At 40.2% G+C, this 142393-nt stretch overlaps 1 protein-coding gene and 2 pseudogenes across 1 annotated transcript; 1 reads left to right on the forward strand and 2 right to left on the reverse strand.

The window, feature by feature from the left end:
* Positions 1 to 10096: 10096 nt before the first annotated feature.
* Positions 10097 to 11045, reverse strand: LOC138420760 (olfactory receptor 8H3-like; annotated as a pseudogene).
* Positions 11046 to 27865: 16820 nt separating this feature from the next.
* Positions 27866 to 29993, forward strand: LOC138420763 (olfactory receptor 5J3-like; annotated as a pseudogene).
* Positions 29994 to 47541: 17548 nt separating this feature from the next.
* On the reverse strand, positions 47542 to 87268 carry LOC138420212 (fatty acid desaturase 2-like protein FADS2B). The gene is made up of 12 exons (XM_069553342.1): positions 86948 to 87268; positions 76493 to 76603; positions 66717 to 66914; positions 64467 to 64568; positions 61118 to 61243; positions 56986 to 57046; positions 54304 to 54377; positions 54046 to 54143; positions 52317 to 52413; positions 50354 to 50433; positions 48998 to 49123; positions 47542 to 47602 (listed from the first exon to the last, which is right to left on the reverse strand). The coding sequence occupies exons 1-12, from the start codon at positions 87266 to 87268 to the stop codon at positions 47542 to 47544; spliced, it is 1455 nt and encodes a 484-aa protein (XP_069409443.1).
* Between the last annotated feature and the right edge of the window lie 55125 nt (positions 87269 to 142393).

The raw sequence follows: 142393 nt of genomic DNA on the forward strand, positions 1-142393 counted from the left end.
CCTCATAGAATGAGTTTGGAAGTTTACCTTCCTCTGCAATTTTCTGGAAGAGTTTGAGGAGGATAGGTGTTAGCTCTTCTCGAAATTTTCGGTAGAATTCAGCTGTGAACCCGTCTGGACCTGGGCTTTTGTTTGCTGGAAGATTTCTGATTACAGTTTCAATTTCCGTGCTTGTGATGGGTCTGTTAAGATTTTCTATTTCTTCCTGGTTCAGTTTTGGAAAATTGTACTTTTCTAAGAATTGGTCCATTTCTTCCACGTTGTCCATTTTATTGGCATACAACTGCTGATAGTAGTCTCTTATGATCCTTTGTATTTCTGTGTTGTCTGTTGTGATCTCTCCATTTTCATTTCTAATTTTATTGATTTGATTTTTCTCTCTTTGCTTCTTGATGAGTCTGGCTAATGGTTTGTCAATTTTATTGATCCTTTCAAAGAACCAGCTTTTGGCTTTCTTGATTTTTGCTATGGTCTCTTTTGTTTCTTTTGCATTTATTTCTGCCCTAATTTTTAAGATTTCTTTCCTTCTACTAACTCTGAGGTTCTCCAACTCTTCCTTTTCTAGTTGCTTTAGTTGTAGAGTTAGGTTATTCATTTGACTTTTTTCTTGTTTCTTGAGGTATGCCTGTATTGCTATGAACTTTCCTCTTAGCACTGCTTTTATAGTGTCCCACAGGTTTTGGGTTGTTGTGTTTTCATTTTCATTCGTTTCTATGCATATTTTGATTTCTTTTTTGATTTCTTCTGTGATTTGTTGGTTATTCAGAAGTGTGTTGTTCATCCTCCATATGTTGGAATTTTTAATAGTTTTTCTCCTGTAATTGAGATCTAATCTTAATGCATTATGGTCAGAAAAGATGCTTGGAATGATTTCGATTTTTTTGAATTTATCAAGTTTAGATTTATGGCCCAGGATGTGATCTATCCTGGAGAAGGTTCCATGAGCACTTGAAAAAAAGGTGAAATTCATTGTTTTGGGGTGAAATGTCCTATAGATATCAATTAGGTCTAACTGATCTAATGTATCATTTAAAGTTTGCGTTTCTTTGTTAATTTTCTGTTTAGTTGATCTGTCCATAGGTGTGAGTGGGGTATTAAAGTCTCCCACTATTATTGTGTTATTGTTGATTTCCCCTTTCATACTTGTTAGAATTTGTCTTACATATTGTGGTGCTCCTATATTGGGTGCATATATATTTATAATTGTTATATCTTCTTCTTGGATTGTTCCTTTGATCATTATGTAGTGGCCTTCTTTGTCTCTTTTTACAGCCTTTGTTTTAAAGTCTATTTTATCGGATATGAGTATTGCCACTCCTGCTTTCTTTTGGTCTCTATTTGCGTGGTATATCTTTTTCCAGCCCTTCACTTTCAGTCTGTATGTGTCCCTTGTTTTGAGGTGGGTCTCTTGTAAGCAGCATATAGAGTGGTCTTGTTTTTGTATCCATTCGGCCAGTCTTTGCCTTTTGGTTGGGGCATTCAACCCATTTACGTTTAAGGTAATTATTGATAAGTATGATCCCGTTACCATTTACTTTATTGTTTTGGGTTCGGGTTTATACACCCTTTTTGTGTTTCCTGTCTAGAGAATATCCTTTAGAATTTGTTGGAGAGCTGGTTTGGTGGTGCTGAATTCTCTCAGCTTTTGCTTGTCTGTAAAACTTTTGATTTCTCCTTCACATTTGAATGAGATCCTTGCTGGGTACAGTAATCTGGGCTGTAGGTTATTGTCTTTCATCACTTTAAGTATGTCTTGCCATTCCCTCCTGGCCTGAAGAGTTTCTATTGAAAGATCAGCTGTTATCCTTATGGGAATCCCCTTGTGTGTTATTTGTTGTTTTTCCCTTGCTCCTTTTAATATTTGTTCTTTGTGTTTGATCTTTGTTAATTTGATTAATATGCGTCTTGGGGTGTTTCTCCTTGGGTTTATCCTATTTGGAACTCTCTGTGTTTCTTGGACTTGGGTGATTATTTCCTTCCCCATCTTAGGGAAGTTTTCAACTATTATCTCCTCAAGGATTTTCTCATGATCTTTCTTTCTGTCTTCTTCTTCTGGGACTCCTATAATTCGAATGTTGGAGCGTTTCATATTGTCCTGGAGGTCTCTGAGATTGTCCTCGTTTCTTTTAATTCGTTTTTCTTGTTTCCTCTCTGATTCATTTATTTCTACCATTCTATCTTCTATTTCACTAATCCTATCTTCTGCCTCCGTTATTCTACTATTTGTTGTCTCCAGAGTGTTTCTGATCTCATTTATTGCGTTATTCATTATATTTTGACTCTTTTTTATTTCTTCTAGGTCCTTGTTGAACCTTTCTTGCATCTTCTCAATCCTTGTCTCTAGGCTATTTATCTGTGATTCCATTTTGATTTCAAGATTTTGGATCATTTTCACTATCAATATTCGGAATTCCTTCTCCGGTAGATTCCCTACTTCTTCCTCTTTTGTTTGCTTTGGTGGGCAACTCTCCTGTTCCTTTACCTGCTGAGTATTCCTCTGTCTCTTTATCTTGGTTATATTGCTGCGTTTGGGGTGGCCTTTTTATTTTCTGGTAATTTGTGGAGTTCTCTTTATTATGGAGCTTCCTCACTTTGGGTGGGGTTCTATCAGTGGCTTGTTAAGGTTTCCTGGTTAGGGAGGCTTGTGTTGGAGTTCTGGTGGGTGGAGCTGGGTTTCTTCTCTCTGGAGTGCAGTGAAGTGACCCATAATGGGTTATGAGACATCAAAGGTTTTGGGATAATTTTGAGCTGCCTGTATATTGAAGCTCAGGGGAGTGTTCCTGTGTTGCTGGGGAATTTGCGTGGTATGTCTTGTTTTGGAACTTGTTGGCCCTTGGGTGGAGCTTGGTTTCGGTGTAGGTATGAAGGCATTTGATGAGCTCCTATTGCTTAATGTTCCCTGAATACAAGAGTTCTCTAATGTTTTCAGGCTTTGGATTTAACTTCCTGCTTCTGGTTTTCAGTTTTATTTTTACAGTAGCCTCTAGACTTCTCCATCTATACAGCACTGATGATAAAACATCTAGGTTAAAGATGAAAAGTTTCTCCACATTGAGGGACACTCAGAGAGGCTCACTGAGTTACAAGGAGAAGAGAAGATGGAGGGGGTAGTTAGAGGTAACTGGAATGAGATGCGGTGAGATCAAAAGAGGAGAGAGCAAGCTAGCCAGTAGTCACTTCCTTATGTGCACTCTATAGTCTGGACCGCTCAGAGGTATTTACAGAGTTATATGGGGAAGAGGAGAGGGAGGAAGTAGACAGAGGTGACCAGGAGGATAAGAGAGAGGAATGAGTAGGAGAGAGACAAATCCTGCCAGTAACCAGTTCCTCAGGTGTTCTCTACCGTCTGGAACACACAGAGATTCACAGAGTTGGATAGAGAAGAGATGGGGGAGAAAAGAGACAGAGGCCACCTGGTGGAGAAAAAGGAGAGTCCAGAGGAGGAGAGAGTGGTCAAGCCAGTAATCTCTCTCTCAGGTAAACTTGGGTAGTGAAGTTTGGGTTTTTAAATGTACAAAATTGAAAACAGAAACCTAAGAGCAAAGATTAAAAATCTAGAGTAGAGGTTGGATTTTCAAAGATACAATATTAAAGAAAAGCAGAAGGAAAAAGGGAGAAAGAGAAAAAAAAAAGAATTATTAAAAACAAAACAAAACAAAAAAAACACCAGCAACCATCCAAAGAGTATATATGGTGTTTGCCTTAAAAAAAAAAGTCTTTTTTTTAAATAGTAATAATAGGTTATAGAAATAAAAATTAGAGGAGAAATAGAAGACTTAACAATTAAGAAAAGCTAGAAAAAAAGAAAAAAAAAAAAACAAAAAAGCAAAAAGCAAAAAAAAAAAAGGAATGATTTTAAAAATATTAAAAATATAGCTAGCCCTTCTCTGATGTTATGGGCCGTGTGGGCTCTCGTCCAAGGTGGTCCCCTCTGTTTAACTTCTTCTGTTTGCTGGTTTTTTAGGCTCACTAGTTCAGTCGCGCTGTGGGGAGGGGGGATGCTGCAAACAAATAGCACTGTCGTGTGCACACAGTATCTCTGCTCCTTTTGACCTGTCCTTTCTCGCCGCGCACAAACCGCTCGGACTCTACGATGCTCAGCCGGGAACCATCTGGGGCCGGCCCTAGGCTGCGTGCACTTCCCCGGTCCAAGCCGCTCAGGTTCGGCGCTCAGGCAGCACTCAGAGGCACAAATTTGGCTGGGACTGCACTTTGTGCCCTTCCCAGGTCCGAGTAGTTCAGGAGTTTGGCGAGCGCGATCGCTGCGGCTTGTCACCTTTTCCACCGCTGCCACTCAGCTCTCTGGGTGGACCGCTGGCGCACCCCGTGAGGCAGACTGTGACTGTCCAGCACCCCCAGAAGTCTTAGCAAAGGAGCCTGCTTGCAGTTAGGTACGTAAAGTCTCTCCGGGTCTGCAATTGCCCCTTTCCGGTCCTTACGGCTCTGGCTGCCTGTCCCCGGCGGGGGATGGTCTGCAGCCGGCTTTTTCCGTTCCATCCTTTGTTCTGTGCTCGGTCCTGGCGGTGTCTTATGTTTGAGCTTTTCGCGTGGTAGCTATCCCACAGTCTGGCTTGCTAGCCCAAGTTAGATCGTTCTGGTTGCGCGTGGGGCATTCCTGCCCGATTCTTGCAAAGCACTGCAGCCCGCGCCTCCCACACGTCCCTGCCCTGCCCCCACTTCCCAATGGCGGATGCAGGCGTCTGTGCTGCTTTTCCGCTGGGGGAGTTACTGTTGGGCTTGTAATCTGTTGGTTTTAATTATTTATCTATTTTTCCTTCCTGTTATGTTGCCCTCTGTGTTTCCAAGGCTCGCCACAGACTTGGAAGGGAGAGTGTTTCCTGGTGTTTGGAAACCTCTCTTCTTAAAATTCCCTTCCCGGGATGGGCTTCCCTTCCCGGGACGGAGCTCCCTCCCCACCTCCTTTGTCTCCTTTTTTGTCTTTTATATTTTTTCCTACCTGTTTTTGAAGACAATGGTCTGCTTTTCTGGTTGCCTGATGTCCTCTGCCAGCCTACAGAAGTTGTTTTGTGGAGTTTGCTCAGCGTTGAAATGTTCTTTTGAGGAATTTGTGAGGGAGAAAGTGATCTTCCCGTCCTATTCCTCCGCCATCTTTCTCTACCTTTCCAATGTTTTAAAAACGTACGAACAAATACAGATCTCCGTACATTCATTTCCATATCCTAACCACTAAAGGAAAAAATCATTTTAAAAAGTCTGTTAATCTCTGCCACTTTTAATATACCAGCAAGCAATGTTTTTGAAAGAATTCTAGATAGAATTTTCAACTGAACTAATATTTTGGAGTGCTAATACGCACAGGATGGTCCAAATTCCAAGGGAAGTTATAAACATGATTAAGGAAGAATCACTGATCTTAATAAATTCATTACTTTGTTTCCACAAGCTAAAAAGAGCAAAGAAAACATTTACTTACTGTAAATATCATAAATATTACATATGTGTTTGTTCCATGCTGTGGAGAGGAATAGTCAAACTATGACTAGACAGACTCTTCTCTCAAAAAGCTTATAATCTTGCCTGAAAAAGAGAAATATAAGCCCACATATTTTCTCCTAAAAGTACTTTATGGATTAATCTTCAGTTCTTTTCAATAAACATTTAAATAAGATTATCCAACTTCCATTACTTCTAAATGATTCATGCACAGTGAAGGCAGTACTGAGGATTTCATCTTTTCCAGGGATCATTTTGTATCAATGCTGAAGAGAGTACGTTAAAGAGGGTTTATGTTCAAGTCTCTTGTCAAGGAAAAATAAAAGGAAAACCCAGTTTCTCTTTCTGATACTATAGATTTAATGAAATTTTTCTTCCCAATCTGGAGAACTGAGAGTCTCTAAATATACCTGGCAAATGTCACAGTGATATTTTATGCCTAGTACGTCATGATTGTACACATACTCACAAACAGGCACATTGTCTTTGTTGTTCAGTTGCTAAGTCATGTCCGACTCTTTGCAACTGTGTGGATGGCAATAAAACAGCTTCCCTGTCTTCACTATCTCCTGGAGTTTGCTCAAACTCAAGTCCACTGAATTGGTGATGCCATCCAACCATCTCATCCTCTTTCACCCCCTTCTCGTATTCAATCTTTCCCAGCATGAGGGTCTTTTCTAATGAGTTGGTTCTTCACATCAGGTGGCCAAAGTGTTGGAGCTTCAGCTTTAGCATCAGTCCTTCCAACGAATATTCAGTGTTGATTTCTTTTAGGAGTGACTGGTTTGATCTCCTTGCTGCCCAGGGGACTCTCAAGAGTCTTCTCTAGCACACAGTTTGGAAACATCATTTCTTTGGTGCTCATCATTCTTCATGGTTCAACCCTCACATCCATGCATGACTTCTGGAGAAACCATAGATTTGACTATACGGACATGTGTCCACAAAGTGATGTCTCTGCTTTTTAATATGCTGTCTATACTCTGGTTGCTCTTCAGATCATATACATCTTTCACCTTTTAATATGCTGAATGGGTTTGTCATAGATTTTCTTCCATGCCATAACTTTTCTTCCATGGTGCAAATGTCTTTTAATTTCATGGCTGCAGTCCCCATCCACAGTGATTTTGGAGCCCAAGAAAATAAAATCTGTTACTGTTTATGTTTTCCCTCATCTGTTTGCCATGAAGTGATGGGACCAGATGCCATGATCTTAGATTTTTTTTTTTTCCTTTTCTTTTTTTTTATTTTTTTTATTTTTATTTTTTTTTAATTTTAGTTTTTTATTTTTTAAATTCTTTAATTCTTACATGCATTCCCAAACATGAACCCCCCTCCCACCTCCCTCCCCATAACATCTTTCTGGGTCATCCCCATGCACCAGCCCCAAGCATGCTGCATCCTGCGTCAGACTGGAGCCGATTATACAGAGTGAAGTAAGCCAGAAAGAAAAACACCAATACAGTATACTAACACATATATATGATCTTAGATTTTTGAATGTTGAGTTTTAATCCAGGCTTTTCACTCTCGTCTTTCAACTTCATCAAGAGGGTCTTAAGTTCTTTTTCACCTCTGTTTTTAGGGTAGTATCATCTGCACACCTGAGGTTGTTGATACTTCTCCCAGCAATCTTGATTCCAACTTGTGCTTCATCCAGCTGTGCATTTCACATGAGGTCCTCTTCATAGATGTTAGATAAGCAGGGTGAAAATATAAAACCTTGACATATTCCTTTCCCAGTTTTGAGCCAATCCATTGTTCCATGGCTGGTTCTAACCATTGCTTCTTGACCTGCATACAGGTTTTTCAGGAGCCAGGTAAGGTGGTCTGGTATTCCCATCTCTTGAAGAATTTTCCACAGTTTGTCGTGATCCACACAAAATTTTTAGCATAGTCAATGAAGAAGTAGTAGATTTTTTTTCTTGGAATTCTCTTGCTTTTTCTCTGATACAATGGATACTGGCAATTTGATCTCCAGTTCCTCTGCATTTTCTAAATCCAGCTTGTACATCTGGAAGTTCTCAGTTCGCATGCTGTTGAAGCCTACCTTGAAGGATTCTGAGTATTACCTTGCTAGCATGTGAAATGAGAGTGACTATACTGTACTTTGAACTTTCTGTAGCATTGCCCTTCTTTGGCATTGAAGTGAAAACTGACCTTTTTCTGTCCTGTGGCCACTGTTGAGTTTTCCAAATTTGCTGACATATTGAGTGCAACACTTTAACACCATCATCTTTCAGGATTTTAAATAGCTCAGGTGGAATTCCATCACCTCCACTAGCTTTGTTCATAGTGACGCTTCCGAAGGCCCACTTGACTTCACACTTCAGGATGTCTGGCTCTAGGTGAGTGACTATGCCATTGTGGTTATCTGGGTCTTTAAGACCTTTTTCGCACAGTTCTTCTGTATACCACCTCTTCTTACTCTCTTTTGCTTTTGTTAGGTCCTTGCTGTTTCTGTCTATTGTGCCCATCTTTGCATGAAATGTTCTCTTGTTATTTCTAATCTTTAAAAGTTATCAATTCTTTGAATTTAGAGAGACCCATTATAGGGATAAAGAAATTAAATTTTGCTGTTTTATGCTATACCTCACTGCATAACTTGGACAAACTCTGGGAGATGGTGAGGGGCAGGGAAGCCTGATGTGTTACAGTCCATAGAGTGTCAAAGAGTTGGACACGAACTGGCAACTGAACAACAACCACTGCAAAAATGCATCCCTTTACCTTGATATCAAGGTAAAGTCATAGTTTGTCAAATAGACTAGAAAAATAAAAAATGCCCATAAAAATAAAATGAGATAATATGCTTTTGAAAGAGGAGAGAGAAGCCAAAAAGTTATTCTTAAACAAATGCAACTGAAAGCAAACAACAATAGCTGGAAATAAAAGTCTAGTAAATGTAAATATCAGCAAAAATAAGTCTTAATAATTTCGTGGCATTCAAATATGAAAGGGGATTTCTAAAATAAAGTAGGGGAAAATAATGAAAGACAAATAAATTTGTCTAGAGTTTTGAATTAGTAAAAATAATTTAAACTTTTATTTCCTGAAAGAGTGTGAATTTTAACATTGAAAAAGTACTTTGTAAAAAAATAAACAAACACCATTTTAGATAGAAACCAATATAAATTTAAAAAAATGTTTATAATCATTATCATTTGAGTATAATGATCTATTTAATTACAAAAGTATAGAAAATTATGAAATACTTGGAAAATTTAAAATACATTCTTATGCTTTATGTGGCTCCCTGGTTTTATTTTAGCTTCCCTGGTGGCTCAGAGGATAAAGCGTCTGCCTGCAATGTGGGAGACCCAGGTTCGATCCCTGGGTTCAGAAGATCCCCTGGAGAAGGAAATGGCAACCCACTCCAGTATTCTTGTCTGGAGAATCCCACGGACAGAGGGGCCTGGTGGCCTACAGTCCACGGGGTTGCACAGACTCGGACATGACTGAGCAACTTCACTTTCACTTTCACTTCATGCTTTATGTAGAGAAAATTAAAGGTAATGTAAAAGATTTTTAAATAAAGGAAATTTTAGCACTCTATCTGATTAGAGCTAATAGGTTGCTTTATGTCTGATTTCATTGTAATTTAATAGCTTTACAACTTGTCTTTGCTAAAAATATTAATACAAATTAGACAAGCATTTAAATACAAAATATTTTTAATAATCATGTAAAACCTATAGAATTCAGGAGAAAAGCAATGAAGTCTTAAAATACATAGAATTTCTATGAATAAGCAGTGTACTGAACCTTGTTGACATGTCACAGAAGTAAGCCTTTTAAAATGTTTTCTTTGAGGGGAGGTTCAGTCCAAGAGGGAGGGGATGTGTGTATATCTACTTGATTCAGTTTGTTGTAATGTAGAAAATAACCAAATCAATCAAAATTAATTCATAAAAAATGAATATTCGATAAGAAAAAGCCATTGTACATACAAAATACTGCAGGGTTATGAGTTTTCAAACAATAATGGCCAGCGTTTATTAGTATGTCCTTAAATGCCATCATTATCTGATTTAATCTTTACAGAATATTTATGGACCTGGAATTATTATTTATCTTGAGCAAGATAAATTACTTTTTTTCTTGAGGAAACTTTAAACTTAAACTTTCAGCAATGCTTTAAAGGGTTATAGAAGTAAAGGTGCAGCAGATCTAGAATCTAAAATTCTGGAATGGTTGGTTGGGTCTGGGCAAGTGCTCATAATCACTCTGTTATGTTAATTCTCCACAAGATAAAGGAAATAATTTCCAAAATAATTTATTATGCCCCAAACTGAGCTATTTTCCATCATAAAATTCTGGGAAGTTGGATTATGCATGTGAACTTGTATGATATAATTAAAAGATGAAAACTGTAATCTTTCACTTTGCAAACCAGTTGCCTTTAAAAATGAATATATATAGACCATGATTTAACATGGTTCATGATTTCCAATTACAATGTAGATTTCTAAAGACATATTCTTAAAATATTTGAAATTATATTTAGTCAAGCAGGATGATTCAACAACAATGTAAATATGTAAATAAATAAATATAAATAATTCTATTTGTTTTTGTAGAGAAAGCAAGGAAATACGCTATAGGGATGGGAAAAAATGAGCTTTAAAATTTATCATCACTGTTATTTTAATTGTTTGGGGCCTTTTCTCTTCTGCATGACTCTTCTGAGAGCATTTTTCACTTCTTTGTTTCGAAGACTATATATGAGTGGGTTCAGCATGGGGATGACAATAGTATAAAACACAGAAGCCACGTGATCCTTTCCCAAAGAGTAGGACTTTCTTGGTTTTATGTAAGGAAAAATTGCAGTACCATAAAAGACGGTGACTGCCAGGAGGTGGGAGGCACAAGTAGAGAAGGCTTTTCGTTTCCCTGAAGTGGAAGTAATTTTCAGGATAGTAGCGAGGATGGCCACATAGGACACAGACACCATGATAAGAGACGCCAGTAGACTGGTGCCAGCAAAAATGGATATTATCATTTCAGTGTCGTGTGTGTCAGTGCAGGACAGGGCTAAAATGGGGGGTGCTTCGCAGGAAAAAGTGATAGATTACATTGGAGTCACAGAAATGCAATCTGCTCATGCAAAGCACATTGACAAAGGAGTCCATAAAACCAATCAAATAGGATCCAAAAAGTAGGGAGCAGCAGTGTCTGGTGGACATAACCACCAGGTAACGCAGAGGGTTGCAGATGGCTGCATAGCGATCGCAGGCCATGGAGGAGAGAAGGAAGCATTGAGTGACGGCCAAGAAGACAAAGCAATTCATCTGGGTGAAGCAGTTCAGGTATGAAACATGCTTGTTGGAAGTCAGTAGGTTGTCTAAGGCTTTAGGGGTGATGACACTTGAGTAACTGAGGTCAAGAAATGACAAGTGACTGAGGAAAAAGCACATGGGGGTGTGAAGCCGGGAATCCAGGTAGATTTTCAGGATCATCCCCACACTCCCCAGCACAGTGATCAGGTATATCAGGAGGAAGAGGGTGAAGAGGACCAGCCGGATCTCTTCAGAGTCTGTCCGTCCCATGAGGATGAAGTCAGACACCTGTGTGATATTCCTTCTGCCCATAGTGTTCAAGTGCTCCAAACTGTTGAGATCAAAGTTGACACTCAGGAAAAATTTTTTCAAAAATTTTGCATTTTCAGTAATGACATGACAGATTTAAATTAGCTTAGTGTTTCTAGGATGTGATAATACTTGTGTACAGAGTGTGAAGAGACACATCTTAATTTGATTGCCAAATATATAAATACAGAAACAGGTATAAACTGACATTTGAATATAATATAATAAATGCTAATATATCAAAAACAATTGAGATAACCCTAACACCATTTCCCTTTGTTAAAATATTTAATTCTCATTAGAAGTTTGCATCATAGGTATTACTATTACCCACAGGTTTTAGGTAAGAAAAAGTGCACAGAGAATTTAGGTAATTGTTTCAGTCAGGGCTATTTCATGTTTTCTCTGTAATTCTACCGATATAGATTGATTCAAGAGAGTATGCTCATGATACTCTATCCCTATTTATAATTAATTTCAGCAAACCTGAAAGTAAATGCTAGATATAAAAGGAACAGTGGTAGAATTATTTTAATGTATCATGTACTCTGTAGTGTATTCAAATATTCTTTAATACTAATGAAAAATAAATATCAACCTCTTGATTTTTAGTTGTAAAGAGTATTAAAATTATAGCTGCATATTCATATTAATTTCCAAAATATGCGTTTTCCTAATTTGACTATTCAAAATCAAATTTCTTCTAAAATTAACAACATATACACAATGGAGTATTACTCAGCCATTAAAAATAATACATTTGAATCAGTTCTAATGAGATGGATGAAACTAGAGCCGATTATACAGAGTGAAGTAAGCCAGAAAGAAAAACACCAATACAGTATACTAACACATATATATGGAATTTAGAAAGATGGTAATGATGCTCTGTATGCGAGACAGCAAAAGAGACACAGATGTGTAGAGTGGACTTTTGGACTCTGAGGGAGAGGGAGAGGGAGAGGGTGGGATGATTTGGGAGAATGGCATTGAAACATGTATACTGTCATGTAAGAAACGAATCACCAGTCTATGTTTGAAGCAGGATACAGGATGCTTTGGGCTGGTACACGGGATGATCCAGAGAGATGATATGGGGTGGGAGGTGGGAGGGGGGTTCATGTTTGGGAACTCATGCACACCCGTGGTGGATTCATGTCAATGTATGGCAAAACCAATACAGTATTGTAAAGTAATAAATAAATTAATAAATACATAAAATTAACAATTTCCTTACACACCTTGATTACATCAATTTTATATTTTAGGATCCACAAGTGCTGGGACTTCTTAGGGTAAGAAGAAGAAATGATAGAGTAAGTAATCATTCAAATAATATCTGTAAGACATGATATCAGTTCAGTTCAGTTCAGTCGCTCAGTCATCTCCGACTCTTAGCGACCCCATGAATTGCAGCATGCCAGGGCTCTCTGTCCATCACCAACTCCCGGAGTTCACTCAGACTCATGTCCATCGAGTCAGTGACGCTATCCAGCCATCTCATCCTCGGTCATCCCCTTCTCTCCTGCCCTCAATCTTTCCCAACATTAGGATCTTTTCCAATGAGTCAACTCTTCGCATGAGGTGGCCAAAGTACTGGAGTTTCAGCTTTAGCATCATTCCCTCCAAAGAAATCCCAGGGCTGATCTCCTTCAGAATGGATTGGTTGGATCTCCTTGCAGTCCAAGGGACTTTCAAGAGTCTTCTCCAACACCACAGTTCAAAAGCATCAATTCTTCGGTGCTCAGCCTTCTTTACAGTCCAACTCTCACATCCATACATGACCACTGGAAAAATCATAGCCTTGACTAGATGGACCTTTGTTTGCAAAGTAATGTCTGCTTTTTAATATGCTATCTAGGTTGGTCATAACTTTTCTACCAAGGAGCAAACATCTTTTAATTTCATGGCTTCAATCACCATCTACAGTGATTTTGGTGCCCCCCGCCCCCAAAATAAAGTCTGACACTGTTTCCACTGGTTCCCCATCTATTTCCCATGAGGTGATGGGACCAGATGCCATGATCTTAGTTTTCTGAATGTTAAGCTTTAAGCTAATTTTTCACTCTCTTCTTTCACTATCATTAAGAAATGATACAGAAATCATTTAAATGATATCTGTAAGAAATGATACAGATATCATTTAAAAAGTGGTACCTGTACGCAAAGGTTTCTGATTATATTATATTTGAACTTAACAAAAGTCCTCTAATTTTGAGAATAGTACTTACCAGGAGGCAAATTTAGTGAAAAATCATTTTCTTCTAATATTACCTGTCTATAAGTATGTCAACCTCAAATTTTGCTGACAAATGAAATATGATCTTTTTAGTCAAAAATTTTTGTAATATAATATTTGTTTTCTTTGAGATAAGTTCTTTTAACTTCTTAGTGCATTCATTTTGCTTTATTCTGAGAGAAAAGTTAATCAACATATAAATTCTGTTCAGCTGCTGATCATGTGTAAATTTTGCCTGGAAGTTGTGTCTAAAAAGAACATCAGGGCTCTACCATGTAAGTAAACAGAGCAGAGTATGCCTTGCCTCTTATATTAACAATTTCAAGGTACCTCACCTACTGGGGATTTATGTTAATGCAAAATTTCATCATCCCTGTGGACTAGCTTCAAGGAATATTATTTTGTATGTCTCCAAGGACAAGATTTCTTAAACTAAATGTAGCTATGCTAAGGTTTTCAAAAGCTAGTTATCTTTTCCCTTAGGAATCAGACAGTGAAGAGCATGATGGTTTAATCTTCCTTTGTGATGCTCTAGATTTATGCATGTGGTGATAGAGAAACTATTAGGGACAAAATGATGCATTTTTCACAATGAAACTTTTATATTTAAATGTGTAACATGATTATAGGAGTTATGATGTTCATTAGGAACAAAATGAAATCTGAAAATGTGAAGGGAATTCTAGGTGAGGTAAGAACTAATTTTTTCAAGTTTGATTGACATATAATTGAAACAGGAAGATTTGCACTCATTTACTAGGCACATATTAATGAGTTTGGACTTCTGTATATATCCATGATGCCACCACCACAATCAAAGATCTAAATCTATCCAAAAATCTCCAAAAATGTCCTTGTGTTCTTTTTTGCATATGTATAATTTATGATAACTGATTTTTCTAAAATAACTGTTGCATACTAAAACATATCAGGAAAAATGAAGATACAAAATGAGAATATAATAAAATTCAAAAATGATAGGAACATATCAACCTTGTAATATTTGATAAAGTTTTCCCAATTTTTCTGGTTCATAAACACCTATTTGGGTGCCTCTAGATTGGCATACTTTTTATCATACTGTGTATTTAGTATCCATCTGCATTTTATAACTAAACTTTCACAACATACTATGACCGATGCTATGCTGTCCTTTCCTAAAACCCATAATTTCATGCATTATGCATTGAGTGATAGCCCATGACCAACTTTCCTCAGAAATGTTCATCAAATATTGCACTGTGGTGAACCAAGGACGAAAGAGCAGATAAAACCAAGGAGGGTCCTGGAATGCAGGAACAGAAAAACCAGACCCTTACCGTCCTTCCCTCCCCCATGTTGTAACTATTAATGGATTTCAGCTCCTCCTGAGAAGTATAACCTGTATCCCTTCCTAGGAGGGGAGAAGGCATTTGCCTTACTCTTCCCCCCACTCAGTATACCTGCCTCATCCAATCAGCAAATGACCCACAAGTCCCATTTCCCACTCCTTGTATCCTGGGTATAAAAGTGGACTAAGGACCCCCGCTCAGTGTCGGTTCTCCCTTGAGCTGGCCGGCTGTTCTAACAGCATCTCCCACTCTAATAAACTTTATTTCCCTCTCATTCTGTCTATTGTCTGGAAATTCTTTTCCAACTCGCGCCCACACCATGACAGTTTTTGTGGCCCGTACGGGGACTTGGGGTCTTTTCCCCCACCTCCTCGCTTCTCCTTTCTCACAGGGGCGCTCTGAGAACAGGCGAGTGCTGTGGAAGCAACTGAGGAACCCTGGCCAGGATTTCCCTCTGGTGTGTTCCAAAGCCCCCACTACTCACAGAGCCCTGGTAGCTGCCCCCAGAATGGGTAGGGGTCTCTCCTTTTTCTTCTCTCCAACTGAGGACTAGGCCGACCAATGTTGTGTGCATGGGTCAGGCACTTAAAAGCCATCAGGGTGTCTGCCACATGAAGACGTCTGTGCGAGGGTGACGGGGACACGGAACCGATCAGGCCACAAGGGCATCCGCCCCCAGCAAGACAACTTCCGTGCACCATGTCAGGTACACAGTGGCTGAAGCAAAACAGAGACCTTTGTTCCCTGGCCACCACCTTGCCGAGAGGATTGTAAGGCTGATTCCTCATCCTTCTTCCCTATCACTTTCACTTCATATCCTTTCTGTCCAGATTGATTTACAGGAGCCTAGGTGTAGCCTCTGAGCCATCCCAAGGATGCCTTCCATGTTTCAAGAAATCGCCAGTGAGACATCTGGTTGCTCCTGGGAATCTCTGTCTTTCTCTGCCCAGGTCACAGGGTGCCTTAGCTGCAACCATTCTCAGGGGTCACCTCTGTGCACGCGACTGCCATTTTTGTGCCACTAGTCTTATGCAGAGGTCACTGAAACAAAAGGGATGCCTTTTGGTGAGCCACTCTCTCAGTACCCACATTCCATGGTACATAGGCTAAGAGTGTGTTCTAGTATGTTCTGGGAGCCTCTCTCAGACTCACCCCTTGGCTATATTCTCAGAAACTGGAAAATTTTGACCCTGCAAAAGGCCTGGCTCCAATACAAACTGGGGGGCCAACATATACATATATATATATCTCCTCTGAATGGCACATTCAGTTCAGTTCAGTCGCTCAGTCATCTCTGACTCTGCAAACCCATGAAGTGCTGCACGGCAGGCCTCCCTGTCCATCACCAACTCCCGGAGTTCACCCAAACTCATGTCCATCGAGTCAGTGATGCAATCCAGCCATCTCATCCTCTGTCGTCCCCTTCTCGTCCTGCCCCCAATCCCTCCCAGCATCAGAGTCTTTTCCAATGAGTCACCTCTTCACATGAGGTGGCCAAAGTATTGGAGTTTCAGCCTCACCATCAGTCCTTCCAAAGAACACCCAGGACTGATCTTTAGAATGGACTGATTGGATCTCCTTGCCAGCCAAGATACTCTGAAGAGTCTTCTCCAATACCACAGTTCAAAAGCATCAATTCTTCGGTGCTCAGCTTTCTTCACAGTCCAACTCTCACATCCATATAGGACCACTGAAAAATTGTTGGCAAAGTAATGTGTCAGCTTTTGAATATGCTATCTAAGTGATCATAACTTTTCTTCCAAGGAGTAAGCGTCTTTGAATTTCATGGCCACAATCACCATCTGCAGTGATTTTGGAGCCCCCAAAAATAAAGTCTGACACTGTTTCCACTCTTTCCTCATCTATTTCCCATGAAGTGATGGCACCAGATGCCATGATCTTCGTTTTCTGAATGTTGAGCTTCAAGCCAACTTTTTAGCTCTCCTCTTTCACTTTCATCAAGAGACTTTTTAGTTCTTCTTCACTTTCTGCCATAGGGTGGTGTCATCTGCATATCTGAGGTTATTGATATTTCTCCCGGCAATCTTGATTCCAGCTTGTGCTTTCTCCAGCCCAGTGTTTCTCACGATGTACTCTGTATATAAGTTAAATAAGCAGGGTGACAATATACAGCCTTGACATACTCCTTTTCCTATTTGGAACCAGTCTGTTGTTCCATGTCCAGTTCTAACTGTTGCTTCCTGATCTGCATATAGGTTTCTCAAGAGGCAGGTCAGGTGGTCTGGTATTCCCATCTCTTTCAGAATTTTCCACAGTTTATTGTGATCCACACTGTCAAAGGCTAGCTTTTGCCAAAAGCAGAGAAAGGACTCAGAATTTCCTTCCGTTCAGTCCTTCATGACCCTCAGTCAGAATCCCCAGATTTGAGGGACTCCTGCCTCATGCGTCTTTCTGTTGCCTCTCCACCTCCTTTTGCCCTCTGTCTGTCTCTCCATCAGATTTCCTAGACTACCCTAGCTTGATCTGTCATATCCACATGATCTCTAGGAACGGATTCTGAGGTTCCCTCTGGTCCAGGTCTTTCTTCTATATTCAAAAGCCTGAAGGATCAAAAACTCTCCTCTATGCTTCAAAACCCTTTCTTTTTGCATATGCAATTAAAAGCAGCTAGTTTGTTAAAAAGGCAGCCTAAGGGAAAGTTAACCCATTCCATATCCCTGAAATACACAGCCCACTTTGCCTGAGGCCTCTGTTACTACTGCTGAGTCACTTCAGTAGTGTCTGACTCTGTGCAACCCCATAGATGGCAGCCCACCAGGCTCCCCTGTCCCTGGGGTTCTCCAGGAAAGAACACTGGAGTGGGTTGCCATTTCCTTCTCCAATGCATGAAAGTGAAAATTGAAAGTGAAGTTGCTCAGTCATGTCCCACTCTTAGGGACCCCATAGACTGAAGCCTACCAGGCTCCTCCATCCATGGGATTTGCCAGGCAAAAGTACTGGAGTGCGTTGCCATTTCCTTCTCAGCCTTGGGCAAATTAGAACTTCAGAAAAAAAAGAAAAAAAAAAGGAGGGGGGTTCAAAGAGAGATTTTAAATATCAAGTGGAAAACTATGAGATGTCTGTCTGTCTGTCTGGGTTTATGTATATCTCAGTGTGTGTCTTTTTTTTAAATATATAGTATTGCTGAACTTGTAAGTGAGTTCTAATTAAATTGGCTTAAAGAAAAGTTAGAACTGGACATGGAACATCAGATTGGTTGCCAGAGAAATATCAATAACCTCAGATATGCAGATGACACCACCCTTGTGGCAGAAAGTGAAGAGGGGCTAAAAAGTCTGTTGATGAAACTGAAAGAGAGTGAAACAGTTGGCTTAAAGGTCAACATTCAGAAAACCAAGATCATGGCATCTGGTCCCATCACTTTCCCGTGGGAAATAGATGGGGAAACAGTGAAAAGAGTGTCAGACTATTTTTTCGGCTCCAAAATCACTGCAGATGGTGATTGCAACCATGAAATTAAAAGACGTTTACTCCTTGGTAGAAAAGTTATGACCAACCTAAAAAGCATACTGAAAAGCAGAGACATTACTTTGCCCACAAGGTCCGTCTAGTCAAGGCTATGGCTTTCGCTGTGGTCATGTATGGATGTGAGAGTTGGACTGTGAAGAAGGCTGAGCACCGAAGAATTGATGCTTTTGAACTGTGGTGTTGGAGAAGACTCTTGAGAGTCCCTTGGACTGCAAGGAGATCCAACCAGTCCATTCTGAAGGAGATCAGCCCTGGGATTTCTTTGGAAGGAATGATGCTAAAGCTGAAACTCCTGTACTCTGGCCACCTCATGTGAAGTGTTGACTCATTGGAAAAGACTCTGATGTTGGGAGGGATTGGGAGCAGGAGGAGAAGGGGACAACCGAGGATGAGATGGCTGGAATACATCACCGACTCAATGGACGTGAGTCTGAGTGAATTCCGGGAGTTGGTTATGGACAGGGAGGCCTGGTGTGCTGTGATTCATGGGGTCGCAAAGAGTCGGATACGACTGAGAGACTGAACTGAATTGAAATGAAAGAAAAGTAAGTGCTTACAAAACAGACAATTCTAAATACAAGAGAAATTAACCTAAATGAATCTCAGATTCATATGAACTGGGAAATATTCAATATTAAATATCTAGCATTAATGTTTGTTTGCTAATCTAATATAGACATGTCTAAGAACCTACATAGCATGTTGAAAAGCAGAGACATTATTTTGCCAACAAAAGTATGTTTAGTCAAGGCTATGGTTTTTCCAGTGGTCATATATGGATCTGAGAGTTGGATTGTGAAGAAAGCTGAGTGCCAAAGAATTGATGCTTTTGAACTGTGGTGTTGGAGAAAACTCTTGAGAGTCCCTTGGACTGCAAGGAGACTCAACCAGTCCATTCTGAAGGAGGTTAGCCCTGGGTGTTCTTTGGAAGGAATGATGCTAAAGCTGAAACTCCAGTACTTTGGCCACCTCATGTGAAGAGTTGACTCATTGGAAAAGACTCTGATGCTGGGAGGGATTGGGTGAAGGAGGAGAAGGGGACAACAGAGGATGAGATGGCTGGATGGCATTACCTACTCCAGGGATGTGAGTTTGACTTCTAGCTAACTTTGGGATGCTTCAGAGGGCCTCTGAGACATCCAAAAGAGCTATTAAACTGCCTGAGTTCATTTGACATGTTAAATTACATAGGAAGTATTGTTGGAGGAGGGATTGAATCTTCTCAGGTTATATTGTATATTGTATATTGATGTTACTTATATAGATATCCTGGAAATTACGTGAAATTCATGAAAATCTTATGTGTCCTGGTAAAATGTTTTCATTTATAATTCTAGCTAACATGTTAAAGTGTCACAGGTCACAGCAATGACCAGGCTACTTTGTGAACTGCACTTTAATTAGATTGTAAATATGTCTTCTACGGTTTCACTCTCATGCCTTTAGAAAAATACTGCTCATTTTTCAAGGTGTATGGAAAAGACTTTTCTAAGGTTAACTGATAAACAACTTTTGTTTGTCATCTGGTAAACTGGTAACAGACTGGAATTTAGTCTACTCTCTATGTTAAGAGAGGAAATTTTCTTAGAATGAAGCTTTGAATAACAAATTACTAATTTTTTTGCCTTTAAGTGATTTATACTTGTTTTTAAAATCTTTTGTGACTTTGGTAAAGTAAATAAGCATATTTAAGATTATGGTACATGTAAAAGGTCATTCTGCTTCTACAAAAACTAACCCTTCACTATTAGACTTTTGCTATCCTGATGTCCTTAAAACATGGCAACAGTCTACTCCTAAATTGGGCAATTACAAATGGGTGAATGATAGCTGTAAATCAAAGAGTCAGGGCTATGGGAAATCCAAGGTGGCTCCTTGGCTTTACCCAGCTCCCTGACAAACCTCATTTTCATTTGATGGATTAAAGCCTTCTCTGGCACCAGGGTTAATGCCCTCATAATGAAAAAATCAAGTTTCACTGAATATTAAGTTTTGCTAATTGTTAAACCAAGTTTCTAGTTTTGTTTACTAAGACTCCTGAGATAGTTCCTTGTTATATTGCTCAAAAATTTAATTAAATTATTAAAAAGGACACTCTAAGTTTGTTTCTAAAGCTTATCTCAGTAACCAGCCTTCAGATATTGTAAAATAATTAACCTCCAATTAAAATAAATAAATTTATAATATTAAAAAAAAGATCAGATGCTCCATGATGTACAATCAGGAGATTAACACCAGGCTATAGTCATTTAACAAATGAAGTCAGATGATCTGGGGTATACTGGGCTCTACCTAATGAAAGTTCTTGACTTATAATTCTTACTTATGACTTCACTAATAACTTTTAGCTATAGCTATTTTACTTTCTATGTCACTTGTTTCAGAAGATCCTTACCTTAGTCACAAATGTGTGACTGAGCCTGTGATAAAATGCTGATATGCAGTTCCCTATGAGGTCTATGATTGTACTAATGTAACACTAGATATGGAAAATAGAAACAAGAGGAATATTTTCCTGGACCAAGAGGCTAATAAGATAGATATAATCCCGAAACGTTTGCTCTCACAGGTTCATTTCAGTTCAGTTGCTCAGTCGTGTCTGACTCTTTACAACCCCATGAATCATAGCACGCCAGGCCTCCCTGTCCATCACCAACTCCCAGAGTTCCCTCAGATTCATGTCCATCGAGTCAGTGATGCCATCCAGCCATCACATCCTCTGTCATCTCCTTCTCCTCCTGCCCCCAATTCCTGGTCCAATAATAGCACAGCGAGGGGCCTGTCAATCGAATCCTCCCTAGACATGGAAATGAGTTTTCCCAGCCCCATGGGAAATGGCCTTAAAATGCCCCCCAAAACATAGTCAAATAGTGGCTTTGAAGGGACCCTGCTGACTGTAAGTTGGCACTTGCCAGCTGCCCCTACAAAGATTACATCATGATCACTGCAAGCTGCTAACCCTCAACACTCCTTGAAAGGAGTTCAGGGTGGAATTCAGAAATAAGGCACCCTGTGCTCTGGGAAAAACCCAGAAGGACTGGCCTTCAGATAGTCAGATGTTTTCAGGTAAAGATTTTATGAGCCCAAATCCTTGCCTCTACTCGTACCCAGAGAAACACTGATGCCATGAACTAATGTCTGGGCCTGGTTCTCCTGGTAGCCCCCCAGCAGCTTTTCTACTTCTATTCATCTTTGGGCCACATACCTTTAACTTTCTTGTTAAGCTTGTGTCTTCTAGAATACCGCAAGTCTCCAGGTACGACAAGAATTTCCCTGACCAACACCTAGACAATGCTGAAACAAGTCACCTTTTCAGCTCTCTTCTAAATGCACCCTGACAGACAGCAGGCAAAGGGGACCCAGAGCTCCATGATGCCCCTGTACAGCCTGAAGAAGTCAGAGCGGTCATCACCCCTTTTCCTTTGAGGCTGGGTTCTCAAGTGTCTGAGAAGGCAAATAGGTAGATAGTTAGACATGAGCAGGGTATCAAAAGGGGCCAAAGAATTGGCCCTGAAAATAAAGAGAGTGAGAAATGTGGTGATCCAAGGACGAAAGAGCAGATAAAACCAAGGACAGTCTTGGTATGTAGGAACAGAAAAAACAGACCTTTATGGACCAGGTCCTCTTAAAATTGAGCTACCCTGCTGAGTTTATGATTAACATCTCTATGCAAAATAAGATCTCCTTTCTTATCCATCACTTGTTCCCCACAAGGTTGAAAGTTATCAAAGAAAAGTTGAATTGAAATGCAGAGGACACCCTGGGGCCCTTTCAAATACAAAAACATTGTCTTCCAGTTTCTTATTTGTAGAAAGAAAGCTTTCACCCTCCTAGACCTTCCCTATGTCCCAAAGGGCATATTCACACAATAACTAATTAAGGCTTGAGAAAGTTGGCTTAAAACTCAACATTCAAAAAACTAAGATCATGGTGTCCCGTCCCATCACTTCATGGCAAATAGATGGGGAAACAATGGAAATGGTGAGAGACTATTTTTTTGAGGCTCCAAACTCACTGCAGATGATGACTGCAGGCATAAATTAAAAGATGTTTTCTCCTGGGAAGAAAAGCTGTGACTGAACTAGACAGCATATTAAAAAGCATAGACATCACTTTGCCAACAAAGGTCCATCTAGTCAAAGCAATGGTTTTTCCAGTAGTCAGGTATGGATGTGAGGTTTGGATTCTGAAGAAAGCTGAGTGGTCAAGTGGTGTTGGAGAAGATGCTTGAGAGTCCCCTGGACTGCAAGGAGATCCAACCAGTCAATCCTAAAGGAAACCAGTCCTAAATATTCATTGAAGGACTGATGTTGAAGCAGAAACTCCAATACTTTGGTCATGTGACGTGAAGAACTGACTCATTGGAAAGACCCTGATGCTGGGAAAGATTGAAGGCAGGAGGGCAAGGGGACAGCAGAGGATGAGATGATTAGATGGTATCACTGACTCAATGGACGTGAATTTGAGCAAGCTGCCGTAGTTAGTGATGGACAGGGAAACCTGGTGTGCTGCAGTCCATGGGGTCACAAAGAGTCAAACATGACTGAGTGACTGAACTGAACTGAACCAGACTGCAGCACGCCAGGCTTCCCTGTCCATCACCAGCTGCCAAAGCTTGCTCAAATTCATGTCCATTGAGCTGTGATTACCTCATCTTCTGTCTGCAGTGGTCCATTTATGCATTAATTTGTTTCCATTGTAGCCACTACATTACTAAAGGATCCTCAGTTGAATTTGTGGAAGTGGATGAACCACAAAAACACAAAAACAGAGGGAAGACTCCCAATTACACATGGATTTTTCAACTGCTCAAGAGGACTGGTACTGCAACACATTACTCAAGAGTCAGTTGTGTATTTCTTATATAAATATGTCAGATATGGACTGAAAATGGGTTATATAGTAAAAACAAACAAGCAAAGAGAGAACACATCAAATACTTAAAATGCTGTAGGTCTCATCAAATAATTGAGTATCTTCTGGCCTAACTCAATCTTAGAATATCAACTAACCCCCACTCCTAACTTTTGCCCCATCAGCTGTTAATTCAGAGATTTAAGAAATTTGCACTTATGTTGAAAAATTGTAATTGATTTTATAATAAATAATAAAGGACAGTTCATATATATATACATATATATGTACATATGAATAGGAATAGTTTGTATATACATATACATATACATAGGAATAGTTTGAAATACTGCTACCAGAATCACTCACGATTCATTTGAAGATAAAGATAAAAAACCCCAAATTTTTATCAGCAAACACAGGCTAGATTGGATGAATGGTTGGGTTCTTTGCAAGGAAGCCTTTTATGATGTAGTCGTTTTAATTGTAATTTTCTTGATGGCATTCTTACAATCCAAGGAGGTAAAGGGAGAGATTTTGTAAATATCAGGTCTTGTTCTACTACCTTAAAGTTCACTGATGTTTGCTTTTGCTTCTGTTTTTGTGTTTATTGGAATATGCGTGTGTCTGTGTGTGTTTCCAACATTAGGCACAGATAATACATTCTGAAAAGCTCCTCTTCCTAAAGCACCAAGCAGGAACCACTATTTATTGCACTTTTATTATTTATATATATATATATATATGTATATGTATATGTATATGTATATGTATATGTATATTATATATATATATATATATATATATATATATATATTTCAGTTCAGTCACTTAGTCATGTTCAACTCTTTTTGACCCCATGGATCACAGCACACCAGGCCTCCCTGTCGATCACCAACACCCAGAGTTTACTCAAACTCACGTCCATTGAGTTGGTGATGATGCCTTGCAACCATCTCATCCTCTGCCGTCCCTTTCTCCTCCTGCCTTCAATCTTTCCAAGCATCAGGATCTTTTCCAATGAGTCAGCTCTTTGCATGAGGTGGCCAAAGTATTGGAATTTCAGCTTCAGCATCAGTCCTTCCAGTAAACCCTCAGGACTGATCTCCTTTTGGATGGACTGGTTGGATCTCCTTGCAGTCCAAAGGACTCTCAAGAGTCTTCTCCAACACCACAGTTCAGAAGTATCAATTCTTCAGCGCTCCGCTTTCTTTAGAGCTCAACTCTCAATACATACATGACAACTGGAAAAACCAAAGTTTTAACTAGACGGACCTTTGTTGGTATGTATACACACACACACAGATTTTTCTCTTTACTTGTCGCAAATTTCCTTTATTCATTGTAAAGTAAGGAAGTGAAATGCCTTAAGGGGCAAATTGCATTCTTGTGAGTTTCCTAAATCCCTCAAGATACACAGAGGAACTTTTAATAACATATTTATTGTATGATCTTTGATCACAAGATGAACTCCAGGGACTCTATTCCCATTTGAACTGAGGTAATTGTATAAATAAACTTTTTAACTAAATCCATTTTCTGATATGATTGTTCTTTGTTCATCTTGCTCTTGCATTGACAGCATGGAATCTGTGCTTTTTGTTCTTTTATTTAAAAAATTTAAAATCTACTGTTAACTTCTGCCACTGACTTAATTCATGCATCACTACAAACCAACAGATTTAACTATCTTTTGTGTGCTTGTTTATGTTTGGCGGGAAATATAGAAAAATAGACCACAAGAATGGGTGGTGATTAGGCTCATAAATGAGCTAAGTTATTGTACATTTTTTTTCTTCCACTCACTGGTAAGTAAAATTCATGCAACACTCAGTATATATGCATTCTGTGAATAAGTTGAAATACAAAGAAGAAGAAGAAGAAAATCACATTCAGATTTTAATGTGATAAAGACTACAAAGTGTAGAGGAGGGAGGGATTTATAATTTGGCTCTCATCTCCTTCTATATCCTCCACTCAAGTCTCTTTCTCTACATTAACCTCAAAGTTGTCATGCAACTTCTTTGGGAGCAATAAAAATGAATATTTGGATTCAGTTTGGAATATTTTCTAAAAATGAATTTCAATATGAATCAGAACTATGTAATCTTATGAAGATTATTCACCTGTCTCCAGAGATATTCTAGATCTATAAAAGTATTATAATAGAAGAACAATATTATGAGATTATGAAAATAATAAGAAGAAAGGAAATATTGGGTTTTACATACTGAACACAGGGCTAGCATCTCCCATGTGAAAGGATGTTAAATCCAAGAAAATCTAATCCTTTATTCTGTAGAAGTAAAGTTACTGTGTGTGTGTGTGTGTGTGTGTGTGTGTTAGTTGTTCAGTGGTATATGACTCTTTGCCACCCAGTGGACTGTAGCCCTTCCAGGCTCTTCTATATATGGCATTTCCCAGGCTAGAATAGTGGATTGGGTTGCCATTTCCTTCTCCAGGGGATCTTCCCAACCCAGAGACTGAACCCAGGCAGATTGCAGGCAGATTGTTTTAGAATCTGAGCCAAAGTTGCACTAGTAATCCTGACTTATTTACAATGTTTTCATTTTTAATATAAATGTGAAAAAAGAGTTTCATTTTGTGGGCAATATTTAGAAATAATAAATGTGCATTGGAAAAGACATGACATATTTTAAGAAACTTGCTGTAATATCATGAAGAAAATATTGCAAAGAAGTAGCCATATGCTCTATAGGTTGGTTTCAATTGATGGGACTTTCCAAGTGCTCAGAAGATGTCTATCAGTTAAATGGAAAAGACATGGCATATTTTAAGAAACGTGTGGCAATATCATGAAAAAAATATTTCAGAGAAGTAGTTATATGTTTTATAGGTTGACTTTATTCTGTAAACTTGCTTTACTTAGAAAACTATAAAGATTTGTTTCCTGAATCTCTTGAGTATGGTGTTTCTATTGGATATCAAAGGCCATAAATTGTCCTTTGTATTAGAAATGCATTGTTAATACAAACCATCCAAAGTAGGTCAGTAACAGTCCTGCTTCTTATGTCATTTATCCTATATGACTTTCCACACTATCATGTGGATGTAGGAGTATAGTGTTGCATGGCTTGTCATTTTGGAAAATGGGAACCACCTAAACATGCCAACTATTTCAATAATTTTTTATAAAGAGAAAGTTTTCCCAAAGAAGGCCAATTATAAGTTCTATTTATCATATTTCAGCTCAGAGTACCCTCTCTCTCAATTTCTAGTGGGCATTATTCTCAAAAGTCAATGCTTCTGGCTATTTTCTAAGAATGAATCCAGAATTTTTGATATTGGGGCCTTGCCTTTTGTCAAATCAAAGATTTAAAAAATGTGGACTACACACTAAACATGAACACATAAGTGGGAAAACAAGGGGGGGGTTCAGGATGGGGAACACATGTATACCTGTGGCGGATACATGTCGACGTATGGCAAAACCAATACAATATTGTAAAGTAATTAACCTCCAATTAAAATAAATAAATAATTATTTTTTTAAAAGGCTATGATACAGTTTATGCTCAGATATTTATAGATATGACATCTGCCACAATTAAACCAGATGTAAGTTTATTTTTTTGTTGCTGTTGAAGTGTAGTTGATTTACAATATTGTGTTAGTTTCTGGCGTATGGCAAAGTGATTCTCTCTCTCTCTCTCTCTCTCTATATATATATATATATATATATATATATATATATATATATATATATACACATATACATGTATGTATATAATGCATACAAATTTTTTGTATATAATGTATATGGAATTGTTTTCAGATTCTTTTCTCATGTCAGTTCAGTTCAGTCGCTCAGTCGTGCCCCACTCTTTGCAACCCCATAAATTGCAGCACACCAGGCCTCCCTGTCCATCACCATCTCCCGGAGTTCACTCAGACTCACGTCCATCGAGTCGGTGATGCCATCCAGCCGTCTCATCCTCGGTCGTCGTGTTCTCCTCCTGCCCCCAGTCCCTCATGAGTGTAGTTCCCTGTGTCATTCAGTAGCTCCTGGTTTTATCTATTTCCTTTATAGCAGTGTGCATATGTTACTCTCAAATTCCTCTTTATATCTCCCCATCCCCTTTCCCTTTGGAGACCATAAGTATGTTTCCTAAGTCTGTAAGTCCGTTTCTATTTTGTAAATAAGTTCATTTGTATAGTTTTTTAGAACTTTTTTTCCTTTCAGTTTTTGACTGTGGGGACTTAGCTCCCTGATCAGAGCTCAAACCTACATCCCCCTGCAATGGAAGTGTGGAGTCCTAACCACCAGACTCTAAGGGACATCCCTGTATCATTTTTTAAAAGAGAACTTCAGTGGTATCACAGATTAAATTTCCAATGTAAATAATTATGCTTTATAATCTAGATTTTGCCTATTTTAGAAGCTTCCCTGGTGCCTCAGATGGTAAGGAATCTGCCTGCAATGCAGGAGAGCTGGATCTGATCCATGCGAAGATCCCCTGGAGAAAGGCTACCCCTTCCTGTATTTCTGCCTGGAAAAATCCCATGGACAGAAGGACCTGGAAGGCTACAGTCTATGAGGTCACAAAGAGTAGGACACAACTGAGCAATTCACACACACACAGAATGAAATTCACTTAAGTGTTTTTCTTCACACTAAGAATAGCATTTTGAATGTATCCTGAAGCTAAAACTCTAATGTTTTCTTGCTTCAATCCTTGGAATGTTCTATGAGACAAGCAAATAGGCAGTGCTTGAAGAGACTAGATATTTCTAGTTAAATATTTTCCCTTATTTTATAGCTAAAACAACCAGAGCAGAGCAGTAGTAAACTCAAGTCATATTGCTAGTTAGAGATTCCGAGTAGTCTTGATCATGCTGCATGACCATTCTCAATTTATTTGTTGACAGTTACCAAGATAAACAAACCCATGGCTGATGCTAATTTTACACTGGTGACCGAGTTTATCCTTTTGGGACTGACAGATCATGCTGAACTGAAAGTGGTCCTCTTCCTGGTGTTCCTGCTCATCTATACCATTTCCTTGGTGGGGAATCTAGGAATGTTCTTTCTAATCCAAATAACTCCCAAACTCCAAACGCCCATGTATCATTTCCTCAGCTGCCTGTCACTCACTGATGCCTGCTATTCGTCAGTCTTTGCACCGAGAATGCTGCTGAACTTCTTTGTTGAACGGGAGACAATCTCGTTCTCTGCATGCATTGTGCAGTACTTTTCATTCGCGTCTCTCATTACAGCTGAGGCCTTCTTGCTGGTAGCAATGGCTTATGACCGCTATATGGCCATTGTGAACCCTTTACTTTATACTGTGGCTATGACAAGAATAGTTTGTGTTGTTCTGGTCATTGCATCATGTGTAGGAGGCGTAATCAACTCGTTGACTCACACAATTGGCTTGCTGAAGTTGTCTTTCTGCGGGCCGAATGTCATCAGGCACTTCCTCTGTGACCTTCCCCCGCTGTTGAAGCTGTCCTGTTCTGACACATCCATGAATGAGCTGCTGCTTTTAATCTTCTCTTCAATGAGCTGCCTTGATCACTTTCATGACTGTGGTGGTCTCCTACATCTTCATTGTTGCCGCTATCCAGAGGATCCGCTCTGCAGCAGGCAGACACAAAGCCTTCTCCAAGTGTGCATCACATCTCACAGTTGTGACTCTAATCTATGGCTCTGTAAGCTTTAGCTACATTCACCCAAAGTCCCAGTATTCCTTAGAACAGGAAAAGGTGGTATCTGTGTTTTATACTCTGGTTATTCCTATGTTAAATCCATTAATTTATACCTTAAGAAACAAAGAAGTGAAGGATGCTATGAAAAGGGCTAAAGAAATGAAGCATATTCCTTGTTAATGTCATACCATGTGTGCCAAATTGTTTGTAGACAAATGAGTGCTTTGGATAATGGTAGTTATATGTATTTATTAAAATTATGAACTGTTTTGCACTGGAAGGTAAAGGCTTGGAAGAATAGAATGTCATACTACATATGGCTGGTTATTGTGTAAACTAAGCTAATAAGCCATATTAGGTTCCAGTTTAGCTATCTCTGGCTAATTGTTAACAGTTTTATTCCTGTATTTAGGTAGAAATAAATATATACATGCAGACACACAGACACACCCACAAATAGGGAGACACAAACATAAAATTCATAAGTAATGGAGTATCTCTTAACTTATATTCTCTATTGAGCACAGACAAAAAGCAAAATAATTTTAAAGCAAAAGGCATTGGTATTTGAACTATCCAATAACACTGACAGATGCATGTTCCTGGAATTAGCCTGAAATACTTATAGTGCGATATTCTGCAAAATGAATGCAAGCACGCAAAAACAGTCAGAAAGAGGACTTGGTTCTTGATTACCTTTCCACTCACAGGGGTCAGTCTAGACCATTTCTTTTTTCCTCGCCATGGTTTCCATTACTATTAAATCACGTGAAACTGAGATAGATAAAATGCCTCGGTTTCTTTACCATTTCACACAGAAGGGCCACTAATACTCACAGAAAATATATCCTGAAAAAGTTTACTTAATGTTTAGAAAGGGTGCTGTCAAGTTAATTAATGAGCCATTAATAATCAGACGTATTCCCCTTTCCTTTAAGGATCTTCCAATATCTTCTTTAGACATTAAACAAAAGATTCTCTGACAGTAGTTTAGACAGGAGAAAACATGCTGTGAATTCCAGGGAGAGTGAAGGGTTAATAGGGTAGCAGAGATGTGCCTGCAAACGGGTCTCTCTGCTCAGGCTGAGTGTCCTTGCATACGAGGCGTTCTGCCAAAGAGTCTGGATACAGCCTTGAGTTTAATGGTCCCTTGCAAACAAGGGAGCATTCCCTTCTTGAGATAAGAAGGAGATGAGGGCTTTGTGCAGACTCTGCAGTAGACAGAGATTTCACTCCCCTTTGCTGTACGATAACATGTATGCAAGTGCACTGTACTGAAAAGGCTTATTCTTACAGTCTGGAATTCTGCCTAAGGAGGGCTTTATAATAATAAACGGCAATTAGTTTGCCCAGTTCTTGTCCCTCTGGCCAGAGTGTATGTCTCTTGTGTGCGTCTTGTGTGTCTTGTATGTTCTGTGTCATTTCACTCGTAGTAACCAACATCTGGCGCCCAACGGATGGGGCTCGAGTGAAACCGAAAGAGGTAAGAAACCCCGGGGGGATTTTAGATCCATAGCAGGGGAGCTTTCGGAAACATGGGGAATTCCTCACCCTAGCGGAAAAAATTGCTAGGTGAATTTTTGTACATAATCATGGGGAATTCTTCACCCTAGCAGATGGGAACTTTCAAAAGTTTATGGTTCAAAAAACCATGGGGAAATCCTGCTAGGAAGAAATAAATGTTCATTTCAGGCACAATATGTGAATTTATATATTGAATCATGTTATAGAATTTATGTAATGCTATAACACAGGCTTTGACTTTGCTATCTACTGATAATGAGACTAAATATAATGCTTTAATGAAGGAAGAGGCAATTTATGAGGATATGCCAAATGTTGGTGGAATTTCTGCATTGCCTGAAAGTAAGGGTAGAAATAAGCCTCCTTCTGGAAATGGTGAAACATCTGATAGTTCAGAATCAGGTTCGGAGGCTTCTTCCATTTCATCAGAGGAGGGCAAAGAGATTAAAGAAATGACCCATCTATTCCAGAAATGGTGGAGATCCCGTAAAGAGGAGAAAAAATCTACACCTCTGCTCCTCCTTGTGCTTCTCTTTTCCCCTCTGCGGTTGATCGGCCCGATGTGGGCAGGGAACATTGTTGGTTCTCCTTTCCTTTGTCTATGCTTCATGATGATGACTTGTCTGCTCCCCCTGGTGGGTTTATCGACCCTCCACAATCGTCCCATCCAGAGACAAGATGGCAATGTAATAAATGTTCAATATGCTCCTTTGGAATATAAATTTTTTAAAGATCTTAAAGCTGCAGTAATGCAGTACGGTCCTCAATCTCCCTTTGTTTTGGCTATGTTGAAATCATTGGGAAAAGGCAAATTAATCATTCCATTAGATTGAGAATCTATTGCCCAAGCTGTCTTGGAGGGCTCTCAATGGTTGCAGCTTCGTAGCTGGTGGGAAGAAGAAGCTAGAAAGCAGGCTCAGATTAATGAGGGACAAACCCCCCCTGGTCCTCTCGAGGACAAATTAATGGGAGAGGGCCAATATTGGGCTTTAAGAGAACAGGCTCAATATTCTGATCAGGACTTCCAACAAGTCCGCCAAGTCTTTTTACTAGCATGGCGCCGTGTGGTGCCTACTGGCCAAGCCCAGCCCTCCTTTGTTAAAACAATGCAAGGCCCTAATGAGCCATATACTGATTTTCTAGCAAGATTGAGGGTAGCTGTGGAACGGGCTATAGGGAGGGATGAAATTTCAGAGATATTATTACAAACTTTAGCATTAGAAAATGCAAATCCTAAATGCAAGCGTATACTGGGACCTTTAAAGGGACAGGGTGCATCTATAGCTGAATATATCAGAGCCTGCTCGGGAGTAGGAGAAACTGAGCATCAGGCTAATGTCTTTGCTACAGCCTTGGCCAAGGTTATGAGACCACCAAAGGAAGGTAACTGCTTTCATTGTAAAAAACCTGGTCATAAAAAAAAAAAAGAGTGTCAAAAATTAAAAGCTGATCAAGGTGCAATTCCTAAAGACAGATATCTTGCTGGGAAAAATAAGACTCCTCCTGGACTTTGCCGTTGGTGTGGGAAGGGGTTTCATTGGACTAATGAATGCAGATCTAAAACAGACAAAATGGGCAACCCGATACCAGGAAACTATCCTGTGGGCCTGAATCCTTGGGGCCCAGGAACAATACCAGGGACTTCTCCTTGCCCTCCTCCCATTCCATCTGCCCCGTTAAAAAGACCTCAGATGATGATTTCGGACTTACGGTCTGCTACTTCAGGGAGTGCTGCTGCTGATTTGCCACTAGCTGATAATGTTCTTTTGTCACCAGGGGGAGGCATTTATAAATTAAAAACAAATGTATTTGGACCACTGCCCAAAGGCACTTTTGGCTTGATATTAGGCCATAGCAGCGTGGCTTTGAGAGGTTTAACCATATTTTCTGGGGTAACAGACTCTGATTATGTTGGGGAAATTTTAATTATGGTCTCTACTTCTACCACACTTTCATTGTTAGCTAGAGAACGTATTGCCCAAATACTTCTCCTACCTTATCACCCCTTTTTGGCTCTTCCGAATAAACGAACAGGGGGATTTGGAAGTACTGGGCGACATATATTTTGGGAAATGCTTATCAGAGATTCTCGCCCTGTTCTCTCCTTGATTATACAAGGAAACAGCTTTGAGGGACTAGTAGATACAGGGGCGGATATTTCAGTCATTTCTTCTCAACAATGGCCCCGAGAGAAAAAAAACAAAAACAAAAACAAAAACCCTTTAATGCTAACGGGATTGGGCTCCAGTGCAGATGTCTGGAAGAGTACCCATCCCTTGCAATGTCAATTCCATAATAAAAGATCAGTGTTTGTTACCTTTTGTATTGTAAATATACCTATTAATATATGGGGGAGAGATCTTCTCTCTCCTTTGGGGGCTTCTGTAACCATTCCATCGGAAAACTAGTAGCCACTGCTCAAATTCCTCCAGCACTCCCATTAAAATGGTTAACTAATACTCCAAAATGGGTTGAGCAGTGGCCATTACCACAAATGAAGCTCGAGGCGTTAGAACAATTAGTACAAGAACAACTCCAACTTGGTCATACAGAGCCCTCTACCTCGCCCTGGAATTCTCCTGCTTTTGTTATAAAAAAGAAATCTGGAAAATGGAGAATGTTAACTGATCTACGAGAAGTTAATATATGTATTAAACCTATGGGAGCATTGCAATTGAGACTCCCCTCTCCAGCTCTTATTCCTCAGAACTGGTCCTTAATGGTGCTAGATCTTAAAGACTTTTTTTTTTTTTTTTTTTTTTTTTTTTTTTAGCATTCCTCTACAACTGCAAGATAGAGATAAATTTGCTGTTCTTAATCATGCTCAGCCTGTTAAGCATTATCAATGGACAGTCTTACCACAAGGAATGATAAATAGTCCTACTTTATGCCCAAAACTCTTAGCTCGCTCTTTACAATCTCTTAGTCAAAAATACCCCAATTATATTCTATATCATTATATGGATGATCTCCTATTGGCAGCTCCTAATTGATTGACATTCTCCGGACTAACACTATGATATCTCTTTCCCCAATTTCAGATGTTCCAGTTAAGGGACCCACTATTTTTACAGATGCAAATAAAAATACTGCTGGATATTGGACCCCGGAAAATTCCAAGGTTCTCCCCCACTCATTTTCTTCTGTACAGCCTGCTGAATTGTGGGCTATTTAGTTTTACAAGATTTTCCCCAACTTCCTATTAACATTGTTTCAGATTCTCGATATGCTGTTCTCTCTTGCCTACAGCTTCCTCATGTCTCCCTTCCACTGACTCTTAAAACAGCTATTGATAAATTGTTTTACCAAGTACAACAATTACTCTTGGAACTTTCAGAGTTAATTTTCTTTACTCACATCCGTGCACATTCTGCCCTTCCTGGCCCTTATCATTCAGAAATGCTACAATTGATGCCTTACTTAATCCTATAGAAGCAGCAAAGCAAGAACATCTCTTACAACATACCAACTCCAAAAGCTTACAAAATTCTCATGCTATTACTCGAAAACAAGCTCAAAATATTGTTCATTCTTGTTCCATATGTGCACCCTTTGCTTTGCCATTTACCTCACCAGGTGTCAACATGAGAGGACAACAAGCAAATCAGATATGGCAAATGAATGTAATTTACATTACTTCCTTCAGACAACAAAAATGTGTGGGCCACTGCATTACATTCTAAAAAGGCTGACGCTGTTATTACTCATTTGTTATCTTGTTTTGCAGTTATGGGATTACCAATTGAATTGAAAACTGATAATGCACCTGCTTACCAATCCGCAAAATTAGCTCACTTTTTATCTCAATACCATATAACTCATACTTTTGGTATTCCTTATAATAGTCAAGGGCAAGCTATTATTGAAAGAGCTAATCGTACATTGCATGATTATCTTGAAAAAATAAAAAAGGGGGAACAAGGGAGATTAATGAAACCTAAAGACATTCTGAATAAAACTTTACTTACCCTAAATTTTTTGAATGTTTGGAGCAGGGGAAATCTATCAGCAGCAGAGTTGCACTTTCAAGGGAAAGAAGAAGATAAGATCTTGAATACGCCCATTTGGTATAAAGATAAAAGAAAGGCTAGATCCCAGCATCATTAATATATTTGGGGCAAGGGTATGCTTTCATTTTTGTTGATAATTACAGGCTTTGGACCCCAGCAAGATTGATCAAAATCAGCAATGGTTAATCCCCTTGTTCAGAAATTTGAAGAGCTTACTATGCAGAGAAGCCTTACCTCCCGTACAAGGGAAGCAACACCTCCTACGTGGGGTCAAATGAAGAGTTTGACCCAGGAAGCAGAGAAGACATTAATGAAGGTGGGGCAACCTCTGAATCCTACCAATCTTTTGCTTGCCATGATGGCGGTGGTAACATGTCAGGTAACCGGCGTATCAGCAAGTAATCATACCTATTGGGCGTATATACCTAATCCCCCATTAGTAAGAGCAGTTTCCTGGGGGGAACCAAAAGTGCAGGTATGTACTAATGAGACTGCCTTCTTTCCCCTGCCAGCTTGCAGGGGAATAGAACAACTATCTCATCATAAACAATAATATAATATTAATAATTTGACCATTGCAATGGAAGGTATTCCTTTATGTATAGGGGGACACCCCTTTTGTCTGTCCACCAAGGAACATTCTCATCATTCTTATAATACATGGGGGGTAAACAATAATAATTACCATTTTGCTACTTTTACTGTGCTTGTTTCCACCAGGGGATTTAGTACTCGACAGAACCGATGGATACTCATGATGGAAAACACATGTCGCTATGTCCTGTTAACCTTTTCGTTCCTTCTCTAGAATCTTTGGACTGGGAACGTTGCCGAGGCCATTGACCCTTTAAGGTCATGAATTATTCTGGGGCCATCATTGTAGATTGGAGTCCAGATCATGGACAATTCTTAGAAAAATGGTCAAATAAACCTTTTAGGTGTCATCGCGCAAATACCACGTTGATGGGCAATGGTAACGAAACAGTTAAATGGCAGCAATTTGCACTTGTCCCTCTTCAATTACATTTGCAAGGAAATCCTCACATTCAAGGAGATATTTGGAAACTATGGGTGGTTTCTGGTAATCTCACTATCTGGTCAGGAAACTATACTTTGGACAGTGGTGACTCTTCGGGTTCATTCCATGTTAATTTACATGTTAATAAATCTTATTCCGCAATGGCATGTGTAAAATATCCTTTTGCATTGTTATATGGGAATTGGACCTGGAATGATACTGTGGCGTCTGTGTCAAGTAACTATTGTAATTTAACTCAATGTATAAATGTCTTGGTGGGAAGAATTTGAAAGACAAGCCTTTAACTCCAATTTCTCTCTAGTAATTGTTAAAGCTCGTACAGAAGTATGGTTGTCTATAAATCGGACTCAGCCATGGTCAGATCCTTTTGCTGCTTCTCATCTAGTAACCGCTGTACGGACTTTGCTACACTGATCTCGACATATGCTTGCTGTGGTCATTGCTTCGATTCTCGCAGTCGCATCGGTAACTGCAACAGCAGCTGTAGCAGGCCTTGCGTTACACCAAGGAATTCAAACAGCTGATTTTGTTCGGGACTGGCAAAAGGACTCTCATTTGTTATGGCAACAACGGCGAGATTTGGATGCACAACTTGCTACCAACGTGCTTAATCTTCAAACACACCGTTTCCTGGCTTGGAGATCAATTGGCTGTTTTATCTACATGAAGTGTGTTGGAATGTGATTGGAATGCTTCTGTTTTGTATAACACCTGTACCATTTAACATGAGCCCTTCAAGAGATTAACCGAGACATATAAATAAAAAGAGTTCTAGATGCCCATCATCTAGAGAGATTCCGCCTAGCCCCTAAGAGGTGGCTGGATAGCCAATGACAGGTAAGATGCTCAGAGGAGGGCAACCTAAGACAGGCACAGCCACAAGAGGGGCTGGTGAGGCTGGAGGTTGGCCGCCTACAGCTTTACGCCTTGCTCTACAAAACATCAATACAAATGTCTCGAGGGCTTGAATAAAATAAAAAAGGGGGAGATGAAGGGTTAATAGGGTAGCAGAGATGTGCCTGCAAACGGGTCTCTCTGCTCAGGCTGAGCGTCCTTGCATACGAGGCGTTCTGCCAAAGAGTCTGGACACAGCCTTAAGTTTAATGGTCCCTTGCAAATGAGGGAGCATTCCCTTCTTGAGATAAGAGGGAAATGAGGGCTTTGTGCAGACTCTGCAGTAGACAGAGATTTCACTCCCCTTTGCTGTACGATAACATGTATGCACGTGCACTGTACTGAAAAGGCTTATTCTCACAGTCTGGAATTCTGCCTAAGGAGGGCTTTATAATAATAAACGGCAATTAGTTTGCCCAGTTCTGTTCCTCTGGCCAGAGTGGTGTCCTGTCTGTCTCTTGTGTGTCTTGTATGTTCTGTGTCATTTCACTCATAGTAACCAACACTTTATACTGTAAAAACTAGAAGAAAACATAGAGGGAAATATCCTTGACATTGGCGATGATTTTTTGAATGTGGCACCAAAAGCCCAGAAATCAAAAGCAAACATATACAAGTGGACTATATCAAAATGCTTCTGCACAGCAAAGAAAACTATCATCATCATGGAAAGACAACTTGTGCTTGGAAAAATACTTGCGAATCATAGATGTGATAAGGAGTTAATGTCCAAAACATGTGAGGATCTCAAACATCCTAGTAGAAGAAAATATCAAAGAAGTTGATTTAAAAAATAGGAAAAGGACTTGAATAGGCATCTTTTTCCCCAAGGAAGCCATATGAATGACCATTAGGTATATAAAAATATACTCCACATCACTGGTTATCAGGAAAGCGGAAATGAAAACCATAATGAGGTATGGACTCAGACTTGTTGGAATGACTGTTGTCAAAAAGACAAAAGATAACAAGTGCAGTGAAAGATGTAGAGAAAAAGGACCCTCATGCATTTTGGGGAAGGAACATTGCCATAGGCTTTATGGGATAGAGTTTGGAGGTTTCTCTAAAAACAGAACTACCATATGATTCAGTAATTTCATTTCTGAATATGTAACCAAAGAAAATGAAATCAGTACGTTGGATATTCTAAATGTCCATTGACGAATGAACGGATAAAGAAATTGCGCCACATCTTTTTCTGTCCCTATAATTTTAGAATGAAGGGAGCCTGGGTTTTGCAACAACATGGGCAGATCTGGAGGATAGCGTGCTCGGTCCCCGAGCACAGTTGTGTCCCACACATCACGACCCCGTCAGCCGTAGCCCCCCAGGCTCCCCTGTCCAGGGGATTTCCCAGGTGAGAATCCTGGAGTGGGCTTCTCCTTCAGGCGCCTCCCGTCCCAGAGCCTGAGCCCGCATGTCTTGTGTCTCCTGTTTTGCAAGCGGATTCTTTATCACAGTTGCCACCTGGTAAGCCCCTGGAGGACATTATCTGAAGCGAATGAGCCAGGCACAAAAAGACAAACACTGCAGGATCCCACTTACATGTGAAATCTCAAAAAGCCAAATTCATAGGAATAATGAGTAGAGCAGGAACAGGGAGGTGTGGGAAACAGGGGGATATTGGTCAAAGTGTGTGAAGTTTCAGTTACGAAGGATGAATGAGTTTGAGAAACCCAAAGTGCTGCATGGTGGTCACGGTTAACGGTTATATTATATTGGAAGCTTGCTAAGAGAGTAGACCTCAGGCGACCTCCACACACACACACACACACACACACACGCACGTACACACACGCACACACGCACACACACTATGATGTGAGAGGGCGGATGTGCTATTAGCGTGGATATAGTGCTCATTGCACTGTGTGTGTGTGTGAAACACTGTGCTTTACTTCACGCCAGCTCAGTCATGTCTGACTCAGGACAAAAATCACCCAGTGTTCCTGGGGTTTGTGGTTTAGAGAAGAGACAGGAAAATAAACAACTGCAAATATATGTGAATTATTCAGCATTATAAATACTACAAAGTGAGGGTTCTAGATTATGGATACTTGGAAGGGTATGGATTCTATAAGTGACTAGGGCAGGAGAGTCTGGCTAAAGGACAGTGCTTCTTGTTGAGCACATGTGTGAATACCTTAAGCACAGTATTATTTTTAGACACCACAAGGTGGCAAGATTTATCCAACAAAAGCATCTTTTCTTGTTATGCTGAAGTCGGACTGGGTATTTTATGACTGTACACATATGCACACAAATAATTATATAGAAAAAAAATTTAAATCATTCATAAACAATGTCATCAATTATATTTAATATGTTTATAGATGGAAATAATTCTTTTAAATTTCAATTAGAAGGCTATATTAATTCATGTCTGTTACTAAAAAGAGTCAAAATCCCTAAAGTATACAGAAGGAAAATAAAAACTCCATTCAACCTACTCCTTTACGTTTAACCTGCTTCAGGTTCAACTGATGACCCAGAGGGATGGGATGAGGAGGGAGATGGGAGGGGGGTTCAGGATGGGGAACACATGTACACACATGGCTGATTCATGTCAATGTATGGCAAAAACCACTACAATATTGTACAATAATTAGCCTCCAATTAAAATAAATACATTAAAAAACATAACAAACAAACAAAAAATCCCAAATCACCTTCTTTCATCTTTTTAAATAGAACTATTTTTTTAAGGTTAAGTTTAATTTCAGGACAAAATTTATTGGAAAGTACAGAAGATAAATCCTTTTAACAATTTTTTTTTCTTTTAAATTTGCCTGCAACAGAGAGAGTATTATAATGTTGTTGTTCAGTCACTCAGCCTTGTCTGATTCTTTAGTGACCTCACAGCGAGCCTGCCAGGCTCCTCTGTCTATGGGATTGTCCAGGCAAGAATTCTGGGGTGAGTTGCCATTTCCCCTCCAGGGGATCTTCTGACCAAGGGATTGAACCCGTGTCTTCTGCATTGGCAGGCAGATTCTTTACCACTGAGCCACTTGGGAAGCCTGGTGTTACAATATTTGCTTACAGTTACATTTCTGTGATTGATTACGTTATCTTTCTTGAAGGCAGGGACTACACGTTTGTTTGCTTTTGATTTTTAAAATCAGCAATGCCTATTTGTCTTACCATTCATACATCTCTAATATTCTTGTCAGAGCACTACTTGATAAAATTTATGGAATTAGATAGGAATTTCACATGACCAGAAAAGCTGCAATTCCTGTGATTTTATGCCATCTTCCCTAAAGGATAGGAAAAGCACCTCAGTGTTCAAAATAAATCAAACAACATTAACATTAATTCTAAAATTATATATTATCTATTTTAAACAAGGTTCTAAACACTTTATGTGTTTTAACTTATTTTGCAAATTATTCATAGAATGCTTAAATATAGTTGCTATTTGCTATTTTTAAAAACTATTTTACTTCTTAGAGAAATGTATATCTTATACACTTTTTATGTTAGTTATCTGAGGTTTAAGCAAGTTTCCCACTGCTCTAGGCAGGTTTTTATCTCTTTCAATTGTTTGAGGTTTGAGTGAGATAATATCCATAAAATTCTCAACCCTGTGCCTGGAATTCAGCAAGAACGTGCCACAGTAACCATTCTTTTTATTAAGTATTGAGAGTGGAGGACAGATGTGGAGGGAATCCTGAGTTCTTGGTGTTGAGGGTGCTTTGCACATGTGTCTTTTTGAATCATGGTTTTCTCAGTTATATGTTCAGTAGTGGTGATTCTATTTTTAGAGGTTTTTTAAAGGAATCTCCATACTGTTCTCCAAGTGGCTGTATCAACTTACATTCCCATCAACAATGCAAGAGAACTCCTGTTTCTCCACACCCTCTCCAGCATCTATTGTTTGTAGGTTTTTTGATGATGGCCATTCTGATCAGGGTAGATTGGCACCTCATTGTAGCTTTGATTTGCCTTTCTCCTGTATGGATGTGAGAGTTGGACTATAAAGAAAGTTGAGTGCAGAAGATTTGATGCTTTTGAACTGAAGAAGACTCTTGAGAGTCCCTTGGACTGCAAGAAGATCCCCCCAGTCCATCCTAAAGGAGATCAGTCCTGGCTGTGTTCATTGGAAGCGCTGACGTTGAAGCTGAAACTCCAATACTTTGGCCACCTGATACGAAGGACCAACTCATCTGAAAAGACCCTGATGCTGGGAAAGATTGAAGGCAGGAGGAGAAGGGGACGACAGAGAATGAGATGGTTGGATGGCATCACCGACTCAATGGACATGAGTTTAAGCAAACCCCGGGAGTTGGTGATAGACAAGGAAGCCTGGTGTGCTGCAGCCTATGGGTTCACAGAGTCGGACATGACTGAACGACTGAATGGAACTGAATTGAACTGAACTGAACCGAACAATTAGTGATGCTGAGCATCTTTTCCTGTGTCTCTTGGCCATCTGTGTGTCTTAGACTTTTGGCCAATTTTTTGACTGGTTGTTTGCTTTTAGATAGTGAGTTTCATGAGTTCTTTGTACATATTGGAAATGAATCCTTGTCAGTACCTTGTACGGAAGTGCACCTAATTGGGGATCACCATTACAAAGAACAGTGAGTGATTTATACTGTTTTTGCAAGTGGGGGAATGCAAAATATTTTAGGCTAATTTTTGACTTGAATTATGTGGCGTGACTAGAAGCATGCAAGGTGGAGTAGCTTGCAAAAATATTGCAAGCTCAAGGAACAGCATGCTCAAATCCAAGGAGAGGTGCTCATGGTGGAGGCTTTTCCAGGTAATAAGACAGAGTTCTGGGGGTCTGCATCATTGAAAGCATGGTGGTGATGACTCGCAGAAGAGGTGACTGGGCAGGAAGGCCGTAATTTATGAGCCTTTTTGTGTCGTGTAGGGAAGCGTGAACTGTTATCTTGTCAAGTTCCAATACTGATCTGAAGTTACTTAGAGGGACTGTGATTTACAGTCGGGTCGTAAACAGAAACATTTTTCTTTAATTGAGGTTCTGTCTATAGACGCGCAAATGACTCAGCCTTAATTTGTCCAGCCTTGTGCGGGGGATCTCCTCTATTATGCAGCTCTGTTGGTAAAGAATCCACCTGCAATGCAGGAGACCCTAGTTCAATTTCTGGGTCAGGAAGAAGTGGGTCAGGAGTGGTTCAGCAGTGGAGTACGGCTACCCACTCCAGTATTCTCAGGCCTCCCTTGTGGCTCAGCTGGTGAAGAATCTGCCTGCAATGTGGGAGAGCTGGGTTCAATCCCTGGGTTGGGAGGATCCCCTGGAGAAGGGAAAGGCTACCCAGTCCAGTGTTCTGGCCCAGAGAGTTCCATGGACTAGTCTATAGGGTCACAAGGAGTCTGACACTGCTGAGCCGCTTTCCCTTTCTTCTATTATGCAGGAGAATTTCATAAATTTAAGAACACAGTCAGTTATTATGACCTTGTTCCTTTTTCCTCTTCTTCCAAAAATGGCCCCTGTGCCTGACATAGTTACACTTAAGCAGCTTTGCCCTCTTGCATTCTCTGAGTATATTAGTGTGACTTGGTTAGTTGTGTCTGACTCTGTGATTGTATGTAGCCCAACAGGCTCCTCTGTCCATGGAATTCTCCAGGCAAGAACACTGGAGCTGGTTGCCATTTCCTTCTCCAGGGGATCTTCCTAATCCACGGATAGAACCTGGATCTCCTGCATTGGCAGGCAGATTCTTCATCATCTGAGCCACCAGGGAAGCCTTATTCTCTGAATGGTCCTTAGGGATTCTAGGTGCACTGTGACGTTTTCTGCCCCTTTGCCTTAGTTCCCCTCCATCCTTTGCTTCAAGATTGGGCATGTGTGGATGGCACTGAGGGGGTGTTTAGACAGAGGAGGGCTCTCCTATCCCACCTGTAGTGGTGAAAGCCTCCAAGTCACACGATAGGAGTGACTCATAGGTTTTGCAGAGACTCTAACAGCACGTTGCCTGACCAAGTATTATTTCCTCCTTTTTCCATGACCCTCCTTATTTTGATTAGTCCCTGCTTATCACTCTCAAAACACCCTTTTGTTTTCTTCAGATGTGGTGATCTTGGTTTTTCTTCCATTTATGTATTTAAGTTTTTTTTCTGCTAGGCTGTGAGCTTCAGGAACCTGGGCTCCTGGATCTCTTGGTCACATCATCTGGTCCAAGTCTGACACATGGTAAGTGCTCAATAAATATTGAAAGCTCAATAAATAATGAAGGATAAATGTTTGCACAAGAAGGTTTATACTGAGTTAATTTATTTTCCACAACGTTAACCATGTTATATTCCCTTCACATAGCAACATTCTGATAACACCCCCTTAAAGATGAAGCTGCTACACAATTCTTTATTGAAGATGAGAAATGAACTTTGTTATTTGCATAATCTGAGGTTTAGTTTTATAAATAAGCCCCTGAAAATTTAGAGATAGATTAATGGATAGAGAGACAGATGGATAGATATAAAATAAAACAAACTTACTAAAATGTAACATCAAAATTTGGATGATAGCTGACCAGATAGATGTTCACTGGTAAATTCTTTCAACATGACTGTCTTTATGCAAATTTTCATAAATGAATGTGGGAAAGAAAAAGTACCCGTGTATATTCCTCCTCTGGGTAGAGTTTACTTTTAATCTATACTTTCTATGTCCTTCAGGTGGATGATTAGCAGGGAAATAGCTAAGAAAATACTTTATAGTATATTGTTTAAGCAACAAGTGATATATTTGGTATGATTTCCAGTAGGGAGTTGTGCACTCACATGGTTAATTAGAAGTTGGGAAAACTAGAGCCCATGACTCACTATTCCTCTGGCTTAAGATCTGGCTGCTGGTTCCAGGGGACTCAGTATAGTCAGAAGTGGAAGGTGACTCCCAATTGTTACCTGTTTTAACAGGAGAAATCACTGTCTTACTTTTAACTCATAATTCTCTCATCTAAGGAAATGTGCCCTTGGGATCATTAAGATGGTTCCCTGTCTTTCTGTCCTGTAAATCTTGTTGACCTTGGGGCCATTCTTCCTTTTGATGGGTCCAGGATGGGAGGAACCGTCATTACGGTAATAACAATAACCAGCATGTGAATGAGTGTTCATGGCTTATGAAAGTATTCTATTTGCCTTACTTTATTTGGTTTTCCCAACAATGCTATGTTGCAGATAAGCCAGGTAATATTATGTACCCACCTATTTTACAGATCGAGGCAATGTGTGAGAGACATGGGCAATTTCAGGGTATGGTATTGAGGAGCTGAAATTAGGACTGAGGCTCCTGACTTCTAACCCAAGCAGTTACCCTTGTCTAATGCCCTACTGAAAATATAGGGAATAGTTCACTACCTGATTTTATGAAAAGGAGGGAGGCTATTTCAAGGAATTAGAATATCAGAGAAAAGCCCAAGGAAGGTGAACTCTTCCCAGGCTGAATTCATGCTGCATAATTGCAAAGACTAGAATCCAGTTCTCCATTCTGTTCTTCCATGTTTTTTGCAGTGTCTGTCCCTTCTGAAAGGAGAAATATCTGCTTGATTCTCTCCCAGTGAGTTTCTCTGAGGTGAATAATGCTCTTTTAGGATTAGGGAGTAGAGACTAGCCAACAGGCATCCTTACTGTGCTGCTGCTGTGCCTGTCATATGTTCCGTGTATCCTCCCCTCCCCAGGTGGCTGATCCTAGTGAGGTGGAATGATAACTCCTTTAATACTTATTCCATCAGCTTCTGAGAAGCTATTAGAGTTCAAATGTGCCCACTGCTCATGACTTGTAATGCCATTTAATTCCCCTTTACTTTTGGTTTGTTGAAAGTTAATGAGTGTTGACTACGGAGTCAGACATCCCTGTGTCTGAGACTATACTCAGCTCACCTGTGCCATCAGGCAAGTCGCTCAGCTTCCCTTAAGTCTCATGTTTTTATCTACAAAATGAGATGAATTATAAAACTTTCCCTTTGGAATTGTTGTGAGGACTAACTGGAATAATACTTATGAAGGGTACAACTCAGTACTTGCTGCTTAGAAGATGCTCATAACTATTGCTAAGAATTTTAATAATTCAGAGATAGAATATAGAAATGCTGTTCATAAACTTGATAAAATTTATCTTACTCTCTAATTAGAAGGAATGCATATGACACCACCCTTATGGCAGAAAGTGAAGAGGAACTAAAAAGCCTCTTGATGAAAGTGAAAGAGGAGAGTGAAAAAGTTGGCTGAAAGCTCAACATCCAGAAAACAAACAGAATGGCATCCGGTCCCATCACTTCATGGGAAATAGATGGGTAAACAGTGGAAACAGTGTCAGACTTTATGTTTGGGGACTCAAAAATCACTGCAGATGGTGACTGCAGCCATGAAATTAAAAGACACATATTCCTTGGAAGAAAAGTTATGACCAACCTAGATAGCATATTCAAAAGCAGAGACATTACTTTGCCGACTAAGGTCTGTCTAGTCAAGGCTATGGTTTTTCCAATAGTCATGTATGGATGTGAGAGTTGGACTGTGAAGAAAGCTAAGCACCAAAGAATTGATGCTTTTGAACTGTGGTGTTGGAGAAGACTCTTGAGAGTCCCTTGGACTGCAAGGAGATCCAACCAGTCCATTCTGAAGGAGATCAGTCCTGGGATTTCTTTGGAAGGAATGATGCTAAAGCTGAAACTCCAGTACTTTGGCCACCTCATGTGAAGTGTTCACTCATTGGAAAAGACTCTGATGCTGGGAGGGATTGGGGGCAGAAGGGGAAGGGGACGACCGAGGATGAGATGGCTGGATGGCATCACGGACTCGATGGACGTGAGTCTGAGTGAACTCCGGGAGATGGTGATAGTCAGGGAGGCCTGGCATGCTGTGATTCATGGGGTCGCAAAGAGTCGGACACAACTGAGCGACTGAACTGAACTGATACAGCATTTGCCAACAAACATCCATATAGTCAAAGCTATGGTTTTTCCAGCCATCATGTTCAGATGTGAGATCTGGGCCATTAAGAAGACTGAGCACCAAAGAGTTGATGCTTTTCAATTGTGGTGATGGAGAAGACTCTCAAGAGTCCCTTGAAGCTCATGGAGATTAAACCAGTCAATCCTAAAGGAAATCAACCCTGAATATACATTAGGACTGATGCTGAAACTTCAATATTTGGCTACCTAGTTTTGAAGAGCTGACTCACTAAAAAAAGACCCTGATGCTGCGAAAGACTGAGGGCAGGAGGAGAAGGGAGGAACAGAGAGTGAGATGGTTAGATGGTATCCCTGACTCAATGGACATGAGTTTGAGCAAACCCTGGGAGACAGCAAAAGACAGGGAATCCTGGTGTGCTGCAATTCTTGGGTCACAAAGAGAGTTGGACACAGCTTAGAGACTGAACAACAGCAACATTTACACACAGCTTTTTCTTCCTGCCTCCTCCCTCCCTCCCTCCCTTCTTTCTATAGACTGAAAGAAAGGTCCAGTATGAGAGCTGTGAGTTAAGTTCTGTTGGGGCAAAATGAGGACTACAGCCTGGGAGACAGGATTTCTGATAGCTATGAGAAACTGCTCCAAAGAGGAACTTCTGCCTGGCTTACAGTTTTGTTCTTTTATCTCTGAAAAAAGTTCAGTGTCTTGTTAGGGGATAAGGTAAGTGTCTTACATGATTTTAGTGAAGGGGGCACCTGCAGTCATGCACACATTTTGGCAGAGGTTTGCTGCTAGTCATGAGCAAATTCGCCATTAATGAGTTTAGTGCTTTTCTGGATATGAAGAGATGTAATAACTGGGTTCATAAAATCTTCTTCTGCAAATATCTAACGATCTGAAGACCTGCCCTGCCAGTTTTTTCCAAGAGTACAGAGTGCCTCATTCCTGTTCTCCACTGTATATTCCTTTCAGAGGGAACTGAATGTCAGCAGCTGCAGAAGCACTTGATTTATTCCTTGTGGAGGTAGCTGTCAAGTGCCAATTTGTAGTTGACAAACTCCTTCTTTCCCCCCTTCCTTTCTCCTCTCCAGCCCCCTCCCTCCCTTCCTTCTGCACGTTGTCATTGAGTGTCTCTGTCATGTTAGGCAGTCTCTACTCTTATGGATATTGCAGGTTACAGTGGAAAACTAAGGATAATAGAAATGGATGCAAACTTATACCTTTAGTAATTACTACAGAATATATCAAAAGGAGGCCTTGAATTAATGGGGAGGCTTCCCTAAAATCTTTACCAAGCAAAGGGCTCACTACTTGAAGTACGTAGAAACCAATACTATGGCACCAGCTTTTGAGAAGAGTTCTATTTTGAGGCCACCTGGCGAGGAGACGTGGGGAGGGCTCAAATCTGTGTCTTTGATTTGAGATTCAGTCAAACATTATGAGTTGGTGGAGGATGTATTAATTGGCAGAAATGTTGGTGAAGCAGATTTCAATTAGTGGATTTTGTAACTTGTCCATTTATGATGGGATATGGTTGACGCTTCAACATGGGATCTTCTAGGATGGAGAACCCTTCACTTCTAAAAGGATTCTGGCATTCAAATTCCAGTCATGTCCTTATCCTTTGGTTCCCTGGAGGTGGTATGGAGACTTAGTTTTGGGGTGTTATTTGAGGTCAAAAATTCTTCCCTTGTGCCTACTTTGGCTGCCTGGGGCTGAAGCTGAGGGAGGGACTATACAAGGTGGGGCAGGGTTCCTGGAGGAGGGCCAATGCTGGTAGTCTGTTGTCAATCACCAGGTTGCAGATTGCAACTTTATTCCAAGAGCAATGGGAATCCATTGAAGAATTTCAGGTAGGACTGTAACATAACTCTCATGAGTCATTTAGTTTAAATGGAAGTCTGCCCAGTTAAGCCGTCTTTATGCAAGTGGCCAGTGAGCAGAGGGCAGACATGATCCACAGAGTGGATCATCTGAATTCGAACGCCATGCTCAGTGATCTGGGAAATTGTGAAAGTAATAGGCCTTCATGTCTTCCTCTGGGAAGTTTATTGAACAAGCTGTTAAAAAAACTTCAATTGAGTAAATTTGAAGACTTCATTGGCTTTATTCAATGACTTATGAATCAAGCAGTATCCCAGTTATTAAGCAGAAGGGAGTTCTGAGGGGTTGTGCAAATGGAAGGTTTTTATAGGAAGAAAGGAAAGGCAAGGAAGCCATCAGCAAAGTATATTTGGGGCAGACACCTTTTTTTTATGGGGGAGGGATTACAAGGTTTTATTATGAAGATATATATATATATATATATATATATATATATATATATATATATATATATATAATCTTTCTCTGGGCCAGGGGCAGGAATGGAGAAGGAGTGAAATGCAACAGATTATCACCACAGTGCCTACCCCAAAATTCCAGACTAGTTGATTAAGATTGTATTTCTGGGGAAGGCTGTAAGTGCAATTCTGTCAGGTATTGTAGAGGTTTGGTATCATGGGCTTTAGCACAAGTGACACTTTTGGGGCCTGTGGTTTTTCTCTTTAGCACCAGCACATCTGGATTATATTTCTGGATGTGTGCAGTAAGCCTCCTTCCAGAGGGCTCCGTACTTCTTCAGGGCCCTGCAAGAGGAGCAGACGAAATCATGAGTAGGTGAGATTCGGGTCAAAGGAGCTACTTCATGGAACATTTGCTCTTTTACTTAATACTTTACAACGCTGTCATTTTCAGCTATATCTGAAAGGCCTCTTTCTATCTTGCCCGGTGGAGGGAGTCAAATACACCCTGACTTATGTTTTAGAAGGTGAGTTCACATTTTCTATATGGAGGAGACTGAGATTTTCTTTTGTTGCATGCTTTTCTGTACCCCAAAGCATCATTTCCCTTTTCTCCAGTATTAAAAGAAAAAGCTCTGCTGAATCACTATAAGATAAATCATATAACTATAAACCAACTCATCCTGTACCCACCTACCTCACCTACTTTATAAAGGGAAATATTTTTCTAGGCTCTGGTGATACAGGAGGGAATAGGAGTGATGAGAGTCTTGTCCACCTGGAATTCCTGGTCTGCACTGGGAGACATGTATTACCCAATATGCTATTGAATCATGATTGTGATAAAGGTCAGACATGAAGAGAACCAAGCATTTCTCTTCTACTCTACAGGTGTAGTCTTGGGGGCAAGGGAGGACTGAGATGAAGAAAAGACCTTTCAGGTGAGCTTTGGAGAGTGAATGGAACTTGAGAAGGTGACAGGAGGTGGGTGGCAAGTTGGAAGATTATTCTGGTAGAAGAAAACGTGACCAAGGATGGGTCATGGCAAGGGGCAGGGAGTTATGTGTCAACTGTAGGGAGGTCAGATATCTGGAGGGCAGGAAAGGAGGAGGGCAATGGTAGAAAGTGAAGATGGATCACTCTTCAGGGATCTGATATGACTAGGTCTAGGCTTGCTGCATTATTTATTCATATTAATAGGATACTGTTTTTCTTTTTCCTAATCTTAAAAAAAAGTGTAACCAAGGTTTTGGCAGTTAATTTGACAAGCACAGGATCCTCCAGGGAACTGTGAATGCTTCAGGATGAGTATGGATTCTCAGTTCCTGTAGGAAGAGACACGCCTGCCTGTCCCACCAGACCCTGCAAGCATCTTAGTTTGCAGCCCTGGACCAGATAATTTGAGAGTCCCTCCCACTGGTTAAGTTCTAAAGCATGTCAAGGCTCTGTGGGTGATACAAAGACAAATAATGCAGAACCCTGGTTTATAAGAAGCTTGAAATTTAGTAGGGTGTCAAGGTATTTTCGCTAAGAAGTACCCAGAAGGCAGCAGGTAAATGGTAGGAATGACTGTTATCATTTCTGTGTTAGTGTTGTTCCGTACTGAGCCTCATGTCCATGCTGGGCACGTGGATGCTCCTTAATAAGTAGCTATTGGCTGAATGATTCATAAAGCAGTGAAGAGTCTGGTGAGCAACAGTGAAGGGAAATGAGAGCTGTGGGTTGAGGGACTGTTATTACCTGAGAATATCTCCAAATGCCTTCAACATGGGCTTATTCTCATATGGTAGTCCATGCTTGGCACACAGTGACTTCACCAGAGGTGCCACCTTGTGATAATTATGGCATGGCATTGTGGGAAATAGACTAGGGAAACAGAGAAAGGAGATATAAAACTTCTCAGACCTAAGGAGAAACCCAAAGTTCCCTTTCCCCTTTTACAAAATAAAATGGTATCAGCCACACAGACCCAACCTTGACCTTGCACAATACATTTGTTCTGGGAAATTAAACTTGCTGCCAGACTCATCTTATCCCTTAAACCTCTACAAGCCTTGTGGGTGGCAGATGTTTAGGAAGAACTAAGAGAATATGTTTTAGCTCCATCGACTTGTTATTTTTGGCCTGATCCAATGAAAGTAAATCATTTAGAACTTTCTACCATTTAGAACTACCTAGAGAACTGGAAATACTGAACCGCCCACCCTGCCCCTGCTAATCTCTGTCTTAGTCTCTCTTTCTACCTTCCTATCAAGATGATTAATGTTTATTAAGTAATGGGAAATAGCTAAAAGTCCCAGGAAAGGAATAAGAAGTGAGGAGAGATGGATTTTTTAATCCCAAGTTTTCATTAGTCTCCCAGATGATTGTCTTAGATGGAAACCTCTCCTTTAATAAAACTATGAGTAATAATCTTTTTGTTTTGTTTTGCTGAAATTTTCAAGCCCTAATATGAGAGATAGAATGAAAAAAAAATTCCTTGAACAAATAAAGGTCTTGTTCTTTCTTTGACTACCATAGACTCACATGGTTAGACAAAGAGAATGTGGAAAGCCTTTCCCCTGACACTCTGGGGAAATTGACTCTCAGTGTTTCAACTTGCATCAAGGTGTGAATTACCCATTTCCTCTCTGTAACTGACCCATTGGCAAAGTATTTCCAGATACCATGTATAAATTGCAGCAGGGACTCCACTTCATTAATTATTTTGTAAACTTGGCTCTAAAGACACAGATAAATAAATATTTGAGTTATAGCATAGTTAAGTTTGAACTCAAGTGTCCTGATTTTTCTGAGGTTTTCCCAACAAAGAAAATGCAAAGACATCACCATTTCCTAAGCCCATAGGAATCTGGAAACTGAGTCACTGATACTTTTCCAAGATTTCACTCCATTTACTTGCAATTGTGACACTTCCTTCATTTCTTTCTTCCCTTATCTATCATTGTCGTTAATTGAAAAATAGCATCCTTTAGAGAATCCTGGTTCATTTTTTTCCCTTAAGATTGTGAGTCTACTGCTCCTTTCTGGACTCTATGGAGGGCGGTTATTAGTAACAGCCCTTGCCCTTTATCATAAACTATTTCTCTTACTCACTGGTGCTCAATTTGGAAGTTCAAGTGCCCAGTGAACCAGTCATTGAAAAAGGAATGTTCAACATTACAGGTGGCCAAGACCTGCAAAGAAAAAGCTTACATTAGATATAAATGAACCCGTATCAAACAAGATATTTAGTCATTCTTTTGTTTATCCATCATTCAACAAGTGCTGATTGAGTATGTATTTTATGTAACAAACCATGTGGGATAAAAATAAGTCCCAGGTCTCAGGGACCTTACAATTATAAAGGAAATAGGCATTTTGCTAAGAAGTATTGATAAGGCAACAGATATGAAGAAGTGAATAGGATCTGAGAGGACTAAGTCACTATCAGCCCTCAAAATCAGAAGACTAAGGTATCATGAGTAAGGACTTTGGCAGATGGAAGCGGGATTGTAGGACTCGTAGAAATTATAGGAGTTTGAATATTATTACCACAGAATAGACTTAAAGGACTTCTAAATGGGGAATAAAGCATGCAAGGGCTTAAATCAAGAGTTTTGTGCATAGAAATATGTTTATTAATATATACAAGTAGCTTCCTTTTTAATCTAATGTATTTTATTTTGTACAAAGTTCATAGGATTCTTCAGACTACTTAGAATGCTTATGAATGTGACTTCTATTCAGTGCCTTTCTAAGATTTAATTCTTGTTAGGGTTGTTGCCATTTTGAATGGTATTTTTGCAGTTGCTTTATGTCAGGGTTCCTTGAGTGTACTTTAGAGCACCTTGGGGTCCCTAAGACACTTTCAGGGGAACTTCAAGGTCAAAATGATCCCCATAATACTTCTGAGACAGTATTTGCCTTTTTTTATTCTCATTCATGCACGTTATAGCATGGTTTTTTCCAGAGGCTATTAAACATGGGATGATGTAATCACCCTCATGTTAACCTTTATCGGCTTTATCGTGTTATTTTAAAATTAATTAATAGATATTTAAAAATTCTCAGTTTCAATTTCAAAGTATCAGTGGATATAACTTCCAGCACGAAAGCTCTTTTATGTTCTCTAATAAGTTTTAAGAGTGGTTTCTTGACCAAAAAGATTGAGAATCACTACTGTGTGGAATGTCCACTGAATTTGCAAGTGAGCATGGAGAAGGAAGCAGTGTGATGACTGGATTCTCCAGTTAATCACGGCACAGCCAGGGTCAGGCTTAGCAGGCAGTGGTATTCTGCATGGGTCATGAATCTTGTAATCGTTAACAGCATGCTTGCTGAGAATACTGAGTCTCCTCTCTGGGCCCCACTATCTGTACAATGAAATGAGGGGGATTCCAGGGTTCTCCCTTCGGTTATTCTAGGAGTGTGAGATTCATTGAAAGGTCGTATCATGTTGAGGCAGGTTTAGTAAACCTTGCCTGTAAAGTGCCGCCCAGTAAATGTTTCAATTCTGCATCACAGCTATGCAGTTCTGCTGTTTTAGAATGAAAACTATCATAGAGAATACCTAATGTATGAGTGTGGCTGTGTTCCAATAAAACTTAAAAAAATAAAATAAAAACTGGGCTAGATTGTCCCTTGGACTGTAGTTTATTAAGCCTTGGTTAAAAGCCAAGGTTCTGAAATCAAACTGCTGAGGTTTTAAACCTGCTTCTAGGGAATTTCCACCGGTCCACTGGTTAAGACTGTGTGCTCAACACAGGTTTGATGCCTGGTAGGAGAACTAAGACCCTGCCTGCCGCACAGTGTGGCCAAATTAATAAACAAAACCTGCTTCTGCCACTTAGCTGTGTGATCTTGCACAAGCTGTGCAGCTTCTTCATACCTCAAGGTTTTCATTCGCAAAGCGGGAATATTCCGAGCATGTAGGTACATGTAGCTACATCTCATGTAGCTACATGCAAAACAGTTGACAGTGCCTGGCCCCTGGCAAGCCTCCAATGAACATTATTTGAGGTAAGCAGACAGTAATCAGAGTGCTTTGGTAGATGTTTTCCCGGAACAGCATTATTACCTGAGAGCTGAACCAGTCCCGGTTCTCCTCTTTGCTTATTTTCATTGGTATGTGGCTCATCTGGGTAACATATGCAATCCAGACACTTTCCAAAAACCTTTAAGAGAATAGGAAGATATGATCATTCCTTGGGGAGTCTAAGTTCCAGTCACTGGGCTTGCGTAGCCACTGGCAGATCTGGCTGAGCAGTAGAGGAAATGGCAGTGACTCAAAGGTTCCATCATGTGGTGGTGGTTTGTTTTTCATCTTTGCAGGCCTTTTATGTCTAAAGATGGCATACTAGGTATTCAGTCTCACTACCTGTCTTGCAGCCTACTGGACCAGAGCAGTGTCCCCAGTATTTTCTGTAGGCATTGGTGCCAGGCTCAGAAGATACCTAGATAACTGAAGGCCAGGCTTCCCTGGTGGCTCAGTGGTCAAGATTCCATCTGCCAATGCAGGAGATCCAGGTTTGATTCCTGGGTTGGGAAGATCCCCTGGACAAAGAAATGGCAACCAACTCCAGTATTCTTGCCTGTGAAATCCCCAAAGCAGAGGAGCCTGGCAGGCTACAATCCATGGGGTCACAAAAGAGTCAGACATGATTTAGCAACTAAAGCAACAACAAATTAAAGATATACACAATGCAATCAACGGCTTGGCTGTTGTCGTCAGATAGAATTGAGTACAAGCTCTGATTTGGCACTGCCACTGGCCCTTATTTGCTCTTGAGTAAGTGATTTAATTTCTCTGAACTTTAGTTCTCTTATCAGAAAAATGAAATTGATACTATCTACATTGCCTGGTTGTGCATTTTTGATTACATCCAATAAGATAATGCATGTAAAGTGAATGAAGTTGCTCAGTTGTGTCTGACTCTTTGCGACCCCATTGACAGTAGCCCATCAGCACTTCCATCCATGGAATTTTCCAGGCAAGAATACTGGAGTGGGTTGCCATTTCCTTCTCCAGGGGTTCTTCCTGACCCAGGGATTGACCCGGGTCTCCCACAATGCAGGCAGGCGCTTTACTGTCTGAGCCACCAGGGAAGCCCACAACGTAAAGCCTTTAGCAAATTGCCTGATGCATAGTAGCTACCGTTATTTTATTAATAGTAATGCAAATGAATGAGGAAGGAATACATTGGGAAGTTGAAGAGGGTTATTCAGTTTAAAGTCATTTTGATTTTGGGAAAATCTGTAGTTGTAAAATAAATTTAAAAAGATTGGCCTCCTGTTCTCTTTGGTAAGAATTATGATGTCCAGCTCGATTACAGTTTGAAGGACTTGGTGATCAGGCAGAATACAGTCGACCTTTGAGAAACATGCAGGTCCACTTAAATATGGATATTTTTAAGAAAACACACAGTACTATAAGATTAGTGGTTGCTTGAGTCCACAGTTGTGGAACCACATATATGGATAGATGACTATGGGGCTTGAATATCTTTGGATTTTGGTAACTGAGGTGGGTCCAGGGACTAATCCTCCTCAGATGCTGAGGGACTACTATACTGTAATTGGGAATTAATCACGTGGGAAAACAGGCAAGACTGGGCAAATGCAGTTTCCCAGAAACTCATTCAACTATTTCAGCTGTTTTATTCCACATTTTCTTGAAGTGTCTCAGCTACAAGAATGCAGTCTTGTGTCATAAACTGCAAACCTTTGCTAATCATAAATAGATCAAGTAAGAAAGGTAAGAGGACCATCCAGGCAGTATGAGTAGGATAATATTATTGTTTTCTTACTTGGCTAAATATATGAGCACCATGGTTCTGAAGATTCCGTAGAACGGACCGAATGTGATGAGATAGCGGATATAAAAGCTGATGGCCCAGGCAATGTCCTGCAGAAAGAAGTGCTTGAAAGTTAAGCTAGTGGAAATAAAACTGTTTAAGTCTTATATCCTTATACTCAAGGAAGCTGCATCTGGAAAGGATCAAGCATTACTCTTCCCCTTTTCTACCAGCCTGATCTAGCTCTAGAGAAGGAAACGAGTTACTCACCTCCCAGTGCCTTCTGTGGCACATCTCTAGAATAGACCCCAGGTTGAAATATACTGGTGTGACAAAGGGGGAAACTGAAAAAGAAGAAGAAGAAAAAAAAAACCAACAAGAAGATAGTGAACACATGAGCAGATTGATCCCTAGTGGGAGGTGATCTCCTAACATGCTGCCCCTGGAGTATTGCCCCTGAGAAGGATGCATGGTGGAGATCCACAACCACATCCTGGATGCTGCTGGGCTTTCAGAGCCTCTGAGGGTGAACCGGGACTTTGGTTCGAGCTCCCTTAAGGAGACTAGGGGAGCTTTGAAGATCTGAGTCATTCCATGAAGGCATCCTGGAAGGACTTCTGCTGTGAGCTTTCAAGTTTTCTCAAGGTCCCTGGAATCCTTCAATTCTTCACTATCCTTCATGTTGGGCCCTGTCACAATATGTTGAGGTGGCAGATACAGAGTAGACCTGCATCTCCCCCAGGACCAGTGAAGTTGCCTGGAGCAGGTAGGAGTCATATGGAGACCCTTCAGATTTTGACAACTCTCTTCTTAATCAAAATTTAGTCAGATGCTCTGAGTCCCTGTCCTAACTAGGCTTCAGACGTGACCCATAGATTTTCAGAGTCTGCGAACTGTCAGCACAAATGATTTTCTCCACCCTACATACTAAGAAACTCACACAAATGCTAGAAATAGTTTCTCAGAACAATTTAAGGTCGTGCTCCTGGGATGACACTGACACCTCAAAGTCCCTGCCTGAGAAAGTTCAAGACAGTCTAAAGAACGTACTGCTTGTTCAGTAGGCTTCTGACCTCCTTTTCTTCAATCATTTGTTAGAAAACTTACAATTATAAAATTCTTAATCTGTCCCTCTGAGATGGATCTTCTCTGACCCAGAAATGTTTTTCTCAAGGACTTGGGAGTTATCCCTTTGAAATACAATCTTTGAAGATTGGGCTCTGTCCTGCAGCCTCTGGGAGGGTAGGAGTTTGACTTTGATAAGCACCAGTGAGAAGCCACGGGTGGCTTAACCACACGACCAGCTTCCCCTCCCTTTATCATCTTTCCCTGATTCCCATTAGCATGTCCCAGTGTTTTAAAAGTCTCCCACCTTTCATTTCTGGAGAGTTGAGCTCAGCCTGTACTGAATTACCTTTCCCTACTACAGGAATCTGCATGAAAGCTGTCTCGCCACCTTTATGAAGTGTCAAGCCTCATCTCTCTCTCACAGGTTGAGTATGACTCATTTGTACCTGTCATACTACGTTGAAGACATTTGAAAGAAAATGACAAAATGAAACAGCTCCTGAGGATGATGTGGTTTGTAAGCTGGGCATTCTGCAGCGAGCTACAGTATTCATCTATTCCTCATAAGCTAAGGCTGTATTGGTTTACTACACACAGGAGGAGAGTTCAGATAAGAGACTCCAACAGTTTTTTCTTATGTGAATATATGTCTGTCTGGGCTGGAAGAGTTCCCTTTCAAACTGGGGCACCAATGTCCTCCACACCCTTTTTGGTCATGAAAGGGAATAACTGCATTAGGAGAAGTCCTCAGAATTCTAGCCCTGGAAGAGGCTGCAGTGGTGGTTGAGCCTCGTGTCTCAGAAAATGGACTTACAGGCTATCCCGGTCAGGCACGAGACAGATGACCCTTGGTGGCCAATGTTTGGGCAAGCCAGATCATCTGTAACAGTTTCTGAATCTTAACACTGTTGGCATTTTAGGGTCAGATAATTCTTTATTGTTCAGGGCTGTTCTGTGCACTATAAGACATTTCATAACATCCCTGGCTTCTGCCCCATGGGTGTCAATACCATTCTTCCCTCTTTGTTGCGATAATCAAAAAAGTATCTATATGGTGTCAAACGTCCCACTGGGGGCAGCAATGTTCTTAGTTGAGAACCACTGATCTATAGGAAATGTTTGGAATCTTTCCTAATTTGGGTTTCTTTTCCAAATGAGTAAGCGTGTTTCAGATGAGCATATTTTGGGGTCCTAAACTTTTCTTTGTGAGCAATCATGAGTTTGACTTGGTTAAGAGCAAAACACTTTTGCTTCTAATATTTGTATTGTTATTAGCATTATTCAGCTACTCTATTTTCTCTCAAGCCTAGAACATATCCCGACCTGTCTTATTAAATGTGTGTGCGTGTGTGTGTGTATGTGTGTGTGTATCTGTCCACTAAAATACCTTCTACAGGTGTATGCAAGCTGTGGGAACAGTCAACTTTCTTCCACACAGAAGCTCTACAGCTGGCTTTTATTCATGAGACTCTGCTTTTCCTGGCACCTACTGTCAGTGCTTGAGCGTTCTTTTCCTGTTTTTCCTCCCTATCCATATACCACTGTCCTTTTCTTCTTGGTAAGTGTTGCCTTTAGTTTATCCAGGATGAGAGTCACAGACACCAGACCCCTTGATTGGCATCCAGCCTCCCATCCTTCTTGGACCATCACCTTCCCTGTACAGTAGCCAGAGTGATGAGATGCCCATTAAGAATGCTTAATCACTCTTCTGTTTTCCTCTTCAAATTACACCCCAGGAAGTCTGAAATAATACAGGCTGCTCTTCTGAGGCACAAGGCCTGGGATCGTCTCTCTGTGGGAGCATTTCAGTCATGCCTTCTGGCTCAACAGCTGTTTGCTTCCCGGAAACTGGGTGATAAGGATTGTGGCTCTCTGGTGACTCACGCAGGCAGAAGATCAGGTGCTGCTTCTCGTAGTCGAAGAATTTGATTCTGTACTTGCCATACTGAATGGAGAGAGGATAGAACACAAGTAAGAACAATATAGACTTCTGTTACTATACTCAAGGTTGTGTTTCTGTGTGTGTGTGCACGTGTGTGTGTCTGTATGTGTGTGTGTGCCTGTGTGTGTGCATATATGTGTGTGTCTGTGTGCATGCATGTGTGTCTGTGTGTCTCTGTGTGCGTGTGTGCGTGTGTGTGTGTGTGTGTGTGTGTGTGTGTGTGTGTAGAACCTCTATGGAAAGAGCCATCTGGTCAGAGTTCATTTACTGTCAAAGTGAAGGCACTGAGGAAGGGGAAGGAAATATTGTGGTGCCTTTTTCTTTATTTAAATATGGGCAATTCTTGCAGGGATGCTTTATTCCACTTGCACATGACACCACCCTTATGGCAGGAAGTGACGAGGAGCTAAAAAGCCTCTTGATGAAAGTGAAAGAGGAGAGCGAAAAAGTTGGCTTAAAGCTCAACATTCAGAAAACGAAGATCATGGCGTCTGGTCCTATCACTTCATGGGAAATAGATGGGGAAACAGTGGAAACAGTGTCAGACTTTATTTTTGGGGGCTCCAAAATCACTGCAGATGGTAACTGTAGCCATGAAATTAAAAGACGCTTACTCCTTGGAAGAAAAGTTATGACCTACCTAGATAGCATATTCAAAAGCAGAGACATTACTTTGCTGACTAAGGTCCGTCTAGTCAAGGCTATCGTTTTCCAGTGGTCATGTATGGATGTGAGAGTTGGACTGTGAAGAAGGCTGAGCACCGAAGAATTGATGCTTTTGAACTGTGATGTTGGAGAAGACTCTTGAGAGTCCCTTGGACTGCAAGGAGATCCAACCAGTCCATTCTGAAAGAGATCAGCCACGGGTGTTCTTTGGAAGGAATGATGCTAAAGCTGAAGCTCCAGTACTTTGGCCACCTCATGTGAACAGTTGACTCTTGGGAAAAGACTCTGATGCTGGGAGGGATTGGGGGCAGGAGGAGAAGGGGATGACCGAGGATGAGATGGCTGGATGGCATCACGGACTCGATGGACGTGAGTCTGAGTGAACTCCGGGAGTTGGTGATGGACAGGGAGGCCTGGTGTGCTGCGATTCTTGGGGTCGCAAAGAGTCGGACACGACTGAGCGACTGAACTGAAGTGAACTGATCGTTTATTATTATTCCCATGGGAGCCATTTTAAAATCTTTGTCCTGTTGTAAATAGAATGGTGATGGAGGAGAAATATTTCTGATAAGTTTTCAAGGTCTTCTTCAACCCATGTGCTTAGAATTCTGCTTGAAGCTCAGTCTGCTTGTATCCATTCATCCATTTAACATATATTTGTTGAATAGTTACATTATAAAACACATAGTCATAACTCTGGTATCTACTTCATCTTTCATCCTTTAATTCCATCATGGATCTCATGCTGTGGTTTACTCATTTTAAGGCTTGATAATATATAAACTTACCACTGGGAATTTGAGTCATTTCCTAGGAGTCTTCTTAGTTAATTTAGTCTGTGCCCAAATGCACAAAGGCAGCAAATATCTTGAGAGGAGGCATAGAAGTAATGGTTTAACTCTATAACCTAAGAGACACTTGATAAACGTTTAGTTTAAGGAATTAATGAATAAATGATAATTCAAACCCCCTCTATAATTTTACCCTATGTTCAGTTACAACACTGTGAGCCGTGTTTAATTTTTTGCTTTTCTCATTTTTTTGACACCTTCCCTTCTATATATTTCTTCTGTTATTTAGATATTAGACTTGACCCTTGGTTCTCTTACTATCATAAATAAAAATAAATGTCATGGTGATAAAGTAATGATAGTTATTTGCAGTTACTCCCAAGCTTCTGGATATTTAAGTGGTAGGAAACTTGGAAGAGGGAGTTGGTGGAGAATTTTGGAGAGTTGGCAAATGTGGATGAAGGGTTGATTTATGAGTATGGTTCCAAAGAAGAAGTCTAACGTTTCCAGAGTATGAGCACAGGACCTGGGCCTAGAGGATTTAAATAATACTTGTTAAAGGAATGAATGTTTGAAGAAAGTGGTAGAAAGACTGACAGTAAAATGGGAAGAACAGAAACATTTAAGGCTTATCAGAATTAGTTGTGTTGCAAAACAGCTGAATTTAGAGATTAACTGATTGTAAGTAATGTGGTGTGCATTGGCTTTGAAATTATAGTAAATAGAAACCTAAGCCTCAAGGGATATGTCTCTCGAATGATGGAGAAGTGATGATGTCTCCATCCTCTGTGAAGAGGCAGCATGTGAACTGGATACAGTTCTACAGAAAGGACTTCTGGAGGGGGCCAGGCTGCCTCATGAACTCCAGTGAGACAAATCTCCATTGCTGTGAGGGAATGAGGAGAGAATTCAAAGTGTTATAAGTTTAGTGATCAGCCGAGGAGTTCACAAGGATTCCCTGGCACTGAGACTGTAAAGTCTGCCTGCAATGTGGGAGACCCAGGTTCGATCCCTGGAGAAGGAAATGACAACCTACTCCAGTATTCGTGCTTGGAAAATCCCATGGGTGGAGGAGCCTGGCGGGGCTACAGTCCATCGGGTCGCAAAGAGTCACTCAGGACTGAACGACTTCACTTTAGGTGTTTGCAAACTTTGGAGAGCTCTGACTTGTTTGTGGAGTCATTGTGAAGAACAACTGACTGAAGAATGCAGTCAAGGTTTCTTTCTTTCTTTTATTTTCTTTATATCTTGGCAGGAGACTTTTCCCTAATTGGAAGAAGGTTGTCTTCCCAAACTGGGAAAACCTATTTTGAGAAAGTTGCACAATTCTGGTTACCACAAAGTCCACCCAGCAAGTGACCAAGCTACACTCCTTTGCTTTTAGAAAGCTCCTAAATTCTTCCAGAAGGAAGCAGAGCCTCTTCCTAAGCACGTAATTCTCAGGATCCATCATTTCTTCTCAAGGAAAGAGATACCTTTCTGTGGTTATCCTTCTGCCTTCTATCTTGAAAGCCAACTCTAAAAATCTTGGTAATAATCCTTACATGCTGGTGTTTAAGCTGAGGTTTAAGAAAGTCAACAGCTGAGAGATCCTGGAGTTTGCCTTCCTTTTTCTTTTCCTCAAGAAATCTGAGTTAGAGGCGAGGTCCTGTGTATTATGAGGCATTTGAGGTGAGTTTCATGTATAAATGAACCAAAACGAACCTAAACTAAAAATAACAGCTTAGTTTCCTCCAACAGCTAGAATTAGTTGACATAACTAGATATATAGATGTTTCATGATTTAGCGCTTGTTGAATGTACTGCCATGCCTTCTATGTGATTTAGCCTGAATGATTTTTAAGATCATGAAGTCATTCCTTCCACATTTTCTTCTTTTCTTACCACACCAGATTCACTTATTTAAAATCTATATCCTGCAGATGAATGGATAAGAAAGCTGTGGTACATATATACAATGGAGTATTACTCAGCCATTAAAAAGAATACATTTGAATCAGTTCTAATGAGGTGGATGAAACTGGAGCCTATTATGCAGAGTGAAGCAAGCCAGAAAGAAAAACACCAATACAGTATACTAACATATATATATGGAATTTAGAAAGATGGTAATGATAACCCTGTATGCGAGACAGCAAAAGAGACACAGATGTATAGAACAATCTTTTGGACTCTGTGGGAGAGGGTGAGGATGAGATGATTTGGGAGAATGGCATTAAAACATGTATAATATCACATATGAAGTGAATCGCCAGTCCAGGTTTGATGCATGATACTGGATGCTTGGGGCTGGTGCACACGGACGACCCAGAGAGATGGTATGGGGAGGGAGGTGGGAGGGGGGTTCAGGATGGGGAACATGTGTATACTTGTGGCAGATTCATGTTGATGTATGGCAAAACCAAAACAATATTGTGAAGTAATTAACCTCCAATTAAAATAAATAAATTTATATTAAAAAATAAATAAAATCTATATCCTGGGCTTAAATAGAGATGCTCTGATAACATACTTGAAGCCAGAATCTCCAGCCTGATCTCCTCAAGACAAAGGTGTAGACCTTTCCAAGAACTGCTTCCTAAAACATTTCTCTAGTGCTTAGGATTTCTAAACATACCTCGACAGGTTGGAAATCTCCAAGAACAAAAAGTGGGCCTACGTCAATATCTGGGTCTTTGGGGTAGATGTTTGTTTTTACATGGTGTTGGAAGTGCCGGTAATTCCACCATTTTGAAGATAAGCCCTAAGGAGAAAAGAACATTCATTAGATGCAAGATTTCTCTCCTGAAATACCTTTCATTATCAGAGTTTTCCAAAACTAAAGAAAATCAACCCTGAATATTCATTGGAAGGACTGTTGCTGAAGCTGAAGCTCCAATACTGACCACCTGATGTGAAGAGCCAACTCACTGGAAAAGACCCTGATGCTGCGAAAGACTGAGGGCAGGAAGAAAAGGGGATGACAGAGGATGAGATGGTTGGATGATATCACCCATTCAATGGACATGAGTCTGAGCAAACTTTGTGAATTGGTGATGGACAGGGAGGCCTTGTGTGCTGTGTTCATGAGGTCGCAATGTTTCGGACCTGACTAGCGTCTGAATAGTAACAATCAGAGTTTTCTGCCTACATCTCCAAAGTTTAATTAGGATATGGATTCCTGGAACATGCCGCCACCCCTCATTCCTGGGTCACAGAATGATTCATTGCCTAGAGGCTCTAAAAGCTTACCAGCAAATAATTATCTTACCCAGGAACACAAATTCCACGTTAAAACAACTCCTGATAATGAAGAAGAAGAAAAACCATTGAAATGAAATGTTTTTCCATCTTTCTTTCTTTTTTTTTTTTGTCCTCCTTTTAAAAAGAAACATGAAATAGGTAGAGCAGATAGAACACTTCTTATTTTATAAAGAAAGAAACTTCAGCTCTAAAACTAATTAGTTCTGGGGAGAAAATGGCCCCAGGGTTCCTACTTCAATGAATATTTTAAAGAATCATGGATCTGAAGTCATCTCCTGTGGGGGCTTGCCTCTGATCATCACATGTTCAAGCTTCAGTGATCTCATTACATATGAAAGAATAAAAGTATTTTAGTTGATGCTGAGCTCATGTCATCTGTGATTAAGTTGTTTGGGACTTTTTTCTCTTTCAGTGAAAATCTTAAGGTTTTAACAGAGAAAAGGATTTGGAAGCACATCAACTTACTTGCATCCACTGGATATATAAATGCATCTGTGTGGTTTGGGAAAACCATCTACCCTTTGATGTTCAGTTTCATCTTCAGTAAATATAGTATAATACAATGACATTTACCGGCATGGGTTGTTTAAGGAGACATGAATTGCTCTCTGTAGAATACTGGCATATTGAGATATTAAATTTCTCTTCCCTTCCCCTATTATGTTAATACTTTATAGAAGAATAAGCAATAGTCATAGCTTTTACTGAATATATGACATCTCTCAAAAAGTGATTAATGTGTATTTTAGATCTCCAGTGCTCAATAGAGTAGCCCTTATCTATGTGTGGCCACTGAGCACTTAATAAGTGACCAGTCAAATTGAGGCGGGCTGTGTAAGGATATAATACATACTAGATTCAAAGCCTCAGAATGAAAAAATGATTTTTATATTTCTTTTGTGTTAAAATGAAAATATTTGAAATATATACAGGAATAATAAAGTTGGAAGAGGGTATTTGCTGTGACCAGTGTGTTCTCTTGGCAAGATTCTGTTGGCTTTTGCCCTGCTTCATTCATCCTAAGGTCAAACTTGCCTGTTATGCCAGGTATCTCTTGATTTCCTACTTTTACATCCCAGCCCCCTTTGATGCAAAGGACATCTTTTTTTCAGTTTTAGTTCTAGAAGGTCTTGCAGGTCTTCATAGAACCATTCCACTTCAGCTTCTTTGGCATTAGTGTTTGGGGCATAGACTCCGATTACTGTGATATTGAATGGTTTGCCTTGGAAACGAACAGAGATCATTTTTTAATTTTTGAGACTGCATCCAAGTACTGCATTTAGGACTCTTGTTGATTATGAGGGTTACTCCATTTCTTCTAAGGATTTTTTGCCCACAGTAGTAGATATAATGTTCATCTGAATTACATTCGCCCATTCTGGTCCATTTTAGTTCACTGATTCCTAAAATGTGGATGCTCACTCTTGCCATCTTCTGTTTGACCTCTTCCAATCTGCCTTGATTCTTGGGCCTAACATTCCAGGTTCCTATGCAATATCGCTCTTTACAGCGCTGGACTTTACTTCCACCACCAGTCACATCCACAGCTCACCACTGTTTTCACTTTGGCTCTGTCTCTTCATTCTTGCTGGAGTTATTTCCCCACTCTTCTCCAGTAGCACATTGGGTACCTACCGACCTGGGACTTCATCTTTCCGTGTCATATCTTTTTGCCACTTCATCCTGTTCATGGGGTTATCAAGGCAAGAATAGTGAAAAGGAGTACAAAATTAAGCAGGGCAAAGGCTAGCAGAGTTAGCTTGGCTTGGATTACTGTGATTCTAAATGGTTTGCCTTGGAAACGAACAGAGATCATTCTGTCATTTGGTTTCTCACCAAATCCTAGAACATCATAGAAAAGCTGATATCCAGTTGAAGTCCTAGTTTTAGAGATGAGAACACTGAGAGCCAAAGATAGAAGCTGACTTGTTCAGGGTTGTACAGTGAGCATTAGCAGAGCCTGGGCTAAAACCTACTTTCATCAATCCATGTCCTGTTATCTAGCATCTGTCCATCTATCCATCCATCATTCCATCCATCCATCCATTCCTTCATGCATTCAACAAATGCTTATTGAAGGCCTACTGTGTGTTAGGCACTCTGTTAGGCCCTGCATTTCAGGGGTGCATAGGATAGTGTTCCTGTCCTTCTGGAGCATATCTGAGGGGGATAAGACCAACTGCCCCTGATTTTTCCAGTAGTCTGGGTTTTGCAACCCTCAACTCTTAAACCGAGCCATCTAACTTTCCATGGTTTCTCTCTTTTGTTAAACTTTTATCTATTCTGCATCATTTCTTTTATTTGTACATTGTCTTCCCAGGATTAAATGGTTTGCTGGATTCCCCTAGCCTCCTAGAAGTACATGTCCAGACCCCTTCTAAGAATATCTCTACTCATGACTTTATAGGGTATACGTCCTGAGAAGTGGTTCTTTAATGGTGTACCAGGGATTGGGCCAAATAGTTTGTTGGCTAAGAAAAAACAGAACTTCTTAAATAAAATTAACCATTTCTCCTAAACACTTAAAATTCTAATTTTAGCATATATGTTATAATGTTTGTGTGTGTGTGTGTGTGTGTGTGTGTATAGTCACTACATTGTTAGTATATTTACATTTACTTGTGGGGTTTGTAGTAACATCTTTTGCTGATAAGTGTATGTAGAAAGCACTGCTTAGTGAAATGACTTTCAGAATCCCATCATACTCCTGGAACATTCTGTACCTTGAGATGACCCATCACAAATTTTTGCATCAGGCGGTTCCACTTGGACTTCTTAAATATGGAAAGGTGTCCCATGTCATGTTGCAGAAATGTACCCTGAGCCTAGAAGAGACAGGATTACTGTCAGAGAAGTTGACAAGTTAAGAAGAAAGTAGTAAGTGAGCCCTCTGGTAGACCTGGGAACCCCTGGGAATATTGAGAGAGCTCTGTGTGCATCTGCCCATTTGCTGTGTTCTTTCCCATCTCTGTGCCTTTGCACAGGTGGTTCTGTTAGCTGACAATACTCTTCTCTCAACTGTCACAATCTCCAGTGTGGAATGGAAGGAGGATGCCTTTGGAGTCAGGTTGACTAGGGCTCTAAACTGTCCTTCACCACTTTACAGGTTATACAACTCTTGGCAAGCTAGTCAGTACCTCTAAACTCAGTTCTTTGTTTGAGAAGCAGGGATTATACTATACCTTGCTTATTCAGCTGTTTTGCAGCTGAATGCATGTAAAATTCCTGATAATGCTAAGCAGTCAAATATTTGTTTCCTTTCTTGATTCCAAAAGTTGCTTTTCAAAGAATAAAGCAAGTTGACTTTTCAAGAAAAAAATGAGCAGATAAAATTTTGTAATTAACACTGATGTTAATTCTCCATGAAATCATTCCCAGTTGCCTCAATTAGAATTAGATAGCTCTTTCTGCTCCAACAGCACATGCTTGTTTCTTTTCCTTCTGCCTTATATCATGTCTAGATATTTCAATGACCAGCTCCTCCCCTGGAAGACCATTTCCCAAGTGTAGGGTCAGGGTGTTTCCCTTTGTGTCCACAATACAGTGTTGTGGTCATAGAATGCCATCTTCAGAGATCTGTGCTTCATTCAAAGGATTTATCAATTGCCCTGCTACATGCCAGCTGCTGATTGCCATTTCTGGTAGAATACATGATCCTTCAGTTCAGTTCAGTCACTCAGTCATGTCCAACTCTTTGCGACCCCATGAATTGCAGCACGCCAGGCCTCCCTGTCCATCACCATCTCCCGGAGTTCACTCAGACTCACGTCCATCGAGTCCGTGATGCCATCCAGCCATCTCATCCTCGGTCGTCTCCTTCTCCTCCTGCCCCCAATCCCTCCCAGCATCAGAGTGTTTTCCAATGAGTCAACTTTCAGCATGAGGTGGCTAAAGTAATGGAACTTCAGCTTTAGAATCATTCCCTCCAAAGTAATCCCAGGCTGATCTCCTTTAGAATATACTGGTTAGATCTCCTTGCAGTCCAAGGGACTCTCAGGAGTGTTCTCCAACACCACAGTTCAAAAGCATCAATTCTTCGGCGCTCAGCCTTCTTCACAGTCCAACTCTCACATCCATACATGACCACTGGGAAAAACCATCCTATTATCATGTAATAATAAATAGACTCTCTTCATAGACTGGTATACTGATAAGTATTGGTGAAATGAGGCTTTTGGCTAGGGTCTCAGGTAATTTAAAAAAAATACAGATATATAGCTTCTTTTTAGTAGAATCTTTTTTTTTTAAGTGGAAGCATGTTTAAACAGCATGTATAAATAGTGATATATATATATATACATATATATATATACACACACACACACGTATAGGTATAAATTAATGTGGGGCTTTCTTTCTTCATGGTGGCTAAGACAGTAAAGAATCTGCCTGCAATGTGGGAGCCTCGGATTTGATCCCTGGGTCAGGAAGATTCCCTCGTAAAGGGAATGGCAACCTACTCCAGTATTCTTGCCTGAGGAAATCCATGGACAGAGGAGCCAGTTATAGTCCATGGGGTCAAAAAGGTTGGAAACAACTGAGCGATTAAAAAGAGAACAAAATAAGCTCGTGTGTGTGCCTATAGTCTTAACAAAATCATCGAACAACCATGAGAAACGTCGGTTGGTTAATGAACGAAAGACAAAGGTGAAGGTTACGTGGCCTAGAAAGGAACTGCAGTTTCTGACATTGTGCGGATAACGTCGGGCAAAGAGCAGCAACTGTCAAGGATAGTTACCACATGCCAGTCTCTGTGCTAAGTACTCTACAGAGTAACTTGCTTAGTTCTCCTCAGAATATTTCCATAAAAAGTTGTTACCCCATGTTACAGATAAGAGAACTGGGGCCCTGTGGGTTTTGATAACTTAGCTTGACAGGAAGTGCCAGGCAGCCACTGATACCCGTGTAAAGAGAGAAGAAAAATTCTGAGGCTTCCCATAGAGCCACTGCCTAGGCTTAAGATACCTACTTACCTGAGCAACTGTGAGAAGAAAAGAAATGAATATTGTGATAAGCCAGCCACTGCCAAAATGCCACACTATTACCCAAGCCAGGGCCTCCAAAATCAAGATCTGGGCGAGGTGAAGGAAGAAGAACCCCAGGTTGGCATTGAACATATTCAAGGTCTCTAATGTCCTCCGCAGTTCTTGGAAATCTTCCACCAACCGGGACTGTGAAATAAGCATGCAAGAAAGGAATTAGTTTCTTCAGTGGAGAGGGAGCACAGATGAGCACATATTATTAATCTATTTTATCAGTGTATGATACCTTAATTTTATGAATAGTCATTTATTTATTTAATAAATTTAATTAGGCATAATTTAAACAAGAAAACGAAACCTTAAAAATTTTTAACAAAGCAAAATGCTTAAAACAAATTATGATAATATTTTTCTTTTTTTCTGGAGAAGAGAAAAATGAGTAGTGATTTGTAAACTGTCCTCACATTGTAATGGGACTTATAACTTACTTCTTTTTGGGGGGATGGAGGAGGTTCAGTGAACAGATACATAACTTTAATAATTCTTTTTAGAACTGATTAATTAACAAATTTGATGCAGATAATTTCTTTTGAGGTCTTTATTGAATTTGTGGCAATATTGCTTTTATTTTACGTTTTTGTTTTTTGGGGGGCTGTGAAGCATGTGAGATCTGGATTCCCTGACGAGGGATCAAAGCTGCACCCCCTGCATTGAAAGGAGAAGTCTTAACAACTGAGCTGCCAGGGAAAACCCCTTAAATTAATTTTCTACTTTTCCAAACCAAAAAGTTTATTGAAGTATAGTTGATTAACAATGTTGTATTGGTTTCAGGTGTACAGCAAATCATGTATATATATACACACACACACACATATTGTTTCTTCAGATTCTATCCCGTTGTAGACCATTACAAGATATTGAATATAGATCCCTGCCGAACAGTAGGTCCTTGTTGTTTGTCTGGTTTGTATGTAGAAGTGTGTAGCTATTAATAATAATGGCCTTTTTAAATCAATGTGTTGTTTGATCTCTGATTATACTTTGGGGAACTTTGCTATCTATACGGATCTGTGTTACTTTCTATGTTATCATCTGTTTAGTGTGTGCAAAAGACTCCTCTATGAAAGATAGCATTCACTTAGATTAGCTCAAAGGATGAATTTCTTGTGAGATGCTCAGAAGCTCTGCAGGAATGAGACAGGGTGCCCTTGGTATTTGTTGGGTGTCTATTGGCTGAAGGAGTCCTTATTCTGTGTACATGTACTGTGCTTACGTATGTACGTCAAGTGCTAGCATGGATTTATGAACTTGCACATACTCAAGAGTCAGCGAAAGGCCTGGGAAGAAATATCTCCTTAGCTTAATAACTATAGTGGGTTTGAAACTCAGACTGTTGAGAAAGTGACCAGGGTGTAAGAATGAAAACTTGATTGTTCAGATGTAAAAGAAAAGAGTAAAATTTGAAATATTAATTAAAAAAAAGCTATGAACAATCCTAGAAGCAATAAAATTCATTTCAAAATTCACTGATACAACTTTTAAATGATCCAATACCTGGGAAGGGTCTGGATGGGCTCATCTCTAAAGACCCCATGAACATCAGAATGCTGGTGGCCACAGATAACTTTAATAGATCACACAAGTGTGCTAGTCAACAAAAGGGTTCAAAATATAGTACTTAGGTGCAAAATCAAAAATGAAAGATGATCTCTGTTCATTTCCAAGGGAAACCATTCACTAGCAGAGTAATCCAAGTCTGTGCTCTGATCACTAATGCTGAAGAAGCTGAAGTGGGATGGTTCTCTGAAGATTTACAAGACCTTCTAGAACTAACACCAAAAAAAGATGTTCTTTTTATCATCAGTTCAGTTTAGTCGCTCAGTCGTGTCTGACACTTTGTGACCAAATGGACTGCTGCACGCTAGGCTTCCCTGTCCATCATCAACTCCTGGAGCTTACTCAAACTTATGCCCATTTAGGTGGTGATGCCATCCAATCATCTCATCCTCTGTCATCCCCTTCTCCTCCCGCATTCAATCTATCCCAGCATCAGGGTCTTTCTAAATGAGTCAGTTCTTCCCATCAGGTAGCCAAAGTATTGCAGTTTCAGCTTCAGCATCAGTCCTTTAAATGAATATTCAGGACTGATCTCCTTTAGGATGGACTGGTTGTATCTCCTTGCAGTCCAAGGGACTCTCAAAAGTCTTCTCCAACATCACAGTTCAAAGGCATCAATTCTTCAGCGCTTAGCTTTCTTTCATCATAGGGGATTAGAATGCAAGGGAAGTCAAAAGGTACCTGGAGTAACAGGCAAGCTTGGCCTTGGAGTACGAAATGAAGCTCAGCAGAGGCTAACAGAGTTTTCCCAAGAGAACAGACCGGTCATAACAAACACCCTCTTCCAACAACATGATAGATGACTCTGCACATGGACATCACCAGATAGCCAATACAAAATCAGATTGATTATATTCTTTGCAGCCAAAGATAGAGAAGCTCTATACAGTCAGCAAAAACAAGACCAGGAGCTGATTATGGCTCAGATCATGAACTCCTTATTGCCAAATTCAGACTGAAATTGAAGAAAGTAGGGGAAACCACTAGGCCATTCATGAATGACCTAAAGTAAATCGGTTGCAGTTATACAGTGGAAGTGAGAAATAGATTCAAGGGATAACATCTGATAGACAGAGTGTCTGAAGAACTATGGACCTAGGTTCATAAATTGTACTGGAGGTGGTGATCAAAATCATCCCCAAGGACAATCACTGCAAAATGGCAAAGCAGTGTTTGAGGAGCCCTTACAAATATCTGAGAAAAGAAGAGAAGTGAAAGGCAAAGGAGAAAAAGAAAGATATACCTATCTAAATGCAGAATTCCAAAGAATAGCAAGGAGAGACAAGAAAGCCTTCCTCACTGATCAATGCAAAGAAATAGTACAATAAAGGACAATAAAGCACAATAAAGGACAGAAACCATATGGACCTTACAGAAGCAGAGGATATCCAGAAGAGGTGGCAAGAATACAGAGAAGAACTATACAAAAAAGATCTTAACGAACCAGATACCCATGATGGTTTTGCGATCACTCACCTAGAGCCAGACATGCTGGAGTGTGAAGTCAAGTAGGCTTTAGGAAGCATCACTACCAACAAAGGTAGCAGAGGTGATAGAATTCCAGCTGAGCTATTTCAAATCCTAAAAGATGATGCTGTTAAAGTGCTGCATTCAATATGCCAGCAATCATGGCAAACTCAGCAGTGGCCACAGGACCTGAGAAATCAATTTTCATCCCAATCCCAAAGAAAGGCAATGCTAAAGTATGTTCAAACTTCTGCACAATTGCAGTCACTTCACACGTTAACAAGAGAATTCTTAAAATTCTCCAATCTAGGCTTCAACAATATGTGAACCAAGAACTTCCAGATATTCCAGCTGAATCTAGAAGAGGCAGAGAATCCAGCAATCAAATTGCTAATATCTGTTGGATCATAGAGAAAGCAAGGGGATTCCAAAAGACATCTACTTCTGCTTCACTCACTATGCTAAAGGCTTTGACCATGTGGATCACAGCAAACTGTGGAAAATTCTTCAGTCGCTGGGAATAGCAGACCGCCTTACCTGCCTACTGAGCAACCTGTATGTAGGTCAAGAAGTAACAGAATTGGACATGGAACAACTGAGTGGTTCCAAATTGGGAAAGGAGTACATCAAGGCTGTATGCTGTCACCCTGCTTATTTAACTTCTATGCAGACTATATAATGAGAAATATTGGGCTGGATGAAGCAGAAGCTGGAATCAAGATTGCCAGGAGAAATATCAATAACCTCATATATGCAGATGACAGCACCATTATGGCAGAAAGTGAAGAGGACCTGAAGAGCCTCTTGATGAAGGTGAAAGAGGAGAGTGAAAGAGCTGGTTTAAAATTCAAGATTCAAAAATGAAGATCACGGCAACTGGTCCCATGATTTCATGACAAATAGATGGGGTAAACAATAAAAACAGTGACAGACTTTATTTTCTTGGGCTCCCAGATCACTGCAGACTATGACTGCAGCCATGAAACTGAACCTGGCTTGCTCCTTGGAAGAAAAGACAAAACTAGACAACATTTTAAAAAGCAGAGACGTTCCTTTGCCAACAAGTGACTGTCTAGTTAAAGCTATGGCTTTTCTAGTAGTAATGTATGGATGTGAGAATTGGACTATAAAGAAGTCTGAGCACCGAAGAATTGATGCTTGAACTGTTGTGTTGGAGAAGACTCTTTAGAGTCCTTTGGACTGCAAGAAGATCAAACCAGTCAATCCTAATGGAAATCAGTCTTGACTATCCATTGGAAGGGCTGATGTTGAAGCTGAGGTTCCAATCCTTTGACCACATAATAGGAAGAGCTGACTCATTGGAAAAGACTCTAATGCTGGGAAAGATTGAAGGTATGAGGAAAGGGGGACAACAGAAAATGAGATGGCTGGATGGCATCACAGACTCAGTGGATATGAGAGTTTGAACAAGCTCTGGGAGATGGTGAAGGACAGGGGAGCCTGGCGTGCTGCAGTCCATGAGGTCACAAAGAGTCAGACACACCTAGCAACTGAACAACAGCAACAGGGTGTTTCCAAGCTTGGCTGATTTTACCATCACAGTCACTGTCCTGTTGGGGATCACTAAAGCCCAGAAGAGTGATTAATGTGAAATCCTCAGCAAGTGATGGAAGCTGGACTTTAGCCTGTACTTCCTGACATTCAGTTTTGTGCTCAAACACTAATTGTCTATATACATATCCCCGGGTAATCACAGATGCACAAAGAAAATTCATATCAGCTCTTTACCCTCAGGGATCAGCACTGTTTTAGATAATCAACAATTATAGCTCTCAATCATGAATGGGATTATGTTTTCCTTAGAGAAAATATTTAGGGAAATCAACAAAGCTCTGCATCATTTCCTCTTTTTACCCTAGTGCATCCTGCCCTAAATGACTCTGTAAACTTAGAGGCTTGCAAGTTACTTGCATGACTGCTGAGTTTATGATAATTGTAGTCTCTAAAATTTATTGAACATTTTCTACATTCCAGGCACTGTTCTAAGCACTTTAAATGCCTTTAACCCTTTCAGTAATCTCCCAATAACACTTATATGGTTGATTCTATTGTTGCTATTTTACACAGAGAGACACTGAACCACAGACAGGTTTGGTAACTGGCCTAGACTCATATCCCACAGTCTCAAGCCCTTCAAAGTCAGGGTCCCAAGACGGATGGGCCATGGTGGAAAGTTGTGACCAAACATGGTCAGAAGGGAATGGCAAACCACTTCAGTATTCTTGCCTCAAGAACCCGATGAACAATATGAAAAGGCTAAAGCTATGACACTGAAAGATGAGCCCCCCCCCCATTCCCAGGTAAGTAGATGTCCAATATACTACTGGGAAACTGTGGAGAAATAGTACCAGAAAGAATATAAGACTAGGCCAAGGCAGAAATGACACCCAGTTATGGATGTGTTTAGTGGGGAAAATAAAGCCTGATGATGTAAACAACAATATTGCATAGAGACCTGGAAAGTTAGGTCCATGAATCAAGGTAAACTGCACGTGGTCAAGCAGGAGATGGCAAGAGTGAACATCAACATTTTAGGAATCAGTGAACTACAATGTAAGAGAATAGGTGAATTTAATTCATATGACCATTGTATCTACTACTGTGGTCAAGAATCCCTTAGAAGAAATGGAGTAGCTCTCATAGTCAACAAAAGAGTCTAAAATGTAGTACTTGGGTGCATTCTCAAAAATGAGAGTATGATCTCTGTTTGATTCCAAGGCAAACCATTCAGTATCACAGTAATCCAAGTCTATGCCCTGACCCCTAATGCTGAAGAAGCTGAATTTGAATGGTTCTCTGAAGTCCTACCACACCTTCTAGAACTAACACCAAAAAAAGATATCCTTTTCATCATAGGGAATTGGAACACAAAAGTAGGAAGTCAAGAGATACCTGGAGTAATAGGCAAGCTTGGCCTTGGAGGACAAAATGAAACTAGGCAAAGGCTAACACATTTTTGCCAAGAGAATGCACTGGTTAAAGCAAACACCCTCTTCCAACAACACAAGAAACGACTCTACACATGGACATCACCAGATCGTCAGTACTGAAGCCAGATTGATTATATTCTTTGTGGCCAAAGATGGAAAAGCTCTATACATCAGCAAAAACAAGACCGGGAGCTGATTATGGCTCAGATCATGAACTCCTTATTGCCAAATTCAGACTGAAATTGAAAAAAGTAGGGAAAACCACTAAGCCATTCAGATAGGAACTTGCAGTAATACAGTGGAAGTGACAAATAAATTCAAGGGATGGGATCTGATAGAGCGCCTGAGGAACTACGGACAGAGGCTCACAACATTGTACTGGAGGTGGTGATCAAACCCATCCCCAAGGAAAAGAAAAGCAAAATGGCAAAGTGGGATCTGAAGAGGCCTTACAAATATCTGAGAAAAAAGAGAAGTGAAAGGCAAAGGAGAAAAGGAAAGATATACCCAACTGAATGCAGAGTTCCAGAGAATAGCAAGTAGAGATAAGAAAGCATTCTTACGCGAACAAAGCAAGAAGTAGAGGAAAATGATAGAATGGGAAAAACTAGAGATCTCTTCAACAAAATTGGAGATGTCAAGGGAACATTTCATGCAAGGATGGGCACAATAAAGGACAGAAATGGTGAAGACCTAACAGAAAAGAAGATAGTAAGAAGATGTGGCAAGAATAAAGAGAATTATGCAAAAAAAGCTCTAATGGTGCAGATAACCACAATGATATGGCCATTCACCTAGAGCCAAACATTTTGGAGTGTGAAGTCAAGTAGGCCTTAGAAAGCACTGATGTGAAAAATGCTAATGGAGGTGATTTAATGCTAATGGAGGTGGTGTAATTCCAGCTGAACTATTTGAAATCCCAAAAGATAATGCTATTATAGTGCTACACTCGATATGCTAGCAAAGTTGGAAAACTCAGCAGTGGTCACAGGACTTGAAAAATCAGTTTTCATTCCAATCCCAAAGAAAGGCAAGACCAAAGAACATTCAAAATACCACATAATTGCTCTCATTTCACATGCTAGCAAGGTAATGCTCAAAATCTTTCAAACTAGGCTTCAACAGTGCATGAACTGAGAACTTCCAGATATACAAGTTGGATTTTAAAAAGGAAGAGGAATCAAAAAATCAAATTACCAATATCTGTTGGATCATGGAAAAAGCAAGAGACTTAAAAAAAAAAAAAAACAAAACCTGCTTCACTGACTACTCTAACATTCCTCTGGGTTTATTGTTTCTTCTGACCCTTTGTGGATCACAACAATCTGTGGAAAACTCACAACAAAATGGGAGTACTAGACCATCTTTCCTGCCTCCTGAGAAACCTGTATGTAGGTCAAGAAGCAACAGTTCGAACCAGACTTGGAACAATGGACTGGTTCCAAATTGAGAAAGGAGTATGTCAAGGCTGTATATTATAACCCTATATATTTAAATTATATGCAGAGTATATCATGTGAAATTTGCTGTGCTGGATGAAGCAGAAGCTGGAATCAAAATTGCTGGGAGAAATAACAGCTTCAGATAAGATCATGCCATTCTAATGGCAGAAAGTGAAGAGGAATTAAAGAGTCTGTTGATGAAGGTGAAAGAGGAGGGTAAAAAAGCTGGCTTCAAACTCAACATTCAAAAAATGAAGATCATGGCATTCACTCCAATCACTTTATGGCAAATAGATGGGGAAAAATAGAAACAGTGACAGACTTTATTTTCTTGGGCTCCAAAAGTCACTGAAGCTGGTGACTGCAGCCATGAAATTAAAAGATGCTTGCTTCTTGGAAGAAAAGCAGTGACAAACCTAAATAGCATATTCAAAAGCAGAGATGTTACTTTGCCAACAAATGTCCATATAGTCAAAGCTATGGGTTTTCCAGTAGTGAGGTATGGATGTGAGAGTTGGACCTGAAAGAAGGCTGAGCATCAAAGAATCGTTGCTTTTGAACTGTGGTATTAGAGAAAACTCTTGAGCGTCCCTTGGACAGCATGGAGATCAAACCTATCAGCCATATAGGAAATCAACCCTAAATTTGCATTGAAATGACTGATGGTTAGGCTGAAGCTCCAATACATTGGCCACCTGATGGAAAGAACCAACTCATTGTAAAAGGCCCTGGTGCCTGGAAAGGTTGAGGACAGGAAGAGCAGAGGGCGACAGAGGATGAGATGGTTGGATGGCATCATGGACTCAATGGACATGAGTTCAAGCAAACTCTGGGAGATAGTGTAGGAACATGTAGGCCTGGTGTGCTGCAGTTCACAGGGTCGTGAAGAGTCAGACATGACTTACTGACCGAACAACAATATCTCGGCTCCTACACCTTGTCATAGGAACCTGGCTGTGTCCAGGCTGTGTGCCTGATGGCCCACTCGTCTCAGTACCGTGCATTGCTTCCTGACACACAGCCTTGAGGGATGCACATGGGCCTCAGGTGTCAGCCTAAGTATTCGTCTTGGGCCTGCACTTAACCAGTCCTCTTTCCTCAGATTCCTGCTATCCCCTTGTGAGTTTGTTTCTTCATTTCTTAAAATGGAAATATAATTCATATTCTTTCTGCTGCACAGTGATATCTGGATCACCACCTTGTACAAAGTATTTCAAAAGAATGGTACAATTGTAAGCTGTTTTAAAACATGAAGTGCAAAAAAAAAAAAAAAAAAAGAAGAAGAAGTGCTTAATATTACCTAAAATCCCTTTAAGCTTTGTGTGCAACCATTCTAGTGAATTCTAGTCTTCTGGAGGCCCTGCCCTTTGAAGACAGTTTTTCAGTCAACCAAAGTCCTGGTGAAATAAAAAAGTGGTGCTTTTCATGGGGAATACCCAAAGGTCTGGAGCCAGGAAGAGGTGAACTGGAGTTCCTGTCTTTGCTTTACAGAAGGTAGTTTATTCTCCTGGAACTGTAATTTCTCCAATTGTAAAAAGAGCTATAATTAGGATATAGTCACATCAATGATTCAACAGCTATTTATGGAATTCCTACTACAGGTCCAATCCTACACCGGTAGGTACTGAGGACTGAGGGATGAGCAAAATTGACATAGTCTCTGCTCTCATAGAAACTGGTTTAACAGGGAACATCAAACAATTGTAAGCAGTCATGGAAAAAGAAAAATTACTTGTAAGTTGTGTGGCAAGAAGTAGGTAGTTAGAAACATGGAATTACCATTTGGCACAGGGCCAAGCATCCCATTCCTTTGTTTCTCAGAGGCTTAAGATGTCTGAGGATCTCAGGAGGATGTCATTATTTTGAAATATTTGTAATCCACTCATTTATGCTATTTGGAGAAGGCAATGGCAACCCATTCCAGTACTCTTGCCTGGAAAATCCCATGGACGGAGGAGCCTGGTGGGCTGCAGTCCATGGGGTTGCTAAGAGTTGGACACGACTGAGTGACTTCACTTTCCCTTTTCACTTCCATGCACTGGAGAAGGAAATGGAAACCCACTCCAGTGTTCTTGCCTGGAGAATCCCAGGGACGGGGGGGGGCCTGGTGGGCTGCCGTCTATGGGGTCACCTGGTGTCGGACATGACTAAAGTGACTTAGCAGCATTTATGCTATTGCAGGTCCTCCCAGGCAGAATGGCTGCTTTCCCACAGAAAATGATAAGTTGGCCCTGAAATATACCTCTTCCTCATCCCTCCACATACTCTTGGGTCCCGAGACCTCACTCACATTTTTATTTCTCTCCTGATTGGGCTCTTCTGGAGCAAGCTCTCCGATGAGCAGTGGTTTAAGGTACAACTGCACAATGTCTGGGTCCGGATGCATGGCTCTGAAGACGTCCTGTGAATCAGAGAGAACTGTTAGAGGCTTAAAAATGACATGCTTACACACAGATTATCTCCCCTTTCTTACCTCATTCTGCACCGACCTTAGGAATCAGCACAGACTATGTTATAGAGCATTTACTTCTAACTCTAAGTTGACACTTCAAGTTCACTGATCAGAGTTACCCTTGAAATTCTTCTATGAGAGCCTCACACTGGAGATCCACCCACTGAATGCATGGCTTTCTAGGCAAGTCCTGGGTAGAAAGTTGATCCCCAAGCATTGGAAGAGATCGTTGTTTATTTTATTGAGCATGAGAAGAAGAAGTTGGCTTTGAGATTGTGGGCCACTGTGAATCTTTAAGAGTCAAACCTCAGGCTTGGTGTGGAAGTTGCCCACACTGTTTGGAGCGTGCAGCAACCAAGACTGCCTACGCAAACCACCTCTATCAGTTTCCCTTTTAGTTCTTGGTCAAGGACCAGGGGACAGAGGCTCTTGCATTAAGTTATTTCCAAGGAAAGACAAGTTAAAGTTGATGATGATAACAAATGTCTAAGAGAGCATGGGAGCAAAGCCCTCGAACCCTTAGTTGTCTAAAGTGGCACTTTCTTGGCTAAGTTTATCACTGAAGAAGCCTTAGCACTCTTTCTAAAACAACAACAACAGGCAGGCGCAAAATAGAGCTGACAGGCACAAAATAGAGCTGACCCACTATATTTTTCCAACTCCATTCCCATGTTCAGTAGTAACTCCAAGTGGCTATGAGAAGCAGTGTTGGTTCCCATGTCCTGCTTAAGTTTGGAAATAAGAGATAGACTTTTTTTTTCCCCAGGGATTTAAACTGCTTTGAGGGGAAGGAGGCTTCTGCAAGAGTAAGATATTGGACTTCTTGCTATTATGGCTGAGAATAGGAATGATTAATATGAAGAAAAATAACCAAGGGTTTATTAATTTGAATATGTGGAATCGATACACAATACCCTGGAGTGGTGGTGTTGCAGAGTGCTGATTAAGAAACTGGATCCCCGAGCAGCCTTCCTACACGTAGTCTATGCTTGCTGTGTAATTGTGGACTAATCTCTTGACCAGTCCATGCTCCTGTTTTCTCTTCCCTAACACAGGAGTGATGGTAATAGCTACTCAATTTATAAAGTTATTATAAAAATTAAGTGAGCTGATTAGAATCTGAGTGGTTTATAGTAAATTCTCAAACATATTAGCTCTCTTTCCTATACGTGTGCCTCTGGGCTTCCCTGGTGGCTCAGATGGTAAAGAATCTGCCTGCAATGCCGGAGACCCCGGTTAGATCCCTGGGTTGGGAAGATCCCCTGGAGAAGGGAATGGCACCCACTCCAGTATTCTTGCCTGCAGCATTCCATGGACAGAGTAGCCTAGTGGGCTACAGTCCATGACGTTGCACAGAGTTGTACATGACTGAGTGACTAAGACGCACCCGGATAAGAGCTACCTGCCTTTCTTCTCTTCAGTAAAATATAACAGTTCAGAGATTTTCTTTCCACACTCCACTCGGAGTGAGCTCTGAATTGTTTTAGTGAAGACAATGAACCCTCCATCTTCAAAATCTAAAGCAACTTTAGATACATCTAGAACTACACACAAACCTACACATGGAGCATTTTCATATGTATAGGCTTGTATGTATATATATAACATGAATGAGGCTATTCAGAAGGGTGCAATATCAACTCTTTAGACTCACTTTTCTGGATTCAGTGATGGAAGAAGGGATTTGTATCCGTGAGAACCAGTCCAGGACCTGCTGCTCCTTCTGCCTTCGCACACTTGCTCTGACCCCCTTGGGAAATGCTGCTTTCAAAGATGTGTTTTCATTGTCACATTCAATGACCCTAAAGTTAGTTAACCTAACCAGGATGAGAGTCATCTGGTGATTAACCATGTGACTAAAACATTTCAGGGTGGCTGGCCCATACTGGAAAATCATGGTCTGCCTGCTGTTAAGGAACAGACAAGAGCAAGAAACATTCTGAGGGATCAAGGTCAGGGTGTAGAGCAGGGGAGAGGCCCTGGACTTGCATCTTACTCTGAGAAGTAGCCCAGAGCCCTGGAACAGTGTGCTGATGCTAATATTACTCTGGGTTCACTGTTTCTTCTGATCTTCAGCAAGATTCACAGGTCAATACTGTGACAACAGAGCCTGAAGACCTACAGATTTTTCCAGAAGAGTAAGAATTGCCCTGCTGTGTGGAACTCTTTTCATTGTATTAATGGGCAGTACAAAAGTGGCTTAGGTAGTCTTAGAATATTGTTTGAAGGATTCCTTATTAGAATCCGGATACTGAATAAGTTGTGAAATCTCCTTCTCGAAAGACCTTCAAAAATGAGTTATTTTTTCTTAATTAACTTTATTTGACAAGCATGCTCCTCCTGAAGAAAGTCCAGGGGTAAATGAAGGGGAGAGAGAGTAACACCATTTTTTTAGTGTATCCTGTGTACAGGGTGCTCTATGGGCCAACTCATCATCATCAACTGACTTCTGTGAGGTTCCATCATCTTTGTTATACATATAAAGACTCCAAATCTCAGAACATTGCCACAGTAAGTGGGAGAGCCGGGAATTGAACTCAAGGCTATGTGGCTTTACAGCCAGGAAGCCATAAAGGTCCATTCCAGCCTTAATATGTACAGTTCTTTTCCTGAAAGAAGGGTGACACAAGATTGTTTTGGGAGGATGTTAAGATCAGTATATGCATGCTAGGCAGTTAGTAAAGTATTTCCCCACCTTAGGTTTTAATGATGTACATCACTTTGTGGCCCCAACCTACTTCTCCAAGTTGACCTCTCACCATACGCTTCATGCCTCATCCTGTCCAGTGGAACTCTCTCTATTCAATAAACACTCCAGGACCCTGTATAGTTCTGAAGCTTTTAATACATGTTGCTCCCTTTTCCGTGACTGCTTTCCTCCATTTTTTTTTTTTTTCCTGATTGAAAGTTCCTTCTCATTCTTGAACATCCAGATGAAATATGCCTTCCTAAATCAGTCAGGAAAGTTATTTATGATCTCTTCTGGGCTCCCATGACACTTTGTTCCTAAAGCTTTTCAAATGATGTTGCAGTGAACCTGTGTATTCACAAAGGCCTTCTTTAGTGGCTTTTGACTTTTTTGAAGACTGGGACCATGCATTATTGATTAAATTGTACCTGATATTTTTCGCTGTGCCTGGAATATGACATGTGATCAAGAGATGTCTGATGAACAAGGGAAAGGGTGAATGAATAGAGCAGTATATGACTTCTCTAAAAAGTATATGGAGAAAGGAGAAAGTTGAGAAGTATTGAGTTCAAAGCATATGGGTCTTAAGCATTGCTGTCTCTTCCCCCTCTCAGCATCTCAATTTTCTGACCTTTTAACTACTTTATCATCTCTCATTTCATCTGTTATCTTTTGATTCACTTCTCAACCATCATCTCTATTTCTTAACCTATTCATAAATTTATACTGTAGCTCTTAACACTGATTATTTCCCAAACAGTATCAACACAGAGCAAAGATGTGATATCTTTGTTTTCACAAATGACTTTGGAAATCCTACTGATTTTTTGATGTTATTAAGTGGGGGCTGGAAAGATGTCCTTTATTGGAAAAGCAGTATGATGCCTAGTGGGAGAGACAAGTATGTAAAGTGAGAAGGCCTGAGAAGGATTATGTCCTTACAGCTTAACTACTGTATATAGGCTGTGCCCCGCATCAAGGCACTTGGCCTAGAGAGCATGTGTGGGTTGAAATTCAGGAGACACTCCTTTTGCCAAATCTTGTTCTGCAATCAATCAGTGTGTGCCTATTAAATTTACACCAAAATACACTATAGGGAGCAGTGCAGCGAGTTGCTTAATCTCTGATGCTTCGATTTGCTTTCTGACTGTGGCTACTACTTAGTCTGCTCCATGGGCTCATTCATCCCTTCATTCTTTTATTCCATCATTCATTTATTCCGTCATTACAAAACCTTGCCGAAGACTTAGCCAAGCATCAGAAAGCTTAAGCTTTGGAATCAGATGCCATTAAATGATGATATTTTTATATTATTATTATTTGGTTCCTCTGAAGTGGGTTGAAACTTCCCAAAATTCAGAAAAAAAAAAACTCACCCACCCATGGTGAATATATGTATATAGTCACAAAACAATATAACTAGAACATAGATTTTGATTTACTTATCTCAAAAAGCTCACAGGGGACTTCCCTGTCAGTCTGGTGGTTAAGACTCCATGCTTCCAATGGAGGGTGTGGGTTCCATCCCTGTTGGGCAACTAAGGTCCCACATGCCTTTCAGCAAAGCCAAAAAAAAAAAAAAAAACCAAAAACAAAACCACCTCACCAGAATATTCAATACCCAACCGCGGACACCCATTCCTACACCTTTGGGTAGTTCCTCTTCTGGTTCCTTCTCAGATCTCACCTGTTTCAAGGCAAATGCTAAATCAAGGTCCCTCATATTTCTGGGGGATCACAAGTTTTGAGTAGGCTGATCTATCTGGAGAATATAGTCTTTGCCTTCATTTGGGAAAAGAGCCACTTTGGAGTGGAGAATGTTTGCATAAAGTCACCAAGATTCCCCTCCACCCACACGGATAAACAGAGGGGTATTTATTTATTTATTTATTTGCCATAACTCACTCTATTATTTGAGAACTTCCATTATTTGAGATTTTTTCCTGTGATATACTTAACTAAGCTCCAGGCCAGACTCTCTCTCTATCTTCATTGCCCCCACCAAAGCTGTTCATTCTTCTGGCTTCATTATCTCATAATGGAAACTGCCACCCACCTACCTACATAAGTCATCCATCAGACAGTTTAGACTCCTTACTCCTGCTTACTTACCCAGCCACTTATCCCCTATTATAAATTATGTCTCCTGGTTATCCACCCCTCTTCCTCATTTCTGTTGTCAGTGCCTTTCTCAGGACTTCAGCATGTTCCCTGGACTCCTTCCTTCATTTTGATTCTTTTTAAAAAAAGGTATATGGGGCCATAGCCCAATAACAATGTTGTGATAGCTCCAGGCGGACAGCAAAGGGACTCAGCCATACAGATGCCTGTATCCATTCTGCCTTGACTAACGCTTCTTGATCTTCAGCCTTTACTTAACCACCAGGCTGATGTTTGAAAAAAAGTCCCTCTTCATGGCCTTTGCCACCCATTAGCCCTTTAACTGCACTTGTCTCTTTACTCTTGTACCTTGTTTTCAACTTGAACCATCATTCAAATGAAAATCAAATTAAAATTTAATTTTAAAATAACAAAACGTTGACAGCCCACAAAAGATGCAGTTATTACTGATGACAACTTTCCTTTTACAAACAGCTAGAATCCTGGTTGGTTTCCTTGTAGGACTGGGTGTAGGGAGGGATGCTGGGCTAGAGAAGTGTCATTACCTGCAGTGGGAGGAGAGGAAGACCTACAGCGATGGTAAAATCCAGAGTCCTTTGCTCAGAACTCAAGACCCTTTCTCCCCTTCCTCCTTCTCTTGTCTCTTTCTTTACCTCGCACACCCTTCATCCTCTCTTCCTCCTTCCCCTCTTCTCATCCTCAAGCCATCACATCGACCAGGATTGCGCTGAGCAAAGGATGTGCCCAAGCCAGGAGACCTATTCTGCTGGTGCTTACTCGCGATGTGAACCTGATCTGTATGCCACGTCTGTACACCTCCTCTCTTGCCCCACCCCAGCCTTGCCTCTGCTGATTCCACATGAGTCTTTTGGACCTGCACACAGCTCTATCCTTGTCCACCTTGCAGTCTTCCAAGCAGTTGAAACAAATTTTGCTATATTTCCTCTAGGCTTTTGTCATCTTTTTCCTGTCATATTGGATTTTTACTCTGATGAAGAGTTTGAGTTTCTCAGTGTCCCTCTCTGAGCATGATGTTCAGACACAAGGAGGTGGCTGACTATGCACATTGGATTATAACCCTGACTTCTTTGTTCTGAACATGTTGCTCTTGTGCACACCTCGCAAGATTGTGTTTACTTCTTTTGTGGAGTCCAGAAATATTGTTGACTTACTTATATGAAACTTGGGACTTCCCAGGTGGTGCTAGTTGTAAATAACCCACCTGCCAATGCAGGAGACATAGGAGAGGCAGGTTCGGTTCCTGGTAGGGAAGATTCCCCTGGAGGAGAGCAGGACAACCCACTCCAGTATTCTTGCCTGGAGGATCCCCAATGACAGAGGAGCCTAGTGGGCTATAGTCCATAGGGTTGCCCAGAGTCAGAGATGACTGAAGTAACTTAGCCCAACTTAGCATGCAGGATGCTTCATGCGGACATGTTGTAATCTATGTGATTAATTCCTCTTGTTGGACATATAGGTTGTTTCTGGCTTTTCATAGGTAAGCTTTTCTAGGTGAGAAGGTCTAAGCCTTGACTTTAGTTATTAGCATCGTGCATTAGTTTTAAACCATATAATTTGAAAAAATCAGATAAATAATATGTGCAATAACAGGAATTGATGTGCCTGTGTTTTGTATAATAGACATTTTTCTTAGTAAAATTCCTTGGATGAAATGACAACTCAATAATTACTTATCTAAGTAATACTAAACACCATTTTTTGAATATTTAATCTGTGCCAGGTATAAGAAAACCTTTATTTTATCTCTGCTGACTTTGACAACCATACTAAGATAGAGTTATCATTATCCCACTTTCTAGATAAAAGGAGCTGAGGCTCCAAGTGCTTTAGCAAGCCCCTCCGGACATTCCTAGTAAGTGGTGGAGCCCAGATGCAAACCACACCTGTTTCATTTTCAAATTTGTACTCTTAATCATTAGACTGGACACCTCAAAAAGTTTTAGAATGACTGACCACATGAATGAATGAGTGAATGAATGAATGAGTGACCCTTGGTATGGAACAAGTTACCTTGGTATCATTATGTACTTTTCATGAGAAGGATGGACACTTGGAGAAGAGTTTCTATGTAAATAAGGAAAGATGCCCCCTCTGGGCAGGTGCAGCAATGGCCCAGGGCTTGTGCACAGAGATCATATTTGGTGCACATTTGCCTTTCAGGGCACCACCTGCAAACACTTTTTAGGCTGTAGAGAGACAGCATCTGACCTCAGGTTCTCTGACTTCATGTTCTTCCCTCCTTCCCTAGAGTCTCGCCGTTTCCCCACAACATACTGCTCTGTTCCCAAAGAGGTGGCAGCAAACAATCAGGATTTCTAAGCAGGTGGTAAACAGGAAATGTTAAGCACACCTCTGAGTCTATGGACGTGTGATACAAATAACAATATCTATGGTTTAATGAAAAGGGTGTCTGGCATTATGCTAAACACTTTACAAGCTTTAGTCTCACTTACTAATTAGATGGGTAAGGTTGTTCCCATTATGCAGATGATGAAGCTGAGTTCCAGAGCATTTCAGGGACTTTCCCAGGCTTATCTAACCAGTATACTGCACCTCAGGCTCCATGGACTCTGAGTGGCCATGGAATACCGCAGTTGTCAGAATTCTCCTGGCACCCTTCCATCTTCTCTAGCCATCATCCACTGGGGACTTTCCTCTGAACATTCTGGATCTGCCTTCTAAGAGTCTAGGGTACATGACTGACCATGCTCAGGGTGTTCATCCTAAAGGCACTAATCCTGAGGTGTCATGGGTATTTTCCCACAGGTTCTGATTGTTTCTATTTTATTAATCAATTCTTCCTTGTTGACTAGAATTGGATGCAGAATTGTGGTCTTTCTCTAACTTCTGGGAGATAAAAACTCACCAGCAAATTGCAAATTCATCAGCTGACCTGCTTTCTGCAAGCTACATCTACGAGTTATATTCAAGGTGGTTGAAAGTACATATTTTTCTAACACATCCTCTGAGCTGATTCTGTGACTTGTGTTAGAAAAGCATCCTCCATATTTTCTTTGTGTTGTGGAGATGAGATCTGTGGTATTTTTCCCTCTTTTTTTGCCACTTTATTTTTTTTTTAATTGAAGTAGAATTGCTTTACAGAATTTTGTGGTTTTCTGTTATTCGTCAACAAGTATTTTTTCCCTTTATTTTTGTTAATTTTTCTCTCAATTCTTACACAAATGCTTGTCACTTGGCTTCTTCTATCTTCAGCTCTCTGGCTTCCTAGGGTCTTCCTGACACATGTGAGACTCCCATCATGGACTACAAGCTCATGCACACTTTCCCAGGAAAAGGTTGAGCTTTGCTTTGAAAATATCAGATCAGACTGGAGTGGTGGAGATGTGGAAGGGTCTGTTCCTAAAGGCATTCCTCTGACTACAGAATCAAGACAAGAAGACGGTAGAAGACCCTGATTAGACAGAGAAGTTGAGACATTTGGAGAAAATGAGAATTGGGGAAAGAAGATGTTGCTAGTGTCAAAACCCAAAATCTTTCTTACTTTGCAAACTTGCCGTATGCTTGTGTATTCTGTTTTTACCAGTCAGGTAACACTCACAGAGCAGAGCTTCATGAATCAATATTTTTAGTCCTATGCTTTGAAACCAGTTGGAAAAATAATATACTAACATGAAAACAATAAGGGTAACATAAAAATAATCTGTTTAAATTTCTACTTGATAATATGCTAATTTTCTGATCTTGAATTAGTTTATTTAACACCTTTTATTCTCCATTTCTTTGTGTGTATAATATGGAGAAAAAGTTCCTAATTGGGCTAAAACCAACTTTCTTATAGAATATTTTAGAAGGGATTCCTAAATATATTTAAGGATTGAGAAACCTCCTTCTTCAATATTAAATGGAAATTTTATTTTTAAGATCAGCTATCAAGGGCTTTATGGTAAAAAACCTATCTGATTTTAAAATCTGTTGCTGTTATTTGTGGACTGTGAGATACATTATTTTCATGTGTTAGCATCAGTTTTTTTCATCTTTAATATGGGAATACCATTCACTTTCCTTATGGTGAGGTTTAAGTGAGGCCATGCCTTTGAATGTGTTTATGGTATCTTAGGGCTTCCCAAGTGGTGCTGATGATAAAGAACACTCCTGCCATTGCTGAAGAGGTAAGAGATACAGGTTCGATCCCTGGGTCAGGAAGATCCCCTGGAAAAGAACACGGCAACGCACTTCAGCATTCATGCCTGGAGAATCCCAAGGACAGAGGTGCCAGGTGGGATGTGGTCCATAGGGTCGCAAAGAGTTGAATGTGGCTGTACAGATGTGAGAGTTGGACTGTGAAGAAAGCTGAGGGCCAAAGAATTGATGCCTTTGAACTGTGGTGCTGGAGAAGACTCTTGAGAGTCCCTTGGACTGCAAGGAGATCCAACCAGTCCATCCTAAAGGAGATCAGTCCTGGGTGTTCTTTGGAAGGACCAATGCTAAAGCTAAAACTCCACTACTTTGGCCACCTCATGCGAAGAGTTGACTCATTGGAAAAGACTCTGATGCTGGGAGGGATTGGGGGCAGGAAGAGAAGGGGACGACAGAGGATGAGATGGCTGGATGGCATCATGGCCTTGATGGACATGAGTTTGAGTGAATTCCATAAGTTGGTGATGGACAAGGAGGCCTGGCATGCTGCAATTCATGGGGTCGCAAAGAGTCAGACATGACTGAGTGGCTGAACTGAACTGAAAGCTACTTAACATACATGATGTTAGGCATCCATTGAAAGTCCATTTTTTTCAGCTATTTTGGTGGAGGAGAGTCATGAGGAAAACCAGTGAAGGAAAGTGGTTAACACTAAAAGTTAAGAAAGATAAGTGTTTTGAATCTGAGATCTGCTGGCTTGGTGAACTTGAGTCAGTCACTTAACTACTCTGATTTCAGTTACTTCTTCCATAAAAGTGGGCTGTATCACCTGTATCCCACTGAATGAACTGCACGACTAAAAACTCTACGAAGTCTGAAAGCCTGTGTCACTGTACACTTCAAACACCGCTCAACACTCTGATGCTCGCCAGATGGACTGCTGTCTACTTCACGCACTCCAGTTGTAGGAGTCTGAGAAATTTTTACTTGGGTGAAGACGTTTTTCCCAGATTTTGCTCACATATTTGTAATTTTCTTCTTATAAGACAATAACTACATTTCAAAATCAAACAAATAAAACAAAAAACATAATGCTAAGAACAAAAACCGAAACCTGCAATACACATAGCATCTACTGTCAGCATCTAAGTCCACCCCAAAGCCAGTGCAAATAATAGCTAGACCTTGAGGCTTAATTAGCTTTCAAGTTTTTGCTGATAGGAATCCTAGAAAGTTGGTTTGGGAGGAGATGAGTGATCATGGAGCTTGAACACGTACTTGAAATGCTTTTGGAAAGACAGCCAAGGTCCCAGCCACCCAGCAGCTGGAACAGAGAGAGAGAGGGCAGGCTCTGAGCACCTTACCGTGGCATCTTCCCCAGCGTAGTAGTTGAGGACCTTCCGCCCACCGGGATGCCTGTCCACCCAGGCAGTAACATCGTAGACTTTGCGATTGATCACCAGCCACTGATCAGTCTTCTGATTGTGTCTCTGGATCTCCTGCCAGGTGTACCTGTTGAGGCTTTTTCTGGGCAAGTCGCACTTTGCATTTGCCTCCTGCCTTGCAGAGAGCTTGGCTTTCCCACTTGCTCCTGGTTTCCCGTTTGCCTGATGCTTCGCACCTAGGTCCAGCTGGTTCTCATCTATGAGGCTCCCATTGCTCTCAGGCTTATCTTCAAACTCCATTGTCTTTGTACTTTTAGAATTTCTGGCTTGACACCTGGAATTTCTAATTCTCACCTGATTGAACTTCAGAATGACCTTTTCCCTCTCCTGTGAAGTAAGAAGCCTACACAGAAAACTGTTTAGCCTACTTGTCTCTTGGCAAACCTGATGGTGAGCTCCTTCCCAGCCTCTCACTTCTCTGTCTTGTGTCTTTTTTGTCCTGATGAAGACTGTACTGCCTTTCCCCACACTCCAGAATGTTGGTCTACCTTTCTCTCTTCTCTCTCTCTGCTGGCTGATCTTTTAGCAGAGTTCTTATTTATCATTAAGTGTCCCTTAGTCAAGAGCTGGAGCCAATCACAGCCCAGAGGATGGTGTGGCCTGACCCCTAGGAGGAGGGGCTGGCTCCTTCTTTGCTGACTGTCTGCACTGGCATCATGCTGGGTCAGGCTCATTAGCTCTCCCCCATTGAAAGGAAGAATTGTTTTAATTCAACACATGAGCAGAAGCTTGCAAAACCTCTAGGAGTCTATGAAGGCCTCCTGGAATTGGGAAATGTTCTTTCTTTGTTGTTGTTAAGATTGGAAATTTTCCTTTTCTTCTGCTTTTCTCAGATTACTTAAAAATTTTTTTTTTAAAAATTTGAACTGAATGATAATTGCTTTACAGAATTTTATGGCTTTCTGTCATACATCAACAAGAATCAGCCACAGGTACGACCATATCCTTTGCGTCTCCCTCCCCATCCCGCCCTTTCAGACTGTCATGGAACCCTTGTTTGAATTCCCTCAGTCATACAGCAAATTGTTCTTTTGACAGCTGTTATTTCTCCCTAAGGGTTTTAAACTTCTGAAAAAAGCATTTTTGACTTTAAATGTTTGTAACACCCTATTAAGTTTACATTGGTTTACAACATTATATAAATTTCAGGTGTGGGAAATTATAATTCAACTTCTGATGCAGTACAGAATGCTCACCACCAAAAGTTTTATTTTTCATCAGTCGCCATGCAGTTGACCTTCTTTACCCATTCTACCATCCTCCCAGACTCCCACTCGAGGAACCACTGCACTGTATGTTTGTTTTAAACATTTCACGTTTGTATCCAGAAAGGAGTGAAGTCATATGGTAGCTGCTTTCTCTGCTTGTTTTTTCTCACTTAGTATAATATTTTCAAGAACGTGAAGTTGCTCAGTGGTGTCCAAGTCTTTGCAACCCCATGGACTGTAGCCTACCAGGGTCCTCTGTCCATGGGATTTTCCAGGCAAGAATACTGGAGTGGGTTGCCGTCCCTTCTCCAGGGGATCTTCCCAATCCAGGGACTGAACCTGGGTCTCCCCTGAATTGTGGGCAGATATTTTGCCATCTGAGCCACCAGGGAAGCCTGTCCCTATTTCCAAAAGTGTGAAGATTTCATCTTTCAATCGTTTTAATTATCTTTTGATGATTTCTGATCTTTTTGTCTGTTTTGTTTTATTTGCTTTCTTCTTCAGTTGGCACTCTGCTTTGGTTTTATTTATTTATTTTATCTTTTTAAAAAATGTTTGATTTCTTTTTTGGTTTCTTTGGTTTCTTTAGTTCTCTTGTGTTTTGTTTTGTTTTCGGTTCTGTTTTCGTTTCCTTTCTGTATATGTTACTTTGTTCTTGTTTCTATTTACAATTTGAGGTTTTGTCTTTTCTTTCTTTTTTCCTTTTCTTTAATCCTCATTGTGGTTTTCATTTGCATTTCCTTGATGACTAATGATGTTGAGCATCTTTTCATATATCTGTTGGCCGCCTGCATGTCTTCTTTGGAAAAATGTCTGTTCATTTCTTCTGCCCATATTTTAACTGGGTCGTTTGTTTTTTGGAGGTTGAGTTGTATGAGCCATTTATGTTGTTTGGATCCCTTTTTGCTCTTATCATTTACCAATATTTCCTTCCATTCAGTAAGTTGTCTTTTTTGTTCTGTTGGTGGTTTCCTTTGCTGTGGAAACCTTTTACGTAGGCCCCGTTTGTTTATTTTTAGTTATTTATTTATTTTATTTTTTGCTGTGCTTGGTCTTCATTGCCTAGCACGGGCTTTCTCTAGTTGCAGTGATCAAGGGATGCTCATTGTTGAAGTGGCTTCTCTTGCTGTGCATTATGGACTCTAGGCACACAGGCTTTGGCAGCTGTCTTGTTGGTCCTAGGGTGTAGGCTCAGTAGTTGTGGTGTAGCTGTGGCTTAGTTATTCCATGGCATGTGGGATCCTCTTGGACAAGGGATTGAATCTGTGTCTGTGGCATCGGCAAGCAAATCCCTAACTGCTAGAGCACCAGGGAAGTCTCCTATGTGTTCAGTTTTTCTTTAATGCTGTTCAGTTGCTCAGTCATGTCCACCTCTTTGTGACCCCATGGACTGCAGCACACCAGGCTTCCCTGTCCTTTGATGTCACCCAGAGCTTGCTCAAACTCATGTCCATTGTACATGTGTACATGTATGCTCACCCAAGTTCATGCCCAAGTGCAAGAAGAATGAAAGCGGAGAAGCCAGTTAAGGAGCTCTTGCAGTACTCTGAGGGAGAGGTGATGATGGATTGCACATGAGGAGTGGCAGTTAAAGTGGAGAATTTGTGCAAATGAACTTATTCTTTAAGATCTTCTCTGATATATTGCTTTTCTAACAAGGAAAAAAGTTGAATTTTTGAAAGCCAAATCTTTAGTCCATGTAGCTATTTCCTCATACTGCAGCAATACCCAATGATTAATCCCATCAGAACCCTCATTAGGTTGAATCACATATACTTGCTGTGTTTTAAACGTCAAGCCAATCAAATTAATTAGTGTCTTATGGCTCAGTGTAAGAGACAAAATTCATCTGAACATGCTCATGTTGAGCACCTATTTTGTGCCGGCCTTGTGCTGGTTCCTACAATGTTGTATGTGTTCATTTTAATCACCTGAGTTTCACCCAGGGACACTTACTAAGGATCATGACCTTTATATCTGCATTCTAACCACCTAGACAGTGACTGGCAAATTTTAATAGAAAGAGCCCTATTTGTACAGAAGAAGCAAGGTTGGGGTCCTTGGCAAAGCTAGAAATAAAAGAATCCACAAAGATAGTGGTTTGGGGATGGATTTTTCTGGCTCAAAATGATAATGTCCTCATGGTTGGTAATTGAAGAGATAAAGGATTGGCAGGAATAGAAACAATTCTCTAACTCTTACTAAAACCTAAGGGAGCATTGGTCTCATCTCTTGAGCCAAAGTCTTAAGAATACACAGGAAATAATTCCAAAGTTGGAATTTAGCTGTCTCTGTGGTGTGGAGTTGTGTTTTTGAGATTGGTTCGTGCTTTGGAATATTATTCTGAAAGAATGAAGTTGGATTCTCGTTTATGGGCTCCATGGTGGGGACTGGGCTGAATGACAGAGCCAGTAGAAATCTTTTATGACACCAAGTAGAATTGGTAATTCTTGGTGGGAGTATATGATTATGTAAAAACAGCATGTGGTTTTTTGAAGAAAGGAATTTCCTCAGCTAAGCCTATGGCATCTACCATGACCTTATCAGCAACCTAATGTACGTGATCTTTGAACTTACTCCTTGGCACCTGGACCATATCCAAATCACGATATTTGTGGTATGATGATAAACGAAATGGGCTCTCCTCTCACAAGTAAAAGAGAAACCCCCAGGAACAGCACATTTGTTTGAAATAATGGTGATGATGATTTGACAGTGGTAACAATAAGAAAATGTTTATTAAGCACCAAAGATGTGCCAGCAGTATTCTAAACCCTTCACGTGCATTAGAAAAGTTAATCCTCACAACAATCCTATGGGCAAGCACTAAATGCTTCAGTAACTTGCTCTTATTTTCACAGCTCACAGTGGCAGGACAGGCAAATCACTTTCACAATGACTAGTCTTCTAGCCATAGTTACACTTCTCAGCCATGAAACTTCCTTCTGCTGCACAAAAACCTTTGTTTCTACAGTATACTTTGTTTGGGAACCTTCTCACTTTACCTGGCCAGGACGACATCTATATAGCCATTAAGACTCATTTAAGGAAGTATGTGAAGATATCTTTAAGTCTCTTGTGTTTTCTTAGTACTTAGAATATTTCGCTAAACACCAATGTTCATTATGTGCCTGTTTGCCTTAACTGCTAATCTCTACACAATTCTTGATTCTTTTTATCTTTTGGACTGGGTCAATGTATAATAAATGTTTTATGAGTGAATAATGAAAGAATGACTGTAAGAGCTTAATTATTTGAGCAGAGCCAAAATTCAGACAGTAAGCAGCTCAAATGTATTGTCCTCAGAGAAGTGCTGTTGAAATGTATTTAATTGTCTATCCATCATCTCTTTCTAATAGAATTGCCCCAGCCTCTGATGATGTAGTTCAATTGGAGCAACTCTGTCTCTGTAATGTGACCCTTCTCCTCTATGCCACAGAGGATGATTCAGGAGAGCTACTCAGCTCCAGCTGAGCCAGAGAACTTCTTTTGGAATCAGCTATTATCTTGAGTGGAGGATATGTAAATTTAAGAGCTATTGACCACAGTTGCTCTCCACAACTTGGACCAGGAAGCCCAAAGGCTTATCTGTAGCAAGTGCAAAAAGTGAGATTAAAAAAAGTGAAGAGATAAATTAAGGAAAATTTCCTGGATAGATCTCTTGTAGTATTCTAGTGACTGAGAGCAATAGGCTCCATGAAAAAATAATCATTTTTATTGTGCCCACTATCATATTCTCACGTCTAGCAGAATAGGTATTTAATAATTATTTGTTTAATGAATAAATAGGCAGGGTCCTATAAAGATGAAATACCTGGAGGAAGGAAAAGGACAGCAGGTCTAGTTCTTATATCTCATGTAGGATTAGAATTGATTGCCATAGTTGATGCCATCATTTGAACTTAGAATCTTATGTTCTAAAAAATGTTGGAAAAATTTACTTGGGTGGACTAGATAATTATGAGTTACCTGGAAAGCTTTAGTACATGTTGAATTCTGGGTATCAGCCTGTGGAAATTCTGATCCAGTTAGTTCAAGACGGGGTTTCCAGATTCTGCATTTTCTAAGTCTCCCAGATGATTTTACTGAACAAATAGGTTTTCAGAGTTTCTTGAATTGCCACATCCGATGGTTCATTCATCCCCCAGTTCTAGTACTAGACTCTTTGCTCCATTAAGAGTGCTTCAGATAACATCAATCTGCCGTTCATCAGGGACTGCTGATGAAAGGATCAAATGGATGTAAGAACAGCACAAACTGATTGCTCTGCTTTTACAATTTCCTGGTGAAAAATCAGTTACCGCCATCCTTCAATGAAGAAAACAACAATTCTTACTTTTGGCTCAGAAATTTAACGTACCATCTAATCAGAATGTAAGACAAACCCCGCTTTTACATGTGAAGGCACGAATCAGTAATATGACAAGGCCAAAGAATGTGGGTTTTTAAAAAAAACCTCTTTTCATCATTGTAGGCTGGCCTCACTTATCCCGACACTTTCTGTTTGCTTTCCACAGACTTAGTTTTATTCAAGATAAACTGGAAGCTGAAACTCTGCCCATAAACATAAATTGCACCTTTGTGAATTGTGAATGGGTCTGTAATTAGATATTCTGAGAGTCATGGTGCTGGTGGTTGCCTATTCAAAAAGGTGGTGCCTAAACTGTAATAAAGCAAATATTAATCAAGGCATCTGGGTTTTAACCCTCATTATTAATTGTTGTTGTTCACTCAGTCGCGTCCAACTCTTTGTGACCCCACTGACTGCAGCACCCCAGGCTTCCTGTCCTTCACTATCCCCTGGAGTTTGCTCCAACTCATGTCCATTGTGACAGTGATGCCATCCAACAATCTCATCCTCTGTCATCCCCTTCTCCTCCTGCCTTCCATCTCTCCCAGCATCAGGGTCTTTTCCAGTGAGTCAGCTTTTCACATCAGGTGGCCAGAGTATCGGAGCTTCAACTTCAGCATTAGTCTTTCCAATGAATATTCAGGGCTGATTTCCTTTAGGATTGATTGGTTTGATCTCTTTGCTGTACCAGGGACTCCCAAGAGGCTTCTCTAAAACCACAGTTCAAAAACATCAATTCTTTGGTGCTCAACCTTCTTTATGGTCCAGCTCTCACATCCATACATGACTACTGGCAAAATCATAGTTTGACTATATGGACCTTTGTTGGCAAAGTAATGTCTCTGCTTTTGAAGACACTGTCTAGGTTTGTCATAGCTATTCTTTCAAGGAACAAGTATCTATTTCTTTTGAGGATGCAGTCATCATTTGCAGTGATTTTGGAGCCCAAGAAAATAAAATCTGTCACTGTTTCTACTTTTTCCTCCTCTGTTTACCATGAAGTGATGAAACTGTATGCCATGATCTTCATTTTTTGAATGTTGAATTTTAAGCCAGCTTTTTCACTCTCTCACTTTCATCAAGAGGCTCTTTAGTTCCTCTTCTCTTTCTGCCATTAGAATGATATCCTCTGCATGCATGAGGTTGTTATTTCTCCTGGCAATCTTAATTCTGGCTTGTCATTCATCCAGCCTGGCATTTCACATGATATTCTCTGCAGAGAAGAGAAATAAGCAGGGTGAAAATAAACAGCCATGATGTACTTTTTCCTATTTTGAACCAGCGCATTTCTCCATCCCATTCTGTTATTTCTTGTCCTACATACAGGAAGCAGGTAAAATGGTCTAGTATTCCCATCTCTTTAAGAATTACCCACAGTTGTGATCCACACTGTCAAAGGCTTCAGTGTAGTCAATGAAGCAGAAGTAGATGTTTTTCTGGAATTCCCTTGCTTTATCTATGATCCAACAGCTTTTGATAATTTGATCACTATTTCCTCTGCCTTTTCTAAATCCAGCTTGTACATTTGGTCCTTCTTGGTTCACATACTGCTGAAGACTTGCTGAAAGGATTTTGTGCATTACCTTGCTAGCTTGTGAAATGAGTGCAATTGCACGGTAGTTTGAACATTGCTGATGAGCTGGATGCATTGCACAACCATTTTTCTTTTTGGGGTCTCCATGTCCTTATCTCACATTGAGTGATGCATCAATGTTGTTCTCAAGGACTCAGGGATCCCAAAGAATACTGACATAAATCAAAAGCTATTTTTTTGGCCTATCATTGAACATTGCATGGGATAATATCTGAGATTTCTTCCGGCTCTTAGATAAAAAGAAGCCCTGTCTGTTTTCCTTGCTCTGGTAAAGTTGGGTCTTCACTTTTCTCCCTTAACCATAGACAAAGTGTACTTATGATTCTGCTCTATTGCGTGTGGGATTAAATCCTCAGATAATATGAGATTTCATAATAAATACTTGTCTCTGTTATATATGGGATTAAATCTTCAGATAAAATGAGATTTCATAATAAATACATGTATCTGTTATATATCAGATTAAATCTTCAGATAATATGACATTTCATAATAAATATTTATCTCCTGTAGACCTATGTGCCAATCATCCTGCTCGGCCTTCTTAGAGGATACGCAGGAAAGGCAGGGTGTGTGATCTCTGCTCACAGTGGTTTCCCATCTGCCCCCCTCTTAGACTTTCGGCACTCCTGTTAAGGTCTATGTGTGACGTCACAAAGAAGTCACCGTGCCCAGGTTAGTCCCCACCACCCTGCCTTTCCAGGGTACTCCTGCTCATTCGTCAGAGTTCGGTTGAAGCACACGCTTCTGCTGCCTCATGCTCCGTCTCGATGGAGCTGAAGCTCCTCGTTTGTGCCCCGCTATCCCTTCCAGCATGAGGTCGCCGCTTTGGTTGCGTCTTGTTCGTGTTGCCGTCACCTTGGTTGTCTCTCTCCTCCTCTAGATCAGCGATGGTTTGAAGGCAGGGAGCATGCCTTTCTCACGTCTGCATTTTTCAAAGCAGGCACTAACTAGTGTTCTGTATGTGCTTACAGAGAGAATGACTGGTTCAGTGGAAAGCTAAGACCCAGCGTTGTGCACGCTCTACTCTGTCATGTATACTTTCTGTGACGGAGATGAAGGGGGTGAGTGCAAGTCCCACTTAAACTAACTCCCCAGCTCCTATCTCATCTTAGCAGTGCCAAGCCCTGTGACTGATGTCAGTGTTATCCCTGATTGTTCTTTCTCACCTGATAAGGAGTGTCCTTAGGTCTTTAATGCTAGGTGCACTCATTTATCTTTTGATGTGCTGTTAACATTCTTGCATCATTTACATAATCTTTAAGTCTGATGATAATTGCAAAGTCTGCTAAGTAAATTCTCATGAAGGGCAAAAGGTGATTTCTGACGGCCTAACAAACTCTTCAGGTGACAAACTAAAGACCCAAACTGTGGTTTTCTCAGAAGCATTTGCTGTTTCAAGTGCCAGATTCATGCCTTTGCATTTAGCACTGCAGTTGACCTTCTGATTCTCATAGTTGTTTTTACCTTTTATTGTATAACTGCTGTGTTTCAAAATGTTAATTGCAATTTCTCAGTCAGTGTCAACAGTTGATCCTTAGCCCCATTGCAGATGAGTTTCAGAATAGATATGAACAGCTCAAAGTAACATAGCTGGAAAGTGACTCAACTAGTGTTTGAACTTGGTTATGGCTGGCTTCATAGCTGAAGCTCTTTCTGTTTTGACACAGTGTTATTCCACTATGACTAATTTTGTTACATAGCAGTTTATTGTCAACCTGCATCCTAATGACCCTCCAACTTTCCCCCTGAGTTTGAGCAGAGCCATTAGATATTTCAGAAAGGAATCTTTCTTCAATTGTGACATCTATGGGAAACAAAACAAAACAAAACAAAAAGTAAAAGTAGAACTACCACATTAACCATTAATTTTACTCCTGGGTATATACCCAAGGAAAACAAAACCACTAATTACAAAACAATATATGCACCGGAATGCTCACTGCAGCATTGTTTATAATTGCCAAGCTATGGATGCAACCTATATGCCCATCCATAGATAGATGAATAGATGAAAATGTAGCATATGGGGAAGTTGTATAATCATAGTTTCAATACTTGTGCTTAGTCTGTTTATATTTTCTGTTTCAGCATGCTTCAGTCTTGGGAGATTGTTCATTTCTAAGAATTTGTCCAGTTTCTCTAGGTTGTCCATTTTATTGGCATGTTGTTTGTAGTTGCTTGCAATAGTCTCTTATGATTCTTTTTATTTCTAGGGTGTCTGTCGTAACTTCCTTTTCATTTATCTCTTCATCAGTTTGAGCCCACTTCCTTTTTTTTCTTGATGAGTCTGGCTAGAGGTTTATCAACTTTGTTTATCTTCTGAAAGAACCACTTCTAGTTTCACTGAGTTTTTTTCTATCATTTTCTTCCTTTCTATTTCATTTATTTTTGTCCTGATCTTTTTGGTTTCTTCCCTTCTGCTACTTTGAGTTTTGCTTGTTCTTTCTCTAGTCCTTTAAGTATAATGTTGGGTTTTCTCAGGTCTGTGATCTTCCTTCCTTCCTGAGGGGATACTGTATCGCTGCAGGTTTTCCTCTGAGTTTTGCTTGTTCTTTCTCTAGTCCTTTAAGTATGATGTCAGGCTTTCTCAGGTCTGTGATTTCCCTTCCTTTCTGAGGTGAGACTGTATCGCTGCAGGTTTTCCTCTTAGAACTGCTTTTCTGCATCCTATACGTTTTGGATGACTGTGCTTTCATTTTCATTTGTCTCCAAGTGTTGTTTGATTTTCTGTTTTATTTCTTCTGTGATCCACTAGTTGTTTAGTAGCATGTTATTTAGCCTCCACCTGCTTTACAATTTTTTTTTTTTTCCCCTCTAGTAGTTGATATCTAATCTCATAGTATTGTGGTTGGGGCAGATGCGTGATGTGATTTTGATTTTCTTAAATTTACTGAGGTTTGCTTTGTGGCCCAGCATGTGGTGAATCTTGGGGGATATTCCCTTGTGCACATGAGAAGAATGTGTATTCTGCTACTTTTGGGTGGAATGCTCTATAAGTATCAATTACGTCTATCTGGCTTAACAAGCTACTTAAGTTGTGTGTCTCCTTATTTGTTTTCTGGATGATCTGTCTATTAATGTGTTACTATCATTTTCCCTTCTCCTTTTCTGGCTGCATTTGACTTATGTATGGGGATGCTCTTATGGTGGGTGTGTATATGTTTACAATTATTGTATCTTCTTCTTGGGTTGATCACTTGATCATTATGTAGTGTCCTTCTTTGTCTTTTTTAATGGTCTTTATTCTAACGTCTATTTTGTCTCATGTGAGTATTGCCACTGCACCTTTCCTTTGATTCACATGTGCATGGATTCCCCTTTTCCATTTCTTCACTTTCAGTCTGTATTTGTCCCTAGGCCTGAAGTGGATCTCTTAAAGACAACGTGTATACAGGTCTTGTGTTTTTATCCATTCAGCCAGTCTGTGTCTTTTGGTTGGAGCAGTTAATCTATTTATGTTTAAAGTAATTATTGATATCCGTGTTCTTATTGCCATTTTTGGTAATTGTTTTGGATTTGTTTCTATAGGCCTTTCCCCCTCCTTTCCTCTTTTCCCCTCTTCTCTTGTGATTTGATGGCTAACTTTAGTGTCATGTTTGAGTTCCTTTTTCTTTATTTGTGTGTGTATCTGTTGTATTGGGTTGGCCAAAGTGTTCGTTTGGATTTGTCTGAAGACCTGAATGAACTGTTTGGCCAACCCAATAGATTTTTGGTTTCAGGTTACCATGAGGTTTTGATATAGCAGTCTATATGTAAACAAGGTTGCTTCAAGTTGTTGGTCTTTTAATTCTAAGTGCATTTCCAATATACTGTGTTTCTGCTCTCCTCTATTACAGTTGCTGCTTTTCTTATTATATTTGTGTGCAAATGATTTCACACCTTTCCAGTAGTCATGCAGAAATGCGGCGTTGGGCCATAGTGTACGTTGAGCATCGAAGAACTGATGTTTTCAAACTGTGGTGTTGGAGAAGACTCTTGAGAGTCCCTTGGACATCAAGGAAATCAAACCAGTCAGTCCTAAAGGAAATCAACTCATTGGAGGGGAATGGAGAGGAAATTCTTAAGGAAATCCCTCATTGGAGGGACTGATACTGAAGCCTAAACTCCAATACTTTGGCCACCTGATGGAAAGAGCCAAGTCGTTGGAAAAGACCCTGGTGCTGGCAAAGATTGAGGGCAGGAGAAGAAGGGGGAACAGAGGATATGATGGTTGGATGGCATCATTGACTCAATGAACAGGAGTTTGAGCAAACTCCGACAGATAGTGAACACAGGGAAGCCTGGCATTCTGCAGTCCACGAGGTCAAAAAGAATTAGGCACAACTTGGCAACTAAACAATGGCAACAACTCTATGTTTGCCTTTACTGGGGAGCTTTTCCATTTGTAATTTTCTTGTTTCTGTTTTTGTGTTTTTGTGTGTGTGTGTGTGTATGTGTGTGCTTAGAGAAGTTCCTTTAACATTTGTTTGCAAAGCTGTTCTGGTGGTGCTGAATTGCCTTAGCTGTTGCTTGTCTGTAAATCTTTTGATTTCTCCATCAAACTTGAATGTGAGCCTTGCTGGTTAGAGTATTCTTTGTTCTAGGGCCTTTCATTTCATTATTTTAATATGTCATGCCACTCCCTTTCACCTAGAGTTTCTCCTGATAAATCAGCTGATAATCTTATGGAGTGTCCCTTGTATATTATTTGTTGCTTTTCCCTTGTTTCTTTTAATAATTTTTCTTTGCCTTCAATTTTGGTCATTTTGCTTACTATGTGTCTCAGTGTGTTCCTATTTGGGTTTATTCTGCCTGGGGCTCTGCTGCCTGTACTTAATTGAATGTTTCCTTTCTCATGTTAGGGAAGTTTTCAGCTATTATATCTCTTCAAATACTTTTTCAGGTCCTTTCTCAGGTTATTTGTTTAACCTTGACAGTGTGACTTGCCTCATATAGAAGGCATTTGGAGTTGTTGTTTAGTCATATTTGGAGTAAGAATTAAATAAAATTTAAAGAGTTTCTCAAAGAAAGGCCACTTTCCTTCTCCATAGATTGACCTTCTACAATTAATACGACTTTCATTGTTTCCCCTGCCACATTACAGTCACATTCTGGTTTTGTTCCACAACAGACAGAAACCAAAGAACCATGGCCTCTCTAAGATGCAAGCTCAGGGGGAAAGCAGCTCTGCAGCTGCTTGCACCTTGGTGTCAGATAATCACTCATAATTAATCTGCATATCTTATCAAAAAGGAGTCTAATTATCTTCTCCCTCTAAAAATTCTCTGGAGGGAAATCTTTTCCTACCTCCCTAAGACAAGTAATATCTTTGAGCTTAATTTCACCTTGGGGAAACAGAAGAGAGAGAGAGAGAGAAAAACAATGTATGTTTTCATTTTTTATGTAATTAGTTTTTTTTAAACCCCGGTTTTCTGATTTTACAGAGAAATATTTAAAGTACTTAGACCCTAAACACAATATGTTATCAGGGAAACCCAATATGTGTGCAGTGGTAGAAACTAAGTTCTAAATTGCCGGGGTCCAGCCCCGGTGGATCCAGGGAATTCGAAGGGTGGACGGCGTTGGCGTGGACAGACTTGTTTACTGATTAATATAAGATTAGATTAAGAAACTGTAGCGTAGTAGGAAGATTAAGTGGAGGAAGAGGGCTGAATAGCTTGGTTTACGCGGAAGGCCAATAAAATTCCAGACAAGGAATTTGCACCATCTACGTTGGGCCACCGGTGCCCGCTTGAATATCTAAGGGTGCCTCGCCTTAAGCTCCCTTTCGTGCGGGTCTTAACAGCCAGGGCAAGTAAGTAGACATGGTGAGCCTCCGCGCCCCAGGTGGAGACTCAGCCTGAAGTTAAAGTAAAGAGCAGAGAGAGGGAAAGGGAGAGAAGAAAAAAGAGAGCGAAAGACACTGGGGGAGCCAGAGTCCCAAGAAACCAGGCCGAGAGACTAGTTCGATAAACTGGTCCGAGAAGCTGGCCCCATCCTTTATTGTTCAGAAGGCCTTTTATACTTTTGATAAAACATGGAGATCAATGGGTAACACAAAATTATGTAGCGTTCGCAGCTCAGACTCTTTCTATACATCATTTTGTATACAAAAGGTCTCAGGTGATTTACATTATCTTCTGGCCAAGAGGCTTGTTAACACTTTTTGGCTCTCTTCCTTAATGAATGTTAATTTTGTTTCCCCTGAAGTGTTTTTCTTTAATCTACATCTCCTTAAAGCATTAAAGTTACATCTCTATAGAACAAAGGTGCAGTGGGTTATAACAAAGAAGGTGCTTAACTCAAAGATCTAATGTTGCTAATACCAGGTCTACTACTTGCATTTCTATATACCAACTATATCTAAAAATAAAGGATATGAAAATTTGGCAGCAAGTATTGGCTCAACAAATGAAACTTTTAATCAGTCCTATTCTAAAGATTTTGACTCCTCGGAAGCCCCTACATTCCTAGGATGTTTTAAGCTTCCTGTGCCTTTTGCGGTCAGGAGGCCTCAAACAATCACACGCGCAGCTGTACGAGTCCTGCAGGCAGGCTAGAAAGCCATTAGAGGGTTTTTTGGATTGAAACACTCTTTCAAATGCAGAAGACTAAAGCCCTGAATTGACTTTTTTCCAGAAAATGTCAGAAGAGTAGAAAAGCAGAGCACAAAAGCTGGCAGATTTTTGTTGGGGCACATGCTTAGGAATTTCCAGAGGGGTCCCTGAAGTCTGAGCACGCCTTGCGTATGTCAGCTTCCTTCCTCATGACCTTGTCACGGGCGGGATTCCTCACACTGGCTCCCGGCACTAAATCACATATTTCTTCCCTTGAATTTCATTTCTCACCATCCAAGCTCACTGGGGCCAGAGGGAGGCTTAACTTAAACTGTATATTATGATGTCATATTACATAACATTTTATGTGTGTGTCTGTGTGTCTGTGTGTGTGTAGCTTAGCATAATGAGGTGGAGAGAAGCGTTTTCCCCCAATCATTTTGCCTAATGTCACCAGCTTAGATTAGTAATTCAGGCCTCGCAATGGCAAATTTTCAGGTGTTCATTACTTCAGTTTCCCACTAGACAGATGTAGACTGAATTAATAAGGTGAACAAGATTACAGACATTACACAAGGGAGTCTTTAAAGATTCTGCTTTGCACTTAAGAGATTAGCAAAGATGTCCAAGATGTGAGTTTGGAGAGACATTTGTTTCTGTGAGATCCATTTCCATCGCCCCACGTGTGTTATATTTCTCACCTACCTGGTGTGTAAGGAAATAGAGTTTTGTGCAGGTGCTGCTTTCATGGGTCAGGGAGTTGGAGATGATCAAATGAGTCATTTCAAGGTAAGGGACTGAAATCAAACCCTCTGATTGTCCTCAATTGGAATCTTTTTTTCCCCAGCATGAAGAAAACTGATTTCTGATAAGCCAGAGCAGTAAGCAGAGAATAAATCAGGTGAACCTGGAGCATTACTGCATTAGATTGTTAAAAGTACAAGGCAGGCAATGTGCCTTGTTCAAATTTGTACCTTCAGTACCATATAGTGGGCAATCAACTGATGGTATTTTTCAGTATCCATAATAGCAATAGCTTCAGCTTAAAAAGCACTTTGAAATGCACCAGTGTCTTTAATATTTATTACTTAATACAAGTGCCAGTAGAACAAAGCTGAGTATATGATCCTTACTTTGCAAATAAGGAAACAGACACTGATAATTTAAGAAATTGCTCCAAGTCACAGCTCAGTTCAGTTGCTCAGTTGTGTCCGACTCTTTGCAACCCAGTGGACTGTGGAACGCCAGGCTTCCCTGTCCATCACCAACTCCTAGAGCTTGCTCAAATTCACATCCATCGAGTCAGTGATACAATCCAACCATCTTATCCACTGTCATCCCCTTCTCTTCCTGCCTCCAACCTTTCCCAGCATCAGGGTCTTTTCCAATGACTCAGTTCTTCACATCAGGTGACCGAAGTACTGGAGTTTCAGCTTTAGCATCACTCCTTCCAAAGAACACCCAGGACTGATCTCCTTTAGGATGGACTGGTTGGATCTCCTTACAGTCCAAGGGACTCTCAAGAGTCTTCTCCAACACCACAATTCAAAAGCATCAATCTTCAGTGTTCAGCTTTCTTTATACTCCAACTCTAACATCCATATGTGACGACTGGAAAAACCATAGTTTGACTATATGGACCTTTGTTGGCAAAGTAATGTCTCTGCTTTTTAATATGCTCTCTAGGTTGGTCATTGCTCTTCTTCCAAAGAGCAAACATCTTTTAATTTCATGGCTTCACTCACCATCTGCAGTGATTTCAGAGCTCCCATAAGTAAAGTCTATCACTATTTCCATTATTTCCCCATCTATTTACCATAAAGTGATGGGACCAGATGCCATGATTTTAGTTTTATGAATGTTGAGTTCTAAGCCAACTTTTCCAGTCTCCTCTTTCACCTTCATTAAGAGGCTCCTTAGCTCTTCTTTGCTTTCTACCATAAGGGTGGTGTTAACTGCATATGTGAGGTTATTGATATTTCTTCTGCCAATCTTGATTCCAGCTTGTGCTTCATCCAGCCCATCATTTCACATGATGTAAATAAACATGGTGACAACATGTAAATAAGCCACCTTGCTGTACTCCTATCCCAACTTGGAACAAGCCTGTTGTTCCATGTCCAGTTCGAACTTGCTTCTTGACCTGCAAACATTTCCCAGGAGGCAGGTGAGGTGGTCTGGTGTTCCCATCTCTTCAAGAATTTTACACAGGTTAATGTGATCCACACAGTCAAAGACTTTGGCATAGTCAATAAAGCAGACGTAGATGTTGCTGTGGAACTGTCTTGCTTTTTGATGATCCAACATATATTGGCAGTTGAATCTCTGGTTCTTCTCCCATTTTGAATCTAACTTGCACATCTGGAAGTTCACAGTTCACATACTGTTGAAGCCTCACTTGGAGAATTTTGAGCATTACTTTACTAGCATGTGAGGTGAGTACAATTGTGTGGTAGTTTGAGCATTCTTTGGCATTGACTTTCTTTGGGATTGTAATGAAAACAAACCTTTTCCAGTCCTGCGGCCACTGCTGAGTTTTTGAAGACATAGAGCAGGTATTTATTAGTACGCAAAGGTCCATCTAGTCAAGGCTATGGTTTTTCCAGGGGTCTTGTATGGATGTGAGAGTTGGACTGTGAAGAAAGCTGAGTGCTGAAGAATTGATGCTTTTGAACTGTGGTGTTGGAGAAGACTCTTGAGAGTCCCTTGGACTGCAAGGAGATCCAACCAGTCCATTCTAAAGGAGATCAGCCCTGGGATTACTTTGGAGGGAATGATGCTAAAGCTGAAACTCCAGTGCTTTGGCCACCTCATGCGAAGTGTTGACTCATTGGAAAAGACTCTGATGCTGGGAGGGATTAGGGGCAGGAGGAGAAAGGGACGACCGAGGATGAGATGATTGGATGGCATCGCGGACTTGATGGACGTGAGTTTGAGTGAACTCCAGGAGTTAGTGATGGACAGGGAGGTCTGGAGTGCTGTGATTCATGGGGTCTCAAAGAATTGGACACAACTGAATGACTGAACTGAACTGAACAGAACTAATGAGGGCCGGCAAAAGCTCTTCCATATTTCAGTTGATTTTTCTTGTTCTGCCTCTGCTGCCCTCATTTTTTGGTAAAGTTTGAAAGAAACATGCATGAATGAATGATGGCTGCAGTAATATACCGTGTCTCCAGATTGGAGAGATTACCTTGGCAATCTTATTTAACTTTTGCTTAATTAATAGCACCCTGCTTATCTAACTTCTTTGCAGAGTACATCAAGCAATATGCCAGCATGGATGACTCACAAGCTGGAATCAAGATTGCCAGGAAAATATTAGCAGCTTCAGGTATACAAATGATACCACTTTAATGGCAGAAAGTGAAGAGGAACCAAAGAGCCTCTTGGCCAGGGTCCAGCCCTGGTGGATCCAGGGTATTCGAAGTGGGGATGGAGTAGGCGAGGAGAGACTTATTTCTTTAGAAATATGAAGAGAGATTAGGAAAGAATAGTCTAGTACTAAAATTAGTGGAGAAAAGAGGCTGATATTCCTTGGTTTACATGGAAAGCTAATAAAGTCTCAAGAAAAGAAACTTGCACCATCTATATTCGGCCACAGGCGCCCGCTTGAATATTGGAGGGTGCCCCACCTTGGGCTCCCTCTCGCGTGGGTCTTAGAAGCCTGGGCAAATAAGTAGACGCGGAGAGCCTCCACATTCCAAGGGATCAGCTGGAAAAAGAGAAGGAGGGAGAGGGAAAAAGAGAGAGAGTCGACACAGGGGGAGCCAGATTTCCAAGAAACTAGTTTGAGAAACTGGTCTGTCCTTTATTCTCCAGGAAAGCTTTTTATACTTTTGGTTGTACATAGAGATCAGTGGATGATACACAGTTATGCAGGGTCAGCAGCCCTGACCCTTATCAAGACCAGGCTTTCTTTCTGCAAATCTTTCCTTATACAAAGGGGCTCAGGTGATTTACATTATCTTCTGGCCAAAAGGCCTGTTAACATTTTATGGCTCTCTTCCTTAATGAATGTTAATCTCATTTTCGCTTTAGTGTGTTTCCTTAATCTGCATCACCTTCAAAGTACTAAATAAAAGTACATTAAAAGATATGAAAATTTGGCGGCAAGTATTGGCTCAACAATGAAACCCTTAATCAGTCCTATTCTAATGATTTTGACTCCTCGGAGGCCCCTACATTCCTAGGATGTTTTAAGCTTCCTGTGCCTCTGGAGGTTGGGAGGCTGTGAGCAATCACATGCGCAGTTGTAAAAGGTCTGGACAGACCTGTCAGACAAGTTAGAAAGCTACCAGAGGGGTTTGAGCGGAGACACTCCTTTTGTATGCAGGAGACTGTTAGCTGGAGCTCTAAGTTAACTTTTTCCAGAAAAAGCTGATGGGGGATAAGCCCCTGTGAGTGTCAGAGGAGTTGGTGAAAGCATAATGCAGTAAGGTAGGCAGACTCTGGTTTTGGGGGTAGATGCTCGAGAATTTCCAGGGGGACCCCTAAGGCTCAATCCCACCTTTGCATATGCCGAGCCTCCTTCCTCATGACCTTTGCCACGGGTGGGATTCCTCACACTGCCTCCCAGCATCTCTTGATGAAGGTGAAAGAGGAGAGTGATAAATCTGTCTTAAAGCTCAACATTGAAAAAATGAAGATCATACCATCTGATCCTATTTTATGGCAAATAGATAGGGAAAATTGGAAATCTTGTCAAATTCCATTTTCTAGGGTTCTGAAATCAATGTACACAAAGACTGCAGCCACAAAATTTAAAGATGCATGCTCCTTGGAAGAATAGGTATGACAAACCTAGCCAGTGTATTAAAAAGCAGAGACATTACTTTGCTGACAAAGGTTCATCTAGTCAAAGCTATAGTTTTTCCAGTAGTCATATATGGATGTGAGAGTTGGACCACGAAGAAGGCTGAGCACCAAAGAACTGACAATTTCTAACTATAGTGCTGGAGAAGACTCTTGACAGTCCCTTGGACTACAAGCAGATCAAACTTGTGATTCCTAAAGGAAATCAGCCCTGAATATTCATTGGAAGGACTGATGCTAAAGCTGAAACTCCAATTCTTTGGCCACCTGATGTGAAGAGCTGACTCAATGGAAAAGAACCTGATGTTGGGAAAGACTGAAGGCAGGAGGAGAAGTGGGTGACAGAGGATGAGATTACTGGATTGCATCACTGACTCAATGGACTTGTTTGAGCAAGCTCAACAAGGTGATGAAGGACAGAGAAGCCTGGTGTGCTGCAGTTCATGGGATCACAAGGATTTGGACACAACTTAGTGCTGAACAACAACGTTCGCTAAGTCACATCCAATTCTTTTACAACCAAAAGGACTTTAGCTCCCTGCACCTCCAGGCTCCTTTGCCCATGGGATTTTCCAGGCAAGAATACTGGAGCGGGTTGCCATTTCCTTCTCTGAGGAATCTTCCCAACCAAGGGATTGAACCCACATCTCCTGCTTGGCAAGCAGATTCTTTACCACTGAGCTACCTGGGAAGACCTGGTGATGATGACATTGGTTAAAAAATAAGTGCAGAGATCTGGGAAGGGGCTATGTGCCTATCAGTTCAGTCCATAGATAGAGTCTGTATTCCTAAGTGTTGAATGCAAAATAGACCTTGAGAGGTTTCTATTAATTCTGTCAGTCCTAGGGAACACCCTTTACCAGCATCACATCTTAATCACATCTCTTCAAACTAGCTTGCACTGAGCTTACAGAGTTGAAAAGGAGAAGAAATGATGAAAATTCTCCTGGCTAGTCAAGGGATTTAGGGGGAATAGTCAGTTCCTCTTGAAGAAGGATTTGATTAGCATCCTAAACAGTCATTTTTAGAGTGGCCACAGGGTCAGTGAACTCCAACTTATGCAAAGAGGATTATAAAACCTCTCTGTGCACTACTTATCTTCTCAGAGTGTGCCCTATATAGGTGAAGTGACCTTTCTGAGTCAGGCAAGCAGTGAGGGCCTTTGGTTCTTCAGGGTAGTGGCTAGATATTGGTTGGGCAGAAATACCTAGTTTTAACACAGAGTTGTGAACCTCAGAGTCTCTTGACCTACCCCAGGGAAATGTTTTGTAAGTTCAGAGGTAGAGTGAGTGTGCTATGAGAAATTAGAGTAATTAAAATAAAAACCAATATTTATTAAATATCTATGATGTGAAAACTAAAGTGAAAACTAAAGTGAAAGTAAAAGTTACTCAGTCATGCCCGACACTTTGCGAACCCATGGACTGTTGCCTGCAAAGTTCCTCCATCCATGGAAATCTCCAGGCAAGAATAATGGAGTTGGTAGCCATTCCCTTATCCAGGTGATCTTTCTGAGCCAGTGATTGAACCCAGGGACGGGGGAGCCTGGTGGGCTGCCGTCTATGGGATCGCACAGAGTCGGACATGACTGAAACGACTTATGAGCAGCAGTTCTTGTATTGCAGGCAGATTCTTCACCATTTGAGCCACCAGGTACTGATACTATTCTAGACACTGGGGAAAAAATCAACGGAGTGAGAGTTGTGGAGTTAGGAGAAGAAAAATACAGGCACAAATATCTAAATTCCTGAGGCATATATTCAAGAATGGATGTCAGATAATATATAAAATGATTAAATGAAATTTATAGTATGTTAACTGGTGACAAATATTGCAGAAAAAAAAGTAATGATGTTAAGGAGGGTGGGGGAGACATTGCAATTTAATTGGTTTGATCAGAAAACATCTCACTGAGATGACATTTGAGCAAAAACTTTAAGAGATGAAGAAGTGAACCACATGGATATCTGTAAGATAACTTCAGAGGGAAGTTCGGGCTGTTTCATGTAGATGGCGAATGAGCTGAAAGGTCAGTTCAGTTCAGTTCAGTCGCTCAGTCGTGTCCCATGCTTTGCAACCCCATGAATCGTAGCACTCCAGGCCTCCTTGTCCATCACCAACTCCTGGGGTTCACTCAGACCCATGTCCATCGAGTCAGTGATGCCATCCAGCCATCTCATCCTCTGTCGTCCCCTTATCCCCCTGCCCCCAATCCCTCCCAGCATCAGAGGCTTTTCCAATGAGTCAACTCTTCGCATGAGGTGGCCAAAGTACTGGAGTTTCAGCTTTAGCATCATTCCTTCCAAAGAAATCCCAGGGCTGATCTCCTTTAGAATGCACTTGTTGGTTCTCCTTGCAGTCCAAAGGACTCTCAAGAGTCTTCTCCAACACTGCAGTTAAAAAGCATCAATTCTTTGGTGCTCAGCTTTCATCACAGACCAACTCTCACATGACCACTGGAAAAACCATAGCCTTGACTAGACGGACCTTTGTTGGCAAAGTAATGTCTCTGTTTTGAATATGCTATCTAGGTCGGTCATAACTTTTCTTCCAAGGAGTAAGCATCTTTTAATTTCATGGCTGCAATCACCATCTGCAGTGATTTTGGAGCCCCCAAAAAGATGAAGTCTGACACTGTTTCCACTGTTTTTCCATCTATTTCACATGGAGTGATGGGACCGGATGCCATGATCTTCGTTTTCTGAGTGTTGAGCTTTAAGCCAATTTTTTCACTCTCCTCTTTCACTTTCATCAAGAGGCTTTTTAGTTCTTCTTCACTTTCTGCCATAAGGGTGGTGTCATCTGCATATCTGTGGTTATTGATATTTCTCTTGGCAATCTTGATTCCAGCTTGTGTTTCTTCCAGTCCAGCATTTCTCATGATGTACTCCACACATAATTAAAGAAGCAGGGTGACAATATACAGCCTTGAGGTACTCCTTTTCCTATTTGGAACTAGTTTGTTGTTCCATGTCCAGTTCTAACTGTTGCTTCCTGACCTGCATACAGATTTCTCAAGAGGCAGGTCAGGTGGTCTGGTATTCCCATCTCTTTCAGAACTTCCCACAGTATATTGTGATTCACACAGTCAAAGGCTTTGGCATAGTCAATCAAGCAGAAATAGATGTTTTTCTGGAACTCTCTTGCTTTTTCGATGATCCAGCAGATGTTGGCAATTTGATCTCTTGTTCCTCTGCCTTTTCTAAAACTAGCTTGAACATCAGGAAGTTCATGGATCACATATTGCTGAAGCCTGGCTTGGAGAATTTTGAACATTACTTTAATAGCATGTGAGATGAGTGCAATTGTGCAGTAGTTTGAGCATTCTTTGGCATTGCCTTTCTTTGGGATTGCAATGAAAACTGACCTTTTCCTATCCTGTGGCCACTGCCGAGTTTTCCAAATTTGCTGGCATACTGATTGCAACACTTTCACAGTATCATCTTTCAGGATTTGAAATAGCTCAACTGGAATTCCATCACCTCCACTAGCTTTGTTTGTAGTGATGCTTTCTAAGGCCCACTTGACTTCACATTCCAGGATGTTTGGCTCTAGGTGAGTGACCACATCATTGTGATTATCTTGGACTTGAAGATCTTTTTTGCCCAGTTCTTCTGTGTATTCTTGCCACCTCTTCTTAATATCTTCTGCTTCTGTTAGGTGTATAGTATTTCTGTCCTTTGTCGAGTCCATCTTTGTGTGAAATGTTCCCTTGGTATCTCTAGTTTTCTTGAAGAGATCTTTAGTCTTTCCGATTCTGTTGTTTTCCTCTGTTTCTTTGCATTGATCGCTGAGGAAATCTTTCTTATCTCTTCTTGCTATTCTTTGGAACTCTGCAATCAGATGCTTATATCTTTCCTTTTCTCCTATGCTTTTCACGTCTCTTCTTTTGACAGCTATTTGTAAGGCCTCCCCAGACAGTCATTTTGCTTTTTTGCATTTCTTTTCCATGGGGATGGTCTTGATCCCTGTCTCCTGTACAATATCACGAATCTCAATCCGTAGTTCATCAGGCACTCTATCTATCAGATCTAGTCCCTTAAATCTATTTCTCATTTCCACTGGTTAGTCATAAAGGATTTGATTTAGGTCATACTTGAATGGTCTAGTGGTTTTCCCTACTTTCTTCAATTTCAGTCTGAATTTGGCAACAAGGAGTTCATGATCTGAGCCACAGTCAACTCCCAGTCTTGTTTTTCTTGACTGTATAGAGCTTCTCCATCTTTGGCTGCCAAAAATATAATCATTCTGATTTCAGTGTTGACCATCTGGTGGTTTCCATGTGTAGAGTCTTCTCTTGTGTTGTTGGAAGAGGGTGTTTGCTATGACGAGTGCATTTTCTTGGCAAAACTCTATTAGTCTTTGCCCTGCTTCATTCTTTACTCCAAGGCCAAATTTGCCTGTTACTTCAGGTGTTTCTTGACTTCCTACTTCTGCATTCCAGTCCCCTATAATGAAAAGGACATTTTTTTTGTGGGGGCGGGGTGTTAGTTCTAAAAGGTCTTGTAGGTCTTCATAGAACCATTCAACTTCAGCTTCTTCAGCATTACTGGTTGGGGTATAGGCTTGGATTACTGTGATATTGAATGGTTTGCCTTGAAAACGAACAGAGATCATTCTGTCATTTTTGAGATGGCATCCAAGTACTGCATTTCAGACTCTTTTGTTGACCATGATGGCTACTCCATTCCTCCTAAGGGATTCCTGTCTACAGTAGTAGATATATGGGTCATCTGAGTTCAATTCACCCATTCCAGTCCATTTTAGTTCGCTGATTCCTAGAATGTTGACATTCACTCTTGCCATATCTTGTTTGACCACTTCCAATTTGCCTTGATTCATGGACCTGACATTCCAGGTTCCTATGCAATATTGCTCTTTACAGCATCAGACCTTGCTTCTATCACTAGTCACATCCACAGCTGGGTATTGTTTTTGCTTTGGCTCCATCCCTTCATTCTTTCTGGAGTTATTTCTGCACTGATCTCCAGTAGCATATTGGGTACCTACCGACCTGGGGAGTTCCTCTTTCAGTATCCTATCATTTTGCCTTTTCTTGCTGTTCATGGGGTTCTCAAGGCAAGAATACTGAAGTGGTTTGCCATTCTCTTCTCCAGTGGACCACATTCTGTCATACCTCTTCACCATGACCTGCCCGTCTTGTGTGGGCCCACGGGCATGGCTTAGTTTCATTGAGTTAGACCAGGCTGTGGTCCTAGTGTGATTAGATTGACTAGTTTTCTGTGATTATGGTTTCAGTGTGTCTGCCTTCTGATGCCCTCTTGCAACACCTACCGTCTTACTTGGGTTTCTCTTACCTTGTACGTGGAGTATCTCTTCACGGCTGCTCCAGCAAAGCACAGCCGCTGCTCCTTACCTTGGATGATGGGTATCTCCTCCCCACCACCCCTCCTGACCTTAAATGAGGAATAGTTCCTCTAGGCCCGCCTGCACCCATGCAGCCACTGCCCCTTGAAAGGTCAGTGGGGCTCAAAAGTAATGAGTCAAGAGAATAACAATTGAAAATGAGGTAAGAGAGATAAAAGGAAGATGATCATGCAAGTAGATTTTGGTTGTGTTTCAGTTCAGTTCAGTCACTCAGTCATTTCCAACTCTTTGTGATCCGATGGACTGCAGCAAGCCAGGCCTCCCTGTCTATCACCAACTTCCGGATTCCGCCCAAACCCATGTCCACTGAGCCGGTGACGCCATCCAACCATCTCATCCTCTGCCATCCCCTCTCCTCCACCTTCAGTCTTTCCCAGCATTATGGTCTTTGCAAATGAGTCAGCTCTTCACGTCATGTGGCCAAAGTATTGAATTTTCAGCTTCAACATCAGTCCTTCCAAAGAATATTCAGGACTGATCTCCTTCAGAATGGACTGGTTGGATCTCCTTGCAGTCCAAGGGACTCTCAAGAGTCTTCTCCAACACCGCAGTTCAAAAGCATCAATTCTTCAGTGCTCAGCTTTCTTTATATTCCATCTCTCACATCCATACATGACCATTGGCAAAACCATAGACTCGACTGTAGGGACTTTTGTTGACAAAGTAATGTCTCTGCTTTTGAATATGCTGTCTATATTGGTTATAACTTTCCTTCCAGGGAGTAAGCGTCTTTTAATTTCATGGCTGCAGTCACCATCTGCAGTGATTTTGGAGCCCAGAAAAATAAAGCCAGCCACTGTTTCCACTGTTTTCCCATCTATTTGCCATGAAGTGATGGGACCAGATGCCATGATCTTTGTTTTCTGTATTTTGAGCTTTACGCCAAGTTTTTCACTCTCCTCTTTCACTTTCATAAGAGGCTCTTTTGTTCCTCTTCACTTTCTGCCATAAGGGTGGTGTCATCTGCATATCTGAGGTTCTTGATATTTTTCCCGGCAATCTTGATTCCAGCTTGTGCTTCCTCCAGCCCAGCATTTCTCATGATGTACTCTGCATCTATGTTAAATAATCAGGGTGACAATATACAACCTTGATTTAGTTTCCATTAGTTCTTTGGATTGCTTTTAATTCTATATCCTGGGCATATTCATAGTTAATATAGAAAGCGTCTTCATTAATTTTTTTATTGCAATATAGTCCATTAGTCCCACACTGACAGACACGGGTAATTTCTAATATTTTCCCCTACAAACAGTACTTCAGCAAATACCCAGTAATATGAGTTGATACACTTGTAGGAATATCTATCAGATAAAGTCCCAGAAGTAGAGTATCAGAGCCAAAGAGTAAGTTTATTTACAATTTGAATAGATATTATAAAATTGCACACCGTAGATACTAAAACATTTTGCATTTTCACCAGCAGTGTAATCTAAGTAAATGGCTATTTCTCCACAGCTTCCGCAGAAGCTGGTGTAGTGTTAAACTTTAGAATTTTTGCCAGTCAAGTAGGTGAGAAATGTCATTTAAACATAGTCTCAATTTGCAGTTTTATTTTATGAGAGGGATGAGAACATTTCATATGTTTTGGGATGTATTTATATTTCATTTTCTGAAAACTTTCTGTTCTCTCCTTTCCAATTGGGATTTGGTTCCTTTGCATATTAATAAATTTTACAAATATATGACCGAAGTGGTATATAAAGTTACTAAGATAAATATTATTAAAATTTATTCGATATGGCTCCATCCAAGCTTATTTTTCTTTTCCTTTCTTTCCCTTTTCTTTTCCGCCCTTTCCTTTTTCACAGCCAACATGCCTGCATAAGTTCTTAGTATTATTCCTCAGTGCTGGAGAGTTTTCTTTCTTGGTGGGACAAATCCAGCTTAATAATAAAGACTGTAGCATCACCCTCCAAAACCGAGTTAGTTGTCTCTAACTTGCTAACCTCAGGAGCTCATTTTTCCTTTGATATCTTTGCGTGCCAAAGCATTTTCATCTAATACAAGTATATTTTGTCTTGTATTAGATGATATTAGATAGATGATACATTAGATATATGTTGAGCATATATCCTTGTCCACAATTTTCCCACAATGAACCTTTTCAGCTTTTCAATTTAGAAAAAAATAAATAAAAATAATGTTTCTTCTTAGATTGAATTTTCATTAAGCAAGCTAAAACAAATCTCAGAAATTTTCCACCAACCTTTACTCAGTTGTAAACTTCGTTTCAGCAGATGCATTAGTACCTTCATCACTTATAGTTTAAGAATGAGTATTTACATGTTCCCGACTTTGTCCTGAAGTGCATTCCTACTGAGAGGCATTTGTTTCCTGTATTTATCTTCTCATGACAAGTCGACCCCCTTTTCAGCTTCCACTACAATCATTTCTTTCACTTGATGAGTAGTTTTATCCCTGGTGACAACACTTAACTGAAATAGCTCTGTTAAATTCCTGTATTTCTGTCTAGAGAGTACTTGGACTCAAATATTCACTTTGGAGATGTGAATCATTACTAAATTTGATATTCTGCTTTTACATTCAAGCAAACCTTTTGCTTTCAGTCTGAGAACTCCTTTTTCTCAGATTCTTCACTTCCATCTCCAATACTAGAAGCTGGCTTTTTCTCTCACTCTTTTTTTTTTTTTTTTGTTAGTCTCTCAGATGTGTCCTATTCTTTGTGGCCCCGTGAACTGTAGCCCACCAGACTCTTCGGTCCATGGGATTCTCCAGGCAAGAATAGTGGAGTGGTTGCCATTCCCTCCTCCAGGGGATCTTCTCAACCCAGGGATCAAACCCAGGTCTCCTGCATTGCAGTGGATTCTTTACCATTTGGGCTATCACATCTGCTTCTGCCTAAAAGGAGGTTTATCATGGCAAGACTGCCTTGTGAGAACTCTCTTACAGCATGATAAAAACTTGTAACATAAAAGTGGCTGCATAGAGTAGGGCTGGCCATAAAACTCCAAATATGATGCTTTCATCCGCACAAACCTCCAAATGCCAACAGGTCTTTTATTTCTGTAATTAAACTTCCATCATTCTCATACTGATACAAAGATGAGCTTCATGTGAACCATTTAGGGGCTACACTTTTATCAGGAGGATCCCTGCCAGAACATTTCTAACCGGGACTGTAGAAGCTGCAATGAACCACAAATTCACACAGCAGAAAGTTTTAGTTGGAGTAATGAACCTCTTAAGGCTGAGATCCACAGGGGTGGCTGTTTCATTAGATTCCTGCTTCAGTTTGCCATTTGCATAGGTCAGTGAAGTCTTTTTAGTTTAATGCAGTTTTGTTTTAACACATTTTTTCATGTATTAATAGGCATTCATACCTCTTCTGTGAACAGCTTGATGTTTCTTTTTTTAAAAGAAATCTTTACCTCTTCAAAGGAAGGAACTATGGCTATCACATTTACCAAAGGCCTACCAAATTTAAATTCAAGATCAATATTCTCCTCTGTCATCTCTCTCATTTTTTAGCACTTACAACTTCCAGGAGTCACTGAGTTTTTCACTTAAGAAGAATTGACATTTTCTTTTTAAAAAATACTTTTATGATGGGGATTTTAACGTCTTCATTGAACTTGTTATATTATTTTTGTTTTATGTTTTGGCTTTTTTGGCGGTGAGGCGTGTAGGATAACTACCTGGTCAGGGATGGAACCCGTACTCCCCACATTGGAAGTCCCAACACTGAACAACCAGGGAAGTCCCTGAATTTGCCTTTTCATTCATGCCATCCCATCTCTGTTCTCATTTCTCCTCTGTTCTCCCATCAGATCCCTGCATTCTTCATGATGACCCGCTCACAGGGTCACAGCTCTCTGGAAAGGGTAATTCATCCCCCACTATCTTCCCCGAAACCACCCCCCCCCCCCCCCGGATCTACTTACACCACTACTGATCTTTCTTTTATATTTGCACATAGCCTATGACTAAATGCTCTATTTGGGCTAGGGAGCTGAGGAGAGAAGGTTGCAAACCTACATACAACGAGGTTTTTGTCTCTATGGCTCTGTTTTTTCTATATGACTGTTTTTATCTATCCAACTGTCACCCTGATCCATGTTTGTATATTCCTGTGGAGCAATGTCTAATAAATAGCTCGCTTCTCTAGCCTTTTATCAAAAAGTATCAATTCATCTTCGATGATCTGAAATTGCTTCTCAGGGGAGCTTGGCTGAAGACAGTCCCCCTGGAACAGCCTTGAGACTGGGAACAATTTTGTCCAAGAGCAAATTCATCGGAATTAGAATTCGGTTTCCCTTTTCAAGACCAGGCTTTCTGCTGTGAGTAGGGAAGGGGTCTAGGAGGAAAGCAGACACTAGACAGCCATCTCCATCTCTAATGTATTGGGATCGAGTCCATGTCCTCTGGGTCCCCAATGAATCAGAGGCTGAGTCTCAATCAGTGTGATTCTGACCATTCCCCTTATGACCTCTTGTGTACAACAGGCAGGGAGCCAGTGGCATGCAGACTCCAGCCTTCACCTAGGCTGGCTGTGGGGTGGGGATGGTGTTTACTCATCTCACTCACTCGGGCCCTCCTTAAATTTCATCCCTCTGTTCTCTGTCCTATTGTGCATGAGATTTGCTCCCCTGTGTTCCCACATCCTGATCCAGTTAATAGTTGGCTCTTGACAATACGATGGCTATAGTTCACACTGCTCTATGATATATAGGAAAAATGTTAAGAGAGTACATCCTGAAAGTTCTCATCATAGGAAGAATTTTTTTCTTTTTCCCTGTCTTCTTTCTTTTAATTCTCTTGTATCTATATGAGATGACGGCTATTAGTTGAAACAATTGCGATCTTTATTTCACAATATGTGGAAATCGAATCATCAAGTTGTACATCTTGAACTTATACAATGCCAATTGTTTCTCAATTGACCTGGAAAAAACAATTTGTTCTTGGTATAAGAATAATTCTCAACATTGCTTAGTTAATCCTGACAATATATTGCTCAATCAAAAAGCCAGGTTGCTTGCTTATAAGCTTCTAAGTATTATTCTATTGTGGATGGAGAAGAGCTTATTACAGTGGCTTCTCAAGTCAGGACCTGAATTGATAACTTGTCCTTTAAATCCTAGTTACTGTCCACCCTGATAAACACTGTCTCAAAGAGAGAAGTCAGTCTTTCAGAGAAGCAGCAGTTTTAGTGGATTTGAGTTCATCAGCAGCAACATAGGAGAAGACCTTGCAAGCAAGCCTTCACAGAGACATTATAGGCACTGCTTTCTTTATGTTCTAACTTGACTCAAAATCCTTTTCATTTCAGCTGTTGGCAAGTTCACCAAGTGAAGTCCTTTAATCTGAGCAGAGAACCACTTACAGCAGTGGTGCTGAGCTTATATGTGGCCAGTCCCACATTAGCAGCCAAGGTCCAGAGTATCCATTCTTAACTGGCAGGAATAAAACAGTAACTCTCCCTTTTGTGTATGAGAACATCATCATTGAGACTGGAAAGAGAATCTTCTATCTCCAGCAACAGAGACAAGAGTAGTCATCCATCAGTTGGATGTATTACTACTGTTTGGATGTACTTAGTGGCAACCAAGTCTGGCCCCAGGAAGAAAAGCAGGTTCCAGGCTCAGTTGCAGTCAGTGGCCAAGAAGATTTCAGGGATCTTCAGAATGCTAGCCAGAGCTGAAAGGGAAATATTTGAATAGGGATAGGTAGGGGTGAGTTATAGAGATGGAGCCAAAAGACATTTCCCATCATTGTTTTAGTGCTTCATTTTTAGTTGTCCCCCCATTGCTGGGAGCCAGCATGAGGAACTCCGTCCATGGCAAAGGTCATGAGGAAGGAGGCTTTGGCTTACGCAAAGGCGGGATCAAGCCTCAGGAAATCCCCTGTTCCTGAGCATCTACCCCCAAAACCAGAGTCTGTTTTATGCTCTCACCTATACCTCTGACTTTACAGGGGGACTGTTCCCCCATCACCATTTCTCTCGGAGAAGGAGTTAACTTGCAGTTCCAGTTAATAAAAATTCCTGGGCGTGACGAGAGTGTTTCAACTTACAAACTCCTCTGAAGGTTCTCTAGCCTGCCTGATCAGGTTCGTCCGGCCACATGTGATTGTTTACAGCCTCCCAACCGTGAGAGGCACGAGATGCTTTAAACTTTCTATATGCAGATTCTTTTCAGAAGTTACAAAGTTATTAGTATAGTATAGCGGGTTGATTAGAAATTATATTGGTGAAGGGTTTTTCATTTGTTGAGCCAATATTTGCTGCTAAATCTCCATATTCCCTGCCCTTATAATGAATATAACTAGCATACAGGAAAAATAGGTATTAACCTTTAAGATTAATCATGTTAAACCTTAGGCTAAGTAAATTCCTTCCTTGATTGCAACCCACTACACCCGCACCCTATAGGAATGCAACTTTATTTGGAGGGTGGTGCTTGGTTTAAGAAAATTCACCCCTGGAAAAAATAAGTTTTCTGGTTGACTGACTGTTATCAGAAAGGGCCATAAAATGTCAGCAGGCCTCATGGCCGGAAGATGATGTAAAACCCATAAGACCTTTGTATAATTTTATATGAAGCACCTGATTTTGACAAGGGTCAGGTCTGCTGATCCCCGCATGACTCTGTATTCATCCCTATGTATAATAAAAAGTATATAAGCAAACCTGAAAAATAAAGAAATCAGATCCGTTTCTGGAAAGACTGATTCCCCCGTGCCGTTTCTTTCTTGGTCCCTAATTTTCTGGCTGAATTCCCATCTGGAACATGGGTACTCACCAAGCCTGCTAATTTTGCCTGGGCTTCTAAGATCGGACTGGGGAGGCCTCAGTGCCTCCTCTTCTTCGGGAGAACGGAAAGACGCCTGTGGCCTATGTAGGTGGTGATTGGCATTCCACGTAAACCAAGTTATTCAGCCTCCTTTTCTCCACTAATTTTCCTACTACGCTATCTGTTTTTTAATGTCTCTCTATATCTGTAATTAAATAAGTTTTTTCCTAGGACGCCTACTCCGTCTCCCCTTTGAATTACCCTGGATCCACTGGGCTGGACCCCGGCACCCCATAGCTTGAGAAAGTGCAGGTTACATATGTGAGTACAGAATTAATCTCAGCTGACCTGTTAGAAGTCTGCTTATTTCAGGGACACCTGGAGCCAAGGTGATGCTCCTGATTAACCCAGGATAAAGTCAACTAGCTAGTGATAGATATTCCTGTGCCAGGGTCTGAGAGAGACATGGTGGGCAGTCTGAGCTAGTTTATTAATGTTGGTCATAAAAACAAACAAGAAAAAGCACTGGCTTTCCTGGTGGCTCAGAGGTTCAGAATCCACCTGCCAGTGCAGGACACATGGATTCAATCCCTGATTCGGGAAGATACCACATCCCATGGGGCAACTAAGCCCATGAACCTCAACTTTTGAGCCTCTGCTTTAGAGCCTGGGAGTCACAAATAGAGAAGCCACCACAATGAGAAGCCCACTTTCCACAACTAGAGAGTAGCTCCCACTTTGCTGCAACTAGAGAAAAGCCCACATAGCAATGAAGACTCACAGCCAAAAAGAAATGAAATTATTAAAAAAAAAATAACTATGATACTGATAGATGATTTGCACCCAGTTTCTGTAATTGTACTCAAACAGGACCTATGTGCCCTCCAGGGACCAGCCTTCCCCCATATTATGTGCTTTAGCATCTCTCCAGAAGTGTCTATTGTATAGATAATGGTATCAGATGGGCTTTTCCTGACTTGTTTTACAGATGGGTAAAACCCTTACCAAAGAACTAAAAAGCCTCTTGATGAAAGTGAAAGAGGAGAGTGAAAAAGTTGGCTTAAAGCTCAACATTCAGAAAACTAAGATCATAGCATCATGATCCTTCCATCGTGGCTTTCCAAGTGGTGAAGTGGTAAAAAAAAATCCATCTGCCATTGTAAGAGATACAAGAGATGGGAGTCTATCCGTGGGTAGGGAAGTACCCTGGAGTAGGAAATGGCAATCCATTCAGTAATCTTGCCTGAAAAATTCTGTTATCTAAAAAATATGGTCACAACCTGAAAATAGAGTTATTTTATTTGGTGGGAATGTTTAGGTCTCTGAGCCCAGGAGACAACACCTCAGCAACTCTGAGAAAACAGCTCCAAGGAGGCAGGAGGAGAAGTCAGGCTATATAGAATTTTGCAACAAAGGGAGCAGGCAGTCTGAAAATCACAGATCAGGTATCAAGTTAAAAAAAATAGCATTCTATATATGGAAAGATACAAGTTTTTGGACTCATTAAATTCATTCCTTTCATATGCACCTCAAAATTCTCCAAGTGAGGCTTCAACAGTACATGAACTGTGAACTTCCCAGATGTTCAAGCTGGATTTAGAAAACGCAGAGGAATCAGAGATCAATTTGCCAACATCCGTTGGATAATAGAAAAAGCAAGAGAGTTACAGAAAACCATCTACTTTTGCTTTATTGACTATGCCAAAGCCTTTAACTGTGTGGATCACAACAAACTACGTAAAATTCTTCAAGAAATGGGAATACCAGACCACCTTACCTGCCTCCTGAGAAATCTGTATGCAGGTCAAGAAGCAAAAGTTAGAACTGGACATGGAACAACAGACTGGTCCAAATGGGGAAATGAATACGTCAAGGCTGTGGGATCACTGCTCTTTTCTCTTGGGTCCTGGTGCACAGAAAATTTTTGTGTGTGTGTGCCCTCCAAGAGTCTGTTTTCCTAGTCTTGGGTAAGTTCTGTAATCAAATCCCACTGCCTTCCAAAGACAAATTTTGAACAGTATGAAAAGGCAGAAGGATATGACCTGAAAGATAAACTCCCCAGGTCAGTAGGTGGTCAATATGCTACTGGAGAAGTAACCACAGAAAGAATGAAGAGACAGAGACAAAACAAAAACAACACCCAGTTGTGGATGTGATGGGTGATGGAAGCAAAGGTCACTGCTGTGAGAACAATATTGCATAGAAGCCTGGAATATTAGATCCATGAATTAGAGGTAAATTGGAAGTGGTCAAACAGGAGATGGCAAGAGTGAACATTGACATTTTAGGAATTAGTAAACTAAAATGGGCTGGAATGGGTGAGTTTAACTCAGATGACCATTACACCATTATACAGGAGTGGCAGCTGCAAGGCGCAGGGGCAGTGGCTGCATGGCACAGGAGTGGCTGAGAGGAGATAACACACATGCAACGTCAGGAGCAGTGGCTGTTAGGAGCTGCCCTGCTTCCAAGGTAAGGAGCGGAGGCTGCGTTTTGCTGGAGCAGCCATGAAGAGATACCCCACGTCCAAGGGAAGAGAAACCCAAGTAAGACAGTAGGCTCTAAGAGAGGGCATCAGAGGGCAGACAGACTGAAACCAAAATCACAGAAAACTAGCCAATCTGACCACATGGACCACGGCCTTGTCTAACTCAATGAAACTAAGCCATGCCATGTGGGGCCACCCAACATGAACAGGTCATGGTGGAGGGGTCTGACAGAATGTAGTCCAATGGAGAAGGGAATGGTAAACCATTTCAGTATGCTTTCCTTTAGAACCCCATGAACAGTATGAAAAGGCAAAAGGATAAGACACTGAAAGATGAACTCCCCAGGTCATTAGGTGCCAAATATGCTACTGGAGACCAGTGGAGAAATAACTCCAGAAAGATTAAGGGATGGAGCCAAAGGGAATACAATACAAAGTTGGGGATATGACTGGTGATAGAAGCAAGGTACAATGCTGTAAAGAGCAATATTGATAGGAACCTGGAATATTAGGTCCATTGCCGGAAGCCAGTGTGAGGAATCCCGCCCGTGACAAGGTCATGAGGAAGGAAGCTGACATACGCAAGGCATGCTTAGACTTCAGGGGCACTTCTGGAAATTCCTAAGTATGTACCCCAACAAAAATCTGCCGGTTTTTGTGCTCTACTTTTCCACTTTTCTGACATTCTCTGGAAAAAGTCAATACAGGGCTTTAGTCTTCTGCATTTGAAAGAGTGTTTCAATCCAAAAACCCCTCTGATGGCTTTCTAGCCTGCCTGCAGGACTCGTACAGCTATGTGCATGATTGTTTGAGGCCTCCTGACCGCAGGAGGCACAGGAAGCTTAAAACTTCCTAGGAATGTAGGGGCTTCTGAGGAGTCAAAATCTTTAGAATAGGACTGATTAAAAGTTTCATTTGTTGAGTCAATGCTTGCTGCCAAATTTTCATATCCTTTATTTTTAGATATAGTTGGTATATAGAAAAACAAGTAGTAGACCTGGTATTAGCAACATTAGATCTTTGAGTTAAGTACCTTCTTTGTTATAACCCACCACACCTTTGTTCTATAGAGATGTAACTTTAGCGCTTTAAGGAGATGTAGATTAAAGAAAAACACTTCAGGGGAAATGAAATTAACATTCATTAAGGAAGAGAGCCAAAAAGTGTTAACAAGCCTCTTGACCAGAAGATAATGTAAATCACCTGAGACCTTTTGTATACAAAAAGATATACAGAAAGAGTCTGGGCTGCGAATGCTACATCATTTTGTGTTACCCATTGATCGCCATGTTTTATCAAAAGTATAAAAGGCCTTCTGAACAATAAAGGATTGGACCAGTTTCTCGGACTAGTCTCTCAGCCTGGTTTCTTGGGAATCTGGCTCCCTCCGTGTCTCTCTCACTCTCCCTTTCCCTCCCTCTGCTCTTTAATTTCAGGCTGAATTTCTATCCGGGGCGTGGAGGCTCGCCAGGTCTACTTACTTGCCCTGGCTGTTAAGACCCACGCAAAAGGGAGCCTAAGGCGAGACACCCTTACATATTCAAGTGAGCACTGGTGCCCCAACGTAGATGGTGCAAATTCCTTGTCTGGAATTTTCTTGGTCTTCCGCGTAATCCAAGCTATTCAGCCTTCTTCTTCCACTTAATTCTCCTACTACACTATTTCTTCCTAATCTAATCTTATATCAATCAGTAAATAAGTTTTTCTCACGCCAACGCTGTCCACCCTTCAAATTCCCTGGATCCACTGGGGCTGGACCCCGGCAGTCCATGAATCAAAGCAAATTGGAAGTGGTCAAACAGGAGATGGCAAGAGTGGATGTCAACATTCTAGGAGTCAGTGAACTAAAATGGACTGGAATGGATGAATTTAACTCAGGTGACTGTTATATCTACTATTGTGGAAAGAAATCTCTTAGGAGAAATGGAGTAACCATCATAGTCAAGAAAAGAGTCTGAAATGCAGTGCTTGGATGCAATTCAAAAACGACAGAATGATCTCAGTTCATTTCCAAGGCAAACCATTCAGTATCACGGTAATCCAAGTCTATGCTCAGACCAGTAACGTTGAAGAAGCTGAAGTTGAGTGGTTCTATGAATACCTACAAGACCTTTTAGAACTAACACCCCCAAAACATGTCCTTTTCATTATAGGGGACTGGAATGCAAAAGTAGGAAGTCAAGAAACACCTGGAGTAACAAGCAAATTTGGCCTTGGAATGCAGAATGAAGCAGGGCAAAGACTAATAGAGTTTTGCCAAGAAAATGCACTGGTCATAGCAAACACCCTCTTCCAACAACACAAGAGAAGACTCTACACATGGACATCATGAGCTGGCCAACACTGAAATCAGATTGATTATATTCTTTGCAGTCAAAGATAGAGAAGCTCTATATAGTCAGCAAAAACAAGACTTAGAGCTGACTGTGGCTCAAAACATGAAATCCTTCTTGCCAAATTCAGGCTTAAATTGAAGAAAGTGGGGAAAACCACTAAACCATTAAGGTATGACCTAAATAAAATACCTTATGATTACGCAGTGAAAGGAAGAAATAGACTTAAGAGACTAGATCTGATAGATAGAGTGCCTGATGAACTATGGAAGGAGGTTCATGACATTGCATATGAGACAGGGATCAAGACCATCCCCATGGAAAAGAAAGGCAAAAAAGCAAAATGGCTGTCAGGGGAGGCCTTACAAATAACTGTGAAAAAAAGAGAAGTGAAAAGCAAATGAGAAAAGGAAAGATATAAGCATCTGAATCCAGAGTTCCAAAGAATAGCAAGGAGAGATAAGAAAGCCTTCCTCAGTGATCAGTGCAAAGAAATAGAGAAAAACAATAGAATGGGAAAGACTATAGAGGTCTCTTCAAGAAAATTAGAGATACCAAGGGAACATTTCATGAAAAGATGGGCTCAATAAAGGACAGAAATGGTATGGACCTAAGAGAAGCAGAAGATATTAAGAAGAGATGGCAAGAATACACAGAAGAACTGTACCAAAAAGATCTTCACAACCCAGATAATCATGATGGTGTGATCACTCACCAAGAGCCAGATATCCTGGAATGTGAAGTCAAGTGGGCCTTAGGAAGCATCATGAGGAACAAAGCTAGTGGAGGTGATGGAATTCCAGTTAAGCTATTTCAAATTCTAAAAAACGATGGTGTGAAAGTGCTGCATACAATATGTGAGAAGTTTGGAAAATTAAACAATGGCCACAGGATTGGAAAAGGTCAGTTTTCATTCCAATCCCAAAGAAAGACAATGCCAAAGTTGCTCAAACTACCGCGTGATTGCACTCATCTCCCATGCTAGATAAGTAATGCTCAAAATTCTCCAAGCCAGGCTTCAGTGAAATGTGAACCGTGAACTTCCAGATGTTCAAGCTAGTTTTAGACAAGGCAGAGGAACCGGAGAGCAAATTGCCGACATCTGCTGGATCATCAAAAAAGCAAGAGAGGAATCACAGATAAATAGCCTAGAGACAAGGATTGAGAAGATGCAAGAAAGGTTTAACAAGGACCTAGAAGAAAGAAAAAAGAGTCAAAATATATTGAATAATGCAATAAATGAGATCAGAAACACTCTGGAGGCAACAAATAGTAGAATAACGGAGGCAGAAGATAGGATTAGTGAAATAGAAGATAGAATGGTAGAAATAAATGAATCAGAGAGGAAAAAAGAAAAAGGAATTAAAAGAAATGAGGACAATCTCAGAGACCTCCAGGATGATATGAAACGCTCCAACATTTGAATTATAGGAGTCCCAGGAGGAGAAGACAGAAAAAAAGATCATGAGAAAATCCTTGAGGAGATAATAGTTGAAAACTTCCCTAAAATGGGGAAGGAAATAATCACCCAAGTCCAAGAAACACAGAGAGTTCCAAATAGGATAAACCCAAGGTGAAACACCCCAACACACATATTAATCAAATTAACAAATATCAAACACAAAGAACAAATATTAAAAGCAGCAAGGGAAAAAACAAATAACACACAAGGGGATTCCCATAAGGATAACAGCTGATCTTACAATAGGAACTCTTCAGGCCAGGAGGGAATGGCAAGACATACTTAAAGTGATGAAAGACAATAACCTACAGCCCAGATTACTGTACCCAGGAAGGATCTCATTCAAATATGAAGGAGAAATCAAAAGCTTTACAGACAAGCAAAAGCTGAGATAATTCAGCACCACCAAACCAGCTCTCCATTCTAAAGGATCTTCTCTAGACAGGAAACACCAAAAGGGTGTATAAACCTGAACCCAAAACAATAAAGTAAATGGTAATGGGATCATACTTATCAATAATTACCTTAAACGTAAATGGGTTGAACACCCCAACCAAAAGGCAAAGACTGGCTGAATGCATACAAAAACAAGACCCCTCTATATGCTGCTTACAAGAGACCCACCTCAAAACAAGGGACACATACAGACTGAAAGTGAAGGGCTGGAAAAAGATATACCACACAAATAGAGACCAAAAAAAGCAGGAGTGGCAATACTCATATCAGATAAAATAGACTTTAAAACAAAGGCTGTGAAAAGAGACAAAGAAGACCACTACATAATAATCAAAGGATCAATCCAAGAAGAAGATATAGCAATTATAAATATATATGCACCCAATATAGGAGCACCACAATATGTAAGACAAATGCTAACAAGTATGAAAGGGGAAATCAACAATAACACAATAATAGTGGGAGACTTTAATACCCCACTCACACCTATGGACAGATCAACTAAACAGAAAATTAACAAAGAAACGCAAACTTTAAATGATACATTAGATCAGTTAGACCTAATTGATATCTATAGGACATTTCACCCCAAAACAATGAATTTCACCTTTTTTTCAGGTGCTCATGGAACCTTCTCCAGGATAAATAACATCCTGGGCCATAAATCTAAACTTGATAAATTCAAAAAAATTGAAATCATTCCAAGCATCTTTTCTGACCATAATGAATTAAGATTAGATCTCAATTACAGGAGAAAAACTATTAAAAATTCCAACATATGGAGATTGAACAACACACTTTTGAATAACCAACAAATCATAGAAGAAATCAAAAAAGAAATCAAAATATGCATAGAAACTAATGAAAATGAAAACACAACAACCCAAAACCTGTGGGACACTATAAAACAGTGCTAAGAGGAAAGTTCATAGCAATACAGGCATACCTCAAGAAACAAGAAAAAAGTCAAATAAATAACCTAACTCTACAACTAAAGCAACTAGAAAAGGAAGAATTGGAGAACCTCAGAGTTAGTAGAAGGAAAGAAATCTTAAAAATTAGGGCAGAATAAATGCAAAAGAAACAAAAGAGACCATAGCAAAAATCAACAAAGCCAAAAGCTGGTTCTTTGCGAGAATAAATAAAATTGACAAACCACTAGCCAGACTCATCAAGAAGCAAAGAGAGAAAAATCAAATCAATAAAATTAGAAATGAAAATGGAGAGATCACAACAGACAACACAGAAATACAAAGGATCATAAGAGACTACTATCAGCAGTTGTATGCCGATAAAATGGACAACGTGGAAGAAATGGACAAATTTTAGAAAAGTACAATTTTCCAAAACTGAACCAGGAAGAAATAGAAAATCTTAACAGACCCATCACAAGCATGGAAATTGAAACTGTAATCAGAAATCTTCCAGCAAACAAAAGCCCAGGTCCAGATGGCTTCACAGCTGAATTCTACCAAAAATTTCAAGAAGAGCTAACACCTATCCTCCTCGATCTCTTCCAGAAAATTGCAGAGGAAGGTAAACTTCCAAACTCATTCTATGAGGCCACCATCACCCTAATACCAAAACCTGACAAAGCTGTCACAAAAAAAGAACACTACAGGCCAATATCACTGATGAACATAGATGCAAAAATCCTCAACAAAATTCTAGCAATCAGAATCCAACAGCACATTAAAAAGATCATACACCATGACCAAGTGGGCTTTATCCCAGGGTGCAAGGATTCTTCAATATCCACAAATCAATCAATGCAATTCACCACATTAACACATTGAAAAATAAAAGCCATATGATCATCTCAATAGATGCAGAGAAGGCCTTTGACAAAATTCAACAGCCATTTATGATAAAAACTCTCCAGAAAGCAGGAATAGAAGGAACATACCTCAACATAATAAAAGCTATATATGACAAACCCACAGCAAACATTATCCTCAATGGTGAAAAATTGAAAGCATTTCCCCTGAAGTCAAGAACAAGACAAGGGTGCCCACTTTCACCGCTACGATTCAACATAGTTCTGGAAGTTTTGGCCACAGCAATCAGAGCAGAAAAAGAAATAAACGGAATCCAAATTGGAAAAGAAGAAGTAAAACTTTCACTGTTTGCAGATGACATGATCCTCTACATAGAAAACCCTAGAGACTCCACCAGAAAATTACTAGAGCTAATCAATGAATATAGTAAAGTTGCAGGATATAAAATCAACACACAGAAATCCCCTGCATTCCTATACACTAATAATGAGAAAGTAGAAAAAGAAATTAAGGAAACAATTCCATTCACCATTGCAACGAAAAGAATAAAATACTTAGGAATATATCTACCTAAAGAAACTAAAGACCTATGTATAGAAAACTATAAATCACTGATGAAAGAAATCAAAGAGGACACTAATAGATGGAGAAATATACCATGTTCATGGATCGGAAGAATCAAAATAGTGAAAATGAGTATACTACCCAAAGCAATTTACAAATTCAATGCAATCTCTATCAAGCTACCAGCCATATTTTTCACAGAACTAGAACAAATAATTTCAAGATTTGTATGGAAATACAAAAAACTTCGAATAGCCAAAGCAATCTTGAGAAAGAAGAATGGAACTGGAGGAATCAACTTGCCTGACTTCAGGCTCTACTACAAAGCCACAGTCATCAAGACAGTATGGTACTGGCACAAAGACAGACATATAGATCAATGGAACAAAATAGAAAGCCCAGAGATAAATCCACACACATATGGACACCTTATCTTCGACAAAGGAGGCAAGAATATACAATGGAGTAAAGACAATCTCTTTAACAAGTGGTGCTGGGAAAACTGGTCAACCACTTGTAAAAGAATGAAACTAGATCACTTTGTAACACCCCACACAAAAATAAACTCAAAATGGATTAAAGATCTAAATATAAGACCAGAAACTATAAAACTCCTAGAGGAGAACATAGGCAAAACACTCTCAGACATAAATCACAGCAGGATCCTCTATGATCCACCTCCCAGAATTCTGGAAATAAAAACAAAAATGAACAAATGGGATCTATGGGAACGCATGTAAGAATTAAAGATTTTAAAATTAAAAAGAAAAAGAAAGAAAAAAAAAGCACAGTGTAGGAAGTTTGGGTAAAGATGATTCGGGAGATGTGAGGATGGAAAAAAACAGTATTGTGAGTGTGGAGTTATCTATTAAATAGGATGCAGTTAAAATATGAAAAAAATAAAAATAAAAAATAAAATTAAAAGCTTCTGCACTACAAAGGAAAATATAAGCAAGGTGAAAAGACAGCCTTCTGAATGGGAGAAAATAATAGGAAATGAAGCAACTGAAAAACCACTAATCTCAAAAATATACAAGCAACTTATGCAGCTCAATTCCAGAAAAATAAATGACCCAATCAAAAAATGGGCCAAAGAACTAAATAGACATTTCTCCAAAGAAGACATATGGATGGCTAACAAACGCATGAAAAGATGCTCAACATCACTCATTATTAGAGAAATGCAAATCAAAATCACAATGAGGTACCACTTCACACCAGTCAGAATGGCTGTGATCCAAAAATCTGCAAGCAATAAATGCTGGAGAGGCTGTGGAGAAAAGGGAACCCTCCTACACTGTTGGTGGGAATGCAAACTAGTACAGCCACTATGGAGAACAGTGTGGAGATTCCTTAAAAAATTGCAAATAGAACTACCTTATGACCCAGCAATCCCATGGCTGGGCATACACACCAAGGAAACCAGAATTGAAAGAGACACATGTACCCCAATGTTCATTGCAGCACTGTTTATAATAGCCAGGACATGGAGACAACCTAGATGTCCATCAGCAGATGAATGGATAAGAAAGCTGTGGTACATATACACAATGGAGTATTACTCCGCCATTAAAAAGAATTCATTTGAATCAGTTCTGATGAGATGGATGAAACTGGAGCCGATTATACAGAGTGAAGTATGCCAGAAAGAAAAACACCAATACAGTATACTAACACATATATATGGAATTTAGAAAGATGACAATGATGACCCTGTATGCAAGACAGCAAAAAAGACACAGATGTGTATAACGGATTTTTGGAATCGGAGGGAGAGGGAGAGGGTGGGATGATTTGGGAGAATGGCATTCTAACATGTATACTATCATGTAAGAATCGAATCGCCAGTCTATGTCCAATGCAGGATACAGCATGCTTGGGGCTGGTGCATGGGGATGACCCAGAGAGATGTTATGGGGAGGGAGGTGGGAGGGTGGTTCATGTTTGGGAAAGCATGTAAGAATTAAAGATTTTAAAATTAAAAAAAAAAAAAAGCAAGAGAGTTCCAGAAAAACATCGATTTCTGCCTTATTGACTATGCCAAAGCCTTTGACTGTGTGGATCACAATAAACTGCAGAAAATTCTGAAAGAGATGGGAATACCTGACCACCTGACCTGCCTCTGGAGAAACCTGTATTCAGGTCAGGAAGCAGCAGTTAGAAGTGGACATGGAACAACAGACTGGTTCCAAATAGGAAAAGGAGTACATCAAGGCTGTATATTGCCACCCTGCTTATTTAACTTATATGCAGAGTACAACATGAGAAACGCTGGGCTGAAAGAAGCACAAGCTGGATCAAGATTGCTGGGAGAAATATCAAAACCTCAGATATGCAGATGACACCACCCTTATGGCAGAAAGTGAAGAGGAACTAAAGAGCCTCTTGTGGAAAGTGAAAGAGGAGAGGGAAAATGTTGGCTTAAACCTTAACATTCAGGAAACTAAGATCATGGCATCTGTCTGGTCACTTCATGGCAAATATATGGAGAAACAGTGGAAACAGTGGTGACTTAATTTTTCTGGGCTCCAAAATCACTGCAGATTGTGATTGCAGCCATGAAGTTAAAAGACACTCCTTGGAAGAAAAGTTATGACCAACCTAGACAGCATATTAAAAAGCAGTGACATTACTTTGTCAATAAAGTTCTGTCTAGTGAAGGCTATGGTTTTTCCATTAGTTATGTATGGATGTGAGAGTTGGAGTATAAAGAAAGGTGAGTACTGAAGAAATTGATGCTTTGAACTGTGGTGTTAGAGAAGACTCTTGAGAGTCCCTTGGACTGCAAGGAGATCCAACCCAGTCCCTCCTAAAGGAGATCAATCCTGGCTGTTCATTGAAAGGACTAATGTTGAAGCTGAATCTCCAATACTTTGGTCACCTGATGTGAAGAGCTGACTCATTTGAAAAGACCCTGATTCTGGGAAAGATTGAGTGAAGGAGGAGAAGGGGATGACAGAGGATGAGATTGTGGGGTGGCATCACCAACTCAATGGACATGAGTTTGGGTAAACTCCGGGAGTTGGTGATAGACAAGAAGGTCTGGCATGCTGCAGTCCATGGGGTCAGCAAGAGTTGGACAGGACTGAGCAACTGAAGTGAACTGAACTGAACGGGGCCCTCATAGTCAACAAAAGAGTCTGAAATGCAGTACTTGTGTGCAGTCTCAAAAAGGACAGAATGATCTCTGTTCATTTTCTATGTAAACCATTCAGTATAACAGCAATCCAAGTCTATACCTCAACCACTAATATCAAAGGAGCTGAGTGGCTCTATGAAGACCTATGATACCTTCTAGACCTAACACCAAAAAAGACGTCCTTTTCATCATAGGGGACTGGAATACAAAAGAATCAAGAGATACCTGTAGTAACAAGAAAATTTGGCCTTGGAGTACGAAATGAACCAGGGCAAAGCCAATAGAGTTTTCCCAAGAGAACACAGTGTTCATATCAAGCATCTTCTTCCAACAACACAAGAGAAGACTCTACACATGGACATCACTAGATGGTCAATACCGAAATCAAACTGATTATGTCCTTTCAGACAAAAATGGGGAAGCTGTATACTGTCAGCAAAAACAAGACTGGGAGCAGAATGTGGCTCAGATGATGCACACCTTATTGCCAAATTCAGACTTAAATTAAAGAAAATGGGGAAAACCACTAGACCATTTATGTATGACCTAAATCAAATCCTTACGATTATACAGTGGAAGTGACAAATAGATCCAAGGGACTAGATATGATAGAGTGTCTGAAAAACTATGGACAGAGGTTCATGACATTGTACAGCAGACAGGGTCAAGACCATCCCCAGGAAAAAGAAATGCAAAAAGGCACAATTGTTGTCTGAGGATGCCTTACAAATAGCTGAGAAAAGGAGAAAAGCAAAAAGCAAAGGAGAAATGGAATGATATACTCATTTGAATGCAGAGTTCCAAAGAACAACAAAGAGAGATAAGAAAGTCTTCTCAGTGATCAGTGCAAAGAAATAGAGGAAAGAGAATGAGAAAGATTAGTGACTTCTTCAAGAAAATTAGAGATACCAAAGGAATATCTCATGCAAAGATGGACACAATGAAGGACAGAAATGCTTCTCACAGAAGGAAAAGATGTCAGGAAAAGGTGGCAGGAATATACAGAAGAACTTAAAAAAAAAAAAAAAAAAACCTTCATAAACCAGATAATCACGACTGTGTGATCACTCACCTAGAGCCAGACATCCTGGAATGTAAAGTCAAGTGGGCCTTAGGAAGCATCGCTAGGAACAAAGCTGGTGGAGATGATGAAATTCCAGTTGAGCTATTTCAAATCCTAAAAGAGGATGCTGTGAAAGTGCTGCATTCAATATGCCACAAATCTGGAAAACTCAGCAATGGCCACAGTTCTGGAATTCCAAGGACATTCCAATTCCAAGGAAAGGCAATGCCAAAGAATGTTCAAACTATCACACAATTGTACTCTTGTCACACTCTAGCAAAGTAATGCTCAAAATTCTCCAAGCCAGGCTTCAGTATTATTCAAACCATGAACTTACAACTGTTCAAGCTGGATTTAGAAAAGGCAGAGGAATCAGAGATCAAATTGCCAACATTGTTGTATCCTCAAAAAAGCAAAGGAGTTCCAGAAAAACCTCTACTTTTGCTTTATTCACTATGCCAAAGCCTTTGACTTTGTGGATCACAACAAACTGTAAAATTCTCCAAGAGACAGGCATGCCAGGCCACCTGATCTTTCTCCGGAGAAATCTGCATGTATGTGAAGAAGCAACATTTAGAACTGGACATGGAACAACAGACTGGTTCCAAATTGGTAAAGGAGTACATCACGGCTGTATACTGTCTCCTTGCTAATTTAACTTATGTGCAGAGCACATCATTCAAAGTGCCTGACTGGATAAAGCACAAGCCAGAATCAAGATTGCTGGGAGAAATACCAACAACCTCAGATACACAGATGACACCACCCCTATGGCATAAAGTAAAGAACTATAGAACCTCTTGATGAAAGTGAAAGAGGGGAGTGAAAAAGTTGGCTTATTTCTCCATCTATTAGTGTCCTCTTTGATTTCTTTCACCAGTGTTTTATAGTTTTCTATATATAGCTCTTTAGTTTCTTTGCTGCTGCTGCTGCTGCTGCTGCTGCTGCTGCTGCTGCTGCTAAGTCGCTTCAGTCATGTCTGACTCTGTGCGACCCCATAGACGGCAGCCCATCAGGCTCCCTCGCCCCAAGGATTCTCCAGGCAAGAATACTGGAGTGGGTTGCCATTTCCTTCTTCAATGCATGAAAGTGAAAAGTGCCGGGAGCCAGCACGAGGAAAGGGGTCCAACAGAAAAGTAAAAGTGAAGTCGCTCAGTCCGACTCTTCACGACCCCATGGACTACAGGCTACCAGGCTCCTCCATCCATGGGATTTTCCAGGCTAGAGTACTGGAGTGGGTTGCCATGCCTTTCTTTAGGTAGACAGATATATTCCTAAAAGTATTTTATTCTTTTCATTGCAATGGTGAATGGAATTGTTCCCTTAATTTCTCTTTCTATTTTCTCATTATTAGTGTATAAGAATGCAAGGGATTTCTGTGTGTTGATTTTATATCCTGCAGCTTTACTATATTCATTGATTAGCTCTAGTAATTTTCTGGTGGAGTCTCTAGGGTTTTCTATGTAGAGGATCATGTCATTTGCAAACAGTGAGAGTTTTACTTCTTTTCAAATTTGGATTCCGTTTATTTCTTTTTCTGCTCTGATTGCTATGGCCAAAACTTACAGAACTATGTTGAATAGTAGTCGTGAAAGTGGGCACCCTTGTCTTTTTCCTGACTTTAGGGGAAATGCTATCAATTTTTCACCATTGAGGATAATGTTCGCTGTGGGTTTGTCATATATAGCTTTTATTATGTTGAGGTATGTTCCTTCTATTCCTGCTTTCTGGAGAGGTTTTTTTTTTTTGTTTTTTTTTTTTGTTTTTTTGTTTTTTGTTTTTTGTTTTTTTTTTTTTTTAATCATAAATGGATGTTGAATTTTGTCAAAGGCCTTCTCTGGATCTATTGAGATGATCATATGGCTTTTGTTTTTCAATGTGTTAATGTGGTGAATTACATTGATTGATTTGCAGATATTGAAGAATCCTTGCATCCCTGGGATAAAGCCCACTTGGTCATGGTGTATGATCTTTTTAATGTGCTGTTGGATTCTGATTGCTAGAATTTTGTTGAGGATTTTTACATCTATGTTCATCAGTGATATTGGCCTGTAAGTTTACTTTTTTTTGTGGCATCTTTGTCAGGTTTTGGTATTAGGGTGATGGTGGCCACATAGAATGAGTTTGGAAGTTTACCTTCCTCTGCAATTTTCTGGAAGAGTTTGAGGAGGATAGGTGTTAGCTCTTCTCGAAATTTTTGGTAGAATTCAGCTGTGAAGCTGTCTAGACCTGGGCTTTTACTTGCTGGAAGATTTCTGATTACAGTTTCAATTTCTGTGCTTCTGATGGATCTGTTAAGATATTCTATTTCTTCCTGGTTCAGTTTTGGAAAGTTGTACCTTTCTAAGAATTTGTCCATTTCTTCTACGTTGTCCATTTTATTGGCATATAATTGCTGATAGTAGTCTCTTATGATCCTTTGTATTTCTGTGTTGTCTGTTGTGATCTCTCCACTTTCATTTCTAATTTTATTAATTTGATTTTTCTCTCTTTGTTTCTTGATGAGTCTAGCTAATGGTTTGTCAATTTTATTTATCCTCTCAAAGAACTAGCTTTTGGCTTTGTTGATTTTTGCTATGGTCTCTTTTGTTTCTTTTGCACTTATTTCTGCCCTAACTTTTAAGATTTCTTTCCTTCTACTAACCCTGAGGTTCTTTATTTCTTCCTTTATTAATTGCTTTAGGTGTAGAGTTAGGTTATTTATTTGACTTTTTTCTTGTTTCTTGAGGTATGCCTGTATTGCTATGAACCTTCCCCTTAGCACTGCTTTTACAGGGTCCCCTGGTGTGCTGTGATTCATGGGGTTGCAAAGAGTCGGACACGACTGAGCGACTGAACTGAACTGAACTGAACAGGTTTTGGGTTTTTGTGTTTTCATTTTCATTCGTTTCTATGGATGGATCTGAAGAATCAATATAATGAATATGAGTATTCTACCCAAAGCAATCTATAGATTCAATGCAATCCCTCTCAAGCTACCAAAAGTATTTTTCACAGAGCTAGAACAAATAATTTCAGAATTTGTATGGAAATACAAAAAACCCTGAATAGCCAAAGCAATCTTGAGAAGGAAGAATGGAACTGAAGGAATCAACCTGCCTGACTTCAGGCTTTACTACAAAGCCACAGTCATCAAGACAGTATGGTACTGGCTCAAAGACAGAAATATACATCAATGGAACAAAATAGAAAGCCCAGAGATAAATCCATGCACCTATGGACACCTTATCTTTGACAAAAGAGGCAAGAATATACAATGGAGAAAAGACAATCTCTTTAACAAGTGGTGCTGGGAAAACTGGTCAACCACTTGTAAAAGAATGAAACTAGAACACTTTCTAACACCATACACAAAAATAAACTCAAAATGGGTTAAAGATCTAAACATAAGACCAGAAACTATAAGACTCCTAGAAGAGAACATAGGCGAAACACTCTCCGACATAAATCACAGCAGGATCCTCTATGATCCACCTCCCAGAATACTGGAAATAAAAGTAAAAATAAACAAATGGGATCTATTAAAATTAAAAGCTTCTGCACAACAAAGGAAACTATAAGCAATGTGAAAAGACAGCCTTCTGAATGGGAGAAAATAATAGCAAATGAAGCAACTGACAAACCACTAATCTCAAAAATATACAAGCAACTTATGCAGCTCAATTCCAGAAAAATAAATGATCCGATCAAAAAATGGGCCAAAGAACTACAGAGACATTTCTCCAAAGAAGACATGCAGATGGCTAACAAACACATGAAAAGATGCTCAACATCACTCATTATCAGAGAAATGCAAATCAAGACCACAATGAGGTACCATTTCACACCAGTCAGAATGGCTGCGATCCAAAAGTCTACAAGCAATAAATGCTGGAGAGGGTGTGGAGAAAAGGGAACCCTCCTACTCTGTTGGTGGGAATGCAATCTAGTACAACCACTATGGAGAACAGTGTGGAGATTCCTTAAAAAACTGGAAATAGAACTGCCTTATGACCCAGCAATCCCATGGCTGGGGATACACACCAAGGAAACCAGAATTAAAAGAGACACATGTACCCCAATGTTCACTGCAGCACTGTTTATAATAGCCAGGACATGGAAGCAACCGAGATGTCCATCAGCAGATGAATGGATAAGAAAGCAGTGGTACATATACACAATGGAGTATTACTCCGCCATTAAAAAGAATTCATTTGAATCCATTCTAATGAGATGGATGAAACTGGAGCCTATTATAAAGAGTGAAGTAAGCCAGAAAGAAAAACACCAATACAGTATACTAACACATATATATGGAATTTAGAAAGATGTTAATGATAACCTTGTATGTGAGACAGCAAAAGAGACACAGATGTTTTGAATAGTCTTTTGGACTCTGTGGGAGAGGGTGAGGGTGGGATTGTTTGGGAGAATGGCATTGAAACATGTATGAAATATATGCAAGGAATCGCCAGTCCAGGTTCGATGCAGGATACAGGATGCTTGGGGCTGGTGCACTGGGATGACCCAGAGGGATGGTATGGGGAGCGAAGTGGGAAGGGGTTCAGGATGGGGAACACGTGTGCACCCATGGTGGATTCATGTTGATGTATGGCAAAACCAATACAGTATTGTAAAGTAATTAGCCTCTAATTAAAATAAATAAATTTATATTAAAAAATAAAGACAATCGCAAATGGGTACTAAATGCAAAAAGAAAAAAAAAAGGAATGAAAAAGTTGGCTTAAATCTCAACGTTCAGAATACTAAGATTATGGAATCTGGTCCATCAATTCAAAGCGTATAGTTGGGGAAATAATGGAAACAGTGACAGACTTTATTTTTCTGGGCTCCAAAATCACTGCTGATGCTGCCTGCAGCCATGAAAGTAAAAGATGTTTGCTCCTTGGAAGAAAAGCTATGACCAACCTAGACAGCATGTTAAAAGCAGAGACATTACTTTGCCAACAAAGATTCGTTTAGTCAAAGCTATGGTTTTTCCAGTAGTCATGTATGTATGTTAGAGTTGGACTATAAAGAAAGCTGAGCACTGAAGAACTGATGCTTCTGAACTGTTCTGATGGAGAAGACTCGTGGCAGTTTCTTGGGATTGTAAGGAGGTCAAACTATTCAATCCTGAGAGAACTCTGTCCTGAATATTCATTGGAAGTATTGATGCTGACGCTCCAATACTTTGGCCACCTGATGAGAAGAACTGACTCTTGGAAAAGACCCCAATGCTGGGAAAGATTGAAGGCTGGAGGAGAAGGGGTGACAGATAATGAGATGGTTGGATGGCATCACTGACTCGATGGATACAAGTTTGAGTGAACTCCGGGAGTTGGTGATGGATGGGGAATCCTGCTGTGCTGCAGTCCACGGGGTCTTGAAGAGTTGGATACGACTGAGAAACTGGACTGAACTGAGCTGAAGGTTAATCAGGCAAAGGAGAAACTGTGGTGTGGTCAGGATATCAATGGCTGAGTTTGGATGGTCTGTTGTGTGTGTGTTTTTTTTTTTTTCTTTTTGAGAAGGAAGAGGAAAAACATTTGAAGAAAGGAAATACAGCTGATCACTTTGTATGTGGATATACTGTCATCTCTTGGTCTTTTCTGGTCATTGATCAGGTTTTGAAGGCTCCTGTTTCAGTGGCTTTTTGTGTGTGTTGAAATATAACTGACCCAGAGTATTATATTATTTCAGGTATACAACATAGTGATTTTATTACTGAATGGCCATCATACTCAGTCTAATCACGATCTATTGCCATACAACGTTATTACAATATTATATTGACTATAGTCACCATATAGCACCATGATTTACTTATTTTATAACTAGAAGTTTACCCTCATGGCTCAGTTGGTAAAGAATCTGCCTGCAATGCAGGAGATCCGGGTTCGATCCCTGGGTCAGGAAGATGTCCTGGAGAAGTGATTGGCAGCCCACTCCTATATTCTTGCCTGGAGAATTCCGTGGGCAGAGGAGCCTGCTGGTCTACTGTTCATGGGATCACAGAGTCAGACGTGATTGAGCGACTAACACTTGCACCTCTTAATACCCTTTACTTATTTTGCTCAGTTGACCACACTCCTCTTGTCTGTAAGTTTGTTCTCTCTCTATATGACACTGCTTTGGCTTTTATGATGTTTGTTTTTCTTTTTAGATTCCACATATAAGTGAAATTTTATGGTATTTGTTTTTCTCTGACTTATTTAGTTTAGGAAAAAACCTACTAGATCCATCCATGATGTTGAAAATGGCAAGATTGCACTGTTTTTTATGACTAAGTAATATTCTATTGTGTATATATATACCATGTCTTTTTAATCCATTTTTCTACTGATGCACATTTAGGTTGCTTCTATATCTTGGCTGTAGTAAACAATGCTGCGATGAACATTGAGGTGCAGATTTAGATTCACTCCAGTTATCGCTCTTTGTCCAGAGATCTTAACATTCTCTTTGATGTCTTTTTTGCACTGGGTGAGAATCAGGAGACATGGATTCTAGTTCCAACAATGGTACTAATTTGCTCCATGATCCTGGACAAATTCCAGTGGTTTTGTATGGTTATTTTCCCATTTGAAAATTGCCAAAAGATTGATCATGGGAATCAAGTATTCATTGTGTTTACAAAATGACATTTATTGAATATTTTATTTTTATTGAAAAATAGTTGATATACAATATTATGCTAATTTCAGATGTACTAATGATTTAACATTTGCATGCTTATTAAATGATCACCATGATAGTCTAATATCTGCCTCTATACTCAGATATTACAGTGTTATTGACCATATTGCTTATGCTGTATATTTCATCTTGTGATGCCAAAGAATGTTCAAACTATTGCACTATTGCACTCATCTCACACACTAGCAAATTATTCTCAAAAATCTCCAAGCCAGGCTTCAACAGTATGTGAAGCAAGAACTTCCAGATGTTCAAGTTGTATTTAGAAAAGGCAGATGAACCAGAGATCAAATTGCCAACATCCGCTGGATCATCGAAAAAGCGAGAGAGTTCTTAGGGAAACATCAACTTCTGTTTTTTGACTATGCCAAAGACTTTGACTGTGTGGATCACAACAAACTGTATGAAATTCTTCAAGAGATGGGAATACCAGACTGTCTTACCTGCCTCCTGAGAAACCTGTGTGCAGGTCAAGAAGCAACAGTTAGAACCAAAGATGGAACAACAGACTGGTTGCAAATTGGGAAAGGAGTACAACAAGGCTGTATATTGTCACCCTGCTTATTTAACTTACATGCAGAGTACATCATGTGAAATGCCAGACTGGATGAAGCACAATCTGGAGTCAAGATTCTGACAGAAATATCAATACCTCAGATATGCAGATGACACTACCTTTATGGCAGAAAGCAAAGAGGAAGTGAAGAGCCTCTTGATGAAAGTGAAAGAGGAGAGTGAAAAAGCTGGCTTAAAACTTAGCATTCAAAAGACTAAGATCATCACATCTAGTCCCAAAATTTTATGTCAAATAGTTGAGGAAAAAATGGAAACAGTGAGAGACTTTGTTTTTTTCATCTCCAAATCACTGCAGGTGGTGACTGCAGTCATGAAATTAAAAGACACTTGCTCCTTGGAGGAAAAGCTATGACCAACCTCGATAATGTATTAAAAAGCAGAGACATTACTTTGCCAACAAATGTCCATCTAGTCAAAGCTATTGTTTTTCCAGTAGGCATGTATGGATGTGAGAGTTGGACTATTAAGAAGGCTCAGTGCTGAAGTAGTGATGTTCTTGAACAGTGGTGTTGGAGAAGACTCTGAGAATCCCTTGAACTGCAAGGAGATCAAGCCAGTCCATCTTAAAGGAAATGAATCCTGAATATTCCTTGAAAGGACTGATGCTGAAGCTGAAGCTCCAATACTTTGGCCACCTGATGGGAAGAACTGATTCACTGTAAAAGACCCTCATGCTGGGAAAGATTGAAGGCAAGAGAAGGGGAAGACAAGAGGATGAAATGATTGGATGGCATCACCGATATGATGGACATGAGTTTGAACAAGCTCCAGAAGCTGGTGATGGATCAGGAATCCTGGTGTGCTGCAGTCTATGGGATCACAAAGTCTGACATGAGTGAGCAACTGAACTTGACTGAACTGTGGTTTATTTATTATCTAAGTGGAAGCTTATACCTCTTAATCCCTCTCACCTGTTTCACCCACATCAACTTCACGCTCCTCCATTCTGGAAATCATTCTGTTCTCTATGAGATTATTTTAATTTTGGTTTGTTTTGGTCAAATTTCGTATATAAGTGAAATTACGCTCTATTTGTTTTGGTCTGTCTTATTTAATTTAGCATAATATCCTCTAGCTCCATTTGGGTTGTCACAAATATCAAGATTTCATGCCTTCCTGTGGCTGAATAATATTGCATTGTGTGTGTGTCTTGGTATATATACACATATTTCTATATATATATGTCTGTATATATGCCAAGCTGTAAACACTTAAGTTGTCTCCCTATCTTGGCTAATGTAAATAATGCTTCAATGATGTTGGGTGTATATGTATTTTTTATATTTAAATTAATTTTTATTTGGAAGCTAATTGATTTACATTGTTGAGTTGTTTTCTGCCATGAATCAGCCATAGGTATCCATATGTCCCCACCCCCTTGAACCTCCATTCCACCTCCCTGTATACGTATTATGAATTAGTTTTTGTTTTCCTTTGGGTAAGTATCCAGAAGATTCAGATCAAAGGGCAGCTTTATTTTTTAATTTTTAGAGCAACGTCTATATTGGTTTCCATATGGCTACATCGATCTATAATCCCACCAACAGTTCATAAGTGTTCATTTTCTCTGTATCTTCACCAATACTTGTTATTTTTTATCTTTTTCTTGATAGTTATTCTGAAAAGTGTGAGGTGGTATCTCATTTGGTTTTCCTTGTTGATTAGTAATGTCGAGCATCTTTTCATGTGTGTGTTGGCCATCTGTGTGTCTTCTTTGGAAAATATTTTTTGATCTTCCCTTTTAAAATCAGATTTTGTGTTTGTTGTTGAGTTATATGAGTTCTTTAAATATCAAACTCTCATTTACATTTCTTCTCCAACTCAGTACACTGCCATTGTATTTATGAGAGTTCCCCTCTTTGTGAAAAGCATTTTAATTTGATAGTCCTATCTGTTTATTTTTGCTTCTTTTTTTCTGGTCTGAGACATATCCAAAAGAACATTGTGAAGACCAGTGTCAAAGATGGCACTGCCTATTCTTTCTACTAGCAAATTTTTTGTTTCTGGTCTTAAATATAAATCTTTTCTCCACTTAGTGTTTATTTTTGAATGTGGTATAAGAAAGTAGCCCATGATTCTTTGGCATATAGCTGTCCAGTTTTCCCAACACAATTCACTGAAGAGAATGTCTTTTCCTCACTGTATATTCTTGCCTCCTTTGTTGTAGATTAATTGCCTATATAAGTGTGCCTATTTCTGAGCTTTCTCTTTTGTTCCATTGATTTATATGTCTGTTTTTGTGCCAGCACCATATTATATTGACTATAGAAGCTCTGTAGAATACGTTGAAATCAAGAAGTGTGCTTTGTTCTTCCTTCTCAAAATTGATTTGACTATTTGGGATCTTTTGTATTTCCATACAAATTTTAGAATCATTTATTCTAGTTCTGTGAAGAATGTCATCGGTATTTTGATAGGGATAGCCCTAACTCTGTAGAATGGTTTGGGTAGTATGATCATTTTAACAATATTAACTATTCTAACCCAGTTGCTTTCCATTTGTTTGTGTCGTCTCCAGCTTCTTTCATCAGTGCCTTATAGTGTTCCAAGTATAAGACTTTTATCTCCTTGGTAATATTTATTCCTAATTATTTTCTTTTGGTGAATTGTAAGTGGGATTGCTTCCTTAATTTCTGTTTCTGATAGTTTTTATCAAAAAACACAACAGATTTCTGTATATCAATTTTGTAGTCTGCAACTTTACTGAATCCATTTAATAGTTTTAATAGTTTTTTTTTTTTGTGGCATCTTTAGGATTTTCTATATATAGCATCATTTTATCTGTAAACAAGACAGTTTTACTTTTTCCTTTCCAATTTGAATGCCTTTATTTCTTTTTCCTGTCTAATTTCTGCGGTTACAACTTCCAAGATTTTATTCAATAAAAGATATGAGATGGGCATTCTTGACTTGTTAGTGGTCTTAGAGGAAATCTTCATCATTCATAATGTTAACTGTGGGGTTTTCATAAAGGGTCTTTGTTATGTTGAGGTATGTTCCTTCTGTATCCACTTTGTTGAGAGTTTTTAATCATAAAAAGATGCTGAATTTTATTAAAGAAACATTTTCTTTATTTCATTATTTCTTTATTTCATTACTCATAAGTTTTATTCTTCAATTTGTTGATGTGGGATGTCACATTGATTGATTTGTGGATGTTAAACCATCCTTGCATACCTGGAATAAATCCCACTTGATCATGAGGTATGATATTTTTAATGTAGTGTTTCATTACGAATACAGCTTTTCACCATTGAATATAATGTTCGCTGTGAGTTTATCATATTATGTTGAGGTATATCCCCTATATGCCTGCTTTCTGGAAAGTTTTGATTGTAAATGGATGTTGAATTTTATCAAAAGCTTTTTCTGCATCAATTGAAATGATCATATAGGTTTTATTCTTCAATTTGTTAATATGGTATATCACATTGATTGATTTATGGATATTGAGCCATTCTCACATCCCTGGGGTAAATCCCACTTGATCATGACGTACGATCTCTTTACTGTATTGTTGGATTCCATTTGCCAGTATTTTATTAAGAAATTTTGCATCTATGTTCATCAGTGATATTGGCCTCTAATTTTCTTTTTTGTGTGTGACATATTTGTCTAGTTTTGGTGTCAAGGTGATGTGGCCTCATAGAATAAGTTTGGAAGTTACCTTCTTTTGCAATTTTTTGGGAATAGTTTCAGAAGGATAAGTATTAACTCGTCTCTAAATATTTGGTATAATATAATCTTTTAATGACCTATTGGTGTTTTCCTATTTGAAGTAGGTTTTTCTTAGGAGTTTTGGTATTGATGATCTTGCATTCAGTTCAGTTCAGTTCAGTCACTCAGTCGTGTCTGACTCTTTGAGACCCCATGAATCGCAGCATGCCAGGCCTTCCTGTCCATCACCAACTCCCAGAGTTCACTCAGACTCATGTCCATCGAGTCAGTGATGCCATCCAGCCATCTCATCTTCTGTCATCCCCTTCTCCTCCTGCTCCCAATCCCTCCCAGCATCAGAGTCTTTTCCAATGAGTCAACTCTTCACATGAGGTGGCCAAAGTACTGGAGCTTCAGCTTTAGCATCATTCCTTCAAAAGAAGGAATGGTGATCTCCTTTAGGATGGACTGGTTGGATCTTCTTGCAGTCCAAGGGACTCTGAAGAGTCTTTTCCAACACC

This window comes from Ovis canadensis, chromosome 15 (assembly GCF_042477335.2).
Source record: "Ovis canadensis isolate MfBH-ARS-UI-01 breed Bighorn chromosome 15, ARS-UI_OviCan_v2, whole genome shotgun sequence".
Taxonomy (NCBI): Eukaryota; Metazoa; Chordata; class Mammalia; order Artiodactyla; family Bovidae; genus Ovis; species Ovis canadensis.

Coding starts and splice junctions, on each gene's coding strand:
- LOC138420212 (XM_069553342.1), bottom strand. CDS start 87,268: ATGGAGTTTGAAGATAAGCCTGAGAGCAATGGGAGCCTCATAGATGAG. Junction 57,047..61,117: donor GAGATTTCCAACCTGTCGAG/GTATGTTTAGAA, acceptor CTCTCCATTCAG/TATGGCAAGTACAGAATCAA. Junction 47,603..48,997: donor GCATTTGGAGATATTCTCAG/GTAATAACAGTC, acceptor CTCCTCTTGCAG/GGCCCTGAAGAAGTACGGAG.